The 144,179-nt window shown below is 40.1% G+C and overlaps 7 protein-coding genes and 1 long non-coding RNA gene across 15 annotated transcripts in view; 1 reads left to right on the forward strand and 7 right to left on the reverse strand.

Moving 5' to 3' along the window:
- Nucleotides 1-487, reverse strand: part of LOC131240901 (serine/threonine/tyrosine-protein kinase HT1-like) — a 4,206-nt gene extending 3,719 nt beyond the window's left edge. The window contains exon 1 of the mRNA XM_058239426.1: nt 221-487. The gene's annotated coding sequence lies outside the window, so the exon portion shown is untranslated. The remainder of the gene's footprint in view (nt 1-220) is intronic.
- Nucleotides 488-18,157: 17,670 nt separating this feature from the next.
- On the forward strand, nt 18,158-47,358 carry LOC131240902 (dihydroorotase, mitochondrial). 7 transcript variants are annotated; one of them, XM_058239432.1, is made up of 9 exons: nt 18,158-18,358; nt 24,698-24,797; nt 29,741-29,886; nt 30,040-30,221; nt 35,170-35,306; nt 35,601-35,766; nt 35,874-35,990; nt 38,237-38,397; nt 43,423-46,980. In XM_058239432.1, exons 2-9 carry the CDS (start codon nt 24,768-24,770, stop codon nt 43,438-43,440), a joined length of 957 nt encoding a protein of 318 aa, XP_058095415.1. In that variant the 5' UTR covers nt 18,158-18,358; nt 24,698-24,767; the 3' UTR covers nt 43,441-46,980. The 7 variants fall into 7 exon arrangements, with proteins under 7 accessions (XP_058095415.1, XP_058095416.1, XP_058095410.1 ...); XM_058239433.1 differs by lacking the exon at nt 43,423-46,980 and adding an exon at nt 40,890-41,275; XM_058239427.1 differs by lacking the exon at nt 43,423-46,980 and adding an exon at nt 47,061-47,358 and having other exon boundaries at nt 18,161-18,358.
- A 1,961-nt stretch (nt 47,359-49,319) lies between these two features.
- Nucleotides 49,320-50,321, reverse strand: LOC131238722 (non-classical arabinogalactan protein 31-like). Its single transcript, XM_058236332.1, has 2 exons — nt 50,051-50,321; nt 49,320-49,742 (listed from the first exon to the last, which is right to left on the reverse strand). The coding sequence occupies exons 1-2, from the start codon at nt 50,286-50,288 to the stop codon at nt 49,432-49,434; spliced, it is 549 nt and encodes a 182-aa protein (XP_058092315.1). The 5' UTR covers nt 50,289-50,321; the 3' UTR covers nt 49,320-49,431.
- Nucleotides 50,322-53,138: 2,817 nt separating this feature from the next.
- On the reverse strand, nt 53,139-71,015 carry LOC131240904 (proton pump-interactor 1-like). Of its 2 annotated transcripts, none has more exons than XM_058239434.1 (8): nt 70,850-71,015; nt 68,647-69,054; nt 68,275-68,469; nt 68,008-68,187; nt 67,649-67,843; nt 54,502-54,600; nt 53,887-54,408; nt 53,139-53,782 (listed from the first exon to the last, which is right to left on the reverse strand). In XM_058239434.1, the coding sequence occupies exons 2-8, from the start codon at nt 69,019-69,021 to the stop codon at nt 53,468-53,470; spliced, it is 1,881 nt and encodes a 626-aa protein (XP_058095417.1). In that variant the 5' UTR covers nt 69,022-69,054; nt 70,850-71,015; the 3' UTR covers nt 53,139-53,467. The 2 variants fall into 2 exon arrangements, with proteins under 2 accessions (XP_058095417.1, XP_058095419.1); XM_058239436.1 differs by lacking the exon at nt 70,850-71,015 and adding an exon at nt 69,553-69,691.
- An 11,107-nt stretch (nt 71,016-82,122) lies between these two features.
- Nucleotides 82,123-83,066, reverse strand: LOC131238723 (uncharacterized). Its single transcript, XR_009168030.1, has 3 exons — nt 82,965-83,066; nt 82,774-82,845; nt 82,123-82,327 (listed from the first exon to the last, which is right to left on the reverse strand). It is a non-coding gene; the product is annotated as an uncharacterized LOC131238723 (long non-coding RNA).
- A 23,291-nt stretch (nt 83,067-106,357) lies between these two features.
- On the reverse strand, nt 106,358-108,017 carry LOC131240905 (transcription factor bHLH162-like). The gene is made up of 3 exons (XM_058239437.1): nt 107,798-108,017; nt 107,245-107,580; nt 106,358-106,624 (listed from the first exon to the last, which is right to left on the reverse strand). The coding sequence occupies exons 1-3, from the start codon at nt 107,921-107,923 to the stop codon at nt 106,550-106,552; spliced, it is 537 nt and encodes a 178-aa protein (XP_058095420.1). The 5' UTR covers nt 107,924-108,017; the 3' UTR covers nt 106,358-106,549.
- A 24,816-nt stretch (nt 108,018-132,833) lies between these two features.
- Nucleotides 132,834-133,597, reverse strand: LOC131238724 (protein GRIM REAPER). The gene has a single exon (XM_058236333.1). The coding sequence runs from the start codon at nt 133,582-133,584 to the stop codon at nt 133,117-133,119; it is 468 nt and encodes a 155-aa protein (XP_058092316.1). The 5' UTR covers nt 133,585-133,597; the 3' UTR covers nt 132,834-133,116.
- Nucleotides 133,598-142,271: 8,674 nt separating this feature from the next.
- Nucleotides 142,272-144,179, reverse strand: part of LOC131240906 (wax ester synthase/diacylglycerol acyltransferase 4-like) — a 7,108-nt gene continuing 5,200 nt past the window's right edge. Inside the window, exons 4-5 of the mRNA XM_058239438.1 lie at nt 143,667-143,804; nt 142,272-142,707 (exon numbers count right to left, since the gene is read on the reverse strand). Coding sequence (XP_058095421.1) covers nt 142,546-142,707; nt 143,667-143,804 — 300 coding nt within the window. The 3' untranslated portion in view covers nt 142,272-142,545. The remainder of the gene's footprint in view (nt 142,708-143,666; nt 143,805-144,179) is intronic.

The following is a 144,179-nucleotide window of genomic DNA, read 5'->3' on the forward strand; positions in this document are numbered from 1 at the left end:
ATTTTCAACTCCATCAAAAGCCTCAAATCCTAAATCATCACCCAAAAATCCACTAAAAGAAGAACAAATTTTCAAAAATTCATACAAATACGTGGAAAGAAAAAGGAGGGAAAATGCATTTTAAAAGACAGAACCTAATCTCTTCCTAACATCTAACACAACCAAAACCAGAAAATCAGGAGAACCCTTCAATCGGTAGAAAAGAAGTACGAGAACGTACCTGCGCCGTATAGGATACACGGAAATGTATACGAAGGACTGGGAGCTGGCTTTTCTTCTTCTCCTCCTTGTTCGTCTTCTTCCGTCTAAAGACACTTGGATTTCTCTGGTTACAGAAAGAAAGAATCTTCGGATATATGCGGCAGGGATCTTTTTTTTTCCCGGTATGATAGGATCGTAGGAATGTAGGTATTTTATACGCATTGAATACGCCCGTAGATTCTGTGAGCTCGGACTTTTTTTTGCTTGCCGCGAGCCAGCGGGCGGTGGGCCGCTCTTGGAAAGTCAGAGAAAGGAGGGAGAGCGAATTGCAAAAGAATCGAGTTGTCGCTATCAACGGTGCGTTATTTCCAGTGAATCTACTCCTCATACACGCACATTTTTCAAGCGCCATGCACGTGCGAAATTATAAAGCGTGTGAGATGTCCACATTGGATATCCGTCGTGCTAGGAGATGCATCAGGCCTGTCATTCATTTTGGTGCCCACACGTGTCTCTTTAATTTGGACACTTCTTTAGTGATGAGTGTTGTGGTGGGAATTTTGGGCCAAGTGAATTAGCTTTTGAGCCACCCTGAAGAATGGATCGGATCTTTCACACGTGTGGTAACTTGTGGGACGCTTGAATTTGGTGTTTGCATCTGCTCGCCCGTCTGACAGTGGCGTTCTTCGGTCTCGAATAGCGGCGGCCCTCACGAGAAAAAGAACGGTGGCTTTTGTTGCCGTACAGACCGAATGTGTGAGGGGAGTACGGAGTCACGGACGGGATGACTGTACTGGGATTTTCACGGCCAAATTCTGGGATTTTACCAAATATTTCCCTCCGTGATTGGGATGTGCTAGCGTGCTTTTTGGAAGTATGAAGTTACGAAAATGACCCTTCTATTTTGCTTTAGCCCGTGGGATTTAGAGTGCGTGATGTCGGTAACCTTTTTACGTGGCAGAAATCCGTGGCCCCATCATGGGTTTCATCCACGTCGTCTATTCATTTTTCAGTTCATTTTAGGTGCATGAGCCTAAAAATATGGCAGATATAAGGCTGAATGGAACCACACCACAGAAAGGTTGGGAATTGAATACCTACCATTGAAAATTTTGTAGGCCCATGGTGATGTTTATTTGACATCTGTTGACTCATGGGTGAGTTCACCCTGCTGTCCCACTGGCCATTCAAAGACGGACCATTTGACAGTTGCATGAGTGTCCAACTATGTGTGTGTATATACATAAGGATGCTCAATTATGCACCCGTTTTAGCAAGTTTTCGTGATAACTTTTCGAAAATTTATTTAGGTTAATATAAGTAAAAAAATCTGACCGTTCGTTCTGATGCAACACCTTATCAAACCTTAAGGCTAACTTTTATCCTAACCTAAAACTCTAGAGGGCCATGGCAAAAGGAAATAGTTTCCTCCCTTGATTTGATTCTCTCTTTCTTCGTGGCCTACTAAAGTTTTGGATCGTCATAAAAGTTTTAGATCGATTTAAATTTTAGACTCGTATTATCGTAAATGAGTTTTCAGAAAGTTTTCGAAACTAGAGCTGGGCATCGGTCCGGATCGATCGGATTGAGTCCAACTCGATCCGATTCAAAATCTCAATGGCCTGGCCCGAACTCGATTCAATCTGAGACCGAGTCCGGGTCACTTAAATCAGACCGATCTGATGCATGGTTGGCCTTAACCGAACCGAGTCCGACTCGGTTAGGGAAACCGAGTCGGATCGAGTTGGGTACTATTCAGATCATATGAATTTAATCCAACTATTTCATGTGGTGTGGTCTACTTCAGCATTCAATATACCGTCTTTTTGTATTCAAGGCATAAAATGATATGTCAAAATGGATGAATAACTTAGATAAAACATATACATCAAGGTGGGCCCCACATGGCTATAAAATAACTGTCCATCTACTGTATCCACGCTTTTATCGGATGGTGTTAACGTGCACTGCACAAAAGTGCAATGACATGCTTTTCACGCTCCTTGTTGTATTGACGTTAGCAAGTTCTGTGAGTCTGATCATGGGGTATGTGTTATATCCAAACCGTCCATCCATTTGGTAAGCTCGTCTCAAGGCTTGAGACGAAAAATAAGACAGATCTAACTATCAAGTAGACCACACGAATTGTTTAACGGTGAAAATCATTCTCTACTACTATTTGTGGTGTAGTCCAGTCCAGATAATCTTTAGATATTATTCATTTTTTAGATAATGCTTTATAATGATCTCTAAAAATATATGAATAGTGTAGATATAATAAATACATCACTGTGGGGCCCATATAACTTTGATCTCCTTTGAACCATTCGTACAACTCGGAGCTCGAGGAGTGCCAGTACTCGTCTTCGCACACGACATGTACCTACAACAGTTATATAGCTGGTGTGTGGTACACCAGCAAATCCGTTGTATCATACATATGCACCATTCACTGTATATATGGAATGCACATATCTTAATAAAAATCATCAAATCTTGAGATTCATTGTGGACAGACAGTTTTAAACAGTGCTATAGACCTTAATGGGCATTTACTAGCTGAATACAAGCCGTTAATTATTCCCTCGACCATTTGATGATGACTAATCACACTGTTGGAGTCTTCTATCAATTTCATTTTTTCTTCTTAGACCACATCATAGGGGTCACATAATTTAGACGGTTTGTATTTGTATTGAGGCAAGTGCAAGCTATGTGTGCAATGAGTCTGTAAACATGCGCATGATAAGCAAAACGATAAAGTGAGATACGTGACGAAATCTATCATATATACTAGGCATAAAAAGCTAAACATGTGCTTCCCCAAAAATCAGCCTGACGAGTTGGAATGCATGTGGTTTATCCACTTCGGATCGGGTTGGATCGGATCGGTCCGGATAGGTATGGATTCGAACACGACCCCAAAAGTTTTTAGATCTAGACTGCCTTACTCAATCCGTACCAATCTAGGCCGTCGGATCAGTTCAGATCGGGTCAGATTTGGTCGGATCGGGTCAGGATTGCCCAACTCTACCCAAAACTCTCTCTCTCTCTCTCTCTCTCTCTCTCTCTCTCTCTCTCTCTCTCTCTCTATATATATATATATATATATATATATATATATATATATATCCCAATGCTTACTTAAGCACTAGTTTTCATGGGTTCTCATGAGAACCTAGAACTCATCACACATGATGTGAACTGACAATTTGAACAGTCCACATGATGTAGCACCCCATGAAACCCCCAAGGCACAAAATTTACCCTAATCCAAAACTTTAGTGGGCCATGACAAAAGAAAACAGTTTCCTTCCTTGATATACATCTCTTTGTTATGGCCAACCAAAGTTTTGGATCGGGTTGAAAATTAGTCCCTAGGGTTTCATGAGGTGCCACATCATATGAACCGTTTGGATTTTAAGACCATGACACGTGTGCAAAGGTGCGTTGGTGTGCACGTGAGCATGCCTCTGTGTGTGTGTGGGGGGGGGGGGGGGGTTGTGATAAATATAAAATTAGAGTTCACTCAAAAAATTGATATGATAGGATATATACTAAGCAAGCACAAAGCATACATCTTACTAAACCTAACATGTTGTATACTCGATTGAAATGGGCGATAGCATATGAAAGCTTATATATGACGTCTATCCAAATTCGATGAAAAACATAACTAATACTAGAGATGGGCATTGAGTCGAGTCGGACGGATTGGGTCCAACTCGACTCAGTCCGAAACTTTCAATGGCTTAACCCGAACTCGATCCAATCCGGGATCGAGTCCGAGTCGTCTGACTCAATCTGATCCGTCGCATTACTGGCCTGACCCGAATCAAGTCCGACTCGGTTAGTCGGATCGGGTTGGGTACAGTTCGGATCGAATCATCTATTTCAATGGTAGATGTTCAACCCCCACAGCTTTTTGCAGTGTGGTCCACTTGATCTTTAGATCTATCTTATTTTTCAGCTCAAGCCTTAAGGCGAGCTAGCCAAATGGATGGACGATTTGGATATAACACATACCTCATGACGAGACCCACAGTGACGTCAATACACCAGCTAGTATGGTGTGTGGTACACCTGCCAGTCCGCTTACGTACAAACGTTGAGAGGGGTTACGGCTTACCCTGCCATTAAAACAGTCATGATCATTTTTTGGGCCCACCGAGGTGTGGTTCACAAATCTAGACCATCCATTATGTGTGTCCCACTTGGATGAGGGGTCAGACCAAGTTTCAGATGCATCCAAAATTTAGGTGGGCGCCACCAAGTGCTTTTATATATTTTAGGAATGTCTTCACGTGATTTTAGATGGTATGGCCCACCTGAATTCCATATACGGCTGATTTTTAGGATATCCAATAATTTAAAGGGGACCCATCAAATGCACAGTGTTGATGTTCGACACACATCATGGTGGGGCTCACACAGCTCGACCTCATGCGAAGTTCCCATGAGCTTGACGGCATAGAACCTTTTCCCTGTCTCTGTGTTAGAGCTCGATGCTCGGTGCACCTCGAGCCTTGAGCACACCTGCACAAAGGAGGGATTGGCTACTCCCCCTATCACCAGCCAATGGCTGATAGTCGGTGCTCTATGGACCCCACCATGATGTCTTTATTTCATCCATGCTGTCCATCTATTTTTCTAGATCATTTTATGGCATTAAATAAAAAATGAGGTATTTCCCAATCTCAAGTGGACAATATTACAGTAAATAGTGTTGAATGAACATTTTGCGGATTAGGTCAAATCGAATCCATTCGGATCGAATCGGTCCGGATTGACCACTGATCTGAACTCGATCCGATGTACGATCGGATCTGAGTGGTCCTACTCGATCCACACCGATTCAGGCCTTCAACTCGTTTGAATTTGGTGGAATCCGTCGGATTGGGTCAGATCCACGGGATCGAGTTAGATTCTGCCCAGTTCTACCTCATACCTTCATACATGAACATTGCAGAAGGGTTAACAATGGAGGATATGATTTCTTTGGTACTTGATTGATACGGGCAATAGCATATGAATGCCCAAAAGTCTATCCACATCTAACAAAACCTATCGCTAAGACCTTCATATTTGAACCTCACAAAGGGGTTGAGAAGAGAAACTAATAATTATATTTATATTATTCGTAACACCTCCCGCAACCTGCTAGTGTCCATGTATGATCAGAATCGCTACTAACCAAAATGAATACTTCAGAAATCACGGCCGATTAAAATTCGTAGAATCGTCTAAAGCATGGTAAAACTGAAGAACTCCCAACTCAAGTGAATCTTGGATATGTCCGCACTACGAATTTTGGATAAGGGCTTCGGTTAGGGAAAAAGGAAGATGTTATGCACCATTTTACCGCCCATCTTCTTTGCCAAGTTCTATGCTTTTAAATGAAATTCAAAGAACTATAAAAGATAAACTGAAAATAAAATAGAAATTGTATTAAAAAAAAAAAAATCCGATAAAAGTATTGAAAAGAAATAGAATACAGACTTTTCAATTACTCCTTTAAGTCACAAATTATGATACAGAAGAACCTTAAGATAGATGACCTTAAAGCATATTCTATATGATGTTAGAGTAGAGCATACTCCTTCAGGTGTTTAAAGCGGTGAAATTTAAAATACAGACTAAAAAAGGATAAATCACAAATACAACTTTAACTTTGAAATTGAAATAAAATAGAAAAATTGAAAGATTATAAAAGATCCAAAGAATAGAGAGAATAGAAGAGGATCGAGAGAGACATAGAGTCCCTGTCTTTGTCTTAAGATTGCAGACAAATCATTCTCTGTCGCAGAATTTTCTTCACACTTTCCCAACCTTAACTCTACGGGGCTTTCTCTCCCTAGCTCTGGACTCACGTTCCCTCTTCGGACTCTCACTCGCGTCAAACGCTCTGCCCCTTGCTCTCTGGAATCCCACTACCCCTTTGTTACGAAGGCAAGCCTCCCCTTTTACAGGCATTTAGAAGGATAGGCTTGGACTTCACGAACCATAAGTTTGGTTTGAAGGGTATGTTCGTGAACACATACCATCCCATAAGTCATGAATGGGTACTCATGAGTCTTGTGTGAATGGAACTAACGTGTGAGCAAGCGATTGGTCGTCCAAAACCCACAAACGGATGGAGCTTAACCATATTAACATGAAAATGATTGGGCCACAACCGTCTCCATGTAAAGACAGCTGGAGGGCAGCTACTTCCATGTTGGAGTGTTTATAGCATCCAACCCATTCATAAGGTCACACAGGCAAATAAAGGAGAAAAATGAACATTAGCTTGATCCAAAAATTTTATAGCTCTCAAAAAGTGATTAATTATAGGCTTTCAATATTCATTGTTTTCTACAAGTTGTTTACTTAGGCTTTGAATATACTTCAATTTTTTTTAACTCATGCCCTAAAACGGTTTTTAAAAAATAAAAAGAAAAACATAGATAAAACACATGTATCATGGTGTGTGGCTTTAAAAATTTTAACTTTTTTTTTTTAACACACGCACACACTCACCCCGTAGTGGGATTTCACCACCTATGGGCACTCAAACCCCTGACCCGGTGTTGAAACTCCTAAGAGTCTACCACTGGATATGTATATTGCTAGGTTGAATTTTACAGTTTTATGTAAAATTCTATACTTCGAACCATCCACATATCATCATTATGAATTTACCACCATTTACAATAATTAGTATAGACCAAACATTCCCTTTTTTTTTTATTTGGTTAGATTGTTAGTACACCCCACTGTCAGCTCACACTTCACTGTTAGCCACCCCCAGTAGGGATCCATACCAAGACATCATGCGTTGAAACGAGGTATCTTTCACACAGTCTACCACTTGAACTATGGATCAGGGTGTCCAAACATGCCTTTAAGAAGTATCTAAATAAAAAACTATGGAGCTCAATTCACATGCGTGTGGCATCCAACATTTGTTTTCCTCTATGGCGGTGGAAAAAATAACCTCGTGTGTATGGAGTATTAAAGATCATGATGAGTATTGGAAAGAGCTCGTTGATGATTATCTCCATCACCATTGTTCGCATTGGTGTTTATTTCTTGTTGTGCCTAATCATTTTGGCTATGTTGTATGAAATTCAGGTTAATTTGGATCATCATGCATGCATGCTATGTGGACAACAATTTGTTAGCCAACCTATCGAGATCCTCTTGAAACATCTACAACATTATTTCAAGCCGCACAAAATACCCTATTTCTTTGGGGCCTGCCGTGTGAAACCCACTTCATCTATCCAGGGCATCCTTTGATACTTGGCCCTGTCTCAAAAAATCATCCAGTGGACCACATCTCATGAGAGAATGGAGATGGGACGCTAGGTTTGTGTGTGAGTTGAGCATGATGTGCATCTTCGATAAAACTCGTTGCGTCGGGTGTGCATAACCCGCATAAAGGTAAAGATACAAGAATCAATCTGATCCAAAACCAAGGGATGCACAATGCCAAGACTTTGAGGTTTTTAGTGCAATTTTATATTGTTTCCGTTGTGTGACGTCTTAGTTTTTAAATCTGAGGATCTTTTGAATGAGGTGAATATACATAGGTGCAAATTTAATCAGGTCATAGAACCTACCTTGATGTGTGTTGTGTATTTATGCCGTCATAGAAGAAAACAAATGTTGGATGCCACGCGCATGTGAATCTCAAGTGGACTACACCACAAGCAACAGTGGTGATGATTGATTATTAATTAGAAACTTCTCACGGGCTGTGGAAATTTTAAATCAAACTAATATTTTTGTTTTTCCCTTCATCCAAATCCCTTTAGTGGGCCCTAGAAAAATTTTATTAGTACATGCGCAATCACCATTGTTCCTAATAGTGCAGTCCACTTGCAATTTGGATCTTTTTTTCTTCTATTTTTTAACACACGCACGCACACGGACCCTACACACTCACGCTAGTGGATTTTCACCACCTATGGATACTTGAACTCTTGACCGGGTGTTGAACCCTTCATCTGCTTCAATTTTGGACTAACCTTTTAAAATGAGTTTATTACATGAATAGACAATATAGATGTACAACACATATTCACAACCTGATCTTAGGTCCTCACCCAATGTGCCTAAAGAGGATCCATGTTTTATGCACCGTGTAGAATTACTATTGCAGATGATTCTGGACCAGACGACTATTGCACACCGACACCATCAATGACGAGGTCGCAACTCGATGGTGCTCTATGGGACCACCATAATGTATGTTCTTTATCCAAGTCCTCCACCCATTTTGGCTCATTATCTTAGGTGTGATATTAAAAGTGAGGCAGATCAAAACCTCAAGTGGATCATACCACTGGAAAATAGTGGTGATTCAATGCTCACCATTTTAAAATGTACTGGGCCCACCATAATTTTCATTTTCCATCTAATTTATTAATTAGGTCATACCTACCCTAATGGAGGAAAAACACAAATATCATCCAAAACTCTAGTGGTCCTCAGTAAGTTTTTAACGGCGGCCATTTAATCACTACTAATATTTAAATTTGGTTGATGGCATAAAATGAGCCGGATAAATACGGATCCAATAGGAGTCACCCGTGGCACTGTCAGTATGCAATCAGCGCCCATTCCAGGACAGACCCACTACCTTTCTATTTTTCTTTTTTATATTCTTTTTATTGTCACCAGCTAGGGAAAGGGATGCACGCAAGATAAGTGATAAACAACCGGCAAAGGTACGACAACTTGTGGTACCTTACTGTCTTTCTGGTCAACATGCCACCTATGTATTAACAACAGGACCAGCACCATTAAAGTGATAGGAACCGCCATGCAAGTCATCTGGCCAAAAAATCAGGCTGGTCCACTGATCAAGCGGTCCACACTGCAAGAATCAATAAAACTGACGGTTTTGACTCAATATATAAAGGATCGGTCCACCTAGTAAGCGGATCAGACTGATTTTTTAGGAAGATGATCTTTGCGATGGACGTATCGTTTCCATCCTACGATTATCCTAAAAAGTTCGTATGCTGAAGGAAAAGATGGCGCTGTACCACAGGTTTTGGTACAGTGGCCTGTAGGTGATCAGTGCCCTTTTCCTAAAGACAGGCCTTGTTACGCATGCCATGACGTATATGAGCTATAGTACGACGCTCCGCTCACGACATGCAATGAACCAGTACTCGAGCTGCATGTGGACCTCGTTCCTTAAATCAAAAGCCGCTTGACGTACGGTCCACGAGCCACACATCACGTGCCCCACGTGATCCATTACGAGTCAAGGTTTGCTCGAGTTCCATCCCTACGAGCTTTGCACTTTAGCCTTTGAATACGGCTCTTCTGAAAAAGCTCTTAATTGAATTATTTCAGGCCTAACATGAATAGTATTCTTGAGCTTTGTGCAATCAAAGGGCTAAAATATTCAATTCGAGAGTTTTTCTTCAGGTGTCTCAGTCCATGGTAGACGCCGTCAACAAATCTCGCTTTGTACGTTGAAAAGTCAATTAATAAAAGCTATCATTGTCAGCCCTTTGATAATTTGGTTCTTTGGATTTTATTAGCATATCTTTGTATATTTAAGGATTGAAATATTTAATTCAGGAGTTTTCTAGAGTATAACTACCCAAGGCGAGGCCTGTAACTTATATGGTTTGAATCGTTAAAAAAATAAAATAAATAAAAACAAATCAAATAACTAAAGTGACAATATATAAAATTAACAACACATGAGATGTAATCAAGCAAACCTTTTATGTGTTGCCAACCATGCACATTCCACCACACGAGCAGAGCATCATGGACTAACCTGTTAAGCCTTTTTTTTTGGTAAAATATATTCTATGGTCCATAACACAAATGAAAGGAATTAACCATGCGTGGGCACACGGATGTATAGATATGGAAAAGGTTCTGTGAGGTCAATGTAATGGGAGCTTCTCATGAGGTCAAGGTCTGTGGGCCCCACTATTATGTGCACCGACATCCACGCAATCAATTAGATGCATCCTTCCATGATGGGTCATTGGCCTACAAACAAGGCCAATCCATATGTAGGCACACCATGGACAACAGTTGAAAGCGGATGCCTACCCATTAAAATCTTCACAATTATTTATAAGGCCCACTAAGGTGTAGTTCAGACATCTAACCCACATCTAACCTATCTATTGTGTGTGTCTCACTTGGGTGAGGGATCTCATCAAATTCAAGTCAATTCCAAAATGTAGGTGGGTCCCACCAAGTGATTTTAGATATTTTAGGTGTAATTTTACATGGTTTTAGATTGTGTGGCCCACCTAAGTTCAAGATATGGTTAACTTTTGAGACATCCCATAAACTAGAGGAGACACACCAAATACACTGTATGGATGTTTGATATACATCATGGTGGCGCCCATAGGGCTAAACCTCATGGGATCTTCTCATGAACGCGCAAACACAATCTCAGTCTCTCTCTCTCTCTGTAATGCGAGCGGTTGGGTGTGTGTGTGTGTGTGTGTAGTATAATGAGGTCGACACACACACCTGTGTGTGGGAAAAGGTACTATGAGGTCGACCTCATGGGAAGCTTCTCATGAGGTCGAGTTCTGTGGGCCCACCTTGTTGTGTGATGAAAACTATACACCCCGTCAGTCAGATGCACCCTTTCGTGGTGGGACCTGAACCTAAAAATCAAGCCAATCCATGACTTAGGTGGACCACATCACAAACAACAGTTTAAAGTAGATATCGACCCATTGACACCTTCATGATTGTTTATATGGCCCACTAAGATGTGGTTCAGACATACAAACCATCCATTACATGTCCCACTTGGATGAGGGATCACACCAAGTTTCAACTACATCCAAAACTCAGGTGGGTCTCGCTAAATGCTTTTAGATGTTTTAGGCATGATTTCACACCATTTCAGTTGCTATGGCGCACCCATGTTTTGGATATATACAGCTCTCATGAGGTTGACCTTTTTTTTTTAACACACACACTCATACCATAAAGGGCACTCAAACCCATGACATTGACTTCATAGTACCGGTTCCCTACATATACATATATACAAAAATGCTCTCATGGGAACTTGGTGAGAATTTTAGACATATGACACGGGCACAAAATGCGAACAATCCACTAGATGAGTCGCCTTATGAAACTTCTTGGGCTAACTTTTTGGCATGATCTAAAAACTAGTGGGCCATAGAAAAATGAAAATACTTATGCTCTTGATTTGCATCTTACTTTGCTATTGTATGTGTGTGAGATTGATCAGCTCCATCCGCACCCCTGTGCAAAGGTGCCTAATCTCATTAAATGCTAGTGAGATTATTCAAACCAAAACAATGCTTGAACTTCTATATGGTTACCGGCTTTGTTAGCATATCCACGACATTCTCGTCCACATGAATATTCTGAAATAGAATCTCTCCTGAAGTAATGAACTCCCATATATTGTGGAACTTCACGTCGATGTGTTTGGTTCATCGTGATACACCTGATTTATCCCCCGATGGATAGCACTTTGACTGTCGCGATGCAATCGAATTGCCACCTACTTTAACCCAAGTTCTTCCATGAGACCTTTCAACTATGATGCCTCCTTTGATGCCTCTGTCGTAATCATGTATTCCGCCTTGGTTATAAACAACGCTATTGTAGACTATAGCGCAGATCTCTAACACATCGGTCCACCCACTAATGTAAAAACATATCCTATAGTAGACCTCATGTTGTCCAAATCACCTGCATAATCGAATCCATGTAGCCTACAACTCTACCCGAAGCTCCTTATCCCCTTAAAAATTATTATAATGTCGATTGTGCCCCATAGATACTTGAGAATCTACTTAACAACATTTTAATGCTTATTTATTGGTTCGCCATATACTTGCTAACTACACTAACTGCATGTGAGATATCTGACATCGTGCAAACCATTCATACATCAAACTCTCCACTATACTTGTGTACGACACTTGTGACATTTTTTAAAATCACTTCCTTTATACTTTGACATGATCTGGCTGACAGCTTAAAGTGACATGTATGAGTGTATTAACTGGCTTAGCACGTTTCATATGGAACCTCTTTATCACCTTTTGCACATATCCCTTATGAGAAACCACGATTTCCCATACTCATAGGATCTTCATAGCACCCAGATTCTTCATGACAAACTCCCTCCTCAACGGAGACTTAAGTAAGTGTATCTCTGTCTTATCATTTGCAGTAATTAGCATATTATCTACGTAAAGCATCAGTAAGATTTAGGACTTGTCCTTAAGTACCCTATAATATACATAACAATCATACTCACACCTATTATATTTAATCTCCACCATATAGGAATCGAACTGCTTATACCACTGCCTTAGAGACTATTTCAGCCCATACAACGACTTTTTCAACCTACCCATGTGACCTTCTTTACTAAACTCATCGAAACTTTCAAGCTACCTCATGTAAATGACTTCCTTCAAGTTTTCATGAAGGAATGTCGTCCTTATATCGAGCTGCTCCAATTTTGAATTGGATTCCACTACCATAGACGGTAACACTCTAATTGATGTATGTTTCACAACCAAAGAGAAAACATCATTGTAATCTACTCATTCACTATGTGAGTACCCCTTCGCTACAAGCCTTACCTTGTACTTTTCACTATCATTTTTAATAATGCTTCTTTCTTCCTGTAGACTCATTTGCACCATATAGCCCACTCACATCTAGGAAGTTCCACCAACTCTTATATCTCATCCCTGTGTTGAGATTCCATCTCCTCCACCATGACCGATATCCACTTGTCATCATCCTTTCCAAAATTTGCCTCTTGAAAGGTGGAGAGATCTTTACTCCCTATGAACAATACAAAAGACACCATGTCCTCGAACCCGTACCGAACTGGGTTTCTAATGGTTCTTTTCTCCATGTTTATGGCTATACTTTCCTGGGTATCCTATTGATTATTTTGCTCAATGTCTTGCTCTTGCTGATTTTCACCTTTAGTCACATGCTCAACTGGCTCCACCTACACCGATAATTTCTCGGTCTCACCATGTGTATTCGAGTGCCCTGTTGCAACGTCCTTATTGGTTTTCAGCATTAACGCTTATTCGAAGATGACATTTCTACCAATAGCTACCTTTTTTTTGTGAAACTGGATCCAAAAACTTATGGCCCTTGATACATTTTTCATACTCAACAAAGATGTACTTCATAAACTTTGGATCCAACTTCGACCTCTGTTCACTCTACACGTGAACATATGTTAGACATTTGAAGATTCTCAATCATGAGTAATCAATGTCCTTGCCTATTCAGACTTCCTTTGCAACCTAGGAGTCCAGCGTCATAGATAATGATTGATTTACTATGTAGCATGTCGTATTCACCGCTTCTGCCCATAAGCTTTTAGGCAGTCTCACATGCAATTGCATACTTCTCACCCTCTCCAACATAGTTTTTTTTTTTTTCATCCTCTTTGCCACCTCATTCTGTTATGGGGATCTTGGAGTTGAGAAGTGCCATTGTGATACCTTAATTTTTGCGGAATTTTAAGAATTATGCATCTTTATACTCTATACCGTTATCTGACTTGGTTAACTTGTCTCCTAATTTGCTTATCTACCTCCATTTTCAATTGCTTGAACCTGGTGAACAACTCAGACTCTACTTCATGAAGTGGACTCAAACCTTCCTCGAGTAGTCATCTATGGAGGTCACAAAGATCATGTCCCTCCCTTAGATGGTACTGTCACTGCCCCCCAGACATCTAAATGAATATAGTCGAGTACCCCGATGCTAGTGTAGTAGTCTTGAACCATACCCTGCACTGCTTACCTATGATGCAATACTCACAGAAATCAACCTCACATGCCTTGACTCCCTTTAACAGTTTTCGTTTGTGAAGTTCCATCATGCCCCTCTTGCTTATATGCCCTAAATACTTTATGCCACATATTTGAGTCATTTGTACCGGATTCTACGTGTAAGGTGGTAGTGGCCTCACCCATAATTATGCTCTTGAATTTTTTTTTTATAGATTTCCAACCTTGTGCCCCTTCATCAACACCATTCCACTTATGGCTACCTTGATTATGCCGTCAGATGAGGTGAACGTGAAACCGTTCGTATCTAAAACTCCTAAGGATATCAAGTTTTTCTTTAGCTTTGTGACATGCCTGACATCACCTGGAGTGACTTCATCAAACATCATTACCTTGATCGTCTCTATGTTAATAGCCATGTATGCTGTATCATTTTCCATCGGAACATTTCCACCATCATAGGATATGTAGGAATCAAAGCAAGTCCTATCCAGACACATGTGATATGACCATTTTGAATCTAGTATCTAAGTATCTGAGAGATGACTTATACTTGAAGAGATTGAGAGGAAATCTCCTTCCGAGTTTTCTTTTGCTACACTTGTTGATTCACCTATGTTTCTCTTTTATTTACTTTTCAGGTCATCCTTCCATTTATGATAGTCTCTCTTGAAGTGCCCCTTAATGGCGTAATAAAAGCATTCATCATTTGCCTTCGATTTCGACCTAGACTTTTTTTTTTTGGTCAGATCGAGATCGTTACATGGATCGCCCACGTCCTTGACTCCCTTTCACAACTAGCTCTTTTACTTTAGAGTCATTATCCACACATTTCTTTCTCATCTCGTTGAAAATGAACGCCAATGTAATTTCTTCAAGCTTTATTGTATTCTTTTCATACAATAGAGTAGTGATAAGATTGTTGTATGACATGGGAAGCGATGCTAAAAGTAGCACTGCTTTGTCTTCTTCCTTAATCGTACCTTAGAGCCTTACCAACTCGCTACACACCTTTGCAAACTTGTTTGTCTGCTTTGAAAGATCCGATTCTTCCTTCAATTTCAATCTGAAAAATTATTTATTTACAGACAACTTATTTGTTAGGGACTTTGACATATATAGTTCTTATAGCTTCTTCCACATATTCAGGGGAGATTCCTCCTTTATGACCGTGTATATAACTTCTTCTGACAGACACAAACGGATGGTGCTCATAGCTTTCTCCTTGAGATCGGTTCAGTCATCTTTTTAGGTTTTATTTTTCAACAATGCCTTGCTCAATCCTTATGAAACTAAAATATCACTGACATTTCGTTGCCACAAACTAAAATTGTTTTTCCCATCAAATTTATGTATATCGAATTTTGATCATGACATCTTTATTGAATTTTGCATGTCCAATATGATGCTTTGATACCACTTTGTTGGAGTAAGTTGGCTTCTTATCTCACAACAATGATGTAAACCCGAGCCACAATAAGCCCGGATCAAACTATGGGTATTAAAAATTTAGATTTAACACCACTACTAATCTACGCGCTTTGCGAAGCACGATAAATGAAGATAAAACGATATAATAAAGTAGATAACCAAACAAAAATAATTAACCACGTAACACATGATATCTTATGTGTATATTCATTGCGGGGAAAAACCACGGTACAGAGCGACAAAGATCTCAACTATAATAAAAACCTTAGAGTACACCACTCACCTTCTTTGATTATAGGATCGCCTGATCTCCCCCTGTGATGCACAACCCTACGAAAACTCTATTCACTCAAGAAAAACCTTTACAAGCATTGGAAATCCTCTCACATCGTGAAAATCCTCGCCACTAGAGAGAACACTCATATTTTTTTGATAATACAAGCCCTAATTTAGAATTAGGCTTAAATTGCCCTTTACTTACTCAAAAACGTGTAAACCGTCAGTTGCGCATTTGGTTGACTGAGCTTTCAATTGAGACTCTTGGTCAATCAAAACAGTCCTCAATAGATTGAGAACATCACAACGAGATTCAGTCGACCACGGAATTTCTCAGTTGACTGAGCTGCTCCTCTAGCCGATAGGTAGAATGCAAGGCATCCTGCACGACAAAAGTCCAACCCAAATTTCACGGGTAACTATGCAAATACCATGTTGATTTGGCAGATATAACCATTTGATCCATAACAAAAAATATGGATGATTAATATCATTCATGTAAAAATAGGTTTACTAATCAATTTGACCCATCCACATGGTCTTAGTTAAGAAAAAGCTCACGATAGAATGCACGTAAAGTTAATTAGGAGGGTGTGAGGAAAGAAATGAGTTTTAGGATAATATATCAACAATATTAAAGATATATATGAATAAGCAATAGCAAATGTAAAGATCACGGGTAGAAAGAAAAACGAGTTCCTAAGCACGGCAGGTTTGCACTTAGGGATTGGAACATGTTGGGTATGCCTGACAAGTACCCAAACTTGGGCCGACGTCAGCTGAATATTGATATAGGTAAATGGGTTTGGATATGGGTATCAATTTAAGCCTATTTAATAAATGTGCTGGGTGTGGGTATTCGACTGTTGATATTTAAACTCGGTTCAAACCTAATTATATTTTAATATTTTATATTTATAGATTGCATTCGTAATATTAAATTTATTTTATAATATTTAATTAGTAAATAATAATAATAATAGTTTTTTATTTGCAAATACATGTGAGGAAAATTATCCTGGTTCTTACCTTGTTGTAAGTATAGACTGTGCAAATCATCCATGAAAAGTAAGCCCATATTGCTGGGCGCATTACACAAGATATGCAACCCATCTAACAAGGTTAACCCACCATGAAAAATAGGCGCACTGTGGTCTGTGATTGGGTATGCCATCCAACCCAAGTCCAATAATTCACTATTTAAGTTGAGTAATTGTATGCTATGTGTACACTAATTAATCATGTGATGGATTGAACACATCATTAAACCATGAAAGTAAGCACTGCAAAGTTCATAAGATCTAACAATAATATGGCCACACGTACACTTCTAGGTTTAACTTGACTAGTTAATCATATGGTGGATCTCAAAATCACTAATAGGTTTATTTATTTATGTAATATTAATCTAAAATTGAAGGCTAGTATTTTCTTAGGCTTCTAAACAAAATATTTTTAAAGCATTCCATAGGCTACTCTACTCGAGCCCGGTGTGAAATGCCCCTGCATTAATCATCTCTAGAGAGAAGCTCTGATACCAATTTGCTGTGGAACAATTAACCACTTGCTTTAAAAGCTCGAACTGTTACAGTATGACGAATTAATTCTTTTATTTCATAGCTCAGGTTCTGCATCTCATGAGTTAGGACCTCGGCCGAACCTCCCTCGTGGGCTCATGGGCCTCAATCACGTGGGCCGCCCACCTCGAATGTGAAATAACAAATGATGCCCAATACTCTAATGGGCTATTGGCACTCAAAAGGTATGAGTACGAGTCTCCATTTCAAGCTTGCCATGGGTGTTGATATAAGCATGGGTGTAGCACCCACTGGCTGGCAATTCCCAATTAGACCCAAACTCAGCCCATTTGCACCTATACTTGTATGAAGGTAAGCATTAAGCCCACACCTTTCCACATGGGTGAGTTTACTAAAGAGATGTTTATAGAACAAGATCCCATGGTGTATATTATTTAACATAGTTTTGATGAATGAAAAAAGGGACGAATCATTGATAGAGTAACTTGGTGGGTTTTATCGCAGATATTCTTTGTTGATCAGGTGGGCTTAGATGAGAATAGGTGGGATGGAATTGCATTTGGTCTCGCGTGGAAATTTCAATGGATTTTGAAATCTATTATACATGTGGGCCACACATTGATGCATGTGTTTTATTCACACCGTTCATCTATTACACTCTATATACATAACATTCGTGCACAAATGATTGACGTCTGTTGTGAACTTGGATCCTTGATTATAATTCCATGGTCACCAAACAGGGTTTCGCTTAATCTAGTGTATTTGGAATAGCAAGAAATTTATCCCAAACATGGGAATTGGATAGCTAAAATACCATGTTATTTTTAGACATGCAGTCATTGTGCAATAATGGCGTTAAACTCATTTCCTACTAATCGATACCATGTAATCCCACGACCAAACAGGCCCATATTAACAGAGGATTAAACCCTTGCGCGATTAACCATTCTTCTTCATCCTTCCTCTCTGGCCGCACGCAACAGGGCCACCACCACTCTCAGCAGCAGCCAACGCCGCATCCAGCAGTACATCACCGCAGAGGGCATTGGCCCCGCCGCACGCAGCAGCGCCCTTCGCCATCCCGGGTTTCTCTCCTGTTCTGCGCAGGTGCGGTCTCCGCCAAGCAGCAGCCATCTTTTCCGCTGAAATCTGAGTGATTTGTTTTTGGCATATCTTCCGCATCATATATCGATTTGTGAAGTTGGTAGTCAAATTAAAGATGGTTGGCGATTGCACTTGAGATAAATAATTTGTTTTTGGTTTATCTTCGTCATCATATCTCGATTTGTGAAGTTGATTGCTCATTAAGTTGGGGGTTTTGATAGTCGGATTCAAGATGGTTGGTGACTGCATTTGATATTGCTTATCGGTGTGTCTTCTCCAAGTTTTTATTTTATTTTTCTGAGATGATTGTTGTTAGAGAGCCATTTACTGGAAAAATTAGTCTTTCGTACCAACATTAGAGCCCTGAACAAATTCTTGACTTGGTCTTCGTAGGCCAAATTGTTCCTTCCTGTTTGGAACGTGGGATTATGTGGTATGGAATTGTATTTGGTCCCATGTAAAATACATCTTGCGTTTCGAAATTATGAGAAGGATTGGATCAATCCAAGTATCATATCATCCAGTCCCAACAAGAAATACGGCAGGATTTCTTGTGGATTTCGAAATCCACTACACCTGTGGGCTCCACATTAATGAACGTGGTTTATCCATGCTGTCCATCCATATGCGCCCTCTGCACTTGACAATTGACTTGCATATGCATACGGATGACTGGCATCAGTTGTGAAATCTTGTTCATTGATTACAATTCCATGTTCCCCCAAATGTAGGTTTCACTTAATACAATGTTTTTCCTAAAGTGAAAAATTGATCCTGAACATGGGATTGAATGGTCAAAATACCATGATATTTTCAGACATGCAATCATTGAGTAATAATGGTGTTAATTCCACCTAATGCAATTAAATACCATTTAATCCTATTTCCAAACAAGTTGGATGCCTATAAGTTCTGGAAGTCACTTATAAGAAATCCTGTTTGAATGTAAGCTGTCACTTACAAATATAAGTTGGTTTTTGTGTTTGTGTAACCTATAAGTTACTTACAAGTATAAAACTATATATTCACACTAATTAGAGCTTGCAGTAGAGAATCGTTCTAAGATGTTATAATCACATAAGAAATCTTGGCATAAAATATGCTATTTTATTCCACCTATATAGATGAATATTTAAGCCAATTCTCAAGCTAAACCAATCATTAAGTGGGTCATAAAAAAGGGCCCATGGATTCAAAATACCTACAATGTGAAATCCTGGTAATGCTAAGATGCGACCACAAAAAAATTTACAAGTCAATGGCCTGATACAACTCATTTGCAACTCACGAGAAGAGGAGAAGCATTGTACAATAGTGCTGGATTACATAACAAGATGCCTAGCTGTGCATCTAATCGAGACACGATCAAATGCTTCAAGAACAAAAGGTTGCATAGGGACACATAGACAATCCAATCAATTGATCTAGACGTTTCCATCAAGTTAGCCCACAATTAATGAACTACCAAGCAAAAATCACAAAATCACACTGGTCAAATGATTAGAACCATCCAATCAATAGCAAAAAAATTGCCAAAAAAGGGACAATAAAGATTGTTTATGGAAATAATAGGTCCAATCAAGAATTTGAAACATTCATTTGGAGGGACCAGAGTTCATTGCTTATGGTTGCAAACAACCCCTTTGATCATATGCTCCTAAACATATCATCCATGGATTGGAAAACCAATGGCTACAAGAAAGAAGGCCAAGTTTTAGATCCACATTGTCCATTAGTTTTGCAACTCATTTTAGGGCTTGGGCCAAAAAATGAAGCAAATCCAAATCTCAGGTGGGCCACACCATAGGAAAGAACAGTGATTGAATGCCCACCAATAAAACTTCTCGTGGGGCCACAAATTTTTTTGGATCATTTGGTATTTGTGCTTTCCCTTCATTTAGGTATGTGTAGCCTTGTTAACATGTTGGATGGCAAATAAACGTTATGGTGGGCCCTATGAAGTTTTTAATAGTGGACATTCAATCACCACTATTTCCTGTGGTGTGGCCCACATGAGATTTGGATCTGCTTCATGTTTGGGCTCAAGCCTTAAAATGAGTTGGCAAAATTGATGGCCGACGTGGATATACCGAAAAAATACCTTAAGGTGGGCCCCACTGTCACGACCTAACTGAATTGGGCCTATTCTAATAAAAGGAAAAAAGAAGCTCATAACCCTAACTGCAGGGAGGGAGAGAGGGGAAGATAGATAGGCACACAATGACTCTGATTGTAGAGGGAGGGAGGCACAATGGCTGGAGCTTTCCTGTAATGGAGGTGTGTTTCCCCCCTCTTTCCTTTTCAAAATCAGACCTTGGCTTGTAAGTCACTTACAGGGAAGTGACTTCTCACCCCCAACCCCGACAAGTTTCCTGGTAATTTTTCTTACAAGTGATTTATAGGCAAATTTTCTCCCCCAAACACCACCTGTAAGTCACTTTCCACTCACCCAGCTTACAAGCATCCAAACACGCCCTTAGCAGGTAGAAGAATTTGGGTTCTAAATGGGAACCCAAGGAAGATGATCCAACATGTGAAGATTGGATGACAAAAAACTATACTATAATGGTTTGGCTGCTTCACTCCATACTACCAAGAATTAGTAGTAGCGTAATGCTAAAAGTCGGACAACTAAAGAAATGTGGGATATAGTCGCATATATGTCATCACAAAGATATGATTTGGCTAGAAAATTTCAACTTCATAGAGAAATTGCCAATATGCAATTGGGTGAATCTTTTGTGGAAGAGTATTATATGCTGCCCTTTGCCAATGTGGGGATGAGTTGGATTGTTGTATGCTCATGGTTAACATCCCAAATGAGACTCAATAAATGGCTAGAGAATCATTAAGTATTTGAATTCTTAAATGGGCTTTATCTAGATCTAGAGTCTTAGCGTGCTCTGATCCTTTGCCGGGTGTCTCTTCCTCCTTTAGAGACCGTATACAAAATATATTCGGAGTGAGCTCATCGTTGTATCACATTTGGAGTGGCACCTACTTCTTTTATTGAGAGATCGTCATTTGTGGCAAGATCTAGACCATTAGGGGATTTTCAAGAAAAGAGCCTACTCATCCACCGCCTCGGAATGTTAACCAAGATAGTTTGGTTTGTAATTAGTGTGGACATTTGTGTTGTACTCGTGATCGATGTTATATGTTTTACCCTCATTTTCGTCCTAAGCCTTAAAGTGGGTTTTATTTTTATTTTTTAAGAGTCTGCAAATGTGTGCGTCTATCTATTGCCTCCTCTAAGAGGGAGTGGATTAGGTACGGCCCCGGTCTCACCCAACGCGGTGGGGCCTATCTTGATGAATGTATTGTATATCCACGCCGTACATCTGTTTTTCCAGCTCATGTAAGGGCACGAGCCCAAAATATAAAGTAGATCCAAATCTTAGGTGGAACACAGCATAGGAAACAATGGTGATTGGCCATTAAAAACTTTTCGCGGGCCACAATAGTTTTGGATCAAGCTCATAATTGATATTTTTTTCCCTTCATCCAGGTTTGTTTGACCTTATCACAGGTTGGATGGCAAATAAACATTACGATGAGCCCCAGGAAGTTTTTAATGGTAGGCGTTCAATTACCATTGCCTGAGATTTGGATATGATTCATCGGGCTCATGCCCTAAAATAGGCTGGTAAAATGCATGGGCGACGTGGATATACGATACATACATAAAGGTGGGTCCCATGGTTAGGGTTGCACCGTGTTGGGTAAGGTTGGGCTGCCAGTGCTGCACCCAATCCACTCCCATATAAAGAGGGGGCTAATTATAACCATAAGAAATATTAGGAGGCTTCACAAATGAAGGAGTAGGAGGAGAAGGAGGAGGAGGAGGAGAAGGAGAAGGAGGAGGAGAAGGAGAAGGAGAAGGAGAACATTTTCAAAGGAGGTAACATCCTTCAAAACATACTTTTGTTTGGTTGTAGGACAATAGCATTTGTATCTCTTCTAAGTGGAGTAACCCAACAAAACACATTTGATGGATTGAGGCATTAACTTATCTTGAGATGGACAAACCACATGAACAAAACATACGCATCCAAACACGTTGGGTGGTATGGCGGGTTTGAGCTCGTAGCTAAATGTTAGATAGGGTGTATTTCAACATTGGGTTCTTGGGTTCGAGCCGACATCACCTATAAAAAGAAGGGAAAAAAAAAACCTTAGTTGGTGTGACAACACTTTAGAATTAGGAGACCCGGGAGCTCGTTGACTTGCCCAAAGATCGTCACGTGGTTGGATTAAGGTGGGTTTATACCCTTAAGTATCATCTTGATAGGTCTATTGCTTGTTATAAAGTTTGGCTGGTTGCTAAGGGCTTTACGCAGATGTCTCGTGTGGACTATTAGGAGGCCTTTCTCCAGTTGTAAATTTGAATTTGATTCGGGTTCTTTTCTCTGTAATTGCTTATTGACATTGGCCTCTTCATCAATCAGATGTTAAGAATGCTTTCCTTCATGGAAATCTTCATGGATATATATATATATATATATATATATATATATATATATATATATATATATATATATATATATATATATATATATATATATGAGTTTTCCTCCCAGGTTTAGACCCCAGGGATCTTAGGGAAAGGTGTGCAAGTTAAAGAAGGCATTGTATGGTCTCAAGCAGTCACCTTGTGCTTGGTTCGAGCGCTTTAGTACTATAATCTTTTTGATTGGCTTTCCGCATTGTGCTTTTGACCATTTACGTTGATGGCGTTATTGTTACTGGAGAAAGTAACGATGAAATCTCGTGTTAAAGAGTTTTTGTTGTGGAGCTTTGAAATTATAAGATTTATGGCTCATTCGGTACTTTCCTGGGATTGAAGTTGCCCAATCCTATAAAGGGCATTGTCATATCTCAGAGAAAGTATACTCTGGACCTTCTGCATGCTATTGGATTACTTGGTTCATGTCCTGCCGAGACTCCAATTGAAGTCAATAATAATTTGTTCTTCAAAGAATCTGATCAACTTGAGGATCTGGGTTTAGATTGTCGGTTGGTAGGAAAATGTATTTTCCTCTCATTAAATTGTCTAGATATTGCTAATGTTGTGAGTGTTTTGAGCCAATTCATACGTACTCCGTGTGCTCACCATCTAGAGGCAGTTTATCGGTTTCTGCGGTACCTCAAGTCATAATGCCGGTTGTAGATGAAGCTAACCTAGAAATCATAATATTTAAAGGTTCCATGCCATCCAATTTGTGAATGTCACATGGATGATTAAACATTAACATGGTTAGTGGTCCATACTTTGGCTTCAAAATCAGATGGTTAAGCTTGTTCGATCAGTTTGAAAACGGGATATGCTCCATCTATGGTCCTGATTTTGTTACACGTGTGCCACATGTAGGGTGGATGAGACACTGCAACTTCAAAAATGGTGATGAACTATTAGTTTATCTAGCACAGATCATGTGAGATCCTGGTTTTTCATCTATTAGGCCCCACCTTTGTATGCCGAGGTCCAAAAATTTGGCGAGGATCTGCTGATGAGGTGGCCACAATTCAGGTGGTTTGCTCATCAATGTTTTTAACCATCCATTTTATCTTATATGTGTAGCCCACATGATGAGTGGAACAACCTGATTTAGATGACATGTATGTGGCAGGGCCTGCCTGATGAATGGCCTTGATCTCTCATATGTTCGCCACATTGGAAGTGTAGCTATAGGAGATTGTTCTAGCAAAGATGTGGGAGCATCGTAGCTGAATGATGACAGTGAGGTGAAAGGATGCCCACCTTATCAAAGAAACAACAATTTTTTGTTCTGGCTACAATTTATGGTAGGGCTACCTTATTGATCTTGGCTATATTTTGGTTTATGATGGCCCCCATCAAACTGTTGGAACACCAATATGTCCCCTATCAGATGATTGTAGTGATCAAATTGTTGGTAAAAGTATAATTACAACCAATAGCCCACATTTAATGTAGGCATGATCAGGTTTTTTGGATAATCTGACCTGGGGCATTCCTGGACTGTCCACATGGGCCCACCATATGAGTGGTTTGGTTCACCCAAAGGTGGGTTTCACATGTTCAGTTTGTTGGGATGAGTGAATCGCGATTAAATGTGCTATATTTCCTCCATTGACTAGAATGATGCTTATCTTAAGAGAGGTTGCAGGGTTTCCCTCAATGGTAAGACGAGGGATATAATTCTTGTGGATGACCAATCTATTTTGTTTTACTTTTAATGTGTTTATTTATTTATTTAAATTCTTTAATTTTCATTTATTCTCTTTTCATTGAGATAGCATCCAATGTTTGCGTCGGAAAGTTGGAATATCGGAATTTATTTATTTCATGCATTTCTGCAGTGATTCTCTTGACATAAATGATGCTTTTTGGCATTGAAGAGAAGCTTTGATTGCTTGAGAACATTCAGCAATGATAAAAACTTTAAACTTACCTTGCAAGGTATATATTTATGCATTATCCTACTCTTTATAAGAGCTTCTTACTTTATTATTATTATTTAATTCATGCATAGAAATTCTTTGTAGAGTCGTCAAAGACCCTAATGCCAAAATCTGATTTATTGATAATCAACCACAACATGCTTTATACACTAAATTGTTGTGTTTAAGGCAATCTGAGTATAACTTACATTGTTGCTGTTAGAGTATATTTGTTAGAGTATATTAGATTAGATTAGGGTATCTAATTTATTTCCTTATTTTTTTAGATGTGTATCTGTGAGTCTTTTTCCAGATCCCTTACAGATCTTCCATCTCCTCTATATATTCAGTGGTTATTAGAGAAATAATATAATTTCCAGTTTTCCACGATGTAGTCGTTGTGGTTTAACATGGTATTAGAGTAGGATTCTACCTCTTGTTGCCGATGCTCATGCCTTGAGGATCCCTAATCCATCATCCCACCGTCCTACTTATTGCCATTGTCTTCCTAGTCACCGATGCCTGCACCGTTTTCGTCGCCGGTAGCCGCACTGCCATCGGAAGTAGCAACGTTGACCACCCATCTCGAGTCAGCGCCCCTCATTTGCAGATCCCCTATTTTCAGATCCCGTGCAACATCCCTGTTGCCGCACGAACCCGTCTCAAGCTGGAAACCTATCTTCATCCCCAAAAGTGTTGGCCTGTTGCAGATCCTCCAACATCTCCGGATCTGGATCCGTAGCCCCCAAAACCCCATAATAATCAACTGGCAACTCACCTCTTTGTCATATCTAGCGCCGGTCTCAACCCACAATTGATTGCCCATTACACTACTCAAAACTAAAGCCCTCCATCACCGTATCCTTGACCACTTGACCATTGCAGGTTAATCACCTACACCCTTAGCCGCCCAAAACCCATCGCCCCCCATCAACCACCTGAGGCGTTGATAACATATTTTGTTGGATGACTAAGGATTCTCCCCTATCACCATACACATCTATTAAATCTTCCCCAACATGTACCTTATCCTCAAAAACATGTTCTTCATATCGTGAATCTACTTCGATATTTGTTTGTATGCAATTGGGAGTGCCTTTCACATACTCTTCTTCCTCGACCAAATTTACTTTAATTGTGGACTAATGTTCAGGACAATGAAAAGAAAGATGTACTGGTTGCCCACACATAAATCACATAAAAGGCATGTTTCTTTGTTCTATCTTGGATGTACTACCCCCCCTCCCATTTTGTCCCGTTGTCGATGACGACCTTTTCGAGTGCCAAATATTCTCCTAAGTGCCCAATTAATTATCTTCTCGGCTTTCAATGCAAGTGTATATGCTGTTAAGGGTCAAATATTGCATATTAGACCCCAGTTATTACCTGATTTTATGAACATGATACTTTTTAACGGCCTATTTTAATCGTGTTTGTGTTGCAAGGTGAGTTTAGGAGGCTGGACTGAAAAAGGGTACTGAAAGCATGGATTTAACGCTTATAAGTCACCAAGGCAAGGGATGGACCCTAGGGGACCGAGATCGAAGAATTTACACGCCAAAGATCCGAGAAAACATGTGATCAACGATGAAGAGGCGTGAAAATCGTCCAGATTGCAAAATCACAGGGTTCCCACCATCTGTTTGGCTCGAAACTTTATATCTGGCCTGAGGACCATAAATTAACTGTACACGTCGAATTTCAGCCATTGGATCCTTGTGGAAGTGGCTCAACGGTCAGATCAGTCCATAAATCTCTGATTTTGGGGGTCACTTGATATCTAGATGTGCTTCAATTTTTGTCTCAATCCCTCAAATGAGGTGCTAAAACGGATGGACGGAGCGGATTCCCACACACATCATAAGTGGACCCCACTGACAGTGCTAGTGCACAGTGCACAAGTGCACTCGCTGTGCACTGGACCCGAATTGTGGTAAAAAAGCCGCTGACCCGACTAAAATTTCGAATTTAGAAAGAAATACCTTCCGCGTTTGTAGGGAGGTTGGACGACTGTCCGTTGGAAGTGTAGTGGGCCACCACCATCACTCTGATGGACGATTTGGACCGTTCATTCACCTCAAGGGGTGGCCATGACCCTAGCCATGTTGAGATTTTGGTCCCTTGCGCACGTACACGTGAATTGGTAGAAAACGCAGGATGGATGACGAGTTGATTTGATACAGTGGACCGCACCAAAAATCGACCAAAACCACTCTTTTCTAACTGAAATTTTGTCAGGAATCCAATGAATGGGGTAGATTTCGCCGAAAACATCACCATGGGGTCCACCGAACACGTCAGAGCAATGAATTTCGCAGGCTACGTATGTCCGTGAAAACCGGCCGTTGTGGGCCATTCTGTGATCTCAATCATGGTCGGATCGATGATCCGGACCGTCCACAAGCTCCAGAAGGGAGTCTTACCCCAACCAAGAAGCCAAATCAGATCATGGGACGATCTTCTTGCCTAAAACTCGGTCTAAACGCAATAAGTTTGCATTTTCATGCTGTTTTTGTTGCGTAAGACTTACGCACATCATCGATTACGTAGGTTCTTCACTCCACTGATTCTTGCTGACCTCAGAGCTTTATAAAAGGGAGAGAAAGAGAGAAGCTATCTTTTGGACTTGGAAGATCCAGGCAGTCGTGGAGGCATCTTGGAGCGAGGGAGCACGAGAGAAGGCAAGATTGTGGAGTGGCCGGCCTTCACGAGTTTTTCCTTCCCTTATCTTCGTTTTCCTTCTTTTTTTAGGTTTTTAGCTTGATCATGTCTGACTAAACCTCTTAGTTAGGGCTAAGAGGTGAAGCTTGTAGCGTGATGGGTAGTCTTCTATTGCTTTGATTTGTGTTACATTAAACTCTCTTTGATTATAGTTTGATATTAAAGAATGTTTTCAGTTTTTAATAGTTTATTGTGACTTAAATTACAATGGATCTGCGATAGTTTTGAGCATGTTCTTAGCATTATAGGGATTGTGAGTTTAGGAGTCCCTATTGTTCACCATCGTCTCCTGGGCATGGTTGGATGATGGAATCCTTCCTAACATTCATACATCTCTTAGATTGGATGTGGATTGGCTAAATTATGTTGTTTGCTTTGTCTCATGGGCATGGTTTTGTGATGGAATCAATTCTAATTCTAATACCTATCTTCTCTTGAAAACTGGATCAAAGGATGTTCAGATTGGTTTTTAATGAAATATCTTCCATCTGGATAAGGATAGGACTCTGAATCTAGTTGTGTTTGTGAATCAAGCATAAATCTCCCTAATTGCTACAAGTGGATCCTTGGCACCCTAGTTTCCCATCTTTGATTTTATAAATTTTAGTTAATTAAATTCATAATTATTCCCTTAATTTCTCCTGATTAGATTACGTCGTCGCCTAGTTCTAGTTCGAGTTACTTTCAGTTTACGTACAAGGTTCAATCCCTGTGGATTCAACCTCGGTCTTATCGAGATTATTACTACATCACAACACTATACTTGGGATTTGAACATATGCATTGGATATTTTAAATACATCTTTGAAAGAAAATTCAGTTTTGATATCCGGGTTAAAGACTATTAAGATATCTTGAAATCTTTTGGTCCCTTCATACTCATGAAACCTTGCCCGTGATGTTAAGGCACGGAACTCGGTGTATTTATTTATTAATTTGTTCCCTTAACACAGATTGCGACATCTTTGATAGAGGTCACGGTCGTAAATTGCGGGTAGGAAATTTCCTTTTAACTTCTTCATTTTTTTCAAGAATTTATTTTTTCTTTACCTTGACGGTTTCGTTCGGCTTGGAGATCATCCCACCATGCTAATGTGTGACCAGAAAATTTCACAGCTACTAACTTATCATTTTGATTATCCACTACTTGTACTCAAATGCTTTTTCCGCCTTGCGTAGCCAATTGATGAAGTAATCGACATGCAACTGGCAATGAAATTTCAGAATTTCTAACTTAATTTACGGGCCCTCTATCATGTTTCAACAATCGAAAGATTCGATCATTGGCGTCTTCACAAATCGGAGCCGCCTCTTGTTGATCAGGACCTTAGTGGGTACCTCTCCATACGTGTCCACGTGCTCCAACTTCGGTTTCCGGATTCCCTTAGTGCTGGAGCTCTCCCATTTGGATAGTGAGATTGCCCATTGTATGCGTGAATCGATCTACTCGCTCCGTGAGTGTGTGGATGAATTGGGTTAATTGCATACTCTCTTCTTATGTCACTTCCTTCGAAGTCATTAGGAGATGATGTAAAGTTGGCAGTTTCCCAACAATCACCCGTACTTATACCAAAATAGTGCAGCTCGGTTATAGAGTCAATGAGATCTTGATACCCAAATCAGGAAAAAAAAAAGTACACCCACCAGAACAATGGAGTAGAGAGGGAGAGAACTTTATTGTCCTCCCCCTCCAAAAAAAGAAAAAAAAAAGAAAAAGAAAAAGAATAGTCCAACCTGTCCACCTGTTTCTAACATTGTGGTCCACCTGTTGGGGACCAGCTTTATTTTGGGTGAGAACATTTACATGGTTTGACCCACCTGATGGATGGCTTGGATATTGCGCCTTTATGTCAAGTTGGCATGTGTGGTGACATGTAGAGGGCATTCCTTGTACATGTGTGGACTTAGCAAAACTCTATATCTATGTAAACCCACACATTGGATGATTAACAAGTGCGTGCGCGCACGTGTGTGTATTTTTCCGTTTGCTTTTATCATACTTTGAAGTCAAGCTATTGCTATTGATGAGAGGATTTGGCTGTTGGATGCTAGACTTTTGTAGTCGTGATGTTAAAATTCGTAGAGTAGCTGGTTTTGACAAGATTGAGATGGTTTCCAATTTTTAATGAGCCTGCTCATGTTTTATACACATACTCGCTCAGTTAGGTTTAGTCTTCATATAGGATTGTTTAATTGGTTTCTTTTTGTTGATACTTAAAGCAGATGTTTGTTGCCTTCTAGGGATCAAAATTTTTTCTCGGTAAGGCTGAGGGACCCCGTCCAATAAAGACCAAGGGAGTAAAGATGGACCTGTCATTAACACGGCCTGATGATTGGCATCTCCATCTTCGTGATGGTGACCTTCTTGGAGCAGTTGTTTCTCATAGGTACATTCTTCGTTTTTTTCCCAAAACATGGGTTTCAATGGACTAATGGTTTATTTACATAATAACAGGCGTTACTTATGGATAGCTTTGGTTTGTTTGCACATTGAATAGGGATGAGCTAATTGTACTGAAAACAACCTGATCTGTCTGCAGTGCCCACCATTTTGGAAGGGCAATTATAATGCCAAACCTGAAACCTCCTGTCATGACTACAGCTGCTGCTGTCGCTTATCGAGAATCCATATTGAAAGCACTGCCCGAAAACAGTGATTTCACTCCTCTTATGACCCTTTACTTGACAGATCACATGAGTCCTAATGAGATCAAGCTTGCCAGTGAGTCTGATTTACCATCTTTCAATTGGTGTATGCAAGTTTTATCTGAAAGCGGTTAATAGTCTAGAAGTGACTCCATGATCTTCATAATTGTGCGTCTTTTCTTTTATGCTGTTGATCTCTTAGCTTTGCAATTTTCCCAGTGCATGAATGAACTTATTTGTAGCATCGGTATATAAGTTACTAAATTGCCAGTTAAATCCCTAATTGGTTGGGTGACTGTTTATACTTTCTCGGTTTATTTTGTTTATTAGACCTATTAAATCCTTCTTGACAGAATTCTTTATGCTTTGCATAAAAGTTCTCATATGCATTATCCACCATAGGATTCATAATGATTGCATGCTCCTTGATTCAGTTGAAGTCACTGTAATGGCAATCAGAAGATGAAAAGATGTTGCAAGAATGACTTAACATAGTTGAAATAAAATCTCGAGTATGGCAACTGACTGGTCTGCCATTTAGGATGCTTATTGAAATGCAGTGGTAACTTTCTTGAATAAGTGCATGGGTTGTATATATGCTTTGTCTAAAACCAGGTTGTATAAGCTAACTAGGTTGATGAAGGTGTTGATGGTATGGAAATATAAGTCATCCAGTTAGGATTACGGAGATAATAAACCTGAAATTACTGTGTCACACAGTGATGTGTTTCTTGTGTATTGACATGAAGGTATTGTTAGTGGTGTCATTTTGAATCAGTTTGCTTCAAACGTAATGCTAGGGAGGGAGGGACGGAGGGAGGGAGGGAGATTTAGGCTTTGGGGCCTCTCCCAAGGTTGTGGCTTTGGTGTGGTTGGTGGGATGGAAAAGGTGTCAACGGTCAATACCTTCGAAAGAGGGGAATGGTGATCATCAACATATACTCTCTATGCTGGCAGGATGAGGAATTGGCTGACCATCTCTTCATTCATTGTGCGAATAATGGGTCTCTTTGGGGGTGGCGTGGGTGTTACCGAAGCCTATCAAGGATCTCCTCCAATTGTGGAATGGGGGTTTGGTCGGCAAAAGAGGAAAGATGTTGTGAAGGATGGCTCTTTTGACCTGCTTGTGGACCTTTGGGGGGGGGGGGGGGGCGCAGAAATGACCTGTGTTCCGCAATCTTTGTGCAAATGCATTGAGAGTTTTTAGGAGGGTGAAGGCAGATCTTATGGAATGGGCTTCGATCTTAGTTGGCCTAGACAACTGTGATCTATCTTGTATATCTTGGGTTGTGGTGTAATTCTTTGGCCTTTGGCCCCCTTTCAATAAAATCATCATCTTAAAAAAAAAAAAATGTACATGGGAATATCTTGGATCCTTGCTCATTGAAAAGACGCTTCATCTGTTTGGATCAATTTTCAGCCTGATTATAATTATCTCTACATTGCTGTTTTATTGAATTCCATTGTTCATTTACCATACCAATAACCAAATATTCACTAATCTTCATCTGTTTAGATCAATTTTCAGTCTCATTATAATTATCTCTACATTGCTGTTTTATTGAATTCCATTGTTCATTTACCGTACCAATGACCAAATATTCACTAAGGTCGTGTTTGGATTACCGATTATTGCAGTCATGTTTTACAACAGTAATGTATTGTAATCAGTGCTCGAGTTATCGATGAAATGTCGATATTATTGCTGATAATATTGGTGTCGCCAGGCTAGCGACATCGAAACCCCATTTTTTCGTTTCGCTTCGGATTATCGGCGAAATATCGAAGATATCGCCGATAATTTTGGATTGTCGCTGATAATTTTGGATTACCACTGACAACATCGACTGTAGCCACCAACCACACTACCTATCATGGGAAAACTATAGCCAACAACCTGGATTTTCAATAAATAGGTAAAAAATTTGAAAAAATATCGGAACTGAGAAGATATCGTACTTGGTTGATCGAAACTCGGAGCTCGGAAGAACGCCTCGATAAACAGCGCGATCTTCGAGCATTGCAACAGTCGATCTTCGAAGATTTCATTCCGTTTCCGAGTAAGAAAACCCCTTTCTTCGGCAACAACCCTCCCTCAAAAACCCTCTTTCTTTGGCGGGATTGCCTCTTCATCGGACTTTTAGGGTTGGTTTATTTATTTATTATTACTTCGAAACTTCAAAGATATGGAAAGAAATCGGGTTGCGTACGAGTTATTCGGTGCGCTTTTATCGTACTGAGTAAACCGATTTGGGCCCACCTTGAATGTATGTGGTCTATCCACGCCCTCCATCCCTTTTTCCATCTAATTTAAGGGGTTGAGCTTAAATTTGAATCATATCCAAAGATCAGGTGGATCATACCACAGGAAATAGTGGGGATAATGATTTCCACCGTTGAAACCTTGCTAGGCCCCACAGTGATATTTATTTGTCATCCAACCTGTTCATACGATCATAAAGATATGGATGAACGTAAAACACAAATATAAGCTTGATCCAAAACTTCTGTGGCCCCCAAGAAATTTTCAACGGTAGAAGTTCAATTCAATTATTTCATGCGGTGTGGTCCATTTGAACATTGCATATGCTTCATTTTTGTGCTTTAAGCCATAAAATTATCTGGGAAAATGGATGGACGGAGCGGATAAAATACAAAAATCATGGTGGACCTCACAGAGTTTACTCAGTACGCTAACCATAGTGAGTTACTGACTACGCAATTTGCTTCCGATACACAAGGGACATGGTTTGGCTAATGACGTTGCGACTAACTAAGGGCTAGTGGTCGGTGCTATGTGGGCCCCACCATGATCTATTTGTTTTATCCACACCGTCCATTCATGCTTACACATTATTTTAATCATTTTCCCCATAAATGAGACATCGAAATCTCAGGTGGACCACACCATGAGAAAATAATAATGATTGAACGTCTACCATTAAAAACCTCCTAGGGCCCACTGTAATGTTTATTTGACATCGAACCTGTAGATTAGCTCATACAAACCTGGATGAAGTTAAAAAACAAATATCAGCTTGATCCAAAACTTTTGTAGCCCCAAGAAGTTTTTAGCGGTGAGAGTTCAATCAACACTGTGTGGCCCACTTGAGATTTTGATCTAACTCAGTTTTGAGTTCATACAAAAAATTATCTGGAAAAAATGGATTAGACGGCATGGATGAGACACATACATCATGTAGGGTGCACATAGCACCGACGTTTGATTCCTGGATAACGTCAGGGGAGTACCCATGTGGACGCGGATTTCCTGTGCAAGCCTTCTGCGGGAATTCCTGCACTGGGATGCTACGTGGGGCCCACCATGATGTTGATGAAAAATCCACCTTGTTTATCCATTTTTTCAAATCATTTTAGGGGATGAGGCCAAAAATCAGGTGGATCCAAAACTCAAGGTGGCCACACGAGAATGAAAACTGGAGAAAGATTTTTCCACTTGTGAAACCTCTCTGGGCACCATCTTGATGTTTATATGCCATCCAAACTGTTTATAAGTTCATTTCCACTAGGATAAAGTGAAAACACAAAATTAGTAGCCTTATGCTAAACTTTTGTGGCTAGACATGTTTAAAGTTTAAATGGTGGTCATTGAATCTCCATTATTTCCTCTCGTGCGGCTACCCTAAGTTTTGGATCCACATGATTTCTTTTCTAATGTCTTAAAATGATCTAAAATAACGGATGGATGGGGTGGATTTTTAAAAAACATCTTGGTGGACCCCACGTAGCATCCCAGTGCGTCACTCTCCCCACTGTGACTCTGTTTATAAGTTTTTAATTGTGGGCGTCACTCTTCCACTGTTTTCTGTGGTGGGGTCCACTAGAGCTTTAGATCAGACTCGTTATTTACCTTATGCCATAAAATGATATCTCCAAATGGTTGGACGGTGTGGATACAAAACATATACCATAGTGGAGCCCACATAACCTGGTGATTTTTTTAAATTCATTTACTTTTGCATGTCTTAATTGTTGTAAGCTTGCATTTGTATCATATAAACTCATTTTGGTTACTATTTGAGTGATTTCTTACGACAACGCATGCCTTTTGGCCCTCATTAAATGGAAACTTATTATTTAATGCATTCTTTTTGCAATTTTTTCATTCCTGAATATGTAAATATGTGTATTTAGGCATGTCCTGAAGTTTCACTGAAAAATTCCATCATTTTCTCCATGTTTCTCCCGTTTTCTCTGCATTTCCAGTTATTGGCGATATTATCGGCGATAACGATATTATATCTTTATCTCCGGCCAGCGAAACTTGTAGCGATACCGATAACTCGAACATTCATTGTAATATATGGTAAATGAGTAATGATTATCATGACGACAGTACTCAAAGACCATAATAGTGGCCGTACGCAATACACCTCCTACAGCTACACTTTCCATTTGTATAGTATTCTTGGTGGTTTGATATGCGTGGATGTACTTTTGTTAGTACATATCATATCCACACCGGTGTCCATCCATTTTGCAATATTATTTTAAGGCATGTCCTAAAAAATGAGGAAGATCCAACACTTCTGTGGCCCCAAGAAGCTTGCAATGGCAGGTGTTCAGTTCAATTGCTTTCTGTGGTGTGATCCATTTCTGGTTTGGATCCACCTTATTTTTTGTCTCATTCCATAAAATGATCACCAAAGGATGGACGTGTGGATATGATACATACATCATGGTGGGGCCCACGAAACTATGCCACATGGACACACCTTTGCCCATCCTTTTTCTGCTGTGATTCCAGAAGATTACTATGATTTGACAGTCGGCAATGTCCAATCAAAGACAAGATGCAATGATGTGAGTTTTACACCGCATTGCCGCAGTAGTCCATTATCCAAACAGGCCCTAATTATTTATCTCTACATGGCTTTTTTATTGAATTCCATTGTTCATTTACTGTACCGATAACCAAATATTCGCTATTCTCTTGGATACATGCTAAATAGGAAATGATATCAGCTTTGTAGTTTTATTGAAGATACTGATCCATTTGTCAGGAAGGAGTGGGGTGGTGTTTGCTGTGAAATTATATCCTGCTGGAGCTACTACGAATTCTCAAGATGGTGTTACAGATCTTTTCGGGAAATGCCTACCTGTTTTGGAGGAGATGGTTGAGCAGAACATGCCATTACTGGCAAGTTCCTTGACTGACTTGATATCTATCTATATATCTGTGTCTGTTACTATGCGTGTCCTCTGTATGTGGGTCTCAAAACAATACATACATACATGAATATATGTATGTATATATATCTAGGTAGGTAATACATACATGCCAATATGGATCTCAGACGATGCTTTTGGCAAGTGATGAGAACTCCAAAGCAGTCCAAAGATGGAACGAATCACATTTCTCTTAAAACATCTTATGGCATAGTTGTGGAGAATGTTACTGGGACAACTTCATTTCCTTGAGACTCTTTGACAGGTCCATGGGGAAGTAACTGATCCAGAGGTTGACATATTTGATCGCGAAAAGCTATTCATCGATACCATTTTAAGACCACTGGTCCAGAAGCTTCCACGGCTGAAAGTTGTAATGGAGCATGTTACTACTCTGGATGCTGTCAGGTTTGTTGAGTCATGCATTGAAGGTAATATTCTCTCTTCATTTGCAGTTCTTCTATACCAAGTTACTTTATTTCACTGTACCTCAGATGTCTTTTCTTTTGTGACATTTGGAAATCTTCTCATCCCACAGGGTCGGTTGCTGCGACTGTGACGCCACAGCATCTTCTTCTCAATAGAAATTCTTTATTTCAGGGTGGATTACAGCCACATAACTACTGCCTTCCTGTACTGAAAAGAGAGATTCACAGTATGTTCTGATGATCCCTTTTGCACACCACTGAGAACATTGGAAAGGTCTATTTACTTGCACTGTAGGTTTACCAAGTCACCCATTGATACAGAGTTCATGAATCATCATCATCATCTAAGCCTTATCCCAGCTGATTAGGGTCGGCCACACAGATCCTGTTCTGCCTTTCCACTCTAGCAAGGACCATATCCACAGTTAAAATATAGTAAGTTTTTTTCTTACCGTCTCCACCTATGTCCTTTTGGTCCTTCCCCTTACCTTTTTAGAGCCTTCAACTTGAACCAACTCACTCCTAAGTGGTGCAGTTCCTGGTCTTCGTCATTGTTTTAAGTATCGACAATATTGGCTAATATATCCCATGATATATCTTGTATCCCACCCGTGCGATATGAAACACATAAGTAGTAAGATATATCCCACATGTTCGATCCGATGACCATTTTCGAATTTCAATGCTTTTTTTTTTCCTTATGTAAATCATGTTAAGTCAGTGTTAAATTGTTACAAATCTATGATTTTTCATGTTTTGTATTAAAAATCATGGATTAAGAGCTTCGATTTTGAGATTTGGAGGAGATGGGCCGAGTTGCGGAAATTTGAAGGAATTTTTTTTCCCAATTTCTAGCAAATCAGTTGCAACCTTTGTGTCCAAACATAAAATCAAACATGTATGTAACCTGATTTTGTGATTCTTCGTTTGCTTTGAATGTATTGCTTGTTTTTCCACATGTCTTCTTACATTTATAAATTCCATGAATAGATTTTGTATATACTTGCATTAATTCAGTTAGACAACACGCATAGATTAGGACCCCACATAAAGAAAACCTATTGTGTGCACTTGTTTTTTTGTAATGTTTTGATTCATAAGTGTATATTGATGTCTTTTTTAATAATCACTGAAGTTTCATTGAAAAATTTGACCAATTTCCCAATGTTTCCCCATGTTTCCAACAACAACGATGCATTATGCGATACAACCGATATATCCCATGCAATAACCGATACGTATTTGTATCCGTGTCCGTATCCCAAGGGTGTGATACATAACACGATACTGATATTTCGAACACTGGTCTTCGTCGCATATGACCAAACCATAAGTCTACTTTCCGTCATCTTATTAACCATTGGCGCTACTCCTAAGTTCCCTTGAACACATATTTGTCTTTCTGTCTTGCCACTCATACAGAGGTCGTGAAATCTTGTGGTAAAAATGAATAAGAGTGACAGTTGTCAGAAACCTGATATATTCTTATTTGCATCCTCCGTTGGTGCCCCTGGTTGAAGAACATAAGATCATGAAAGGAATGGTGAATACTATGAATTTTGATGAGAACCAATATTGCACAGAATATTGTAAGAGTTCAACTAATAAATGTTGGCCTGGAAGTTGAAATTATCTGCCACACATTTGTAGAAGACAAGGTTAGATCAACCTGGGGTTGCAAACAGTCTGGGCTGACCCATGTTGAGCCAATCCAGACTGCTTTTGTTTGGTTTGGCCTGGGTCACGAGGTCCATGGTTTGGACATGCACTTGAAATTTAGGCCCAATAAATGATGAGGCTGGACCTAGACTTGCATCTACCTCTCCCAATTTATTTAAAGATTGGTGGGTTGAGTATTTGTCTGGTGGGTGGAGCCCAGATGGAGCCTGACCTCTCAGTTCATGGGCTGGGCTGGTGTGGTCCTGGACTCAAGTCCTTAGGTGATGGGTTGAACCTGGACATGGCCCAGCCCCTTTCCACTGTAAAACTGGGATTTTCCCTGTATGAAAATTGATTAATCAAATTTAGGCATGCCCTGAAGTGTTTGAGAATCTTAACATTGTTCTTTGTAAAATCATTTGATGTTTTCTGATATGTATGGTTATGTACTATTAGTCTATTCAGACATTGTTGTTAAACAACCTAAAAAAATAAAGATTTATATGAAGAGAAGGGCTTGGTGCACTCTTACTAAATTAGAGCCCAATTGGACAAGGTACTATGTTGTTTACACACTCTCTTCCCTGATTAGATGACTTGTGCCCCTTTATGTATAACCTACTTCCTTATCTGATGTGGGACTAAACTCATAAGACACGACATCATAAAAGTTGAGTTTGTAACTAGCTATCAAAGATTACATTTTTTTGGGTGATTGGCAACAGTGGTGACAATATGCTATCACTATTGGTTCCTTGACTTTCCTTGTCAAAGGCTTCCTTTTTTGATATTGTTGGATTTTTTCCCCCTGTAGGACAGGCCATTGTATCAGCTGTGACAAGAGGAAGCAAACAATTTTTTCTCGGAACTGATAGTGCTCCCCATGAGAGACGATGGAAAGAATGTCCTTGTGGATGCGCTGGAATATACAGTTCTCCTGTTGCCTTGTCACTATATGCCATGGTATTTGAGCAGGTAAGCTCTCTCTCTCTCTCTCTCTCTCTCTCTCTCTCATGGGTGTGCTTTTTCATAAGAAAGAGCATTGATCCTCTCTCATCTACACTGCAACAATAACTGTAGATTAGTCCCAAAGGTTTTGTTAGTGCATGGTAGTAGAACTAATTCTTGGGCAATCTTCAGTTGGTGTATTGTAGAGATGACATGGAGAAATCAGATTAGAAACATGACTAAAAAGACCATGGAGAATCAGACATTTAGGGAAAGAATGCCTCAGTTTTAGTTGCTCATTTGGGAGATCTTAAGTATGGAAAATTGGTTTACATGCTGAGTGGATGTAATATCTACATGCATACATTTCTTAGAGGTTTCATGAAGGATCTTACGACTGCCCTTGCATGATTTGGCACAATTATATAAATGCAAACACCAAAAACATTAGCATAGAGATACTTCAGTAGGACTAGTGCAGTCACATCTAATTTGCAATGCATACAAGTATGTGCACGGCATTGTTGGGTACTTGTAAGCACACCTCCACTGTTATTTATGCAGATTTGTCGATTTTCTTTCGAGCAACTCGTCATTGTCATCATAGCTTTGTCCTAATTATTTAGTGCCAGCTTAACGATCCTATTTCACCAATTTTTTACCCCAGCTAATCATCATCATAGCCTTATCCTGGCTCTTTAAGCTGGCTTAATGAATCATGTTTCACCGATCATATTTGAAACATGAATTATCATGATTGCTTGCAGAAGTTCTAAGATCAGCTGCCTACTTGACCAGCCCTTCTCTTTTACCAGGGCTGGGACCGACTGCCATTTCTCTTCTATCCTGAGTTTCCAAATTACCTTGCAATAAAAAAAGAATGAATGAATTATGAAACTACCATTAGTTATTATATAATCATTGTCTTAATCTTTCTCCCTGCAATTTAAGGTTCTCTTTAAATGGTAGATTGGCAAAAGTTATACAATTGGCTGCCCACTGGACATCAACCTTCCTCTTTTGCCCCAACTCTTGGAACAAGTCACTGTAGAGGCTCACATTGGCAAAACACAAATGGCAGCATGGTCAAACCCAAGATTGATTCCCAGCCCAGCTATTGCTGCATGCCCACGCCCTAAAGGGCGAGTAAGCAAGGTAGGATCATGGAGGGGCAGTTGTTAGGAAAAGTGTCAAGCATGAAGTCACACAGATGCACCACACCAAAAGTAGGTAGGAAACACTCAAGTAGTTGTGATGAGGACATCACATCCCGTACATCCTTAGGTATGTATCAGAGGAGGAAGCGGGCCACGACGATTTCCCTGTGGCTAGGCGAGTACCCGTGATCATGCTAAAGACTCCATGTGCATGTGCGAGCATTTGGAAGACCCCACACTGGGAAGATGCACATGGGTTGCTTTATGGAGTGATCCAGACCGTTGGATCAGAGGGATGTGACGATCGGGCTATTTATCGTTAATCGTCTACATCAGTTTTAAACTTTATTATATTTTAGGATTTAGTTTTTGATTATTTTATATTTGGACACATTATGGGTCTTTTAAAAATTTAAAACTTTTTGGATTTATAAAAAGAGGAGGGCATGTGATCTCTCCCTCATTGAATTTCATGATAAAAAAAAGAAGAAAAAGAGAAGCTCTCGCTTTCTTCTCCCATTTTCATGCGATTTGAAGATACTTCCATGCAATTTGAAAGGAAGATTGGTGCGAGGCTAATTTTTATTAACGGAGGTGCGAGGTCTTCACCTACCTCCACACCATCTTCTCTTTTCTTCCCCATCCAGGTATTCTCTTTAGGTTCTTAGTTCTCCCATCTCAAATATTCTTTTTAGAGCTCTAAAACCCAACTTTCCCATACCCATCCACAAACCAAACCCTAACCGCCCTAAACCCATCCTCCTACGCCACACGTGTGATCGTACGACCACACGTGTGAATCCCACCGGCTCATTTTGGCTTTCCACTGTCATTAGATCAAAACTTCATTCCTCCATCCCCGAAACCCTAACCCTAAACTTGAAATCCCAAACCTTCCCCAAATTACCTGAACCCTAATTTTCTCCCTAGATGTATTAGGTTTCCTATTTTAAAATAGACTATACCCTATGCTGATTGGATGTCCCTACATCCATCAGATCCTAGTTTCGTTTTATTTAATGATCTTATGTTACGATGTTCGTAGCTTAGGCCAGGATTATGCATGATTTTCTCTTGATTTTCATGATATTTATGAAGGATATAGCGACGTTTGTGTTTTTTTTGTTAAATATCTTAATTTGGTTATCTAATCTCATATGTTACTTAGTTTATGCATCGGTCCTGCATCAAGTTGGCTCCATGGAATAATAGGAAACACATCCATGCATGTTTGCCAAATGCTTTTGCGATAGCTTGTCTTTCATAAATCCAATAATTTCACATCTAAATATGAAATACGAATGCCCACAACTGTCCCTCTTAATCATTATTCTGATCCTAAAGGCCAACATTGTACTGCAGTATCATTAACCACCTTTCCCGGCTCAGTGGGTTATCTCCTTAAAGCTTGGCATGGGGTAAGATTGGGCAAGCAAAAGATGCACTTATGGAGAATGACCATCATTGCGATTTGGTGGTCGGTTTGGGAAGAAAGAAATGGCAGATGCTTCAGGGACATTTCAAACTCGCATGTGGTCGTAGCTAGTAAGGCTAAGCGGTTAATGATTGAATGGGCTGTCTTAGTAGTGGGCCTAAAGGATTGTGGTTTTTTTTTTTCTTGGAGTCTAGTAGAGATTGCTTTCTCGGCGATCTCTCTATTCTCCTTCGCTTTGTATTTCCTTTTCTTTCGTTTTATCAAAATATTTCGTGACTTATAAAAAAAAACATATCATTAACCACTCCTAAGTGCCTGTTGCGATTAGAGGAGCCAATTTTTTGTCCATCCATAATATGACAAATCATAGACATAGCTAAATCCTTTCTTTTGTTGCTTGGGGTTTGAAAGCTCGCCATGCATGAAAGTTATAACATAGCTACGCCTAATGGGTGTCAAATTCAATAGACTAGATGGTGCACTTGTGGCACAACTTACCATATTGCAACCACTGCACTCTTTGCTCACTAGCATGCCGGTATGGACAATCCAAGTCACATGCCCCATCATGGATGGAGCACAACCTTCAAATCACACTGATGGAACAATCCTCATTGTTCAATCATTGTTCATTTAATTTATCATTTAAAACAAGTAATTAGTGGTCCAAATTCAACTGGCGTTTGCCAAGAGCTAATGTAGTGAACGGCCTTATTAAGCTCGCTAAGCTTCACCTACCCCTAGACACACCTAGCAGTCAGCATTCTATAAGAGACGCTGTCATCTCTATGGAACTTTGCTGCTTCTAGTCTTAGGGCTTGTTTTGATTGGAGGATTCTGTGGTAAAGTATTTGAAAATCGAATGATGGCGATTTCATTTACCTGTTGGATGAAAAGGGGTGTGGAGGAGGTTTGGGGCGGAAGCGGGTTCCCGATGGAGAGAGATGATAGGTAGGAAATACAGAGTGGAAGAAAGGGGGTGGTGGTTCAAGTCCTCATCATTGTATCGATCATCTTATCTGCAGAAATCTGCAACATCATTAACACAAAAGGTTTGGGAAGGAATAGGTTTTTATTTGGGGGACGGGAAAAATATTAGCTCTTGAGAGAATATCTGGGTAGGAGGTAAAAAAAAATGAGCAAATATTTCCAAGGTTAGCAAGGATTTCTAGGGAGGCAGAATTGAGGGTGGCTAGTTGTTTCTCTAGGAGGAAAGAGGAAGTTGTATGGGCTCTGCTGTGTAAAAGGAACCTAGAGGATGAAGAAATTGAGAATTTATTGGTCTTCTCAAGTTGTTATCCAAGGTGTCTCTGGTGATGTCAAACTCTAACTTGTTTAGATGGTTAAAAGATAAATCTGACAAGTTTTCAGTGAAATCCCTCCATTGGGTGCTAAGTGGAAATGATATTAGCGATGGGGTCTCTCTGACGATGTTCGTGTGGCCTTATGGTGCTTCGCTGAAGGTGGCGGTGTTTGCTTGGCTAGTGGGGAGGAGCAAGGTGCTAACTGTGAACAATCTTCGTAAAAGGAAGATGATTCTCCTGAATGTATGCTTGTGTTTTCTTCAAGATGCGGAAACTATGGATCATATCTTTATTCACAGTTCATTCACAAAAAAGTGTGGGATAATTTCTTCGAGTTATTTGGTGTGCTATGGATGTTGCTGAGCTCCATTGACAGTTTTCTCTTATCAAGGTATGGCAAGGGAGTAGGGAAAACAGGGAGAAAATTTTGGCAATTAAGTATATGCTAGCGGGAATTTGGGTCTTGTGGTTTGAAAGGAATGATCGCTGTTTCAGAAATCGAAAGGGGAGAGCCATAGAGGTGTTTAGAAGGGCTAAATGCTATCTTATGGAATGGGCGATGGCATCAAATGTCATTGCTCATTTCTTAGATTGCTGGCAGTAGTTATAATTTTTTGTATTGTTTATTTGTATATTGTGGCTTCGGCTTTTCATTAATGATACTGTCAATGCTAAAAAAATATTAAGGGTTGCCATCCTATCACCATGACATGCATGAAGTGAAGATGGTTTTGGGGAATGACATATCGATTTGCAGAGATGCCATATGGGTTAAATATGAGGATTTATCGAAATACTAGTTGAAATCAGAAAGACAAAGCAACACTAATCTCTATGATTAAAGTTAAAAGCATAGATTATGTATTTGGATAAATGGTATGCATGCTCCGCACATGAGGTTTGTTTACAAAATTCAAATAATGAAGCCGAAGAAGAAACATCCACAAGGACTTGTTAAACACGATTGAAACCATGGTGAAAATTGGCCGTTATCTCCAAGTGAGGACTAAGCTCGATGAGAGGTAACATGCAATGTTAATGCGCAACCTGTTGAAGGAGGCAGGGCGTTCTTGCTAGGGAAGACTGTATGTTGTGCTGGATGTTAGTTATCTAAAATAGCCCCTTTTCACTCGAGTTTTTCATGCTCACCTTGCAGTTTTTGGTCTGTATCTGAGATGGGGAGGAGGTTGAGGTGCCGGTGTGTTGGAGGGCTTCTCTGCACAGAGACAGATGCTGTTGGAGGTCGGAGAAGAAAAGGAGCCGAAGTAGGGATGTGTCTTCAGAAACGGCGAGATCCTCTTAGATGCGGGCTACGTAAGGGTTATAAGAGGAGAGTGGAGGAGATGAAGGGGGAATGGCGGGAGAATCGGGAGTTGGATTCCTGTTGGTTTCCAACATTTTCATCTTGACAGCATTGTATCTCACCTATCCAAGCATGTTTGAAATGTAATATATGTGCTGTGCGATTGATTTCGATTGGAATCCTCCAATCCAAACAGGCCCTTAGTCCGGAACTTTGTTTCTTCGAGTCTTAGTCTTCTAGTTGGCCAATAATGTATTGCCTCCATTCCTGAAGTATCCTTCTAGCTTGTAATGCCTATAGAAGCTAACTGCCAGAAGCTCACCTTTTGGGTCTCACTTCCAGTTCCAGAGGCCAGGCATTCTGTAGGATGATGGTTAAGATCTCCTAATCAGTAGAATTCCATTCAATGCTTATTCACAAGAGGGTCCACAATTTGGATACTCTAGACCGCGTGCATGTGTTCAAGGATGAGTTGCCACAATTTTGTGAGCTAGGCAAAGGCACGCTACAATCTAGCTTCTTCTTTTGTTTTTACCCACTTGTAAGGGACAAGATGCTTTAAGGGCGTGTTTGGTTTTCCAATTTCCGGTGTAATTCAAAGTAAATGAGCCATTATTATCTTTTCAGGGTGTTTGGTTAAGGGAGAATTATGACACAAAAAACGAGAGTCAAATACACATGTAAAGTAAATAGGTAGAGGAAATTGTAATCATTCCTTTTTTACATACCAGGCCCTTTTTTTTTGCAGTAATGCGCCTGTAAAACAAACAATGGTATAATGTAATTATTGTAATCAAATGTAAGTGATATCACCACACAATTACAGGAGTAAGTAATCATTACCCATTTCCAGCCAATTACTATTGTAATTGGAAAACCAAACAGACCTTAATTAAAGAAGGAAATCGGCTGAACATGTGAGATGTCATTGCGAAAAGTAAGCGCAGTGGCATGAAGCCCACCAAGAGCGATAGTCCTCACACCATCTATATTAGGGGTTTAAAATGGGGATGGAAATGGAGTGGCTGAGGCCAAGCCTACCTCCGTCTCTGTCACCCCATTCCCAGAACCTGCTGTTTACAAGCAATGACCGGTGGAAAAGGGTGCATGAAATGCTGACTTCTTCCAAATAGGCTATCCCTCCATGTGGAACTAGAGTAGGCTTGAAAGAACAAAGAAAGAAACTGAAAAAGAAAGGAACAAGAATAGAAGGTTACGCTGAAGATGACCAGCACTATTCCAGTGAGATGGATCGAGCCAACAATGCGATCACTCTTATTTTCAGTAAATTAAGGCCCTAGATGATAAGATCTTGATTGCAGTCAAACCAGTTGACAGAGCCAGTTCGATCTTCCTCCAATCTTTGCAATTTGATATTAACTCTGACTGCACTATTCCAGAGGGATGGATTGAGCCAACAATATGATCAGACAATAATATCTTGATTGCAGTCAAACCTGTTGACAGAGCCAGTTTGATCTTCCTCCAATCTTAGCAGTGTGATATTAACTATGACTAGAGAACGTCAAATTGCAGTCGGCTTAAATTTGAATCGAAATATAAGTAAAACCAGCAGATGTAGCGTATAATTTTTAGGCCCTCTAGAGCTTTGGTCACAGGTACGAGTTTCCTTCATTTCATCACCTTTCCAAGCCTTTAGCTGTGAAGGTGGTCTCTCTGCATCATGTGGATGGTTCTGAAGTACCTATTTGCCAGCAGAGAGCTTAGCAGGTCATCATCTTGTTTGGATTTAAACTGTTCAAGCTTATTGTCAACTTCTTGTATCCCTTTAGAAAGTCCATTCTTTTCATGAGAAGCAGTCCATCTTCATCCCTCACCTCAGATTAAAACACACAAAAATCAGGAAAACCTAAAAATCATTATTTTTTCTCATTTCTTCAACTTCTAATCCTTTCCTAAATTAAATCGAATCAAACCCTTTTGATACTTTGGAGGAAAAACCAATTTATTTGGGTGAAATTAAGATTGGATGGGTCATGGATTTCGACCTCTGATTCGAGGATTTAAGAAAAATGGGAGAAATTAGTGAAAATCTGAAAATTTCCTCATTTCAACCATTTAATTAAATTGCAATTAGACAATGGAAAAATCAAACTGGACGCTGATCCACAGATTCATGGAGGTTTGGGGATTTTTTGAAAAGAAATGGATGTGTCGAGCGTCTTCAGTAGTTACAACACAGTTTTTTTACTACGAGGAGTTTGCTTCCGCATTCGGGCAAGAATATCCATGGTATGGCTGTGGGCAGAGATGTATACAGGAGTTTCATACATACCCACCTCATATCTAGCTCCAGATCCATATCAGCTGCAGACAGTGCCGATTACACAGTACCATGGATGTGCGTATTGATCCAGTTAAGAGAGGATGAGTACTAGCGTTATGTCGGAGTATCTTCACTAGTATCATTGTACGATGACTTGGGCATAGTAATGTCAGTTTGTGGAGAAGTATTATGCCAACTCGGTCGAGATGTAGATGATGACTTCAGGCCGCCTTGGAACTCTATGTGGGTCCAAGGCATAACCTCACATATCACATGCATATTTTTACTTCTTCTATGGCTTTTGAATGTATTGCTTGTGTTTTTATACATATTTTCTTATATTTATAAATGTTATGAATTTATTTTGAAAATAGTCGCATCACTTGTATCAGTCAATGCACAGTTTATGACCCTATACAAAAAAAACTTATTATATGTACTTGTTTTTTGTAATCCATTGATTTCTAAGTGTGTGTTGATGTCTTTTTTAACATCCCTTAGAATTTCATTAAAAAATTCGACCACTTTCCCAATGTTTGCCAAAAACAACGAAATATTATACGATACATCCGATATTTCCCATGTGATTACTGACGTGTTTCTGTATCCCAAGAGTGATACATCTGTTGATACAAATATGGAAAACAATGCTTATAAGCACCAAACAACCAATGAATTTACCTTTGATTGGACAAAATATCATAAAGAAGTTTTGGACACCCTGTTTGTCGATTGCTTCTTGTTTATATGAATATACACTGGAAAGCTGAAATTCAGGCAGCTTGTGGCATGCTATGCAATGTACCTGTGCAGACGTTACAACAGCATGCCTGAATGCAAAAATCAGGAGGTTCTGATGACAAAAAGCTGTGATGCCAAGATGCTCTTTGCTGCATTAATCTCAATTCGTTATTCCAAGCCAGGTTCCACGGGCTTTCTGCATTCCACCCAATGCAGAATGGGGTTTGTTTTATGCCTATACCATACAAAGCCCTTCCGTTGTTTGTTCCATGCCGTTTTGATAGGGAATAATGGAAACTTGTGCACCAGTTACAAGCATGATACATATCTTTCTTCCCTTTTTCAATGATGTTGTTTTGTTATTCAGGTGATCTTGTTTTTAACTGAAGGCGGGGGTTCTTTCTCCCCCTGTTTCAATGTTGTTGTTGTTTTGTTATTTGAGTGTTCATGTTTTCAAATGCAGGCAGGTGCACTTGATAAGCTTGAGGCGTTCACGAGCTTCAATGGGCCAGATTTCTATGGGCTTCCAAGGAACACATCAAAGATCAGATTGAGCAAGGCCCAATGGAGAGTGCCAGAATCTTATGCTTTTGAATCTGGGGAGATTGTTCCCATGTTTGCTGGCCAAACTCTCGAGTGGCGTCCATCCACCATGGATTAATAATCCATGCCATTAATGTTGTTCTAATTAATTGATTTTACTGATACCATTCATAAAATTGAGTATCTGAAGACTTCCAATTGAATTATTATTCATGTCATTCATAAGGTTTCAAGAACGCACCGGCACCATGATGAAATGGTTTTAGAATAGACACCATTTCAAACAAGCTCGTGTATTGTTTTTATTTTCAAATGGGCCTGGAACGGATCATCAGGCATTTCAGGTCCATCCCTTTCCATGATGGACGGTCTGGGATGTTAGGATCTGATTTCAAAATGTGATCAACACAAGGTTCTATAACGCTGCTCAATAACGCAAGTGTGCCGACTTAGAAAGTGCATTAGGTGGCACAAATCACAACAATTATTCGAAGGCCCGGGCCTAGAAAATGCAACTTTTGAATAGGCCCAGCGCTAAGGTCTCTGGTCGTGCTAAGAGGTTAGGCTCTTGCAATGTCTATTAAGGCTCAAAGTCGGACGGGTTGGGTCGGGTTGGTGCTCAACCCTAGCCCAACCCAAGGTTCTTGTACCTCAACCCTAACCCAACCCAACCCAACCTCAGGTTGGGAATTCTCAACCCAAGCCCAACCCAAGTGGGTTCGGTCGGGTTGGTTAGGTTGATTGGGTGGATACATGCTAATATTTTAATGATTGCATTAGTTTATTATATTTCAATACATGTTTTATTTTTATATCTATGATTTTATTAATTATATATGTATTTCTAAACAAACAAGCTAAAATATAGGACTACTCATTTATAAGTCGTGTTGTGTAACACACAATCTATTTGGGAGAGAGAAATGGAGCATATCTTGTTAGCTTGAGTCATTGGAAATGATGTGGACCAATGAGACCCGACAACACCGGAATTTCCTATGTCTTCAACACATATGATTCACACTCAATTATAATTTATAAGTAACTTATATATTGATCGGGTTCGGGCAACCCAAGACCTCAATCCGAGCCTATAGCCCAAGTCCGAGATCGGACTTGATACGTCCTGCCCTAGCACATCCCAATGTCGGGTCGGTCGGGTTCAACCCGCTGGACTTTCAGCCCTAATGGCTACCCTAATGTCTATGCGTCCTGTACTCAAATTCTTGAAGACCCGGACACGGATCCGATTTGGTACCGTCGGGTGTTTGGGTCTTGCACATTCGGTCCCGCTCAATCGATGGATCATATCCCACACACAAAAGAGTTGGTGCATAAACAGGCTCTGTCAGAATGCATGCATGCTCCGCTGCGCACGGAACTCGTTCCAACTTTTTGAAAACTCATCATACGTTATGTGAGTCCAGTCCAAAATCTGAACGGTCCACGTGATGCAGCACCCCAACATTTACTTTGATCCAAAACTTTGGTGGGCCATGAAAAAAGATAACAGTTTCCTCTCTTAATTTGCATCGCTCTTTGGTATGGCCCACCAGAGTTCTAGATCAGGGTGAAAATTAGTCCCTTGGGGTTCCATGGGAAGCCGCATCCCAAGGACCGTTCGGATTAGACGCCCATGACACGTGTGCAAAGGTGCGCAGGTGAGCATATATATATATATACACACACACTGATGGACCTTGAACAATTGAAGAAGCCAATAGTGGTGTTTGTCTCCAAAGCTACACGTGGCATGCATGCATGAAATCCAGGCCGACCAAAGTGGTCTATTAGTAGAGCCAACAAATCACACAAAGGGACATGATCTTGCACGTATGACCAAGACCGTCTCCGTTTTTACCCATCCATTTGCTGTTCACTAGTGGGAAGGATAGGATCCTGACTGATAGGTGTGATTCTGGCCCACGCACCATTCAAAATCACACCCATAATCTGGACGGTCAATAATGGTGTGCTTGTGTGCCATGTGTATGGTGAGAAGTGAGGACCAAGCCGCTTTGCAGACCAAACATACAAATATCAACCTAATCCAGAACGGACGTAACCCTCAAGAAAGGTATCAACGGTGGGCGTTCAATCCCCACTGTTTCCTATGGTGCAGCCCACTCTTATCTTTGGATCACCCTCATGTTTGGGCTCAATACAACCCTTATTCTCGAAAACCATAAATTCCAATTTATTCCATCATATTACCACATACACCCTCTCTCTCTCTCTCTCTCTCTCTCTCTCTCTCTCTCTCTCAGCCACACATACCTACATAAATATTTCTAAGGGGAATGGGGGCATGAGGTTGTATTGGACGGAGCAAAAGCAAAGGGCCCACTAGAGTAGATGGCCAGAGGGGTGGGTCCCTCCAGAACCTTGTGGAACTTCAGCGTTGCACCTGTCACCCCACCGTTAAGATCCGTTGCATTCTTGCACGTCTCTAATGGTGAAGATCCCAAATAGACCTTGCACTTGTGGACGCCGTAGCTGGTCACGTTCGGAGTATGTATGAAGAAGTAGCCGTTCTTGTCCGTTTTTCCCTCTGCTGTTACTGCTCTCTTGCTGTTGTTGCACTGCAACCTTGCCACCCCACCTACCCCAATGTCACAACCGTAATAAAAACGTTAAACATTGCTAAAAAACAAAACATATAAGCTTCTTTTTCTACATGCAAGCATGGATGCTAAGGTGTCAATCGACCCACATGCACACGCACACTCGCATGCACGTGTATTGACTAACATGCTCCGATGAGTCCCATCTCACCACACACAAGTGGTGCATGAATGCATGGGCAGTGGCTAACATGCTCCGATGAGTCCCATCTCACCACACACAAGTGGTGCATGAATGCATGGGAAGTGGCTAACATGCGCCGATGGGGTCATTTTCCCCACTTACCAGAAAGTGGGGAAGCACCCAGAAAGGTGTTCACCCCTTGGAACTTGCATGATTTGCAATAGATGACACCTTCCACAGCAACAAGTTTTCTTGTGGGCCGCGTCACGTTCTCAAGACCCTCTTCTTCTACCCCACCACGAGCATATTCACTGCCATTCGAACCAATGGGGCCCACCATTAAAATGACATAAATTACGAAAAGACCCTTGACCACTAATGTCATGGAAAAGAAGGCCATCTCTCTCTCTCTCTCTCTCTCTCTGTGAGAAGAACGTTGAAGTGGGCTTTCAATGCCTCGTATTTATAGTGGGTTATGCAAATGGTTTTACAGACGGGTTTGGTTTTTTAGCCTGCATCGGGACAAGACTGGTGATATTCAAACGGTGGTGATTCATCGTCCTTACACGTGGCGTACATATACCAGAATCCAGACCGTCCAAACTGCGGGGAACGTTGTGGATGGACATACCCAAAAACCAACAGTGATTTTAAGGATCCTATCTATCCAATTTTTCCATATCAAACAAAAGGCTAAAAATGACCTAAGTCAGATGGTTAAGGTATGCAATCATTATCGTATTCGATCTCTGCACTATCCACAAGGGTGCACATGGTTGGACGATCAGGATGTAGCATGTTACGCCTTGACAATGGATGATCCCACTTTTGAAACGGTGGTAGACTAGCACCGTTTTCTACACTTGTACTCTTCGAAAAGTGCAAGTCACGAGGAGATAGGCACGTGGTGCATTGACGCACATGCATAGGCCAAGCGACGTTGGAATTTTGCACGTCTTGCAATACGTTTTACATCCACGGCACGAGATAGACCCGAAGTTTCCTTTATAATCCAGTGATCGTCCAAAACTCTTCACAAATTGTTAATTTCTGATTGTTATAGATTGATCTGGACCGTCCAATTACTGGTCCACATTTTGGATGGGGTAACTCCCAAAAGTTTCTTGGATTGGCAGTTCTTGACTTCACCGTCTATCGCCACAATTTCAGAAGGTCAAGAAAAGTTCATAGAGATGGGCCACTGTCTTAGGAACAAATGGATCGATTAGATTGTTTGATGTTCGGGCGTCTATTTATTTTGTGATCTGTGTCCCCACTGATAGATTGAGGGGCGCACTAAACGGTCAATGCCATTGCTAGTTTGAGAGACATTCCATGCGCGATGCACGCGCCATAATGTGACACATGTGAGATCTGAGCTTTCCATCAGGTGAACTACACCGTTTAGATCTTCTGGCATAGAACTTGGGACATTTACACCTCAGGTGGGCCAACGCAGAACAAAACAAATGAATGGCCAGAAAAAAAAAAGAAAATAAGTCAATCTACTATGAAGAGTGTGACTGTCTGATTTTTTTAAGGAAGAAGATCTATGCATTATTTCCGAAAGCTCAGGTCACACACAGTAAGAGTTCGACATTTGTACATGTGCCGCGTGTGGATGTGTACGAACTGCTCTACACGTGCGAGATTTAGCAAACCTCACACGGAGATATTGCCGGAGAGCATTCTCTCCACAGCTTGGGTAACAGGACAGGTGTCATTTTGAAACTGTTTATAGTGGACTCTGCTTGGGATCGCAGATGGTTCAAAATATACAGAAGGGTTAAGCCTAGCCATCTGATCAAGTGGCCTTTCCAAGTTAATTGTAAGTCTGATATCTTATATAAAAAGGGACATACATGACAGGGCCCCAGCTAGATACCTGCGCTCGGGACTGAACCGGAGTCGCCTACGACACCTGTTTTACGCAGGGCCTAAAACACCCAAGCTCTTTGCGGCCCGCCATGTTGTATACCTGAAAGCATCAGGTGATCACTCTTATATTCACTGTACATACAAGTGATAGGCCCAATGAAAAACTCAGATGGGCCAAGGTGAAAATTACGTCTAGTTCATGCATTATGGTCCGCTGAGAGCCACTGATCAGTCTGATTTTTGTTTCTTCCATTCATCAGGGCGATTCACACCTAATGAACGGTTTCGATGAAATATACACACAAGCATATGTTTGGCATACCATCCCATTTTCCTACGGGTGTGGCCCGCCTGAGCTGTGGATCTGTCTGAATTTTTTATTCCAGTGACTAGCAACAAGAAACACCTGACGGAGGGGGCTTTCAAGTATACAACATGGATGTCTTAGGCGCTCTGTGAAACAGGTGTTGTAGAGGAATACTAGGACAGCCGGCAATCTGTCAACCAAACAAACACCAAACGTCCATTCGATGGGCCCCTCCTATAGACGGTCCTCCGTCAAACAACAAACCACCAAAACAAACAGATTTTCCTGCTTGATTTAAGACTTCATTATTTACAGCATTAACTTTGTTCTAAGGCAACTGATAGGATGTACAGAATTATTCAATATTCATATTGATGTATCTGATGTATGACTTGGATATCAGATTTGAATATAGATTTGAATATTGTCCAGAGAAGATGAATATAGGTCAAATACAGATATTAACAAAAGAAGGATATTAGTTGCATAGCCAACCGGGTAATTAGATATTTGACTAATCTCCAATTTTATTTTATTTTAAAAAGTTAAATACGTAAAAATCAATGAACACATTTAAAAGAAGGAAAAAAAAAGAAAAAGTTTTGAGCCAACTGTTGTTTTAGTTTAATTGGGGCCAATGGTCCAGTGATCGGGACAACTGGACTGTTGGAATCCACCATAGACATGGATGGTTCAGAAAATCACTTTAAAACATCCAAGCCATCCTTTGTACTTCCTTCACTCAAATATGAACCATAGCTGAATCTCCTCACCATTTCTGGATGCAGGCCGAAAATTTTGGATAAGATTTCTCTTACCAAGGGCATCTTCAGGGCATGGTCCATACATGGTGGGGCCTGAGAGTGCATATACTCACCAAAAATGATCATACAACCACAGGGATGCATAGAGTTCTTTAAACCGCTTCTCACTAATATAGAACTGACAACTCGACAGCACTGTCAATTATGGCAGCAGGTGAAGATGGACTAAACAATCCTACCCATCTTACAAATTTTTTTACTTTGAATGATGATAAACACTGGTTTTCAAATGCAGTGGATCTGAAAAGAATAACCAACAGAGACGTCCAACATTGAAGGATTATGAAGTCACAATATCCAAAGGAACACAAACCACAGCAGCTACCACAATACCTAGACATGTTCGGTCGGCCTAAATCTCAACACTACAAGAGGTATAAGGAACATAATGCAGTTGTCTGCATCCCCTTCACACAGGATGTAAAGAAAAAGAAAGAATAATTTTTTTTTTAAAAGTCCATTACTAGTGCAAGGACCACGCCAGTCTCTCTTACAATCTCTTCAACTGGAAAATTGGCCCACTACCACATCCTCTGTCTGTCTAAAAGCAAATGCTAGTTTCTTCTTTTTTCAGAGAAAATAGTAGTATGCGAGTGCAGCAAGTATCAGAACTAATGCTACAGAAGCGGAAGCAGCCCATACCCAGTATGAAGGCGACTTCTTCCTCTTTAGGGTGATGCCCTTTGGAAGTGGCTCCTTGGCTTTCGACCGGTTTCTGAACCTGACTGTCTCCTTTGGTTCTTTACCCTTCGGCAGAACTGGAGCTTCAACGTTCGCTTCGGTTTTTTCTGGGTCATTTTCAGCATCTTTCTCCTCTTCAACCACGTCAGCATCAGCAGCAGGTGCTGATACCCCTGCCTTCTTCTTAGCTCTCTTTTCACGCTCCTGCAAATGTACGAGGAGACTCAAAAGTACATTAAACTCTAGTTCCAAATACAAAACCAAGTTCAAAAAATTCGAGAACTAAAAAAGGAAAGAAAATAAGGTACCTTGAGCTTTTTTTCAGCTTCCTTTTGAGCTCTTATAGCAGCCTTTGCTGCTGCTTTCTCCGCCAACTTCTTCTTCCTTTCTAAAGCTTGCTTGGCCTTGGCAATCTCCTCTTCTCTTTTCATCTCCTTCAACTTTGCTGCATCAATACCGTTGGTTGCCGGAGACTCCTTTGGCTTTTCAGGCATGTAGAAGTCCTCAGTGTCCTCAGAGACATTCCCCTTTGCTTTCACTACCACATCTGTTGGTTTATTAATGCCTTCTTTTGGAACCGTACTGATGGAGACAGGTTCATGCTCCAGAGGGGCATTAACAGGTTCCTTTGTTCGCTTTATGTTAGCTTTCACTGGTGGTGCCTCTGTTTCAGTAGGAGTTGGTAGCTCTGAAACTATTGGTTTCTCATCAGGGTTCCTCATCCGACCGTCACGACTCAATTGTCGGCTGTCAAGAGATGGTAAGATCCTTTTCTCATAATCATCTCGAAAGGCCTTATCACTGTTCCATAGTGACATGTATTTCTTCATCTAATCATGGAAAGGTGTAATCAGCCCATGGCTACCATCCAAGCAGAAAATGAATAAAAGATCAGAAAAGCACAACATGATTGAAAGGTCAACCTCTGCATGAGAAAGCTCCTCCAGTGCCGCTATGTCCTTCTTTGCCGCAAGATCTTTGGCATTGTTCAAGAGCGAACGGTTTTGGTAGTAGTATGTATTCTGAAAACAGAAAGAAACAAACAAAGCATATATCAACAAAACATCTACATGAGCATCCATTACCATAACCCTCCCTCTTTCCTTGAGCAAGACTAGATGATAAAATTTCAATATCATTGCAGATTTTGTAAACCCCACTGTATTCTAGAAGTCCCGGATGCAGTTTCAACCATGCCTGATTCTCAGGTTGAACCATGTCCTACTTACTGTTTATGACCGAGATGCATCATTTGAGGGATTATGGGTTCCACCGCTGAATCGCTGATTGGCCATCCACCCTGAGAAAAGCCAATCCACCAGATTTCACTGAAACTGAGTTCCAGTTCCTTATGTCAGTTGTCTAAAATAGCTGAGATTGAGGCCAGAGGAGGCTTCTTCATAAATTAGTTTAGCCATTTAAGTAGACATTGGTTAGTTCACCCCGTACTGTTTATGACCAAGTTGCATCATTTGAGGGATTATGGGTTCCACCGCTGATTGGCCACCCACCCTGAGAAAAAGCCAAGCTGCCAGATTTCACTGAAACTGAGTTCCAGTTCCTTATGTCAGTCGTCTAAAATAGCTGAGATAGACGCCAAAGGAGGCTTCTTCATAAATTAGTTAAGCCATCTAAGTAGACATTAGTTAGTTCACCCCCTTACAATAGTGACAAATCTCGTTCTCAGTACTCTTTCCTGGCCCATAAATTTCTAAGGAGATACTCAAATTCTGAGGCTTTTCTTGGGATATTATAAGGAAAATCTTGCCCAAAAATAAAAATATTTATTGTAAATTATTAAAAAAAAAAAAAATTTAATATATTTATACAAATTCCTTAATGATTTTACTTATTTTTTAGCCAATACTGCGATAATAAAATAGCAATATCTTAAAATCTGCTGAGATTTTGAAATCTTGAAAAAAAGACAATAATATCATTTAATGTATTTCTCGCGATAATATTGTGAGATTTTCAAAATCTTGGTGATATTTGTCACACTGCCCCTAATTTTCCATGGCAGCCTCACAAATATGCGCATTTCTTGAGTAACATATGTTCCATGGTAGCCTCACAAAATCATTTTGGAAGTAGGAAACAGGTAAGCAAAAACAAATTCCATCCAGTTTCCACAAAATAAGAATGAGGAATCTAGACAAGAATGAAGGGTAAATAAGAACACAAGGGGAATTTTGCAAGGTAGCCTTAAGAAAGAAAGAAACCAAAAAAGAAAAAAGAAAAAAAGGAAAAGAAAAAAGAAAAAAAGGAAAAGAAAAAAAGAGGGAAGCTAGTTTTCTTGGGGTCGGTATTAGGAAATAATTTTTTTCATTTCACATCATGTTTCCTAGAGCTTTCCTAACATTCCTTGAGTGTATTCCGCATGTTTCTCTTGTCATCTCTGTTACTTCTTGTTCCTTCCTAGACATGTTTTTTCTCTTCCATTTCACACATCACATTTGTACAAACTTTACCCTATGATGCAAGCAGATGAGCTGATGCAAGTAGATCATCAATCCCATGTGTGGACCGCACTTGATCACACATGTGAATCCCACATGACCAAACATGGATTGACTAGTGACTAGTTACTTATTTAATGATTCATTGTGTTTATGTTTTAAGATAAAGGACAGAGACTAAATTAAGCTCACTCAAGGGGTGTTAGTGAGAGAAACACAAAGGCGGGCATTTTGGTCATTTCACATTACATAATGTTTTTTTGTGCTTCTCAAGCCTCTCTATAAGGTCTTTTTTTTGTAACCCCTCTTTATGTTATGAAGTGGATTGAAAGAGTGATTTTCTTTGAGGGTTTAGCATGCTTTGCTTCCCAATCTAGCTTGTGTTGCAAAAAGGTAGAAGAGGGATAGGGTGTGCAGTGGACTGCTAAGAATTGATTGCACAGTCTTTGTTTTCTAATTTTGTGATTATTCAATCGCCACAAATTTTTAAGAAAACATGAGCACAAAAGGCATAGAAAACCCACCAAGCTGTTCGCCATCACTTTTCAAGGCCTTTTGTGCCATACCACAAGCTGAGGAAGATAAAGGAAGCATTAAATAAGTATATGTGGCAGTGGAAGGCCTCGAAAAGTGAGCAAAGGATGGGGGAGAACAAAGGATGGCCTCTTGTTTAGTGGAACAAAAGAGTACCACCAAATGGAGGATCAACCAGAGGATGGAAGAGGGAGATTTTCCTTATTCATCTAATCCTCCCCATGGCTGGATGAAGATGGACCTTTTCTACTATGGGATACAGTAAGTAGCCAGGGGGGTTATTCCTTGGCGCTGACAATTGTTTGAAATCAGGGGTTTTGCCTTCATGCATTATGACATTTATAACCTCAATGATAGAAGGCAGGCTGCTAGAAGAAAATGAACCTCTATTTTTCCAAATGAGGTGCAGCAGCAAGAACCTGTGTCCAAGATGGGAAGAAGCATGAAGCTAGAAAAAAGAAAAGAAGAAAAGCTGTTTCCCATTCTTCCCATGGGAGGATTGTTGAGCAGAAAGGACCTTAAGAAACATTCTACTAGGGGAGAGTCCAAATCAGGGATGGCACTTTGACAAAGGACAAGGTGCAGGGTCCTGATCCCAGTAACTGGACTATGCAAATTGATGGAAGGTTGGTCACGGAGTGTCTTCCCTGGCTGGAAAGGGTTTTGCTTGACATGCCTGACCTCGAATAGGAAGCCCTCTCTATTGGCGGCATCAAACAATGGGTAAATATGTATTGGGGATTGGCAGGAAACACTGAAGTCAAAAGAAAGCGAAAGAAACAGTAATTTTTATTTGCCCTTATGTGCAGATGCGCTAGAATTCTCTCTCTGCTCCCTATTAATGGCAGCTGCACAGATGGAAGTATATCGCCGGATGCATGGCCAAGGAGATTTGGGTTTCAATATCAGGGATGCAGTTTCGTGTATGGAGCAAGCAGAACTTCCTACGCATAGGAGGTGGTGTAGGCCACACTGTCGACATCAATCCTCACTCTCTGGATGTCAACAATATCTGGTCTAGCTGGCCCAAGATTCTGGTCGACAAAGGAGTCTCCAAGGATCTTTGATGCTTTAAATGATGGGGAAGAAATTTGAAGCCCTCATTGAAGAGTAAGAGATGGCGAGGTATGATTCTCATCACCATCATCATTGTCTAAGCCTTATCCCTACTATAATTGGGGTTGGCCACATGAATCCTGTTCCGCCACTTCAACTTGCACCCACTCCTAACCGGCACATCTCTGTTGCACATGACCGAACCATCTAAGTCTACTTTCGCCATCATACTACCAATTGGTGCTACTTGTAAGTTCCTTCAAATGAATTCATTTATATTTTTATCCTTCCTCGTCTTACCACTCATCCATCTCAACATCCTCATTCAGCTATACTCATCCTGTGGACATGTTTCTTAACTGCCCAACATTCTATCCCATAAAATTTCTCCTTCAGTTTGATTGGTATACAACGATCACATAAAACTCCAGAGGCACATCTCCATTTCTTCCACCAAGCTTTAGTTCTATGTGTAACATCCTTCACACTCCCTCCACTCAAGAATTATCAACCATGGTATCGAAAGTAGTCACTTTACTATACTTCTCGGTCAACAATCTTAATTAATTCTAATTGGTTTTTTCAATCCTTTTGGGAAATAGGTGGTGTGGGGACTTGGAAGGGATAAAGCCCCTAGACCAGATGGTTTTCCAGTTGCGTTTTTTCAATCCTTTTGGGAAATAGAGAAATCCGATTTGTTTGATTTTACTTGTTATTTCTTTGACTGCAAATAGGTTGGCCACTGAGTTGGGAAGCACTTTTCTCGCCTTGATTCCTAAAATGTAAGGGGCTCAAAATATTAAGGATTTTCATCCTATTAGCCTTATTGGAAGTCCATATAAAGTTCTATCCAAATTTCTGAGCTAGAGGCTAAGGATGATAATTCCTAAGATTATATCCCCGTACCAATATGCACTCGTAGAAGGGAGACAGATTCTTGATTGTCTTCTCATCGCCAATGAATGTTTGGACTCCCAAGCTAGACCAAGGGAGCTAGGAATTGTGTGCAAACTTAACCTTGAAAAAGCCTATGACTATCTGGATTGGGAATTCCTAGATTATATTCTTGAAAGAATGAAATTTGGTTTCAAATGGAGATCGTGGATAAGAATATGTTTAATGTCCCCCAAATTCTTCGTTCTCATTAAGGGCTCCCATTTTGGTTTCTTTAGGGCCACAAGGGGTCTTCGTCAAGCTGACCCTCTGTCCCCTTTCCTTTTTGTTATGGTTATGGAGGCTCTTAGTGGCATGTTGTCTCGGGGGCAGGAGGTTGGCTTATTCGAGGGCTTCTATGTGGAAAATTTCCATCATCCAATCTATCATTTGCAATTTGTGGATGACACATTGCTTTTCTGTGAGGCAGACGAATTTATGGTCTCATTGTTAAGAATGACAATCTGTTGGTTTCAAGTTGTTTCAGGTCTTAAAGTCAATTTGCCCAAGAGCGAACTTTTTGGCATAAATTTGGATGTTGAGGTAGTATGTACTTCTCTAGCCGCTCCTTTGGTTGTAAGGTACATAATCTCCCAACCCTACCTAGGTCTGCCCTTATGCATTGAGAAGCCCCCTTTTGCCTTGTGGGATAAAATTATTGAGAGGATGGAGAGGAAACTCTCCACTTGGAAGCTCAACCTGCTACCATTGGATGGGGGATTGAATTTAATCAAGGCGTCCCTATCCAACTTGCCAATCTATTTTTTATTGCTCTTTCGGTGCAAAAAGTCTGCCATTGCTAAAATAGACAATCTCATAAGAAATTTCCTTTGGCAAGGTGCCTCTAATGGAAGGAAGTCCCCCCTACTTAAAAGTCCCCCCTACCTAATTGGAAAGAGGTCTGTACTCCTTATGAGGAAGGGGGAGCGAATATTAAGGGCCTCCTTTTGGTCAACGAAGCGCTTCTAGGCAAATGGGTTTGGAGGTTTGGTAATGAAGCTAAGAGCTTGTGGCATCAAATCATAGTTGTGAAATATGGTACTACCTCTCGAGGGTGGTAGACCAATAAATTCCTTCCTTCACCGCACATTGTTCTTGTGGAAAGGCATAACTAGATTTGCCCCTGCAATGTTCGAAGGAATTTCTTCTGATCTTGGGAATGGCTTGAGAATACGCTTTTGGCTGGATCTTTGGTATGGCGATTGTACCCTGGCAGAATCTGATCCAACATTGCTTGCCATTACCTTAGATCCTGACACTTTGGTCATGGACTGTTTCTGGTCTAATGGTGGGGAAGGAATTTGGATCCCCTCCTTTTCAAAGAAATCTTTTAGATTTAGAGATTGAGGAGTTTACTCTTCTCTTATCTCTGTCTATTTCCTCCCCATCGGATGATTCAATGTGTTGGTCGCTGATTGGATTAGGGCTATTTACGGTTCGATCGTTGTACATATCTCTTTCAGCATCAACTTTTTCCTCGTGCCGCCACATCGATCTGTATTATTCTACGGAATGCCTCTAAAGGTTGCAGCGTTCGGATGGCTAATGGGTTGGAATAGAGTGCTAACTGTAGATAATTTGAGGAAAAGTGGAATGCAAATCCCGAATGTTTGCCTACTTTGTCTCTGGGTGGAGGAATTTGTTGATCACCTGCTCATACATCGCCCTTTCTCCTCTGACATTTGGTGGAGCTTTCTTAGGCTCGTGGGAATCTCCTGGGTGATACCAAAAGCTATGGATGATTTGTTTTGTGGTTGGCATGTGGACTAAGGAGGAGCAATGGGAAAAAAGAAGTGGAGAATACTTCTCATGGTTGCCTATGGGTTGTGTGGGCTGAAAGAAATAACCAATGCTTTCAGAATGTTCGTGTTTCAATTGCAGGGTTTTTTGTGAAAGTGTTAGTTATATTCAAGGATTGGGCTCCTTAGTTTAAGCTTTAGTTGGGATTTCAATGCTGCCTTGGGGTAAGCAAGTTTTGTTCCTACTTTCTGTTTCCCTTGCTTTCTGCTTTGATCAATAAAATTCTCAACTAAAGAAAAAAAAATAAAAAATCTTAATTGATTCCTTGTTTCCACTCCTATTGTTACTAAAATTGTACCCCATGCACTTTGTTTTTACACGCTCCCTCATCTTGTAAATCAAAATTGTCATCTACAAATACCTTGGGGTCTCTTCGTGCAAATGCCTCATTAACTTCTCTATAATCAATGCGGAAAGGTTAGTGCTCAATGTCAACCCTAGGTGCAAGTCTGAAGTAACAGGAAGCTCACTTTTCTCCCCCCTAGTGGTCCTCATACATATCTGTAATCATGTCAACATATCCTCTTGAAACTCCTTGCGGAAAGATAACCTTATCAAAAAAAAAAAAAAAACAACCCTCCTTACGGCATGATATGATTCTAAAAAGTAATAATTTAAAAAAAAAGAAGGAAAGATAACAACAAGTCTAAAAAGCCTCAATATGTTTAAAAGAAAGTCGCTAAACTTGATCGTGCTGGAATCCATGCGAGGGGAAAGGTAAACTAGGAAGAGAGAAAATGATGACTTGGTGGTAGGTTCCAGATTGTCAGGACAGATGGATGGTAATGGTGCTCAGCTAGGAAAGGGAAAGAAGCATCTATTGCCACGTGTTCATGGGGCTGATCTTTAAATGTTCAGTGTGACGGTAGGTGTTAGCAAGGTATTCAAAATCGGTTACGTAACGGTCATAACCGTTATGCATTACGGGGTCGAAACAGTCGTAACGGCCGTTATAGAAAAAATAGGTCGTAACAGTCCTGTAACAGTTTTTTCAAAAAATAAAAAAGGGCCGTAATGGCCGTTACGACCCATATCATAACGGTAATGGTGGTTGCCGTTACAGCCACCGTTACCATTTTGGAACACCTTTTGTGTTAGGTAGACGAGGCAAGCACGTGTCTTTGAGGGGGAGGAGCTTTTAAAGGGAATTTGATTGATATGACTAATTTCTCACAAGAATTTGCTTGGAGGCTTGGAAAGAAAAGACAAAATCTCATCCTCGAAGAAGGGGGAAAGAAAACATGGAAACGTTTGCAGAGAGGTATGCAATCTTTCTTTCTCGATGAATTAAGAAAGAAAGGAAGGAAAAGTGGTACGGGTATCATTTCTTTCCAAATTAAGACATGTCTTGGAATATTAGAGGGTTGGGTGCTAGTACAACAAATGTCGCCGAGATTTGAAAATCTCACAATATTTTCGCAAATAATACATGAAATGCATGGTTGTTATAATTTCAAAATATTGACAGATTTTAGACTTCATTTTTATCAAGAAATTAATGCAAAAAACTAATATTAAATAATTCATTATTTATTAAATTCTAAAATTCATAGCCAACACTAGATGATGATGATGATGATGTTTAAAATTTTAAATTATCTATTAATTCACAATAAATATTTTAATTCTTTATTTTTGTTGCATTTTTTCCAATAAGAACCTCCAAATCTGAAAACCTCAGGAGAAATTTCCAATCTGAGACTTTTCACTATGCTGGGCACAACTGAAAAACAACTTGCAAACAGGAAGTTCATCAGGAAACTGAAGCCTTAGCATTCTCTGACTATTGGATCAGGGAATGTTGGGGGAGGAATTCAAATTCAGGTTGCTAGTCGTCTCCCAGCCATGCAAGATCTGGCAGCATTCTCGCAATCTGGAACAAAGATTCCATTGCAATGCTTGAGGAACATATTGGGTCCTCAGTCTTTGACAGATTCTTATCCAAGAACAATGGATTCTTGTGGATGTTGTCCAATGTTATATACGATGGTGATCCATAAAAGGCGGGAATTTTGGGAGGAACTTGATCAGGTTGTGTCCAGCTCAGTTTTTGTGTGTGAGTGGAATCAATGCTAGTAAGAAAGGCTTTGGCAATTTCATCAATGGAAACAGTCCCATGGATATTTGCAAATACGAGTTCTTTTCATGTCCTCTAACCAGTGTATTAAATAGCTTGCGCCACGTAGGGCCCGTTTGGATACCACCCAATAAGTAACTTTTTAACTTATGTTAAGTTAATAAGTTACCTATTTAACTTAAGTTAGTTTGGTACGCACATTGTAAAAGTAACTTATGTGATGAAAGTTACTTATTCCTTTTAACTTTTCTACTTATCTCTCTCTATGTGATGGATGGTCTATATCAAAGGAGGCCTCACATGATGGGCTGTCCACATCAAAGAAGGAGACCACACAATGGGCAGTCCACATCAAAGGTGGGGCCCACATGATGGACTGTCCACATCAAAGATGGGCCCCGCATTATTAAAGTGGCTCTCTCAAACCTTCTTGTCTATTTTATGTCTTTATATAAGTGCCCGAAGTCAATTTTGGATAAGCTAGAAAAGATAAGCCATGACTTCTTATCGCAAGGGGCAGAGGAAAAGCTGAAATTCCATTTACTCAAGTGGGAGGAGGTTTGCAAGCCAATATTAGAATGAGGCACATGCATTAGAGTTTTGAAATCTATGTAATGTAGGGGCATTTTCACACCGGGCTCAAGTAGGATTGCCTGTGGGATGCAGGGACACACTCGGGGTGGGCAACCCGTGAGAGGCGGGCCCCACCCGTGTGAGGCGGGTGGCTCCTGTGAGGCGGTACCCATGTGATTCGGGGCCCACGAGGGGGGTTCGGCCGAGGTCCTAACCATGAGATGTGGGGCCTGGGCCATACGGTAAAGGGATTGATTCACCGTGCTCTGACAGTTCGGAGCTTTTAGAGCAAGTGATTAATTGTCTTGTATCAAATTGGTATCAGAGCGGGAGGTCTTGTGTTCGAGACTCCTCACCGGGGGTGATTAATGCAAGGACATTTTCACTTCGGGCTCGAGTGGGGTTGTCTGTGGGATGCAGGGACACACTCGGGGTGGGCGGCCCATTAGAGGCGGGCCCCACCCGTGTGAGACGGGTGGCTCGTGTGAGGCGGTACCCATGTGATTTGGGGCTCACGGGGGGGGGGGGGGTTTGGCCGAGGTCCTACCCTATGAGATGTAGAGCATGGGCTATAAGATAAAGAGATTGATTCACTGTGCTCTAAGAGTTCAAGCTTTTAGAGCAAGTGGTTAATTGTCCTGCATCACTATGTATGTGGCACTTCTAGGAAAATGGCAATGGAGGTTCAATTCAGAAGAAGGGAGGCTATGGAGGGAATAGTTGCATTTCAAGCATGGAGTTTATGAGGGGGTTGGAGATTAAAAAGATCATCATATTATCGCACTTCCAAAATCTGGAGGGCTTTAAACTCGATAGGTCCTTTATATAAGGGTGGGTTGGACTTCTCCTTTGGAAATGGGAATCATGTTTGTTTTTTAGAGGATCCTTGGTGTGGAGACGACCATTGGAACTCGAATTCCCTTCCTTGGCATCATTATCTCCTATGAAGAACATTTCTGTATCCACATGTAATTCCTTGGTAGGCAGAAGCGGCATATGGTCTCCCCTTGTAGAAGAGCCTTATCAGAAAAGAAGGCGGCAAATTGCACTCACTTATTGGATCAGCTCCATAATGTTCATCACTTGTTAGCATTTGAGGATTCCATGGTGTGGAAGGTTTCGTCTTAGGGTATATTCTCAGTTAAATCATTCTACATAATGCTTATAGGTTCTAAGGCAACAAGAAGACAGGAATTCATCCATGCGTTCTGGTTCTATGGGACACCTCCCAAGGTTGCTTCCTTTCTTTGGTTGGTCAGGCGTAATCGCGTCTTAACCATAAAAATCTTCAGAAACATTCTATGATTCAACCAAATATTTGCCTCTCTTGTAAGGGAGATACAAAATCATTATACCATCTTTTTATCCATTGCCTGCTACTTTTTTATCGTACTTTGATGTGTTATGGGTGATGGCACAATTGGTGGTAGATTTGCTTTGTGAGCGGCATGGTAAACAATCTACCGAAGGAAAAGCAGGTGACGTGGCAACCTATATTGCTAGCAGTTGTGTGGAATACCTGGCGAGAATGAAATCGCTAATGTTTCCTCAACGAACAACGGTCATGGGAGCAAATAGTGGAGGAATCCAAGAGAGAGGTCTTATAGTGGGTGTATGAGAATCAAGAAGTAAATCTAGATTTTGTAATTTCTATATTTGGGTTGTAAAGGGTTTGTTGTCCACAATCTCATTGTGGGACTGTTTTTTTTCATTTTGGTTGTAATTATTAGAGGATGTTGGGTTGTATTTTTGTTGTCAGAACTAAAGCTTGTTGATAAAATTAAATTCTTCACTCTTCAAAAAATAACAATAATAAATATATAAAATTTGTAGCTAATCAATAGATCGGTCAACACCTATCAATATATAAAATTTCCACATTAATTAACAGTGAAAAACACAAATTTTCCAGTATAAAAATGATTTAAAAAAAAAAAAGATTTCACCAATTTCCTCCATATTTCACTTAACTGCTAATTAAAGAAATGCCTTCGAAGTATGTAGGTGCATTCTTTACCAGGAAGATGAAGAGTTAGTAAACTTTTCCTCCATTGCAATTTCATTTGAGAGGTTTACGGTGTTTCTTCCTTCAATCTATTCGGGATTTGTTTAGTTTTCTAAAACACTGGCATATCCTTTTTACGGTTGGGAGTTGGTCTGTTCAAAATTACTAGTAGATTTCTTTGGGGAGTGTGCCCTCATGCCATTTTATAGGGTATTTAGAAGGAGTGAAACAAAAGCATTTTCAATGATGTGGGGGATCATTCTCTTCATGGCAACTCTAGCTAACCTCCCAATTTATTATCTCCCTCTTTACAAAATTCCGACATTTATTACAACTTAACTTGAGAATTTTAGTGGGAGTTTCTTAGGAAAAAGTAAAGGGCTGGTTTTAAATTTCATAACATTAATTGGGAGGATGTCAAGAAGTCTGAGGAAGGCGGAGGTCATCATTGGCAGTATCAAAGAGAGAAATTGATCCCTTCTTTCTAAATGGTAGCACTTAAAAACATTTTTTGTCAAGAAAGGGATGCCCTTTGGAGGACGAAATAAGGGGGAAAACAAGGTGGGTGGATTCTAGGGTGTGTAATTAAAGGTAAGGATTCTCATATATGGAAAGCCTTCACTTTTCAACAAAGGGTTTGCTCTAGGACATAAATTATTGAGGCTTTACACAATTATGGCAAAGGCAATAAAAATTTAGGATCATTCTGAAATTGTTGGTGGGATTATGGCTAGGGTTCCTAAGTTGAAGAACCTCAAAAATCATGAAATTTCAATGGTGGAAGCTTCTATTGATCCTTAAAGGGGTTCTCTTCCCTCTCAACAGCATTGACCAAAAGGATTTGGCCTTCGACATTGAGCAAGATGTTCTCCACAAAAGCTTTTGCCAAAGCTCTTTGCCTGTCTTGCTCCAAGTTTTTCTAAAGTTTGGGACTCTCTTACTCCCCCAGGGCCAAAGCAATTTGCTAAATGGCTATGGCAAACTAAATTCTTGCTCTTGATAGCCTAAAAAAAGATTAAGAAGAAGAAGAAGAAGGAAAGACAGAAATGTCTCCCAAGTATGTGTGCATTCTTTGACGAAAAGAAGACGAATCAGTTAATCACCTTTTCCTCCATTGCAATTTCGTTCAAGAGGTTTGGTGCTCTTCCTTAATCTATTTGGGATTTGCTAAGCACTTCTGAACATTGCGCTAACTTTCCGAAGGTTGGGGGTTGGTTTGTTTAGAATTAGTGGTCGAATTCTTTGGAGAATGCTCCCTCAAGCATTTTATGAGGTATTTGGAAGGACTGAAACATACAAATCTTCAATGATGTGTAGGCGTCTACTAAGGGCATGAAGAAGAAAAAGCTTTTCATTGATTGAGCCAAGTTCAGCAAAAGAGTTGAAAGGTATCACTTTATAAACCTTGTATAGAATCAGATCAAGGTGATCAATGACATTGGCAAGCCGCCACAACTTCTGGCAAGTGAGACCCAAGACCAGCAAGGTGTTTGAAGCTAAATGTGGATGGTTGAATCCCGGATCCCTCGGAGGTGAGAGGTGTCCACAGGGACGGCCTAGGCAGGATCAAGCATGCCTTTTTGAGGCCTTGCGAGTTTGGGGATTCCAACCAAGTGGAGTTGATAGAAGTCAAGATGAGACTTAAGAGTGGATAAGAAGGCTAGCATTGCCTCTTACTTCCGGGATTCAAAAAGTGCCACCACTTGGGTGCATGGTTTGAAATCGGTTTTAGTGTGCCATATAGGTCACCACCACTAATATGGGGTTGTTTTGCTCCATATCGCCCCTGCATTGGGCTTTTTGGTTAATATGGGCTGATACAACCACATCATTCATGGATGATATTGGTATGTATCATCAATACGTACCAGTTCTGGACGATACATCAAGCCATGCCTGGGTGAGCGGTTCTTTGATGGCTCATTGGAATCGTTTCTTCTGCGTAAATGAAATTAGATGAATGCGTGGCAAAATCTAATTTCCTTTTCCATAGTCCCTCGAGAGGTGAATCATATTGTAGATGACCTAGCTAAGCACAGCTAAGTGTTCCCTGCTTGTTGTCAAATCTTATCCATTGCCTTGATGGATAGTCTCTTTTCATTGCTTTTCAAAAAAAAAATAATTTTGTGTCTTATACGAAAAAAGGGGCCCAAATAGCATGTGCTATGAATTACAAAAAAAGGGAAAAAAGAACAAAGAAAAAAGAGAATAATTTTCAAATAATTTTTCCTATCATTGATTGATTCCACACATTATCACAAATGCGAAAAGCAAAACTTTAGTCCATATGAATCCGAATCAGAAACCTAAATAACAGTTAAAAATCTAAAAAATGCCTCAAGAAACAAATCAGATTCTTCCCCAAATGGTACCTGGTGTCTATACAATACATTTCAATCAAAGCACGATTCACCTAGGGAAAAAAAAAAAAACTCAAGGCAACATCTACACATCCAAAGCTTTGGTTGCAAGCTTGCAATGGGATCCTAGGAATAAAGAAATATTTGCATATGCTTAACCCCATATATGTCAAATACTATTTTTAAAAAAATACATTGCCCCAATATGAATGAACGCACATGATCCCAGACAGTGAGAAAAGTTAGAACCTGAGAAGGGAAAAGTAACATTACCCCTTCTTCACGCTGTTTTCTCAATTCATTAAGTGTTTCATACGCTTTATCCCTTTTCTGGCTCAGAGCTGTCAATTCCTCCTGCATGGAAGCAATCTCATTGTCTATGGCATTCAATTCTTCCTCTAGATGCTTTATTTTCGTCCTAACTGCTTGCTGCTCCTTTCTCACCCCATCCAAATTACCACCTATAAGCTACATTTGAAGAAACACCCAAATATATGAAATCAAGAAACTGAGAGTTTGCTCCAACAAAATAAAACATACTTCCTACCATAGGAATTACATAGAAGGGTCCAAGAGGAGGGGGAAGGGGGGAGGGGGAGGGGAGGGGGGGAGGAGAGAGAGAGAGAACTTACTTTGACCTGGTCCTGAATAGCATCTCTTTGACCTAGTGAATCTTGGATCTTTGCCTTCATAGCAGCACTGGCAATAACTTTATCCCTGGTCCCTTCAAGCTGTTTGATTTCTCGAAGCAACTGCTTCTCCTCGACTAAGGTGTTGCTCTCATGTTGCATGCGATAGTGCAAGCTAGCAATCTGTCTCAATGGCACCAGCACAAACAAGCGTCAGACATGCCAAAAGAAATAGCATGTAACCAAAACAGCTCAACAGATCAAGCTTACAAGATCATTAAGCTCTTCCTCTGAAGAGCATAAGCCCACACCCTTCTCTCTGGCAGTGTTGCTTGCACTACGGAGCTTGCCCAGAGCAGCTTGAAGCGGTTCCAATTCCTTTCTCTTCTCATCCAAAATCATTTTGTACCGTCTATCCTCTGCAGTTAACGGCTTCAGTTGTGAAATCACAGCTGCTCGGTCTGACTGCACAAATGCAATGAAATTCAATGTTTTCCAATATTAATTATTTGATTTCAGCCATTTTACACCTGTGCCTGTTTTGGGAAGTTTTCACAGTTCAAAAAAGCACTCAATGTATGTCATTCTGATTTGTGAAACAAGCAAAATTTCCATATGTAAAATGAATAAAGAGACATGTACCCTTTTTGCCTTTATTGCTTCAGTTAGCTGAAAACGAGCTTGATTCTTCTTCTGAATCTCCTTATCAGCCTGATCAAGTTTAGCTTTCAGCTTCGGGTCTTCATAGGACCTAAACCTGACAAAATAGAAAGAATGAATTTGCTTTGGTGCAGGCCACTCGTCGAGTGCATCCTTGGGGAAGTTGGCATTGCTAGCAGGATCAGCTTCGCTCTTGGTGGGTCCATTTGTTGTACCATTTGCACCATCCACAATACCAAATTTGATAGTTTCTTCAGGTTCTGATCCCTGATTTGGTTTCACAATATCAACATTTTCTTGGATACCATCCCTTGTCTGTCCTTGTGTAAAATCAGCTCCCACCATCTCCACACCCATGGTTTAAACCAACGGGTTGATGCAGAAAGAAGCCTGTAAAAGTTCCAATTACTGATAAGTAATGGCAAGTAGCATCATTTTAACATGAGGCATTCTAGGTCCATCTCAACAGCAAACGTACAATTTGCTGATGCACAGTATTCTGTAAATTTGGGACCATGGTTTGATGAACCAAACTGTTGATACCATGGGACACACCCAGAATGGTGGATGCCCCACGAATCTCCAAGCTTGGAATTCCAAACCTTTGATCTCTGGACCACTTTCCATTTAATGTGATCCCTTGTTTTGTAGTTCTCTTAATCATCATTGCTATTGCTAATGCTAGGTCACCGACTGAAGGGTTGGGGTTTTGCAGACTGGACCATTTTCAAGGCATCAGATCAACAGTTTCGACCACCAAAACATGGTCCTGCACATCAGCAAACTGTACATTTGTTGATGAGCAAGATATAATTTAAAAGGCTGAGGAAAGTAAACACATGTAGTACAAAGAAAGTTAAAGAATGTCCCATAATGCAACAAACAGACTGATTCAGTATAGAATAATGCTCATTTGCGCCTTCTCCACCATACGCATGGAAAGTGATCCGAACTAAAATCCATTCCGTACGACCACGGCTATCTCATGGCCCAAAACTTGCACAGGCTGTACAATCCTGTCTGATCAATGGGCATTGGCCTGTTAGACCTAGATATTGCCCTCTTCTTTCGATCCCTCTGTAGGCTACCAGTCATGGGGTTAGGATTATCCTATTGAGCAGAGACCCATTTACAGTGGTCCCACTGGATGTAAATGATAGTTAATTTCCTTAAGACTGGGACATAGAATGAAGTCTTTCCATAATTAGGGAAAAGTTTCATTCTAATTGACATCAACAGTAAGGAAATTAAAAAAATATATAAAATAAAATAAAATTTTCAGTCTTGGGAAAACAGCTAAAGATTTAAATGAATTATTATGATGGCCTGAAAAACTAAAGCAAAATCTTTTCTTTTCTTTTCTTTGTGATCAATCAAAGATAAGACAAAGGAAAGAAGATTGCATGATGATGGGACTGAGATATTGGTTGTATGATACGGTCATGCATTCCTGCAAGAAGGGCACAAAGATCAGTGATCAAAACCATTGACCTGATGGGCCCCACCAGAAAATCAAACCAGATTCAAAGATCATAGGTATCTAATGCGTGGCATTCTCCCTTCCACGTTCACCTGTCAATTTAATAACACCAATTGATGGGCGAGATTCTTCCAATCTGATAGATCTTTGTGGCACAGTCCATAAACAGCATGGCACCAGAAAATCAAACCAGATTCAAAGACCGTAGGTATCTAATGCATGGCATTCTCCCTTCCACGTTCATCTGTCAAATTAATAACAATTTAATAACACCAATTGATAGGCGATGTTCTTCCAATCTGATAGATTTATGTGGCACAGTCCATCAAAAGCATGGCCGATCAGATCAATGACCTGGATCCCCTAAAGGTAGGCCCAACTTGAGGGAATTCAGCGGCCACAATTCATCCAACATCTAAAAAAGAACCATGACATGAATCGGATTCATAGCGATCAAAACCATGACACCAAAGACGAAAGATCGAGATTCAAATTCCAAGACATCATAATCAACATCCAAAACCCTAAAATTCGTTGATCACTCGCAATCAAGAAACAAAAAGGAAGTAACACAAAACCATTTCCTACAAATTCAAGATCCAAAAAGCTAGAGCAGATCGAAAAAACGCAAATTTTTTTAATTTTTTGTAAATACCAGAAAAAAGAAGAAATGAATCGACTCTCGTTGGAAGATCAGATCCTTACCTCGGATCGAAGATCTCTGAAGCGATTTCAGCGAATCGACCTCTTTTTATACGGCCGAAAAGGAAAAGAAAGGTCAAATCTCGACCCTTTTAGAGGATCCAAGATCTCTTACCAGAAAGCTTTTACCGCAAAGGGGAAATGTAATGGCCGTCTCTGCTGCTTTGTTTTCTTTCTTTCTTTTAAAGGCCACAAGAGAAGCGCGTCCGTTTCTTGTAGTGTTAAACAGTGGTGACTCTTCGACCATACACGTCGTTGACGGGTCAATCCAGGCTGTCCAAATCGTGGCCTCTTGTTGGATAGATCACATTCCGAAGTCAAACATGTTGGACGATCATTAATCATATAAAATCGACTCCAGATTTTGGACTAATCAACATTCTCTTTGTAAATATCTTTTAATGCCCACATGTTGATGTGTGGTTAGGATCTCTCAGATCAATTGGTTCTCAGATATACTGACGCTGACCTCTGCGATACAGACGGTCAGGATTGACGTAATTTCATCCCATGTGTAGTGTTAAACGCACACTATATTAGATCCCTGATTTGGAACCATGGGCGTTAGATAGCATTTACTACTGTTTGAAATGAGGTGAGGAAGAGGAGACATGATATACGCCGGAACCGGTAGATATTCCGGAGTACGTTTGAGCTATTGCATCACAGTACACATGACCTGATGAATTATAAATCAGAACTGTCCATCTGGTGGGCCGTATCATGGACGAAACGTGAGTAAAAAACTTTATTTACAAGACAATCTTATGAATTAATTTTCTTTGCTTTATTACAATAGATGTCAACCTTTCATCATTTGAAGACCTCTCAATGAATGATTGGAGTAATTTAATGTAGCGGTATTTTGAATAATTGACATTGGCATTAAGAAAAAGAAAATGAACGGTTAAAACTGATATTTCACATTGCCACATGTACGGTGGAAAGATGACTTTACCATATCGCATTTGTACCGGCTCTACCATGCACTCTCACGACGTGAGAGTGATCACATGTTAGGTGAGCATGGGACCCACTATTCAAAAGGACGATAACTACGAGGAAGGCCGCTCGTGGGGAGAAGCTATCTACTAACGTTCGTGGGGGAATCGGACTTGGTACTGGTTGGTGCCGAGGGCCCATGTGTTTTATCCACTCCGTACATCCATTTTACCAGCTCATTTTACGCTGTGAGAAAAAAAAATGAGGCAGATCCAAATATAGGTTGGGCCACAACATAATAAAAAGCGGTGATTGCATTCCAACCATTAAAAAACTTCCTAGGGTCCACTGTATTTGCCATCAAAGTCGTTGATTTGGTCACCCAGACCTGGATGAAGGGAAAACAGATACATCAGGTTGATCTAAAACTTTTGGAGGCTCCAGGAAGTTTTTATTCAATCACCATTATTTCCTATGGTGTGGTAGATTCGAGATTTCGATCCAGCTCGTTTTTGGCTTATTCTCTAAAATTAGCAGGAGAAAATGGATGGATGGCATGGATAAAACATACATATAACGGTGAGGCCCACATAGCTCAGCATGAACAAGTACCTACCTGGCAGCAGAGGGGTCACTCCGGTTTTGGGAAGAGCGGATTGCGTATCGAGTAAATTCTGCTGGACCCACCGTAATTTATGTATTTTATCACTCCCTTCTACTGTTTTGCTAGATAATTTGTAAGGGTTAAAGCCTAATCCAAAACTCAAGTGGTTCATGACACGTAAAATAGTGTGAATTGAATGTCCACGGTTGAAATATTTTTTGGAGGCCACGGAAGTTTTGGATAAGCTTATATGTATGACTAATGGTGTCCTGCGAACAATCCTGCAGGCTACTTGGTGCGGTCCTGTTCCCACCACAAAGAGGAAATTCAATGGCGTACCTAATAAACTTTATTGTGCCCACAATGAATGGATGTGGCCTATCCACACCGTCCATCCGTTTTTGGAGTGTATTTTAATGGTTGAGACTAAAATTGAATCATTTCCAATGCTCAAGTGGACCATAGAATAGGAAACATTGGGAATAATAATTTCCACCGTTGAAACCTTTCTATGATCTACAGTGATGTTTATTTGTCATCCAACCAATTCGTAAAATCACACAGATATGGATGAAAGGAAAACACAAATATCCGATTGATCCAAAACTTGTGAACTCCAAGAAAATTTTCAACGGTTGACATTCAATTCACACTGTTTCCTATGGTGTGGCCAACTTGAGCTTTGGATATACTTTATTTTTGGGTTTAAGCCTTAAAATTTTTTGTTAAATTGGATGTAAGGAGTGGCTGGAATATATAAATCACGGCAGGCCCCGTAGAGTTTACTCACTACGCAATTCCTTCACCACAGGAGATCCTGCGCGCGTGGATGGGCTATTGACAGATTAAGAAGTGATGTCACCAAATTTTGTGGCCCCACCATGATATATGTTTTGTATCCACGCCATCCGTCTACCTGGAGAGATCATTTTAGGGTAATATCCAAATAATGAGTCACATCCAAAGCTCTAGTGGACCCCACCACATAAAACAGTGGGGAGAGTGATGCCACCGTTAAAAACTTCTAAAGGCCACAAAAGTTTTCGATCAAGCTTATATTTGTATTTTCTCCTCTTTAATGTCTTTGTTAACTTTTGAACAGGTTGGATTTCTAAAAAACATCGTGATGGGCCTTAGAAAGGTTTTAACGATGGGCATCAATCTTCTCGTTGTTTTCTGTGGTGGGGTCCACTAAAGCTTTAGATCTACCTCATTCTCTGGCTGATGGCTTAAAATAATATCTCCAAATGGATGGACTCTGTAAATACAACACATATATCATAGTGGGGTCCACAGAACTTGGTGATGTCACTTTAGTAGCCAGTCTCCCTACTCAACCTGTCAGTATCTAATCCACATAACCTTTGTCAGTATCTGATCCCTACTTAACGATGACGCCACTCTCCCCACTGTTTTCTGTGGTGGGGTCCACTAGAGCTTTGGATGTGACTCATTCTTTGAATATTACATTAAAATGATCTCTCTAGATGGATGGATGGCGGGGATACAAAACATATATCAGGGTGCGGCCACAAAATTTGGTGACGTCACTTCTCAATCTCTCAATAGCTAGGGAAGGAATTGCGTACTGAGTAAACTCTGTGGGGCCCACCGTGATTTATATATTCCATCCACTCCTTACATCCATTTTAACAGATAATTTTAAGGGTTAAACCCAAAAATGAAGTATACCCAAAGCTCAAGTGGGCCACACCACAGGAAATAGTGTGAATTGAACGTCAACAGTTGAATTTTTTTTAGGGTCTACAAGTTTTGGATCAATCTAATATTTGTGTTTTACTTTCATCCATATCTATGTGATCTTATGAACAGGTAGGATGACAAATAAACATCACTGTAGAACCTAGAAAGGTTTCAATAGTGAAAATTATTATTCCCAATGTTTCTTATTGTTCTATGGTCCACTTGAGCATTGGAAATGATTCTATTTTGGTCTCAACTATTAAAATACGCTTGAAAAATGGATGGACGGCGTGGATAAACCACATCCATTCACAGTGGGCCCAACAAAGTTTACTTGGTACGCAATCGGATTTCCTCCTTTGCGGTGGGAATTAGACCGCACCAAGTAGCCTGCGGGACGGTTCGCAGGAGACCATTTCTCTATATGTATATATTTTCTTCGTCCATGTTTGTGTGATCTTATGAACAAATTAGATGATTAAACATCACTATGGGCCTTATGAATGGGTTAGATGACTAAATATCATTGTGGCCTAAAAAGGTTTCAAATGTAGAAATCATTATTCCAATTGTTTCCATTGGTGTAGTGTTGGAATATTTGGTTAAATCGAATGGACTATTTAAAAATAAAGAACCAAAAAAGAAAAAAGAATTTGAGAAAGAAGACTTATGGATTTGAGTTGAGGCACGATGTGAGTACACTCACATCCGTGCCTAGCCCGTCCCATTGTGCAAGAACACGGCACGGCTCGGCATGCGCGTGTGTGGTAAATACCATAGATTAGAATTATTGACATAGCCCTCATAAGACTGAATTCACGTGCCCCTCAATGGGGCTCAAGCTCCAAGGCAAAATGTCTATTTTATATAGAAGAAGATTTTCTTTGTTGAATCTGACATGAGACAAAACCCACAACTCAAAAGGATTGAAAATTTCAAATGTAGAGGAGAAATAAAATATTTCATATTTAAATACAAATTTTGAAACGAAATACAACATGTAGTACACTTAAGCTTTTGATGTGCTTTAATCTTGGGCTCAACCCCTAAAATGAACAGAAAAAGTGGATGGGTAGTGTGCATAAACTATATGCATTTAAGTTGCCAAACAGAGTTTACTCTATATGATAACGGCACGTTGAGTTACAATACAATCCCATTTTGGAGTCAAAGTACAATATCATCTTAATCCAAAGCTTCTTAGCTCCTAAGAAATTTTCAATCGGAGGTGATAAATCTCTACTATTTCTAGTGTAGTTTGCCCAAGCTTTTGATATGCTTTAATTATGGGGTCATGTCTAAACTGAATTGGAAAAATAGATAACCACGATGGATAAAACACAAACCTTAGAGAATCCAGTCATTAGTCATTGGGCTCATCCATGAGAGAACCACACCCATGGTGGCAATGTCACCATGCAATCCACATACCAATTGCCTCAAGAAATAAGAAGATTGATTACGTGGTGACATATAGATCCGAGCTAGAGGGAAGTGGATTGAGTTTGCCCTAGGTTAGACCTTCAAGTGTCTGACCATATCTATATGGGTTGACCTTTCTGTAGCTGTTTATCAACTTTGTCCATTCATTTATAAGATCATGTAAAGGTATGATCCAAAGATGAGGCAAATCCAACTCAGTAATGGACAACACAAGTACTAAGCTTAGATTGCATTAAATGCATAAATCATTAAATGTAAGTTGCATTAAATGCAAGAGTCATATATGGTGTTGTCCACTCAACCATTAGATATGCTCATTTTAAGCCGAGCTTTAACATAATTTGAGAAAAGGGATAGACCGCGTGGGTAAACAAATACATCACAGTGGCCCAACACAAATCTAGTCAGTAGCTTGAAGGTCCGATAGAGGTTGGACACAATCCGTGATTCTTAGGGTCTGTTTGGGCGGTGGGATTAGGTGGGATGGGATTCATTTGGTCCTGTGCCAATTCCACTCCATGTTTGGGAAGAATGGAAAAGCTTGAGAAATTTAGGACTGTGGACCCCACCTTTTATCCAGCTGTGTTTTATGAGAAGACAAACTTTGTTTTGCAACTTAGACCTGCACGTGCGGATTACGAATTTCAGGACCACAATACCCCTCCTTTTTCCATACTCTTTTCACTGCATTCGTTTCAGCGTTGCTTTCACTCCCCTTAATGAAAAAAACAGGTGCTTCCAGCCCTACAATATCTTGGAATGAAGAACTGAAGTACAAGGGGTTATCTTCTCATTTTCCTAACTGAAATCTCTGTGAAGCATCTAGATATCCATCTAGATATCGTCATTCTACATTTGCCATTTTTCATCTTGGCTAGGGTTACGTGAAATCCCACGAACTCGTTGCATCTCCTTGAAAAGGTTCAAAATATTCCCTCACTCCAATGCACCTCTCTTCAACCTGCATTTGACCGGTACTGCGGCAGTCGAAGATACAGATCTTGAAAAAAAACGCTACACTCGTACAATGGCATTGCATACGAAGTTTGGTCAATTCCATGTGTTAGGCTTAGTTAATTTCATGCATTAGGCTTAGTTAATTTTATGCGTTGATCGATTGAATCTATGTCAAACTCGCTCAATTCAATTTGAAGCTCACTCAATTCCATGTTAGGGCTCACTTGATCTCATGCTAGGCTCGCTGAATTCCATATTTACCCTGGTCAATTTCATGCTAGGATCGCTCAATTTAATGTTTGCCCAGCTTAATTTCATGGTAGATAAGGTCAATTTAATGTTTGCCACGATAAACTTCATGTTAGGATCGCTTAATTTAATGTTTGCCTAGCTTAATTTCATGGTAGATAAAGTCAATTTAAGGTCTGCCTCGATAAATATCATGCTAGGATCGCTCAATTTAATGTTTGCCTCAATTTAATTTTGGAAAGATGTTGTATTATACAATGTATTAATTTTATTATATACATCGTTGAATATACATTGTATGAGGTTTACAGTGATCTTGGAGTGCAGAAAATTTCCATGTCTATGCATTTCAGTCTGAGTTCATTCTCTAATTACGTTGGCCTTGGGAGGGTTGATTGATTGCAAAAGGGTCGATTAAAACTATGTTGAGTTATCTTGCTAGTACTGAAATCATTATGCCAGCCAGCAAGATAACCTAATATAGTTTTAATCGGCCCTTTAGCAATCAACCCATCCCTCGGATCAACCCTCCCAAGGCTATCATGATTAGAGAAAGAACTCGGACTGAAATGCACAGACATGGAAATTTTGGTGCATGGGTGGATGTATAGCATACTTTATAACTTTGGTGGATGATGAAATGAACTGTATACTGTCCCACTGTATTTTCAGTTTGTCTCGCTCAATTTTCAGTTTGGCCTGCTCAATTTTCAGTTTATCCCGCTCAATTTCCAGTTTGTCCCGCTCATTGTCCAGTTTGGCCCACTCAATTTCCAACTTGGCCCACTCAATTTCCAGTTTTGTCCACTCAATTTCCAGTTTGTCTCGCTCAAGTTGCAGTTTGTCCCGCTCAATTTCTAGTGTGTCCTGCTCAAGTTGCAGTTTGTCCCGCTCAAGTTGCAGTTTGTCCTGCTCAATTTCTAGTTTGTCCCGCTCAGTTTTCAGTTTGTCCCGCTCAAATTCTAGTTTGGCCCGCTCAAATTCCAGTTTGTCCCGCTCAATTTCATGCTTGCCCCCCTCAATTTTTACTTTCTGAAATTCCTCCATGCTACAAGTTCTCCAGATGCAAATGACTGAAAAATGATGAAAACATGTCATTTGACATAAATTACTATTCATGCTTCAAAAAATCAGTACAGTGTAAGGTTTCTCTCTACATAAATCACTATGAAGGCCAGGTATTGTTGTCGGTCACAAAATTTGGTTAGGTGTTATCTTCATCTACTATTTTGAAGATTTTCTTTTCTTTTTTCATATTCTTTTTAGGTGTCGACATGAGTTGTCGGTCCTTCATTATTTAATCGAGTTTTGTCATATGGCATGGTTCCATTGATTTACGATTCACTGATAATGTGTCATTATATTGGTTTTCAAATAATGGCTGCAAGAATCATGTGCTCTTTTGGCGGGGAGTTAGAATTTGAAAACAAGCGATACTCGTACACGGGTGGAACATTAAAACAAATGACGCTACGTCTTGAAACTACGTACGAGGAGCTTCGATTTAGAATTTACAAGATTATTAAGAGTAGACCAGAATATTGTGATATTAGGATGAAAGTATTGAATCCTTACACTAACGAATCAATGCCTTCAATCGAAATCGAAGACGACGATTACGTCAAAGAGTTCTTGTCTTGCTAATTTGAGCATTCGGATAAATTCATCCCGTTAATCATTGAAACAATGCAACACATCAATACCACAATATATGTGGACAATGTGACTGAGGAGTATGGTGTGAAATTTAAATACAATCCTTCTCCATTACAAGTGGTAGTAAGCAATGATCAATTACCCGATCCGCCGCAAACATCAAACGTTGTGACTAGCCAAGTCAATGGTGCACTTGACATTAACAGTAATTATTAATATAAGACACCGCCGTTAACATCAACAACAGATCTGCCATCATCATCCACCATCCCATCTATGCGTGTAAGCCACATTCCACTTTGAGACCTTCCCGAAACATCAAACCTCATAACTCGTCAAGTTCTCGCGCCGTTTGATGATGATGCACTCACCAATGCAAAAATACTGGAATCTACTGATTTGTTATGTGAACCGACCGATATAGCTATTGAGAAAACGTTCAAGGACCAGAGTCGGTGCCAATATGTTTTGAGCCAATTTGTACTTCGAAATAATTTCCAGTATAGAGTAATATACTCAAATTCGAGCAGATTTACCGCGGTGTGCTTCAAAGATGCATGCGAATGGAGAGTTCATGCATCTCGGGTGAATGATACGGGTATATTCAAAATACAGACTTATACATCAAAACACACGTGCAGCATGACATGGATGAAGAGCGATCACCGGCAAGCCAGCAGTAAGCTAGCATGTGATTTGGTTATTAGCCGTATTGAACAACGCCTAGGGTTGAGGCTACGTGATATTATCTTCGCCATGCAAGAGAAATATAATATTCGTATCAGTTATTGGAAGGCATAGAAAGCTAGGGAGCTTGCAATTAATCACGTGATGGGGTCTTACGAAGACTCCTACAATCAACTCCCTTTGTATTTGCATGAGTTGAGGAGGGCCAACCTAGGGACAGTTACTGTCGTGCTTGTTAACCAACAGACTTACAGGTTCGAGAGAAGTTTTCTAGCTCTCAGACAATGCATTTGAAGTTTTCAAAAATCATTGCGGTGGATATTGGCTATTGACGGGACATACTTAAAGGGCAAATACAAGGGTGTTCTATTCATCGCCACGGCCTTAGATGGGGACAATCATATATTTCCAGTCGCGTTTGGCATCCGGGAATCAGAGAACAGCAGTAGTTGGAATTGGTTCCTTAACAATGTGTTAGGGTCTGTGGAGGGTCTTGTCATTATATCCGACCGACATAATGAAAGAGGTCCCTAAGTCTACCCATGTGCAATCCATGGGTATTGCGAGTACCACGTCTACAGAGACTTGGTGGACACTTTTAAGGACAAGTCGTTGGAGATATATTATTGGATGACTGTGAAGACTTGCAGGAGGGCCGAATTTGAAAAAATAATACATGATATCGAAATGGCCAATCCCCGAGTACATGCATGGCTGACAGAAATCGGGTACGAGAGATAGACATCTTCGCACTTTCCAGGAAGAAGATTCAACTTGGTCACGACAAACATTTCTAAGTGCATTAATGCCCTTTTCAAAGAACCACGCGAATACCCCGTTAAGAAATTGATAGAGGCTGTAATATTGAAGATACAAGAATTATTTTACAAGAGACGAGAATCTGCGACATCATTTGTGGGTTCATTGACACTATGGGCGGAGAAACAGTTAAAGGATATCGTGCAGAAGGCGCGGGATGTTCGCTGCTATGCTATTTCTCAAGATGAGTACTATGTTGTTGGAGATTATAATGATACGGGGAAGCTCAGTGAGTTTTCATGTACATGTCGTGAGTTTGGCGTGAAGGGGTACCCTTGTATGCATGTCCTGTCAGCCTGCATAAACTACAATCTGGATCACTACTCATACTGCTCCCCATTCTACACGGCTCATAATTACCTAGCCACGTATAGCGAATCGGTGTATCTAGTACGCGATAATAGCGAGTAGAAAATTTCATCAGAGATGAAGGAATATTATGCGCAGATTAAATCCCCATGATAGAGGAGGTCAACTGGAAGACTTAAAAAGCTTAGAATTCCATCACGTGGAGATGAATCGAAAACAATAAAGTGTGGGCGATGCAAACAAACCGGGCATAATCGCCGGTCGTGCAAGTTTCCGATTCCTGATGTATAGCATATCATGTAATTTGTGTACTTTGGATGATACATAGTTTGTAATTATGCCACATATTCAATTTATGAGTAATTTCTAACAACCTGCGTACCAAAGTACCTGTAGCTATGGCAGCTTACTCGATAAAGCAATAGAAGTTGTCCAACGAGTAGCAAATAAAGCAGGTATCATAATAGAAGAAAGGAAGGTGAAAAGGGGTTTCCATCATCAACAAACTCAACATTTTATAGTGATTGCAATGAACACAGATTTACCGAGATCGTCTTAGAAGAAATCCTTCAAAGATTAAAGTTGCTAAGGTGGAGAAATCCGTTGGAGATGAAGTGGAGGGAACGTTGTAGAAGGAGTGCAAAGAAATGGGTATGGAGGGTAATAAAGGATAGTTGGTGAAAGCAGTTAATGCAGGTTTTTATTCAAAACCGATATCCGTCGATAATATCGACAGTTTGTGGATATATCGGCAAGTGACATATCGATAATATCGATAAATTGGCGATATATCGAGTTCAATTGGAAAATTCAAACACCATTGCTGGACAGTTTGAAGGTGTTATCGATTTCAACATAACACCACATACTGTAATCAAAATAAGTACCCCAAGTTTGGGTACTAAAATCAATGTCCCCTGCATCAGTCAAAGTAAAATTGACGCCATTATCTAAAGAAATAGTTTGAAAATAATATCCAATAGGCTTGGCATCCCAAAAAGATAATTGACGGGTCATTTCCATGCATTTCACTTCACGGTCATTTCCATGCATTTCCCGGCGATTCCCGAGACCTCAACCCAAGCCCAATCCAAGTTTTATCGGGTTGGTGTTTGTATGGCCCAACCCCAAGACCAAACCTGATACATCCTGCCCAAGCCCAACCTAATGTCGGATCGGTCACAGGTTGGTCGGGTTGAACCCACTCAACTTTCAGCCCTAAAATCATATATGATACGTTAAGTAACTAATTTTGGTTTAGAAGATATTCTTGTTATATGAATAAAGAAGGAAATAAAAAAAAAGAAAAAGAGAGAGATAATTTTTTTTATATGCTTATATATACATATTTATATAAATATGTGTTAGAGAAAAAATAGGTAGAATAAAATTTTACATGTTAAAAAAGAAAAAATAAATAAAATTGCACAGGGATACGACTATAGCTACGGTTATAATCCGGAGCTATAGATAACAGTAATTCGGCGGCCACAAGTCGCTATGTCGATCCCCCCCCCCCCCACCAATCTATGGCTACGGATTATAACCGTAGTGATAATCGTAGCTATAACCGTATCCCTATGTATTTTTATTTTTTTTTTTGGTTTTTTTTTTTACATGGAAAATTTGATTCCACCTACATTTTTCTGTAACACATATTTATATAAATATGTGTATAAGCATATAAAGAATTTTATTCCACCTACATTATCTTCTAAAGTACCATGATGTGTATGATCATAAAGCGGTTAGCAGTCCTTTTTATTCTTGTGTATAGCTCTCTTCTAAGATGTGTGCAAAAGATTAAAAATCTAAAGAAGAAGAAGAAGAAGAAGAAGAGCAGAGATGGACACAAAAGAGGCTTGCAGATGGGATTCAAATCAAGTCTTCTTTGGAGATTTGGCAGCCTTGGGCTCTTTGTCAGCCTTCCCTGTAGTTTTCTTTGGAAGAAGAACTGGGTTGATGTTGGGAAGAAATCCTCCATGAGCAATTGTCACACCATGCAAAAGCTTTCCAAGCTATTCATCATTACTCACAGCTAAGAGTACATGCCTAGGGATGATTCTGTTCCTTTTAATTTCACGTGTTGCATTCCCACCCAATTCAAGAACCTGCCATACACAAAGATACAGTATATGAGACAAACAATACTACAACTTGCGTTCAAAGAGGGTAAAAGAAAGTTAGGAATTTGGGAATATGTGAGGAAAACTTAATTACCCTGGAAGAGTGTAATGACTGAGGCACAGGCACTGAAAAGTTCATGTGTCCCAATTTAAATGTACCATTAAACCAGTAAGTATGCCTATTTGGTCACATAACATTCTGATTGGTGAACATTTCATTAGATGGTTGAGATGAAAACATCAAATAGTCAGAATTTCATTGAATGCCCACAAATCAAAGGTTAGAATTGCTCGGCTAATCCAATTTCGGACTCTTGACTGATTTATAGTGGGTCCCACAGGTAAGGGACCCACTATAGAGTGCAAATAAGAAGGCTAAAATCTGGCAAAGAACAATTTCATCTAATCTTTAAAGAAAAAGATGGACTTACAAAGTTTCCAATTTTTCCATTTGCCCGAAATATGCAGGCATTGTTCCAGAAAAATGGCAACTCCTCAATATCCTGCAACATAGAAATAAAAGATCACATTTTTAGCAATTAAATACAACTAGTTAAAAGAAATTTGAAGAGAATACAGCATGAGCACTAAAAGAAAAAGCCTGCATCACTATTTCACTAACCTCAAGCAAATATTCCACCCTCTTATCTTCAACATGATCTAGAACAAATTGTAACAATTCCTGTCCAAATAATTCATCAGAGCATGCGTGTAGCTGGATTCCGATTTGAGAGGGTTGAGGGAGGCAAAGAGGGTGAGAGTAGTGAGGGAAAGGTTAAGGCAAAGAGGATTCCGATTAATTGTGGATCTGGCGATTCCGTGTGAAAAAAAAAACAAAAATAAAAATGCATAGGAATACAGTTATAGCTATGGTTGCTACGGTTATAATCCGTAGCCATAGATCGGTGGTGGAATCGCGGAATCTGCGATTGATCGCTGACTGAGACAGCGACTTGTGGTGGAATCTCGGGATCCGCAATTGATCGCCGAATTACTGTTATCTATCGCTACGGGCTATAACCATAATTATAGCTGTATTCCTGTGCAATTTTTTTACTTGTAAAACTTTATTCGCTACGGTTATAATCCGTAGCCATAGATTGGGGGTGGAATCGCGGAATTCCGCGATTGATCGCTGATCGGGACAGCGACTTGCAGGATCTGCGATTGATCGTCGAATTACTGTTATCTATGACTATGGATTATAACCATAGCTATAGCCGTATCCCTGTGCAATTTTTTTTTTCTTCTTTTTTTACATGTAAAATTTTATTCTACCTAGCTACATTTTTTCTCTAACACATATTTTATATAAATATGTATATGTAACCATATAAAAAAAAATTTATCTCTTTTTTTTTTTTTTCCATTTCTTTCTTTATTCATATAACAAGAATACCTTCTAAACCAAAATTAGTTACTTGATGTATCATATATGATTTTAGGGTTGAAGTGAAGCAAATTGACCGTTAAATGCATGGAAATGAAGGGAATTGACCGTGAAATGTGTGGAAATGACCATGGATCAACACGGAATCGCCGGGAATGACCGTGAAATGCATGGAAATGACCATGAAGTGAAGCGAATTGACTGTGAAATGCATAGAAATGTGGGTTAGCTTGCTAGTAAACACCCATGTCAGTACACACCCTCCATGTTAGCCACCCCCACTAGGGATCGATACCAAGACCTCAATTGTTGAAACGAGGTATCTCCACTCAGTCTGCCAGTTGGGCTATGGAGTTGGGTGTAAGCATCTTTTGTTTAGTGTACTGTATGTGCTCGATTCAGTCTCGATATTGAGGTAAACAACCTGTACCTTATGGCAATTCTACAAGTGGGCCAAAATGAGAATTGAGGGGGCCAAACTGAAAAATGAGCGGGCCAAACTGGAAAATGAGCGGGACAAACTGGAAATTGAGCGGGCCAAAATGGGAATTGAGCGGGCCAAAATGGAAAATGAGCGGGACAAACTGGAAATTGAGCGGGCCAAACTGGAAATTGAGCGGGCCAAACTGAAAATTGAGCGGGGTTGGATGTTCATTAAAAGCTCTTGTTTTCTGTATAAGTAGAAAAACTTTGAAAGAAAGGAAAGACTAGTGGGGTTGGATGTCCAACCCTACTGTATTTATCAAACAAAATATGCAATTTACATAAAATATACCTAAGTAAAGTTGGTTTTATTTCCTCATGATATCTGAAAAGTGGGGTCCTCAAGCTCTTCATCTTGGATTCCTATCAAAAGTTGGTTTTATTTCTTCATGATATCTGAAAATTACAAAAAACACTAATCAAAAGAGTCTAGAGCTGGTTATCTTCTAGCAATTGCCATGAAACTTGATTGACTTTCTGGAAACCTTTATCTATTTCTGGTAAGCTTATCTTATGTTTTTGTTGCTGGAAAATCATGAAAATATATAATTCCTAGAACTCCTCAATTGTTACTGCTGGTCCATATCACTATCAGATGCGCATTCCAAGCATGTAAACGCGGCGCGTATTCATTATCGCAGATAGTGGTTGAGATAGGTCTTATTGGAAGACAAGCCAGTGGGTCTATTACCATAACTGATGGGGAAACTATAAGTTGCTATGTTTTCTTTATGCAGGCATGGTTATTTTCCCTTGTAAGAAATAGATTCTTTCACATGCATATTACTCTTTTTAGTTGGCGATTTATTTTAGTGCTCAACTAGTAGTCCTTGGAATATTCATTTGAGCGGGAAAAACTGGAAAATGAGCGGGACAAATTAGAAATTTAGCGGGCAAAACTGGAAAATGAGCGGGACAAATTAGAAAATGAGTGGGCCAAACTAGAAATTGAGCGGGACAAACTGAAAATTTAGCGGGACAAACTGAAAAATGAGCAGGCCAAACTGGAAAATGAGCGGGGTTGGATGTTCATTAAAAGCTCCTGTTTTCTGTATAAGTAGAAAAACTTTGAAAGAAAGGTAAGACTAGTGGGGTTGGATGTCCAACCCTACTATATTTATCAAACAAAATATGCAATTTACATAAAATATACCTAAGTAAAGTTGGTTTTATTTCCTCATGATATCTGAAAAGTGGGGTCCTCAAGCTCTTCATCTTGGATTCCTATCAAAAGTTGATTTTATTTTCTCATGATATCTGAAAATTGCAAAAAGCACTAATCAAAAGAGTCTAGAGCTGGATATCTTCTAGCAATTCCCATGAAACTTGATTGACTTTCTGGAAACCTTTATCTATTTCTGGTAAGCTTATCTTATGTTGTTACTGGAAAATCATGAAAGTATATAATTCCTAGAATTCCTCAATCGTTACTGCTGGTCCATTCACTATCAGATGTGCATTCCAAGCATGTAAACGCGGCGCCTATTCATTATTGCAGATAGTGGTTGAGACAGGTCTTATTGGAAAACAAGCCAGTGGGTCTGTTACCATAACTGATAGGGAAACTATAAGTTGCTATGTTTTCTTTATATAGGCATGGTTTATTTTCCCTTGTAAGAAATAGATTCTTTCACATGCATGTTACTCCTTTTAGTTGGGGATTTATTTTAGTGCTCAACTAGTAGTCCTTGAAATGTTCATTTGAGCGGGAAAAACTGAAAATTGAGCGGGATAAATTGGAAATTTAGCGGGCAAAACTGGAAAATGAGCGGGACAAATTGGAAAATGAGTGGGCCAAACTAGAAATTGAGCGGGACAAACTAGAAATTGAGCAGGACAAACTGAAAAATGAGCGGGTTAAACTGGAAATTGAGCGGGCTAAACTGAAAAATGAGCAGGACAAACTGAAAATTGAGCGGGGGAAACATGAAATCAGCGGGGCAAACTAGAAAATCATTATGCCCACTGTTTCCTGTGGTATGATCCACTTAATATTTTGATATGCTTTAATTTGGGGCTCAACCCCTTAAATTAGATAGAAAAGCAAATCGACGGCGTGGATATACTACATGAAACAGATTGACTACTCCCCCTGCCACCAGCCAATGGCTGGTGTTCGGTGCTCTGTGGGCCCCATCATGATGTATGTGTTTCAACCATGCCATCCATCTTTTTTTATATATCATCTTATAATATTATACAAAAAATGAGGTATATCTTGATCTCAATTGGACCACATTACATGAAACAGTGTTTAATGAACATCGACCATTAAAAACTTTTTGGTGGCCATAAACGTATTGGATTAAGATGATCTTTGTTTTTAGCCTTCATCTGGGTTTTTATGACGTAATAAACAGATTGGATTTCAGATAAACAGTACAGTCGGCCTCAAGAGGATTTAAATGATGGATATCCAATCACTATTGTTTTCCTGTATTGTGGTACACCTAAGATTTATATCCCTCTTATTTTTAGGATAAGGCCCTGAAATAAACTTTAAAAATGGATGAACGGAATGGATGAAACACATACATCATGGTGGGGCCCACAGAGCACCGACCACCAGCCACGTACATGGTACATCTAAGATTTATATCCCTCTTATTTTTAGGATAAGGCCCTGAAATAAACTTTAAAAATGGATGAACGGAATGGATGAAACACATACATCATGGTGGGGCCCACAGAACACCGACCACCAGCCACGGAGCTGGTGTTAGGGGGAGGAGTAGCCAATCCATTTCTTATACTTATACATTCAATGTGGGCCGAACTGAGTTTTAAATATACCTCTGGTGCGTGCTTTCTTCGCTGGACCAACCATTTTCAGAAAGGGGGCCCACAAAAAAGGTTTTTTTTTATTGTCTTTCTAACGGGGTGAGGAAAGGGGGTGAAAGCAACGGCAGTAAAGTAGCAGTGGAAAGGAAGAGGAAAAACAAACAGTTGAAAGGGAGAGGAAAAGTAGCAGCAGTGAAAAGGAAGGGTATTTTGATCCTGAAATTTGTAATCCGCACGTGCAGGTCTAACTTGCAAAACAAAGATTGTCTTCTTTAATAAAACAGAGTTGGATAAAAGGTGGGGTCTACAGTCCTAAATTTCTCGAAAAGCTTGGAATTACATTAAATAGAATTGTATTGGTCCATTGCCAATTTAACTCAATGTTAGCAAGTTGTTGTAGGTCCACCATGATGTGTGGGCTATATCCACACCGTCCACTCATTTATCGAGATTATTTTAGAGCATGGGCCAAAAAATCAGGTAAGTCTAATGCTCAAGCGGACCCCACCATAGAAAGCAACAGGGATTGAATATTTACCGTTGAAAACTTCTTTGGGGCCACATAAGTTTTGGATCTACCTCATTTTTTGGCCCGTGCCATAAAATGAGGTTACAAAACAAATGAACAGTTTAGATATAACACGTGTGTTATTCCCAATAATTTCAAATGATGGTGGGTATATCCATTCAATGTACCACCGTATTATCAACAAAGCAGGGCATTAATCTTATCCCATGGCAACACGGGACAATCCCAGCCATGGGTAATAGTTATGTTTTTTGAATCCCATCCCACCTAATCCCACCGCCCAAACAGACCCTTGGGAAGTTAATTTGAGTCCTGTGCAACTGTCAGAGATGGCCCACACAAAGCAGATTTCAAAGTCCTCCCATCGATTTCTACTAGCAAACTCCCACGATAGGGTCAACAGGCAATCCGGTCCAAGAAGGCATGGGTTTTTAGTACAGTTAAGATCTTTTCCCATAAACATATCCAAGCTTTTGATGATCCCAACTGTTCAATCTGTCGGATCCTCACCAATAGCTCGCTAATAAAAAAGCATTCTGTTGAAATATCTTAAGCGTCTAATGATAGAATATTTCCAACTGTATGTACGTAAATGATGGCATATGCCTTGCAGTGTCCATTTGTGGCACGGATTAAAGGTTGGGATTGTTTTGTGTTACTTATGGAAAATAGTCTATCCACTCTTTTTTTGACGCGGATTGGCTACTCCCCCTGCTACCAGCCAATGGGTGGTGGTTGGTGCTCTGTGGGCACCACTATGATTTATGTGTTTCATCCATGCCGTCCATCTATTTTTCCATATCATTTTATGGCGTGAGACCAAAACTGAGTTATATATAAATCTCAAGTGGACCACATTACAGGAAACAATGTTGAATGAACCATTAAAAACCTTTTGGCGGCTATAAAAGTTTTGGATCAAGCGGATATTTGGTTTTTCCCTTCATCTGGGCCTGTATGAACTAATTGACAGATTGGATTTCAACTAAACAGTACAGTGGGCCTTATGAGGATTTTAATAGTGGATATCCAATCACTATTGTTTTACTGTGGTGTGGTCCAACTGAGATTTATCTCTCTCAATTTTGGGATCAGCTCTAAAATTATCTTAAAAAATAGATGAATGAAATGGATGAAGCACATACATCATGTAGGACGCACGGAGCACCGACCAACAGAGCCACCGGGCTGGTGCAGGGCAGTAGCCAATCCTTTCCCCCCCTTTTTTTTTTTGAGAAATTTAAGGCCCACCTTATTTTCCTTTGCGAGAATACGCCCGAGCTGTACGGAAGGCTTGCCAAAGGTCGAAAATGCCCCTTTTCCTTCAAGCGGATATGTGGCGCTCGAAGACAAGCGCTGACACTCCTCGAACTCCAAGTTGTACGAACGGTTCAAAAGATATCAAAGTTACATGGGCCTCACAGTTACGTATTTATTATATCCACAACGTTCATCCATAGTTCGAGATCATTTCGGAGCATTATCAAAAAAAAAAAAAATCCTATCCAAAGTTCAACTGGACCACACCATAAAGAGCAACGGGAAAATTAATTTTAACCGTTAAAAATTTTGTAGGGCCCACCATAACATTTATTTTCCATCCAATATATTCATAATGTCACAAAGACCTGGATGAAGAGGAAAAACAAATTTTGTAATAGTCCAAAACTTCTGGGACCCCTAAAAGGGTTTCAATGGTATACGTTCAATCTTCCACTACCTTTTACAGTGTGGTCCACTTGATAGCTAAATCTGTCTTATTTTTCTTCCCAAGCGTTAGTACGAGTTCGCCAAATAGATGGACGGTTTGGATATAACACATACCTCATAAAAGGACCCACAAAGACGGTGGGGATTACAATAGGGAAAAAAAAAGAGTTGGTATCTTTGGCTACGGATTATAACCGTAGCGGTAACCGCAACCAATGCTTTTTCAATATGTCATCTACTATACATCGAAGGTCTTTCGATATATACTTCGATATATCGAATGTCTTTCGATTAATCGGAAAAGGTCCAAAACTGTCCAGCAACTTTGCATAAAAAATCCTGCAATTTTCAATTAATCGAAGTGTATTCGATATGTATCGAAGATATATCTACAGATAATAGCCGTAGCCATAACTGCGGTCCGTAAAAGTCTATGCAAATTTTTTTATTTTTTATTTTTTATTTTTTATTTTTTACATGGAGAACTTTATTCTACCTACAATTTTCTCTAATACATATTTATATAAATATGTATATATAAGCATATAAAAAAAAAATTCTCTCTTTTTTTCATTTATTTCTCTATTCATTCAACAAGAATATCTTATAAACCAAAATTAGTTACTTGATGTACCCTATATGATTTTGGGGTAGGAGAAGATACTTTAGCCAACTAACCTAGTTATTTTCTAAGATTCCATCAGATCGATGGTCGAAAATCCATTTCATTCACTTTGCGGTCAATTTCAATCAGTTCGTGGTCATTTCCATGCATTTCACCATCAATTCCCTCCGCTTCACGGACAATTCCATGCATTTCATGGTCATCCCAAAATATTTTGTGTTCATTCACGGTCGTTTCGAGGCATTTCGCGGTCAATTCCCTTCACTTCACGATCATTTACATGCATTTCGCGCTCAAATCGCTTCAAACCATGATCATTCTCATGCACTTTACGGTCATCCCAAACAATTCCGTGTTGATTCATGGTCGTTTCAAGGCATTTCGCGGTCAATTCCCTTCACTTCACGGTCAGTTGCATGTAACTGACCGCTGATCATGAATTGATGCGATTTGAGCGCGAAATGCATGCAAATGATCGTGAAGTGAAGGGAATTGACCGCGAAATGCCTCGAAACGACCGTGAATCAACACGGAATTGTTTGGGATGACCGTGAAGTGCATGAGAATGATCATGGTTTGAAGCGATTTGAGCGCGAAATGCATGCAAATGATCGTGATGTGAAGGGAATTGATCGCGAAATGCCTCGAAACGACCATGAATCAACCGTGAAATGCATGGGAATGATCATGGTTTGAAGTGATTTGACCATAAAATGCATGCAAATGATCGTCAAGTGAAGGGAATTAACCGCGAAATGCCTCGAAACGACCGTGAATCAACACGGAATTGTTTGGGACGACCGTGAAATGCATGGGAATGATCATGGTTTGAAGTGATTTGACCGTAAAATGCATGCAAATGATCGTCAAGTGAAGGGAATTAACCGCGAAATGCCTCGAAACGACCGTGAATCAACACGGAATTGTTTGGGACGACTGTGAAATGCATGGGAATGATCCTGGTTTGAAGCGAATTGATCACGAAATGCATGCAAATGACCGTGAAGTGAAGCGAATTGCTGCGAAATGCCTCGAAACAACCGTGAATCAACACGAAATTGTTTGAGACGACCATGAAGTGCATGGGAATGATCATGGTTTGAAGCGATTTGACCGCGAAATGCATGCAATCGTGCCGTGAAATGAAGGGAATTGGCCGTGAAATGCCTCAAACGACCGTGAATCAACACGGAATTGTTTGGGATGACGGAAATGCATGAGAATGATCATGGTTTGAAGCGATTATGAAATGCATGCAATTGACCGTGGAGTTAAGGGAATTGACATGAAATGCCTCGAAACGACCGTGAATCAACACGGAATTGTTTGGAATGACCGCGAAATGCATGGGAATGATCATGGTTTGAAGCCAATTGACCGCGAAATGCATGTAAATGACCGTGGAGTGAAGTGAATTGACAGCAAAATGCCTCGAAACGACCGTGAATCAACACGGAATTGTTTGGGACGACCGTGAAGTGCATGGGAATGATCATGGTTTGAAGCGAATTGACCGCAAAATGCATGCAACTGATCGTGAAGTGAGGTGAATTGACCGCGAAATGCCTCGAAACGACCGTGAATCAACACGGAATTGTTTGGGATGACAGTGAAATGCATGGGAATGATCATGGTTTGAAGTGAATTGACCGCGAAATGCATGCAAATGACCGTGGAGTGAAGGGAATTGACCGCGAAATGCCTCGAAATGACCGTGAATCAACACGGAATTGTTTGGAATGACCGCGAAATGCATGGGAATGATCATGGTTTGAAGCGAATTGACCGCGAAATGCATGCAACTGACCGTGGAGTGAAGCGAATTGACCGCGAAATGCCTCGAAACGACCGTGAATCAACACGGAATTGTTTGGAATGACCGCGAAATGCATGGGAATGATCATGGTTTGAAGCGATTTGACCGCGAAATGCATGCAAATGACCGTGGAGTGAAGGGAATTGACCGCGAAATGCCTCGAAACGACCGTGAATCAACACGGAATTGTTTGGGATGATCGCGAAATGCATGGGAATGATCATGGTTTGAAGCGATTTGACCGCGAAATGCATGCAAATGACCGTGGAGTGAAGGGAATTGACCACGAAATGCCTCGAAACGACCGTGAATCAACATGGAATTGTTTGGGATGACCGCGAAATGCATAGGAATGATCATGGTTTGAAGCGAATTGACCGCGAAATGCATGTAAATGACCGTGGAGTGAAGGGAATTGACCGCGAAATGCCTCGAAACGACCGTGAATCAACACGGAATTCTTTAGAATGACCGCGAAATGCATAGGAATGATCATGGTTTGAAGCGAATTGACCGCGAAATGCATGTAAATGATCGTGGAGTGAAGCGAATTGACCGCGAAATGCCTCGAAACGACCATGAATCAACACGGAATTGTTTGGGACGACCGTGAAGTGCATGGGAATGATCATGGTTTGAAGCGAATTGATCGTGAAATGCATGCAACTGACCGTGGAGTGAAGGGAATTGACCGCGAAATGCCTCGAAACGACCGTGAATCAACACGGAATTGTTTGGGATGACCGCGAAATGCATGGGAATGATCATGGTTTGAAGCGATTTGACCGCGAAATGCATGCAAATGACCGTGAAGTGAAGGGTATTGACCGCGAAATGCCTCGAAACGACCGTGAATCAACATGGAATTGTTTGGGATGACCGCGAAATGCATAGGAATGATCATGGTTTGAAGCGATTTGACCGCGAAATGCATGCAAATGACCGTGAAGTGAAGGGAATTGACCACGAAATGCCTCGAAACGACCGTGAATCAACAAGGAATTGTTTGGGATGACCGCGAAATGCATAGGAATGATCATGGTTTGAAGCGATTTGACCGTGAAATGCATGCAAATGACCGTGGAGTGAAGGGAATTGACCGCGAAATGCCTCGAAACGACTGTGAAACAACACGGAATTATTTTGAATGACCGCGAAATGCATGGGAATGATCATGGTTTGAAGCGAATTGACCGGGAAATGCATGCAACTGACCGTAGAGTGAAGCGAATTGACCGCGAAATGCCCCGAAACTTCTGTGAATCAACACGGAATTGTTTGGAATGACCGCGAAATGCATAGGAATGATCATGGTTTGAAGCGAATTGACCGGGAAATGCATGTAAATGACCGTGGAGTGAAGCGAATTGACCGGGAAATGCCTCGAAACGACCGTGAATCAACACGGAATTGTTTGGGATGACCGCGAAATGCATGGGAATGATCATGGTTTGAAGCGATTTGACCGCGAAATGCATGCAAATGACCGTGGAGTGAAGGGAATTGACCGCGAAATGCCTCGAAACGACCGTGAATCAACACGGAATTGTTTGGGATGACCGCGAAATGCATAGGAATGATTATGGTTTGAAGCGATTTGACCGCGAAATGCATGCAAATGACTGTGAAGTGAAGGGTATTGACCGCGAAATGCCTCGAAACGACCGTGAATCAACACGGAATTGTTTGGGATGACTATGAAATGCATGGGAATGATCATGGTTTGAAGCGATTTGACAGCAAAATGCATGCAAATGACCATACAACTTAAGAGACTAGAAGAAGCACACTATGAACACAACTTGGAAAACATGGAGTGTGTACCAACATGGGTGTGTACTAACAAGCTAACCTAAAAAAGTAAAACAAAAAAAAATATATAAAAAAAATAAAAAAAACACATTAGAAAAAACAGAAAAATTGCACTAAAAAAGCAGTTCGACGCTGGACATTTTCTGACAATTTTCGATATATCGAAATCTAGTCGATATATCGATACCTTGATATATCGACATCTACTCGATTATATCGATAATACAATTTAAAAAGTATTTTGTCGCTGGACAGTGTGTGACTATTTTCGATCAATCGAATAATAGTCGATATATCGGTCGGTTGTAAGGATGACTTACTAATATTATATCGATTAGATTTCGATATAATCGACAACTTACTCTACCATTAATCGATTAGGTTTCGATTATATCGAAGAGTTTCGATATATCGTGTTCTATTCGATATATCGAAGTGTAATTTTTCTGTTTTTTTTCTAAAGTATTTTTTTTATTTATTTTTATATATTTTTTTTGTTTTACTTTTTTAGGTTAGCTTGTTAGTACACACCCATGTCGGTACACACTCCATGTTTTCCAAGTTGTGTTCATAGTGTGCTTCTTCTAGTCTCTTAAGTTGTATGGTCATTTGCATGCATTTTGCGTTATCCAAACCATGATCATTCCCATGCATTTCACATCATCCCAAACAATTCCGTGTTGATTCACATCAATTCGATCACGCTCAATACCCTTCACTTCACGGTCATTGCATGCATTTCACGTCGCTTCAAACCATGATCATTCCCATGCATTTGCGATCATCCCAAACAATTCGTGTTGATTCGCGATCGTTTCGCGTGCATTTCGGTCAATTCCCTTCACTTCACGGTCATTTGCATGCATTTCGCGGTCAATTCACTTCAAACCATGATCATTCCCATGCATTTCACTGTCATCCCAAACAATTCCGTGTTGATTCACAGTCGTTTGAGGCATTTTCGGGTCAATTCGCTTCACTCACGATCAATTCCATTCATTGCTGTCAAATCGCTCTAAACCATGATCATTCCCATGCATTTCACTAGCATCCCAAACAATTCTGTGTTAATTCACGGTCATTTCATGCATTTTTCTGTCAATTCGCTTCACTCCACGGTCATTTACATGCATTTGCGGTCAATTCTCTAAACCATGATCATTCCCATGCATTTCGCGGTCATTCCAAACAATTCGTGTTGATTCACGGTCGGTTTGAGGCATTTCGCGGTCAATTCCCTTCACTCCACGGTCGTTTGCATCATTTCGCGGTCAATCGCTTCAAACCATGATCATTCCCATGCATTTCCTATCATCCCAAACAATTCCGTGTTGATTCACTCTTTTGAGGCATTTCACGGTCAATTCCCTTCACTCCACGGTCAGTTGCATGCATTTCGCTGTCAATTCGCTTCAAACCATGATCATTCCCATGCATTTCACTGTCATCCCAAACAATTCCGTGTTAATTCACGGTCGTTTCGAGGCATTTCGCGGTCAATTCGCCTCACTTCACGATCAGTTGCATGCATTTTGCGGTCAATTCGCTTCAAACCATGATCATTCCCATGCACTTCACGGTCGTCCCAAACAATTCCGTGTTGATTCACGGTCGTTTCGAGGCATTTCGCTGTCAATTCGCTTCACTCCACGGTCATTTACATGCATTTCGCGGTCAATTTGCTTCAAACCATGATCATTCCCATGCATTTCGCGGTCATTCCAAACAATTCCGTGTTGATTCATGGTCGTTTCGAGGCATTTCGCGGTCAATTCCCTTCACTCCACGGTCAGTTGCATGCATTTTGTGGTCAATTCGCTTCAAACCATGATCATTCCCATGCATTTCCCTGTCATCCCAAACAATTCCGTGTTGATTCACGGTCGTTTCGAGGCATTTCACGGTCAATTCCCTTCACTCCACGGTCAGTTGCATGCATTTCGCTGTCAATTCGCTTCAAACCATGATCATTCCCATGCATTTCACTGTCATCCCAAACAATTCCGTGTTAATTCACGGTCGTTTCGAGGCATTTCGCGGTCAATTCGCCTCACTTCACGGTCAGTTGCATGCATTTCGCGGTCAATTCGCTTCAAACCATGATCATTCCCATGCACTTCACGGTCGTCCCAAACAATTCCGTGTTGATTCACGGTCGTTTCGAGGCATTTCGCTGTCAATTCGCTTCACTCCACGGTCATTTACATGCATTTCGCGGTCAATTTGCTTCAAACCATGATCATTCCCATGCATTTCGCGGTTATTCCAAACAATTCCGTGTTGATTCACGGTCGTTTCGAGGCATTTCGCGGTCAATTCCCTTCACTCCACGATCAGTTGCATGCATTTCGCGGTCAATTCGCTTCAAACCATGATCATTCCCATGCATTTCCCTATCATCCCAAACAATTCCGTGTTGATTCACGGTCGTTTCGAGGCATTTCACGGTCAATTCCCTTCACTTCACGGTCATTTGCATGCATTTCGCGCTCAAATCGCATCAATTCATGATCATTCCCATGCAAAACTGACCGTGAAGTGAAGGGAATTGACCGCGAAATGCCTCGAAACGACCGTGAATCAACACGGAATTGTTTGGGATGACCGTGAAGTGCATGAGAATGATCATGGTTTGAAGCGATTTGAGTGCGAAATGCATGCAAATGATCGTGAAGTGAAGGGAATTGACCGCGAAATGCCTCGAAACGACCGTGAATCAACACGAAATAGTTTGGGATGACCGTGAAATGCATGGAATTGTCCGTGTAGTGGAGGGAATTGACGATGAAATGCATGGAAATGACCACGAACTGATTGAAATTGACCGCAAAGTGAATGAAATGGATTTTCGACCATCGACCTGATGGAATCTTAGAAAATAACTAGGTTAGTTGGCTAAAGTATCTTCTCCTACCCCAAAATCATATAGGGTACATCAAGTAACTAATTTTGGTTTATAAGATATTCTTGTTGAATGAATAGAGAAATAAATGAAAAAAAGAGAGAATTTTTTTTTATATGCTTATATATACATATTTATATAAATATGTATTAGAGAAAATTGTAGGTAGAATAAAGTTCTCCATGTAAAAAATAAAAACTTAAAAATAAAAAATTAAAACTTTTGCATAGACTGCCGTCTATGATTATGGCTACGGTTAATCTGTAGCTATATCTTCGATACATATCGAATACACTTCGATTAATCGAAAATTGCAGGATTTTTTATGCAAAGTTGCTGGACAGTTTTGGACCTTTTCCGATTAATCGAAAGACATTCGATATATCGAAGTATATATCGAAAGACTTTCGATGTATAGTAGAGGACATATTGAAAAAGCATTGGCTGCGGTTATCGCTACGGTTATAATCCGTAGCCAAAGATACCAACTCTTTTTTTTCCCTGTTGTAATCCCCACCGCCTTTGTGGGTCCTTTTATGAGGTATGTGTTATATCCAAACCGTCTATCTATTTGGCGAACTCGTACTAACGCTTGGGAAGAAAAATAAGATAGATTTAGCTATCAAGTGGACCACACTGTAAAATGCAGTGGAAGATTGAACGTCTACCATTGAAACCCTTTTAGGGGTCCAAGAAGTTTTGGACCATTACAAAATTTGTTTTTCCTTTTCATCTAGGTCTTTGTGACATTATGAATATATTGGATGGAAAATAAATGTTATGGTGGGCCCTACAAAATTTTTAACGGTTAAAATTAATTTTCCCGTTGCTCTTTGTGGTGTGGTCCAGTTGATATTTGGATAGGATTTTATTTTTTTTTGATAATGCTCCGAAATGATCTCGAACTATGGATGAACGTTGTGGATATAATAAATACGTAACTGTGGGGCTCATGTAACTCTGATATCTTTTGAACCGTTCGTACAACTCGGAGTTCGAGGAGTGTCAGCGCTTGTCTGCGAGCGCCACATATCCGCTTGAAGGAACAAGCAGGGGGCATTTTCGACCTTTGGCAAGCCTTCCGTACAGCTCGGGCGTATTCTCGCAAAGGAAAATAAGGTGGGCGTAGTTTCCTAAATAGGCCATAAATGGGTCGTACAGTCGCAAATTTCTCTTTTTTTTTGGGGTTAGCTTTCAGTACACACTCCACGGTTAGACACCCTCACTAGGGAATCCATACCAAGACATCAGTGTTTAATCGAGGGTATCTTCACTCAGTCTACCAGTAGCGTATACTACTTAACCTTTTAAATCAACAGTTGAATTTAATATATGTACCGCAATGTATGCAGCAATGAGACGCAATTGCACCCATGCCCGAAGAGGAGATGGAGAATGACAGGGAGGTCGTGACAAATGTTCTAGCATGGCATGGCAATCTGCACACATGCACATTAATCTTGTCCGGTGAGAGAAACGGAGACGAGTGTAAAAAGAATAAATAGAGAGATAAAAACACTAGTAAAAGATTGAGTCAAGCCTAAAGATAGAGAGAAGGTAGCTAATGATGGGACGCAGATTGCACTCTGACACCCTACCACACTATATAATTTGATAGAGCCCTGTCAAAGATGGTCACAAAAGAATAAGTGTTACCCGTCTGTCCGAAGTTAGGCTGGGCCTCTGAGGGGCCTGCTGTGATGTGTATGTTTGTCAACATTGTTTATCCCACGTCATTCCAGGACAAGCTAAAAAATAAGCCACATTCAATGCTCAAGCATGACACACCACAAGAAGCAGCAGTGATGATGACACATACCATTGAAATCTTTTTACGGCCCACCGTGATATTTATTAAGTATCAAACACATTCATGTAGTCATATAGAACTCTATGAAAGCTAAACAGAAGTATTCGCTTGATCAAAAACTTTCATGCTGTCAAGAATTTTTAACGGTGAATGTTTAATCCTTAATATGTAGTCTACATAGCCTTTCATCTGCCTCATTTTTTGGGTTTATATTGAAAATTGATATGAAAAAATATGAATGGATGGTGTTGATAAGCCCATACATCAGGGTGGGTCCCTCGGTGCTCTAATTTATTTTGAGCTTGCGGGAGTTAGGAGAAGAACTTAACTGGCATCTATTCACGAAACTTGGAAGCTGTGGGTTAACAGTGAAGTGTGAACTGACAGTGGGTGTACTAACAAACTATCAAAAAGACAAAAACAAGAAAGAAGAAAAATTTGAAAGCTGTGGAGAGCTGTGTCCTAATCAAATCCTACCGTATTAAGGGCACCACACAACTCACACGGGTAGATTTGTAGTGCTTTTGATGGATAAGCTTATCCCGTGGGTTATACTCAAAGAGAAGTAAAACCTGATGACTCAAAAAAAGATAAAGAAATAAAGAAAGCAAGTAAAACCCAAACATTTCAATGACACATTTAAAAACTAAGCTGTTATTTATAAGCATGCAAATCGTTTTTTTAAAAAATAAAATTAATTTATATTGAAAATTTTATTTAATATCGTATAAAATCTCAAAATATATGCCCTCCCGAACTAAATTGCATTGGTAAGACTGATGATGGGAAGGGAGCATATATCATGTAATGAAATTAACGGTCAACCGTCAATGATTAATCTCGGGCCATTTCTTATCCAAAATGTGCACAGATTTCCATTCTCCACTGGACTATCAAATATTTCTCCAAGATGATGATAAATGGAAACGGATTGGCTACTCTCCCTGCCACCGGCCCGGTGGCTGATGGTCGGTGCTCTATGGGCCCCACCATGATGTATGTGTTCTACTATGATGTATGTGTTTCATCCATTACGTTCATCCATTTTTACAGATCATTTTAGAGCTGAGCTCAAAAATGAGAGGGATATAGATCTCAGGTGGACCACACAACAGGAAAACAATAGTGATTGGATATCCATCATTAAAATCCTCCTGAGGCCCAATGTACTGTTTATTCGACATCCAATCTGTTGTTTAAATCATACATGCCCATATGAAGGGAAAAAACAAATGTCAGCTTGATCCAAAACTTTTATGGCCCCTAAAAGGTTTTTTAATGGTTGACGCTCATTCAACACTGTTTCCTGTAATATGGTCCACTTGAGATTGGGATATATCTCATATTTGGTACCATATTATAAAATGATCTCGAAAAATATATGGACCGAATGGATGAAACACACACATCACGGTAGGGCCCACAGAGCACTAATGGCTGGTGGCAGGGGAGTACCCGATCCTTTTCCGATAAACATGGGTACCCATTAGTACGACTGTCCATAGGGGAAGCCGATTGGATGGTGTACCTCGCACCAGCTATGTAGCTGTTGTAAGTACATGTCGTGCGAAGACGAGCACTGATGCTCCTCGAGCTCCGGCTTGTACGAACGGTTCAAAGGAAATTATTATATGTACACCGTTCATCTCTGTTTAAAGATCATTTTAAGCGTTATCTAAAAAATTTACATATCCAAAGATCATCTGAACCACACCATAAATAGCCGTAGACATAATGATTTTCACCGTTAAACAATTTCGTAATGCTCAGTTAAACAATTTTGTAAGGCCCACCATAACATTTATTTTCCATCTAATCTATTCATAAGGTAACAAAGACCTGAATGAAGAGGAAAAACAAATTTCATATTGATCCAGAACTTTTGTGACCCCAAAAAGGGTTTCAATGGTAAACGTTTAATCCTTCACTGCTTTTTCAGAATGTGGTCTACTTGATAGTTAGATCTGTCTTATTCTTCGTCTCAAGCCTTAAGACGAGCTCGCCAAATGGATGGACGGTTTGGATATAACACATGCATCCTCATCAGAGTCACAAAACTTGCTAACATCAATGTAGTAGCTGCATAGCTGGTGTGAGGTACACCAGCCAATCCGCTTCCATCCATAGAAACGTTATGAGTCGAGTGTGGCCGCAGCAAACATTTATATCAATCATAACTGTCAACCATAGGCTCCTTGGCCGTTGAGGCTGGACCCAATTTCAATTGACTAGGTAAATGCTACCTTTGACAAATAAGAATTTGATTGTTGAATCTGGGCCATTTACCTTTTCATTTTAGCCGCTTCTTTAAACCACTACAATGAGCCGTATAATTGGAGGGTTTGGATTGAGGTATGTTTAAGTGGTTTTTGGTACATGCGTGCATAAGGTCATCTCTCACTGTTGGCCAATGAGTGCATCGGGTTTCAATTCTGCCAAGTGGGCCTGTGGTAAAATAAAAGTCTCTTTAATGGGACAATTCTAGCCTCTCAAATACAGTTGGACATGTTTGACCCGATTCGGTGGATCCGACCTAATCTGACCCGAACCGACGGCTTAGATCGGTGCGGTTCGAGTAGGGTCAGTTTGATTCGACCGTTCATCAGATCGAGTTCAGTTCAATGTCAATCCGGACCGATCAGATCCGATTTGATTCGGTCATATAATATGAAGTTAAAATAGATTGATAAATAAATAGTTGAGGTATGGCTTCTACCACTCATTTTTCTCATGTGCAAACATCTCCCCTCTTATTTTCTTTCTACCACTCATCTACTCTCTCTAACAAAACAATGGCTGAGATGGCAGTACTGGCACCTCCATCATTGGGAGATATTAAAGACAAGAAGCAAGCCCAGATGGACGTGTTGAAGGTAGTGGCTATATTTTTTGAATTGTGGTTTCAGTCGTTGGGATAGGAGATATCTCTGTTGGGGTTGGGTTTTATGTAGACCTGGACCAAGAATTTCTCTTGAAAGTCTACGCCATGGTGGTTCTCACCACCTTTGAATAGGGGATGGGACTACTTTTGATCTCTGTGGTACTTGTGCACAGTTGCTATAACCAAGAGGATAGTGTAGGAAGTTGTTGCATTGGTCTACATTTCAAAATAATCCGATCTGGTCAATACTTCTACTTTTTCCGATGGTATGGTATACTTGAGCTTTGGATATGCATAAATTTTGGGTTCAACCCCTAAAATGATGTGAAAAAATGAATGGATGGTGTGGATCAACCACATGCATTCACGGTGGGCCCACATGCATTCATGCTATATCACACCAATGTGTTACTTGGTTAAACTTCAAATTAGTTTCTTGTATCACACGCAAGCTATGACAAGTGACAGGTTGAGTAGCCAGCAAGACTCCCCACTGAAGTGACGTCACTAGGTTCTGTGGGACCCACCATGATGTATGTGTTGTATGTACACCATCCATCAATTTGTAGAGATCATTTTAGGCCACGAGACGAAGAATGAGTCAGATCTAGATTTGGAGTGGACCCCATCACAGAAAACAGTAGGAAGAGTGACTCCTACAATTGAAACCTTCCCAAGGTCCACTATGATGTTTATCTGAGATCTAACATGCTCACAAATTAAGACAGACATGAAAGAAGGGAAAACACAAATTTCAGTTTGATCGAAAACTTTTGTGGGCCTTAGAAAATTTTAATGGTGAGTGTCACTCTCTCCATTGTTTTCTGTGGTGGGTTCCATTTGAGCTTTGGATTTGACTCATTCTTTGACTCCTGCCCCAAATTGATATCTCCAAATGAATCGACGGTGCGGATACAACACATATATCATGGCGGGTCCCATAGAACTTGGTCACGTCATTTCGGTAGGGAGTCTAGCTACTCAACCTGTTAGTAGCTAATCTGCGTCCCACACACAAGCTACATAGGTGACAGGTTGTTGTAGATACGTGTCGTGCGAAGACGAGCGCGTACGTGTGCCACGAGCCCCGAGTTGTACGAACAGCTCAAATGAGATCAAAGTTACATGGGCCACACCATAACGTTTATTTTCCATCTAATCTATTAATAATGTTAAAAATACATGGATGAAGTGGAAAAACAAATTTCATATCGATTCGAAACTTCTGTGATATGAAAAAGGGTTTCAATGGTAAACGATCAATCCCCCACTGTTTTTTTGCAGTGTGGTCCAACTGATCTTTAAATCTGTCTTATTTTTCGGCTCAAGCCTTAAGACAAGCTCTCCAAATAGATGGACGGTTTGGATATAACACATACGTCATAGTTTGACCGAAAGAACTTGCTGACGTCAATACACCACTACCAACCAATTCGCTTCTGGTTTGTATCACCCACTTCTCTCTTCCGATTTGAACGGTACCCAACTCGATCCGATTTAGTTTTCCTAACCGAGTCGAACTCGATTCAGGTCAAGCTAGCAATGCATCAGATCGGATCGAGTCAGATGACCCGGACTCGATCCAGATTGGATCGAGTTAAGGTCAATTCATGTAGAATCTGGACCGAGTCGAGTTGGACCCAATTCGATCCGACTGGGTCCGATGCCTAGCTATACTCTCAAAGGGCTCAAAGATTGCTGGGATTGCACTAGTTATACAGAGTGGGTCACATATATATTCTTGGTATGGGTCGATCAAAAGACACTTAAACGAAAGTGAAAGTAGTTCATTAGGTCTATGCTAAGTATCTAATTTAAAGAAATTTATTTAATTACGGCATTGTCACGTAACACATAGCCAATTGATTTTGATGTAACAATGCTTTTAGTTGAATTCATCCATTCCACTACAAAATGCACCTCTCCAATCAATAATGTGATTTTAGAATAAATTTATTATTTTAGAAATTTATATTTTTCAAAAAGTAGCTTTTAAGAGAATTTTGTTATTTTGAATAACCTTTAGATGGAGTAGGGTTTTTTGTTTTTGTTTTTTAAATGCGATGTGATTGAAAGTCTTAAGATTATCTCTAAATATAATTTCAATTTTTTTAAAATTATAAATTATCTCGTGGAATCAAAGTTTTGCTGGTAAGTGGATTGCGTGTGAACCTATCAATAAGCCATCAGACCACAGCTCTTGTGGGGCCACCGTGATGTATCTGTTTATCCATACAGTCCATCTATTTTCTCATATCATTTTAAGTTATGAGCCCAAAAATAAAGTAGATACAATGCTCAAGTTGACCACACCAAACAGTGATATTGGGTTGCATTAAATGCAAGAGTAATCTCTGGTGTGGTCCTATTCACTGTTGGATCTGCTTTAGTTCATACCTTAAAATGATACGAGAAAATGTATGGATGGCGTGGATAAACAGATACATTACCGTGGGCCCCACATGAGCTCTGGTCGAACGGCTTATTGTCCGACCGAGTTCGTACCCAATCCGCTTCCGAGGAAGATGTCATTTCACGCCTTCTCCTACGTCAACCGCCCAAAGTAGTGGCCAGCTTACCAATGAACGGCCTGTATCACTTTACAATGGGCTCCACTTGCACAGAATGAAAACGTAAGTATACTGTGCAAACAACCAGCGGCTAGAGGGTAAACACTGGTAAAAGATACGGATAGTATTCTCTAGTCTCCATCAAAAACAAATGAATCAAATGCTTAGGCCATCCAAGCCATTGATCTGATGGGCCCCACCAAGAGTGGACATGGACCATCTCCAAAAGTTTCTATTGATGGGAAATTTCCAGCCTTTCAATCGGTTCACTGCAAGTAGACGGTCAAGAGAAAATATGAAGCAACGGTCCAGATTCAGCGGAAAAGAAGCCACAATGTCTATTTTCTTGCAATCTGAACGTCGAATCAATGAACTATGGCCCCACTTGTAAAGACCCAAGAACCAACATACCATGGGAACTTTTAATTTCGCCAATCCACGAGCTAAGCTTATTATTAATGCAGAAATGGGCTTATTGGGCCAGGCAGGTTCGGTATTGTAAGGCCCAAGTCCTGATAGCAGGCCCAAACCTGAGCCTGAAGAATGGCTGGGCACCAAACCAATCGGGCCCGGCCCGAAAGTTTATCAAATCCTTATTACTCATGGGGAATGTTCATAATCCGTCCCTTGATCACATGGGCCAAACATTTGCAAAGAAATAGAAATTATAGATTGAAAACTAAGGTCTACGTGCAAGATGCATGTGTTGGCTCACCGGTCCTGGAAAGGCTAGAATGACTTTAGGCCTAATCCCAGCCCAAAAACTGATTGGGCTGCATGCCAGGCCTGAGTCGGGTCCAAAGGCAGGTTGGGTTCGCCGGTCTGAGTGGATAGCTTGGCTGTTGCCACCTCTAATAATCTGGTTTCTAGTCGATGGGCTGGGCCAATCTCAATGCCCAAGCCGTAAGCCCGTTTAATAAATGAGCCAGACTTGGGTTTGGTCCTGAGCTTGACTGTTTTTACAAGCAATGGAAATGCAAAACCTCTTGAAGCATTATACATTCCATTACAAAAGATGCCTAGAATTGTGATCTATGACTTGGGATGCGTTTGGTGGCACCAACTATCATGATATTTCATGATTAGACTGTTTAATTTAGTGCAATTTTTCATGATATTTCATGAAATTTTGTGCAACCAAACACTCCATTTTTCCATTGTATCAGAGGACACTTCCGAATTCCTTCAAATTGAGTTCATTTAAGATGCATTTGGATGCACTAATCAACTGAATTGCAAACATTCAGTTTAATCCAGATTGTGAGAAACCCCCCCTCCTTTAAAATAAAAATAAAGATAATGAACTATCAGTATTTTTTAGCAACTGAAGGGAGACATGTACTGTGAATGTAGTATGAAGAGACATGAAGAAACATGGTTTAATGATGAAGGACATTGTACATGTATGTTCTTATCATGGCCGGATCAAAAGAAGGTGAAATGCAAATGGCCATAACTTTTGATCCATGTATTATTACGGAATGAACAACCTATCAATCTTTACTGTAATAGGCATGGTGGGTTGCATTAGTCCGTTTCGCAAGAAAATGCGTGTTGCCAATTCAAAAACAGAATGTTAGGAAAATTTATTATTTTTAGTAATTTTGATTTTTGTCATGTTTCCTTATTTTTAGAATTTTAAGATTTTATTTTTAGAAATTGCTCCTAATTATGCTAGGACTCTTTTAGTAAGGTTTATCTAGATTTTATATTTTGGTCAAATTTACTATTTTGGGTAAATTTTATTTTAATTGAATTAGGACTGTTAATTAAGGTTGGAAATTTGTCATTTTTAGTAATTGCGAATTAGAATTTATTTTTCTTATTTATTTTTGATGTAATGGGTTAATCAAAGACAATTAGACATTATTTAAGTTCTATCTTCTTTTTTTCTTTTGGATTCAAGAAAATACTTTTGTGGATTTTAGGTTTTTATGACATAAGGAAGATGATGATCTTTCTCTTTATCCCTTACCATCTCATACGTATAGCAGCACGGTCACCACTTTCCTTTTTTCTAAATGCTCCTTTATAAGATAATTATAGATTATGTTATGATTAAACATTGTTTCACAAGGAACATTCAAGTTCAATGTGGATGTTGAATTTGTATCTGCTGTCCTTTTTGTGTTTAAAAGAGAAGCAACATGCCTGATACTGATGCCTTCATGAGACCTATGTGGACAAACGAACAACAAGCGGCCAAAAAATCATTCAAGATGAAGATTGAAATCATGAGAAGATACACATTAAAAAAATATACATATAGCTTAGGTGTATGACCATTACTCATATCTCTTCACTACCATATTCCACATTTCAAGTGAACTCTAATGGTCAATTCCTCCTTAAACAGTCTCATTCCACTTCAACCCAACTACCTGATTGTAGCCCAGCCTAAGTTACACTTGATCACAAAGATACTATTATTGTCAGATATATGAAACTAGCCATCCTCTTCTTACTCAAACAAGACCTCTCAACAATATACACTAGATTACAGTGTTTGGGACCTGGTCATTGTCAAATGACTCAAATCCTACACCATGACAATCATATATATATATATGGAGCTCCCTCTACATGTTATGTGTGCAAACCTGCTTAAATGGGAACATTCTTTTGTTTTTATCGATACGGCCACATCAATTGTCTTATCTGTCCAAGTACTAAAATCATCCCAAATAAAAAGGAAAAAAGAAGAAGAAGATATAATGTGGTTTCCTTATAAAGGAAACTTTATTTCCCAAGAAAGCATGTAGACTGCTCTAGTGATCCCAAACCTACATACTGAAGACCATATTTACTTATAGAAAATAGCTCATTAGACTAGTTAAACTTTTGATCTAGTATTTCCCTTGGAAAACAATTTGAAAAGCCAACACCTTCAAGGAGCCTTCAAGCATTCTTGGACAAGCTTCTTAGTCTTTTTGATATATTTGTAGCTTCAAATCCAACCTTGGGGTCAGGAACCTATGAAAAGTCAAATTGAAAGTTGAATTTCACTTAATTCATTGCATCACCTTCTAAATTTCAAGTGAATATGGTAGAATATAGTAAAGTGTAAGCAAATTAAGGCAGAAGCACGAGATCTTACCTCCACCTATGACAACCATAATTGAAATTTATGTTGGCTTTCACAATCCAATGTGTAGATACACCCATGAATCAAGACTGTCATATGTACAAGCCTCTTTTGGATTCCTCACATTCAAAATTTTCTTTAAAATTGATAATTTTCTAATCTATACAAGCATATCACAAGCTATGATCCAAATGATTGCTTGTTAGACTAGGGACCCTTCAAGATTTCTCTATTTATAGATTTTCTCCCATCAAAGAAAGTTCTAGCTATGAAGATTATGGATGAGTTAGTTATCTCTAAATGTGAACCACTTAATCTCAACAAACTACTATCCAAGAAAGAATGGTTACCTTATTTCAAAAGACCCAATAATTTTAAAAACTAACAAAACATGAGAAATACCCTTATGAACTGGGCTGCCATGGCAACATTGGCCACATTAACCTCTCCCTAAAGTTAGAGATATGCATCCAACAGAAAGAAGATGATGGGTATGATGAAGAATTACCATGGAATGTATTGTGTGAAAGACCTTATCGCCCACAACAGAAAAACTGGCATTCACAACTTCAGCTCCTTCTTCTTCAAGAATTCGAATTGATTGATAGAACATATTATGATTATCCAACCCACTAATCAAAACCACCATCAAAGCCGAACCCAGATCTTGAATTTCAATATAAGGAGATTGCAAGTCCATTGTCATTCCCTCATTCATACTTTGGTTTATTTCGTCAATACCCGTTAGAGAATCCTTCTTCTCCTTCATTTTCTCTATATTTTCTTGTAAAATTCTTATGTAATTCGCAGCATTTTGGAGCTGATCCGGAAGTAGTGTAACCTCCTGAAAGTTTAAAAAAACCCAAACATTTATCCTCAAAAAATAAAAATAAAAATGGTGAAAATAAGAAAATTACCATAAACCAACACAAGTAGTACTGTTTTTTAGCATGTGATATGCTTGCACTACTGTCACGTTGTATGTGTGAATGAGAGAGAGAGAGAGAGAGAGAGAGAGAGAGAGAGAGATTGTGTGGATGGGGAAGGAAGAGAGAGAGAACCTTTGGGGTGGAGTTTGGGTCCTTTGGGATGAGGGAGCTGAGCTTGGAATAGAGGGTTTTCATGTGAATTCTCCTGTTTTTCTCCACAGTCTTACGATCCACTCTCGATGATTGCTCCATCTCCATCTCCTCTTCCTCACTCTTCTTCTTCCTTTGCTTTTAATAGAGTGGAAAAAATACAAATATAAATAAAAAATAAAACAAAAGAATAAAAAACATGAAACCTGATGAGAAAAGTCGTCTGATTTGAAGGACGGTGGGTAGGGTTACAAGAAGTGCGATGGCCATCAGCGTCAGAATAGATTTGAAAAGCTGATTTTCTGAATGCTTATCAGTATGGCACACGTGTGTGATATCAGGAACATTTGTAAGCTGGGTCACCGTGAGCATTCACTGCCCAAATTAGACAGTTCTAATTATTAGTGGACGTAATGGTTTTAAATGACTAATATCACAAATTCATCATATTCACCAGTCTAAAGTTACTATTAGTCCCAATACAGATTATTTTAATTGATTAAAAATTATAATAAACCAAATTAATGGATCGGATCTTAATAAATATATCAATTAATACAATTTTACTGCGAATTTTCTCTTCATTATTTCACTCGCGTGAATCTCCAATGGATTGTATTTGAGATAAGCTAGGAGAGGAAGCGGGTTGGCCGGTGTACCACACACCACCGAACTGACTGGTGTGTTGACGTCACTAAGTTCTGTGGGTCCCACCATCAGGTATCTGTTATATCAAAACTGTCCATCCATTTTTCGAACTCGTTTTAATAGTTATTAAGAAAAATAAAACTTATTAAAAGATCAAGTGGACCACAATTCAAAAATCAGTGGGGGATTGGACTTATACCATTGAAACCATTTTGGGAGTCACAGAAGTTTTGGACCAAAATGATATTTATTTTTCCTCTTCATCCAGGTCTGTGTGACCTTATGAAGCGATTGGATAGAGACTAAACGTTATGGGGGCCCTACAAATATTTTAACGGTAAGAATCATTCTCCCCACTTCTATTTGTGGTGTGGTCCACTTAATCTTTGGATAAGACTCATTGTTGGGATCATGGTCTAGATTGATCTCGAAAAATAGACGAACGGTGTGGATATAATAAATACATCATATTGGGTCCCATATAACTTTGATCTTCTTTCAGCCGTTCGTACAGATCGGAGCTGGAGGAGCGTCAGCACGACACGTACACACCGCAGCTAGGTCAGTGGTGTCTGGTGCACCAGCCAATCCGCTTCCGCAGGGAGACCGTGTACTGTGTGAAAATCGGCTAAACCAAGGATCAGGAGTTGATTTCTGTTGACTTTTTGACTAATTGCACCGACCACATTTTAAAGAGTTCGTTTTGCCTCCGTCGCGACTTACGATCAAGCGCTTGTATCTGCCCAATAAAAGCTCACACGATGTGTAATCCGATGATCTGAACGGTTCGTGTTGTGCAAATTACTAGTAATATTATACTTAAGGTTTGATTTCGACCAAAATATTGATGAAGTTGAAATAATTAGTAGAATTTTTTCATTGCTTAGAAAATCAAAGGTGAGGATCATCACTGAAGCATGACTAAGGGATGATAGGCTATATATGGTAGTAAAGGAAATATGGACAGTTCCAATTATCTGAACATTGCAGCACGTGGACCATCTGTGCTTGATGACACATACACGTTGGATCCTGCTCTGCGACAGACCCAAAAGGAACTCCATTAGAATTTAATTAATTAACTGAATTGTGGTTTGGAGAGTTATTTTTTAATCAGTCAATGTACTTCATACGCAGGCACTAAAATATTGTACACGCTGGAATACTTAAATTAAAGCAACTAAAATTTGGGAACCTCCTATTCATAGACGCTTGTTTATGGAAATGTGGCCATTGGATATTTCATTTCTATCTGTGTAATAAATGTCCACCCACCGTTGGTCATATAATTAAAAAAGCTTAATTTCGGTGCATGATACATATAAACTAGGACCCCAACTAACCCAAGACAGTACAGCCCTTACTGTGGGGCCCACCTTAATGTATGTATTCAGCATCCACGCCGTGTAATCATTTATTTCCAAATTACTGTGGGGCCCACCGTAATGTATATTCTCATCTATTCATTTTTTTCATATAATTTAAGACATTATTCCAAAAATGAAGTAGACAAATACCAACTTGATCCAAAACTTATGTGGCCCATTAATAGTCAATCACCCCTCTTTCCTATGGTATAGTCCATTGGATAATTGGATCTGCTTCATTTTTGGAAAAACAGATGTACGGTGTGGATACTAAATACATATATCAAGGTGGGCCATGGTGAGGGTGGCACCATTATGGGTGAGTCTAGGGTTTGGTGGGCCTAGGACAAGACAAATATGTAGCTTTCAGTCTAAGAAAATGGTACGCGGATTGTGTTTATGACATGCGGTCGGTGACAGAGAAGTTTGGTGGGCCTACAATGATATATGTGTTTTACCAACACCATCCATCCAAATGATGCATCAACAAGTTGAATACCAATACTATCATGTGGACCACACCACCTATCATGTGGACCACGTTAAAAACACTACGATGGTAAAACACCAACGCTATCATGTGGACCACACCACTGGAAGTAGTGGTGATTGAATACCCATCATTAAAAACTTCTAAGGCCACACAAGTTTTGGATCAAGCTGATATACGTTTTTTCTCTTTATCTAAGTCCGTGTGACATAAATTAGGATTTGGATGGTGGTAAATAAATATAACGGCAGACCCTAAGGAGGTGTTTGGTCATGGTATTAGATGAGATCATGTGAGATGGAATTACATTTGGTTCCATGCCCATTTCATCTAGAGTATATGGAGAACGGGAAAGGTTTAGTATTAGATTAGATAGAATTGTATGTCCCTCTTGGATTTTGAGTACACTAGCTTTGCTTCCTGTCTGTTGTTTTGAAAATTTTGAATTTTTATTTTTTTATTTTTGAATTAGCTTTTTAGTACACAGCCATGTCATACACACAATCCATGTTAGCCACCCCCACTAGGGATCGATACCAAGTCCTCAAGTGTTGAAACGAGGTATCTCCACTCAGTCTGCCTATTGAGCTATGGATCTTGGTGTATTTTTTGAAATATTTGAAAATGATTGTTGATGTTAGCGAGCTGCGTACGTCCCACTATGATGTGTTGGCTATGTCCACACCGTTCACCCATTTTTTGAGATAATTTTAGAGCATGGGACCAAAAATCAGGTACATTAAAAGCTCAAGTGGACCCCACCATGGAAAGCAACGAGGATTGAATGCCTACCATGGGGCCACATAGGTTTTGGGTCAAGTTGATATTTGTGTTTTCCCTTCATCCAAGTTTGTTTGACCTTATGAATGAATTGGATGACAAATAAATATCACAATGGACCCTACGAAGATTTCAACAATGGGGTTATTGTTTCCATTATTTTTTGTGTCGTGGTTCATGTAAAATCTGGATTTACTTCATATTTAGGCTATGCTATAAAACGAAGTTACAAAACAGATAAACAATGTATATGTCATTTTCAATTATTTTAAATGATGGGTTGTATCTCTATCCAATGGTTAATACATCAAAGAATGAATACGTGACAAATACAATGAGGAGTTATGTTTGTCTATGTCATTCCATGACATGAGAGGACTATCTTTATTAACGTAATAGTTATAGTCTTACCTAATTCTATCTACCAGCATGCCAAAACATAAATTTTGATGATGAGCATTCAATTACCATTGTGAACAACCTGACATATAAAACACATGCATCATGGTGGGTCCACACATCGGTAGGGAAGGTTATATTTCTATTCAATGGTTAATAAATCAAAGAATGAATATGTGGCAAACTCATCAAGGAGTTATGTTTGTCTATGTCATTCCATGACATGAGAGGACTATCTTTATTGATGTAATAATTATAATCGTACCTAATTCTATCTACCAGCATCACGCCAAAACATAAATTTTAATGATAAGCATTCAATCACCATTGTGAACAACCTGACATATAAAACACATACATTATGGTGGGTCCACATACCGGTAGGGAAACGGATTGGCTACTCCCTGCCACCAGGCTGGTGGTCGGTGCTCTGTGGGCCCCACAATGATGTATGTGTTTCATCTATGCCATCCATCTATTTTTTTTAGATCATTTTATGGTATGAGATCTAAAATGAGATATATCATAATCTCAAGTGGGCCACATTACAGAAAACAGTCTTGAATGAACGTCGACCATTAAAAACTTTTTAGGAGCCTTAAAAGTTTTGGATCAAGTTTATATTTGTTTTTTTCCCTTCATCTGGATCTGTGTGACTTAATCAACATATTGGATGTCAAATAAAAAGTACAGCAAGCCTTATGAGCATTTAAATGGTGGATATCCAATCACTATTACTTTCTTATGGTGTGGTCCACCTGAGGTTTATATCCCACTCTTTTTTGGGATAAAGCAATGAAATGATGTTTAAGAATGGATGAAAGGAATGGATGAAATACATACATCATGGTGGAGCCCATAGAGCACCGAACACCAGCTACGGGGCTGGTGACAGGAGGAGTAGCCAGTCCGTTTCTGACCGGTAGGGACCCGACAGGGAACTATTGTCGCGGAAGCGGATTGGCTGGTGTACACACATCAGCTATATAGTGGGTGTATTGACTATCAACAAGTTCTATGGGTCACATCACGAGGTATGTGTTATATCCAAACCGTCCATCCATTTTTCGAGCTAGTCTTAAGGATCGAGACGAAAAATAAGGCAGACCTAAATATCAAGTGGACCACACTGCAAAAAGCAGTGGGGGATTGAACATTTACCATTCAAACCCTTCGGGGGTCACAGAAGATACAGATCAATATGAAATTTATTTTTCCTCTTCATTCAGGTATTTTTGACCTTATGAACAGATGAGATGGAAAATAAATGTTATGGTGGGCCTACTAATTTTTTAACGGTGAAAATCATTACCCTGCTGCTATTTTTGGTGTGGTCTATTTGAACTTTTGATATGATTCATATTTTGAATAATACTCTAAAATGATTTAGAAAAATGAATGAACGGTGTGGATATAATAAATACATCATTGTGGGGCCATGTAACTTTGATCTCCTTTGAACCGTTCGTACAACTCTGAGTTCGAGGAGCGTCAGCGCTCGTCTTCGAACGACCAGCTATATAGGCGGTGTATGGTAAACCAATCAATCCGCTTCCGCCGTCGCACTGATGGTGCACGTCGAGTCGTTCCTTTCACAAGTCCAATAAAATGGTGTGAAACCGCGTCCAAGAAAATGGGAGAGTCATTGCTTTCACACCTCGAACTGATTTTGGCCATGCAGTTCATTCCAATTGTGGGTCCCACTGTGCGTATTTCCAACAACACACTGATGAAGCAATTCTCACCATCCAATCAACGGCTATAAAATGAACGGTTGAAAGTAATATGATAAGTGGTCTAGCTTGAAGAAATATTGATGATGGTTGTAGTTTCTCAACAAATGTTTGATTATGCTACAACCACACCTTGGCAAGCGATTTGAACAGTCTGGATTGCCTTACAACTATGTCATTAGTACATTCGAAGAATCACCACCATTCTTTAAACGGTGCAAACCTCACAGTGAGGGTGGTCATTAATCAGACGACGGCCCCATCATCCGGACGCGGATTCCCTGCGAGAGGCTTTCGCAGGAAGTTCCTGCGCAAGGATGCTGGGTGAGGCTCACCACCATATTTTTGGGAAATATACTCCGTTGATCCGTTTCGCGGGTTCATTTTAGGAAAATCAACCAAAAACGAGGTGTATCCAAGACTTAAGTGGGCCACACGAGAGCAAACAGTAGGGACTTAGTGATAACGGTTGAAACATTCTTATGACCAATAAAAGCTTGGTTTCGGACTTTCAAGTTAAATTTTTTGTATTTCCACTTCATCCCTATGTTAATGACCTTATAAAAGGTTTAAATGGCATATAAACATCAAGGTGGAGCGCAAGAAGGTTTCAACGGTCAGTATTTCTTTCCCCAGTATTTCCTCTCGAGTGACCCACTTTTGTTTCGAACCCACCTCATTTTTTGTCGATTTTCTTAAAATGAGCTCGCCAAACGGTTGAACGAGGTATATTTCTAAAAAATATAATGGTATTTTTTGCCGATTTTCTTAAAATGAGCTCATCAAACAGATGAACAAAGTATATTTTTCAAAAACATGATGGTGGAACCCACGCAACATTCTTGCACAGCAACTAACTCTGAAAGCCTTTCGCAGGAAATCCGCGTCCGATTCATCCAGCGACAGACAGGAACGCCGTGCACGTCTCACGTGAAACATGAATGCCGTGTCATTCATCAACGGTTGCTGTACCACGTTCTAAAGTCAGCCCCGCATGCACCTCGTGCAGTTACATTGATTTAGATCATCCAAAATGGTGGGCCTCACCATGGGTGGTTCATAACCAAAGGATGACACTTCCCACATGTAACTCGTGTGTGATATCTGAGCTTTACATCAAGTTGGCCAAACGGTTTAGATCTTCTGGCTGAAACTCTTGCCATTTCACTCTGGTGGACCCAGTGAACAGATATAGAAAAAATCGTTCTGGCAACCGTTTTTCGCTCGATGTGGCCCACCTGAGGAGTGAAACAGTATCAATTTTAAGCCAGAAGTTCCAAACACTACGGCTTACCTGTTGGAAAGGTGGGTTCTCAGACACCCGTCCCCGAGAGGCCAATCGCATCAACGTCTCCTTTGGACTTGGATTAGATAACTGACAGGTTGAGTAGCGAGACTCGCTACTGAAGTAACGTCACTAACTTCTGTGGGCCCCACCATGATATATGTTTTGTATCCACACTGTCCATCCATTTGGAGAGATCGTATTAGGACATAATCCAAAGAATGAGTCAGATCCAAAGCTTGAGTGGACCCCACCATACAAAATAGTGGGGAGAGTGACGGTCACCAATAAAAAATTCTAAGGGCCCAAAAGTTTTCGATCAATCTGATATTTGAGTTTTCCCTTCTTTCATGTCTGTTTTAACACATGAACAGGTTGGATCTCAAATAAACATCATGGTGGACCTTCGAAAGGTTTCAACGGTAGGCGTCATTCTCTACACTGTTTTTTGTGGTGGGGTCCACTCTCACCTTTGATCTGCCTCATTCTTTGGATCTTGACCTAAAATGATCTCTCAAAATGGATGGACGGTGTGGATACAAAACATACATCATGGTGGGGGCCACCGAAGTTGGTGACGTCACTTCAATAGCGAGTCTCGCCACTCAACCTGTCAGTGGGTGGGTGGGACACTGACTGTGGGGCCCACCGTGATGTACGTGACTACATCCATGCCGTTCATCCGTATTGAAAGCTCAATTTTAAGGCATGATACAAATAATGAAGCGGATCCAAATCTTAGATGGACCATGGTATGGGAAACAGTGGAAATTGACCATTAAAAACTTCTTATGGGGCCACGAATGTTTTGCATCAAGATGATATTCGTGTGGTCTCTTCATCTAGGTCTTTGTGACCTTATCAAATGGTTGGATGGCAAATAAATATTCCGGTGGAATTCATAAAAATTTTAATGGTGGGGATTCAATCACGACTGTTTCCTGTGGTGTGGTCCACATAAGATTTGGGTCAGCTTCATTTTTGGGATCATGCCCTATAAAGAGCTTTCAAAAGGGTTGGACGGTGTGGATTTAAGGAACATACATGACTGTAAGCCCCACAGTCAATGGATCCGGGGATCCACCCATGCTCTTTTGGATGTAAAATGTCATGGGCTACCCCTAGATCTGATCTGTAAATAGACAGTGGAGGTCCACCTTTCAACAGGTGGACCCTTCTAAAGAGAGTCCATAGCTCAAAAATAATGCCAGAATAGGCAAAAGGAAGATAGCGTTCAGGATCTGTGGGCAGAAACGGTGAGACACGTTGGATTAGTGTAATTATAGCATGGACCTCCATTGAGGGCCCACATATGAACAGTTCAGATTGCACTAAAGCATACCAATATGCTAAATGCTAAATGGGTGGTAGAGAAACATAACACTAGTGTTGGTAGCACTTTAAGAAATAAAGAACATATGCAAGAACGTGCTAAGTAGTTAAGTGTGAATTCAACGTGTGGATACGGCCAGTCCAAACGCATGCGAAACCGAAAGGAAAAGAAAAAGAGATTAAACAAACTGTGGAGAAAAATAATACAACCCGCACTTATAAATATAAGAATGTAAAGGCAAGTTTAAATCATCTGTTGATAAGGTCGTAGGCTTTAAATATTTCTTACATATCCTAACCAATGTAAGAAGAGGTTTTGGTAAGGATTCCCAGGTGGGGTGTGGCTAACAATGATGTGCGTGTTGATATATATATATATATATATATATATAGGGAAATGCTCACCTGCTAACCAGTTCGTACGTACTACGTACGAACTTTTTTGAGAACCCATCATATGTGATGTGGATCCGAAATCTGAACCGTTCATGTGAAGCAGCACCTCCTGAAACCTCCAAGGGCCAAGTTTTACTTTGATCTAAAACTTTGATGGGCCATGAAAAATGAAAACAGTTTCCTTCCTTGATTTGCATTTCTCTTTGATATGGGCCACCAGAATATTATATCGGGCTGAAAATTTGCCTCAGGAGGTTTTATGGGATTCCGCATCACATGGACCGTTCCGATTAGACACCCATGGCACGTGTGCAAAGGTGCACACGTGCGTAGGTGCGCAGGGGAGCATGACTCTCTCTCTCTCTCTCTCTCTCTCTCTCTCTCTCTCTCTCTCTCTCTCTCTCTCTCTCTCTCTCTCTCTCTCTCTCTCTCTCTCTCTCTCTATCTATATATATATATATATATGCTCACCAGTTTATGCGTGCACTTTTTCACACGTGTCATGGGCATCTAATCCGAACGGTCCATGTGATGCGAAATCACATGAAACCTTAAGAGGCTAATTTTCACCTTGATGTAAAACTCTGGTGGGCCATATCAAAGAGATATGCAAATCAAGGGATGAAACTGTTTTTATTTTTCATGCCCACCAATGTTTTGGATCAGTGTAAAAGTTGGGTCCTAGGGGTTTCATGGGGTTCTGCATCATGTGGACCATTTAGATTTATGGAATCACATCACATATGATGAGTTATCAAAAAGTTGGCATGAGTTGGATGTGAACTCGTGACGAAAGTGTCTATTGGCTACTTGACGTTACATAAAGGTTATAACACTGGTAATGCTGTGGATTGCCCTAATGGGCCCGTTTTGATTGAAAAGACCGTCGAAATATCTCTTTTGGTTTTGCGATCCGTTTATAATGCGGGGATCCTACAGGATCTGGACTGAGCCTTATCTTGAGTTTTGTTTTTGGTTTTTTTTGTTTAATTTGCTTTTCTCGAAATTTCATACCCACAATTACAAAAAAGTAGTACCTTGCCGTGGTGAGTCTGATATCAATGGCACGGGACTGCCATAATACCAACTTTCTGGATTCGTTATCTGAATGGATCTTGAGCGACAGTGATGGGTAATCTGAGTTGCATGATCTGGGATGGGAGGACATGGAAAGCTCGAGATCTTAGATGGGAGGACACGTAAAGATGACATAGGGAGGGACCTGATGAGGTCTATCACCGTTCCTCATGGAATAACTACTCTGAATCCACGGAGCTCATCGACTCCTCTCATCGACTCCTCACAGAGCATCCATGAATTAATACATGAGGATTAAAATAAGAAATAATTTCTAATAAATTCAAAATAAATTGATTAATGATTAAAAAAAAATTACAATCATTTAAATAATAAGCCCAAATATAGAACGGAGTTTTAGACTCAAACACCCTAAAAACGTGACTTAGTATAAATGGTGAACTTACCATTTATAAATTGTCACCATTTCTTTTAGACTCCATAATTTTCTACAAAAAATAAAGTGCCCAATTTGTCCTAACCACATTATTCTACTAATTTTTTTGAGGGTTGGACACAACTACAACTCAAAGGATAGAAAGTCCTGCTCCAACTAAAACTTACTGGCTATAGTAAAAACAAAAATATTATTATTTATAGTAAAAAAGAAAATAAAAGGGACTTTTGACTGTCAATCTAATGGAGTCTCAGAAATCTGGTGTGGCCAACCCGGCATAGCGGGGTTGGTTTAGCTTCTCCAACCCCCAAATCATAAATGGTATGTTGAAAAAATGCATCCTAGTTTGTGAGATATGACTGTTTTAAGGTTCTGACGACCTAGATAACTTTTGCCTTTGATCAAGTCTTCTCTGGTCCATCTTTGCCATTAAAGTGTTTATGACCTGCTCTACATCACCTGAGCTTATGATTGAGATATATATAGAGGAATACTTTCGCACACCTTCTTACGTTAGCATCTGTGCGCACCTTTGCATAGGTGTCTTAGGCACAAAATCTAAACGGTCAACGTGATGCGGCACCCCTTAAAACCTCACAAGCCTAACTTTCAACCAAATACAAAACTCTGGTGAGCCATGGTAAAAGGAAACAATTTTCTCCCTTGATTTGCATTTCTCTTTGCTATGGCCCACTAGGTTTCTGAATCATGCTGAGAATTAGGCCAATAGATTTTCAAGGGGTGCCGTATCACGTGGACCATTTAGATTCTGTGCCCATGACATGTGTGCAAAGGTGTGCATGAGTGCTCATGTAAGAAGGTGTGCATGTGAGCATTCCTATATATTTTACCCTGATTTAAAACTCTGGTGGACCATAGAAAAGAGAGATGCAAATCAAGGGAGGAAAATGTTTTCTTTTTCATGGGCCACTAAGGTTTTGGATCAAATTAAAAGTTGGGCCCTGGGTAGAGGTGTACATGAGTCAAATCGAGTTGAGCTTGGCACAACTCGACTCGACTCGACTCGGCCACTAGCTGAACCTAGCTCGAATTCGGCTCGGCTCGGTCCTCGAGCTTGATTGGCCAGCTCGGCTCAGTCAGTAGCTCGGGCCAATTTAAGCCAAGTTTGAGCCAAGATCGAGCCTGTGCGGCATTTTCACAAACACATTGAGTGTACTTTCAATTTCTTATTGTATGTAAAATAGCCACAATTGTGTACAGGTATTTCATTAAACACTTTGTTGGCAACATCAAAATCAAGAAAAAAACATGGTATTTGTTTCATATACATACTTTCCTTGCCACCAGCTGACACTTAATTAAGTTATTTCTTCAAACACTTGGTGAGTAACATCAATATCAAAGTAACCGAGTCACCAAACTAGTTCGATCCAAGTTCGATTTGAGTTGGGGTTCAATCCGAGTTGAGTCGAGCTCGTGCAAGCTCAAACTCGGTTCCAAATTTTTTTGAGATAAAAAAATCAACTCGAACTCAGTTTTGAACCAATTCTAACTGAGCTTTTTCGAATTGAGTCGAGCGAGCTAACCGAGCTAACTTGGTTTATATACAACCCTAGCCCGGGGGTGCTGCATCACGTGGACCATTCAAATTTTGGACTTCGTGTGTGTATGTGTGTAGGCATGCTCACCTGAGCACATTCACACATGTGCACCTTTGCACATGTGTTATGGGTGTTTAATCTGATAGGTCCATGTGATGCAGCACCCCATGAAGCTCCAATGGACCAATTTTCACCCTATCTAAAACTCTGATGGGCCATAGTAAAGAGAGATGCAAATCAAGAGAGAAAATCATTTTCTTTTTCCATGGCCCACCAAAGTTTTGGATCAAAGTAAAAGTTGGGCCCTGAGGGTTTCATGGAGTGCTGCATCACGTGGAATATTCAGATTTTGGACTCACATCACATATGATGAGTCTTTGAAAAGTCGGCTGTGGCTATACACACACACACACACACACACACACACACAAATTACATGGCCTCGGTGGATTCCACACTCAAATCTATGGTTAAGATTCATTCTCCATTGTTCCACGGGGCCTGGAATCGCCTAATTTTTTGTTGCAATGTGTAAGATTTGAGGGTTGCACATGGCGGACAGAATTGATGTTACACATAACCTGGTGGACCCGGTGAAGCTCGGGTGGAATTGTAGACGATTCTGGACGGTCCTAAACTTTCCATTAGTGGCCAGAAAATAGACAATGAATAAATACAGCTATTGTCCACATTCATGTGAGAAAAAAAGGCCAATTGCACATTATCTTGAACGCGAGTAATGGTTGATGAACCGATGCTTTGCACATGATACTCAGGTTTTTGGTCGTGACTGGCAGGGTCCATGTTTTGGAAATCCATCGTCCATCTGTTGAGTACCAAAATCGATGGACCATGTCCCAAAAGTGTCATATATGGAGAAATCCCAACCACCAATCTATTTTCAGTTGAACGGTGTACTGTTGTTATCCTTCTCTTCTTAGCTATCTATTTGTCATCCAACCTGTTGATAAGGTCACAAAGGCCTGGATGAAGGGAACACACAAGTCTGTGTATTGGATTAAGCTGATCATGCCCTAGGAAGGTTTCGATGGTGGAAATCATTATTCCCACTGATTCCTGTTGTGTGATCCACTTGAGCTTTGGATATTTTTCAATTTTGGGCTGAGCCACTAAATTGTGCTGAAAAAACAGATGGACGGCGTGGATATACCACATACATTCACGGTTGGCCCAACAGAGTTTACTCAGTAAGCAATTAGATTTCTCTTTAAAGCCAATAGGCTGGCAAGACCGTAGCAACAGAAATGCGGCTGCGTGACCTTTCACACTCAAGGCAAAGGTGGATATCATACGTAGGTGAGAAACATGAAATGACCACATTTCAAAGGTGGGCCCCACTTCTTTAGGAATGTGGTCCTTGTAATGGCAGGGAGTACTTTTCTTATCTTCTCACTTTTGATAGTGTGGACTCTTTTTGTAGAATGACAAGGAGATGTTGATCGTATGACCTTTGTGCCACCCATTTCAAAACATGTGAGGGCATCTGCTCATACCAATCATTGTTGGCTTCTTCCGTCTGCTCCTCAATCATGGGGTTGAGTCCGGATCCACTTACAAGGTGGAAATTTCACACTACTAACCCTAAGCTCTGTGGTGGCACCGTGATGTCTGTGTTATGTTCACTCCGTTCATCAGTTTCACTGGGTCATATGGGGACATGAACCGGAAAATCAGGCAACTTCTTAAACTTAAAGTGTTGTACTCCTTAAGAAATAGTAGGGATTAAATGATCACTGTTGGAACTTTCGTAGCCCATAGTCTCATATTTCTGTTTTTTCCTTCACCTTATGATCAAGGGATTGAGTGGTAATAACCATTGGAGTTTCAACGGTGGGTGTTCAATCCCCATTGTTTCTTTCAGTTTGGTATAGTTGAGTTTTGAATCTTAGGGAGAGAATTAATTGACAAAGTGGATATTTCATGCTTACAAAGCTTATTGCTTATCACAGAAAATTCACATTCCACTTATAAAGCTTTGTAGGTTCAGCTTAAGTTACAATGTGACATGTGGGGCCCACTTCTATGTGTGCATGGCATCCAATGTGCCCATCATATATGTGAGCCTCCTCATGTTCTTCTAGGCAATCAAAACTCAGGTGGTTGCACCACATTGGAGAGAACAACTGATCGTATCATAGGTGCATTCTTGGCTAGCTAGAAAAAAAAAGCTCAAATAAAAACGAAAGTAATCCATCAGAATTGGACACCCATCTCACGTAGGTGGCGAAATTGGATCCTATGCATGTTCAATTCAAAGAAATTCATTTCGTATATGAAAAACTTGTTGTTTGAAGTTTTGACTGTAAAAGAGCGATAACAACTTTTGATCCAGACATCATCATGAAATGTATAACCTTTTGATTTTTTATGTAATGATGGTACTGGGGCCAACTGACTTGCATAGCAAAGCACACACCACCGTTTCATGGGTAAAAGCACATTTTTGGGTTTTAAAAAGCAAATTTTTGGGTTTAAATTTGTGATTTTAGAAAAATTACCCTATCCTAGGAATACTCTGATAAATTTTATTTAGACATTTTTTTTATTTTTTTAAAAATTAAGCTTTAGAAGAATTTTAAAATTTCATGTCAATTCTAAACGAATTAGGAAATTATGCTTTAGAAGAGTTTTACTATTTTGGGTAATTTTAAATTAAGGTTTGAGTTTTCTTTATTAATAGTGTATTTAAGAAATCATAAACACATTGTTCAATATTATTACTTAAATTTTCTCTCTAAATGTTCTTCTTATTTGTTATACGCTCTTCCCTGCATCACATTGTGTGTAGTGCACATCATATTTTGTATATGTCATTCAATCCATTCAATAAATGTGTCCCAGAAGGATGAATATACACCCCACAACACAGGCTATTCGAAGACTTAGGTGGACCAGACAACATAATTGTAGAGGTTTTAGGCATGATTTTACATGTTATGGGCCATTTGAGTTTTGGAGAAGACTATTTTTGGACTAATATGAGAGCATGAGGGGGTGCACCTAATAGACAAGTTAGATGTCATGCACACATCATGGTGGACCCCACATATCTCATTGTAGAACCTATAAAGCTCCGTAGTGAGTACAGTTCATGAGGTTTGCTACAATTTGATTCCAGGATACATGATATACTTTGTGAATGTAACCATCCAATCTGAAATCATATTTCAATGATATAAACAGCTTATGTGACAGTCTCTCTGTATATGTGAAATAAAAAGAAATTCTTACATAAGATGTTTCACTCATTCCATTATGTAATCAGGTCCTTTGAATATGGATCATCTTTTCATCCATTGTTCTGTGACCAAGTTTATATCTTGAAAATTTTTGGGTAGCTGCCATCGTCACGTCAGCAGTTATCTCATTAAAAACATGACCTTAAATCCAACAACTATAGTCCAAATGTATAGTCTGATAATCAGTTGGCAGACATTGAAGAGAACCTTTTCAATCTTTTATGAATAAAATGAACGGTCCGATTTCTAATACCAAATGCAGATTTCCTGTTGGCCATTAATGGATGGGAGCCATCTTCAAGTAATTTTTTCAAAAAATAAAATAAAAAATCCATCTTTACAAACAACATAATTGAAAATGGAAGAATAATTTTCAAAAAGAAAAAAAGTTGAAAAATGATTTGGGTCCCAATGTTTTCCTTTTCCACATTTTCTTGATAACCATGTTTGAGAAACACCTTGTACTTTATTTTTATTTCCACAAATCTAAATAAGCCCTTCCTAGCCACCAAAAGTGCCCCACCTGAAGCACCCTGCAAAAGCGAAAACCAACCCTCTTTATGGAGAGGTCGAGATTGAAGGTGGGAAAGCTCATTACTCATCTTCTTTATGTGAGGCTTTACTTTTGAGTAGTTCCTTGACAATAGGGCAAAGGCCGATGCACAAGCACTTAAAAATTATACACATGGCATACATCAAATTAGGTTACACGGCCAAGATTGTGCAATCTACTCTGATTAATGGCCATTTGCTAATTTAATTTCAGACCATAGACTAATTTCATTTTGATAGTCTATTGAATGTACATCAATCCACGACTTGGTGAATCTTATATCAGTATAATTTTCCATTCACCAGTCATCTGATTTGCAACCCATGATTTGAAAAGTTTTTATTAAGTTAGTGAATGAGAAGTGTAATTACTTGGGGACTGAGCATCATCAATTACACTCTGCCAGAGTATCAAAGTATTTATCTTTACTTTCTTGTCTTGACCTAAAGCTGAGTGGGGTGCAACGGTCTCTCTTTACACTTGGTATCTTTTGAAGTTAAGAGGATGTGTCGCTGATGTGGCAAACATAAACAGTCCCTTTCACTTTCAAATTGTGGTGCAGACACAGAGACTTTTTGGTGTCGTCACATAGAAGCGTCACCTATAATGGTGGACAGAAACTGCCACAACCAATCGGCCATCCTCCTCTTATTACTGCATTAGGTTAAAGGGAGTGAAACAAAATCACCACAATTTATTATTTTACTAGAAAGGTGGTGATTTTTGTAGTACCACTAAAGCATGCATGCTTAACAGGTGCACTCCAAAATAATGATCAAGCAGCTTAAAAATGAGGATGATTTTATTGAAAGGCACGCCACACTCCAAAATAATGATCAAACAGCTTAAAAATCAGGACAATTTTATTAAAAGGCACGCCACACGTGATTTTGGAGGTTTTGGGTTAGTGAAGATTATTTTCTACTGTGGGGCCCACCTGAAGATTATTTTCTACTAATGGGGCCCACCTGAAGATTATTTTCTACCGTGGGGATCACCTAGTGATTGGATCGATGGGTTTTTTTGGGAGTCTAATCAGTGCACCAGTTGGATAATGAATTTAAAAAAAAAATAAAAATAAAAATTCTTAGAGCTAGGTGGGGCCAACAAAGATGTTCATGACAAATCTATTCCATTCTTTAGTTTCTCAAGATTAAAATAGAACAGGAATTCAAAAATGAGTTAGATCAAAGACTCAACTAGGCTACACCCCAAGAAACAATGAGAATAGAATTATCCACCCATGAAACCTTTGTGGAGCCGACCGTGATATTTATATATGCCATCTAAATTGTTCACAGGCTTACTACTTGATAAACTGTAGGAACAAATATCATCCCGATAGAACACTTCTATGGGCCCAACAGTTTCCAACGGTGACCATTCAAATCCGCTATTTCATGTAGTGTGGCTCAACTGAGTTTTTGTTCGGTTTGTTTTTTAGACTCTCATCTTATTTTGATCTTGAGAAACTTACAGACAGAGTGGATTTGACACAGGCATCCCTTTAGTCAATTTGGGTGAAGGGAGCTTTGAATTTTAAATAGAATTTGGCAGGGATTTGGAAAGTAGGTGATGGTATTTATGCAAATTGCAAACCAACTGATGGTTTAAGTTATACCCTTCCCTGTCACGTGAGGTGTTGATTTATTTGAATTTTGGATGAGAGTAGCCGGCCTCCTTTATCGTCTCTTCTCCCTCTATATAAATATAAATATAAATATATTTGAATATGACCCACATCTTGAGGGTAGCCAGCATCCTTCTATCTCTTTGCGTAAGGCTCATACGCTTCAATCATCATTGACGTTATCAGTTCGTAATATGTGGCCCAATGTGTCACATTGTAAAAAAACATGAGTTACCTGTCTGTGGGAGTATTCTCATGTGATCTACTTTCTTCTCTCCACGTGAGGATTGGCTGGTGTACCACACACCATCCAACTTGTTGGTGTGTTTACATCACCAAGTTCCATGGGTCCTATCACGAGGTATGTGTTATATATGTCCAAATTGTCTATCCATTTGGTGAGCTTGTTGTAAAGATTGAGCCAAAAAATAAGACAGATCCAAAGATCAAGTGAACCACACCGCAAAAAGTAGTGGAGGATTGAACGTATACCATTGAAAGCCTTTTGGGGGTCGCAGAAGTTTTGGATCAATATGATATTTGTTTTTCCTCTTCATCCAGGTCTTTGTGAACTTATGAACGGATTGGATGGTAAATAAATGTTATGGTGGACCCTACAAATGTTTTAACAGTGAGATTCATTCTCCTCATGGCTATTTGTGGTGTGGTTACTTGAGATTTGAATGCGACTTATTTTTGGTATTTTGCTCTAAAATGTTCTTGCCAAATTGATGAAAGATGTTGATATAATAAATACGTCGTTGCTAGGCCCGTATAACTATGATCTCCTTTGAACCGTTCATACGGCTCAGAGCCCGAGGAGCATTAGTGCTCATCTTCGCACGACACATCCACACACCAACCCGATTAGTGGTGTGTGCTACACTAGCCAATCCGCTTCCCCTTATCTCCAACTGAATGCTCTAAAAGGTGTTTTTAACTTCCAGTGTAACATGTGCACGACCATCTTATCTCATGGCTTTAGAGTTGGATCATCCATGCGTTTGCTATTTAACGGAGAACAAGAGAACATTAGGAGTGCTGGTTATGGTTAGGGACCCTCCAATGCCTAAATTAGGTAGATGGACTCAAAGTAAGTGTAGTTAAAGTCGGAATTATTGTGCATACCTTCCATTTAAGTAGGGAGATATATTTATAGTTTTGCTAAGCAACTTATATATTTGAGTAGATCTATAAGATATGCTTGAGGGACTCGTATTGAAGTTGGAATCTATTCTCGGATATTTCTCCGATTATACCTAGATTGATGTGATATTTAGTTAGGTTCTCACTACACAATCTCGCTCGTATATGGTACGAGATTTTCTTCAAATGTTTCCATCCTGAGCTTGAGGTCGGTATTCGAGGTCGAAGTTAGCATCCATGGTCAAAGTGATCAAGGTCGGCATCCGCGATCGATGTTTGCCAATGAGCATTATCTCCAAGCCAGGTTAACTATTTCAACTCGGTCATTAAGTCTACTTGCTCAATCCATCTTCTCTAGTAGCAAGTGCTTTGGTAGTCCAGATGTCTGCTCTAATGAATCCTAATATGTGTCGCATACTTCAGGTTAGCTTGATTTTTCCTATCATATATTTAAATTATGGCGCAGTTTCTAAATAGTGGCAAAATTATCCACCAGTCCGCGTGTCATTCTTTATGGGTGGGCATAGTCTACAAGTCGCGACTTTCATGAGATGATACTAGCCATCTGATTTCACTGGAGTTTCATCATTTGTAAGATGATCCATTTGATGGCCACAGCTTGGATGCCTACCATCCATGTATTCATGTGCACGGCCGATGAATCACGGCTGTTTAGACAGGTGCATGCTAATACTGAGAAGGGTTCTGGATTCGCGCTAACCATGTCCTTCCTGGTAGGCCCATGGAAGCCATTGGACGGTGCATGTTTTATCTTAGCCGTCCAATTTGCAGGCCACCAAATTACACGACCGATAACGTTGTTTTCCTCACCAGTGGGCCATCACCATTATCAACTTAGAGAAATGTGCAGTGCAATCAAGCAACAGCACAGTGGAAGCACCCATATCTCACACGCGAATGTGGCGCATACGTGAGAAATTCAAGCAGCTCCAGCCACCTAGGTACCCTGGGCTATATATATCAAGCTTGTCCGCTCGTTTGGTGGGCCACACATGAACTTGAGCACCAGTCGATTTTTAAGTCATCCATTCCAAATTTCCAACGCAAGTGCACTTAATTCCAAGAATCCGAGAAAAATGCTTCCTTCCGTATGGAGAGACCTTCGTCCCCTTTCTCCGGACGCGAATTAGCTATTGAACCCGACCGTAGCGAGTATTGCTACTGAAGTGACGTCACCACATTCTTTGGGCCCCACCATGATGTATGTTTTGTATCCACCCAGTCCATCCGTTTGTAAAGATCATTTTAGTGCATCATACAAAGAATGAAGAAGATCGAAAGTTCATGTAGACCCTACCACAGAAAACAGTGGGGATGATGACGGCCACTGTTGAAACTTTCCTAGGATCGACCATGATGTTTATTTGAAATCCAACCGGTTTATAAGTTAATATAGACATGGAATTAGAGAAAGCATAAATATTAGCTTGACCGAAAACTTCTATGGCACGAAGAAGTTTTTAATGGTAAGTGTTCAATCCCTATTTTTCTGTGGTGGGGTCCACTTAAAGTTTGGATCTTCCTCACTCTTTAGATCTTCCCCATTCTTTGGGTCATGCTTTAAAATGATCTCTCTAAATGGATGGACCGGGTGGATACAACGCATACATCATGATGGGCCCGCATAACTCGGTGACGTTATTTCGGTAGCGAGACTGCTACCGTCGAGTTCAGTGGCTGATCCGCGGCCCCTTACTGCGGACGTGGAGTAGTTACTGACAATGTCAGCAACGAGATGGTTACTGAAGTGACGTCCGCCCTCCCATACAGGGACGCCACTAGATACTGACAATGTCAGCGGCGAGATTGCTACCGATGTGGCATCACCGAGATCTGTCAACCTTACCATGATGCATGTGATGTATGTATACCGTCCACTCATCTATATAAATCATTTTACGGTACCAGAAAAAGAATGAAATAGATCTAAAGTTCAAGTAAACCTACTATAGAAAATTATGAGATCAGTCACACTCACCGTTGAAACATTTATAGGCTCGTCATGATGTATTTGCCTATTCATAAGTTAACATAAATATAGACGAAATGAGAAAAAAAAAAAACCTTGAATAGAAACTTCTGTAACCCCTTAGAAGTTTTGAAACCCCACCGCTTTCTATGGTGGGGTTCACTTAAATTTTGATCCATCTTATTCTTTTTCTCCTGTAATAAAATGTACTCTCAACATGATGAGCAATATAAATATAACACATGCATCACGGTGGGGACCACAAAGCTTGGTGACATCACTTATTAGCCATTTGGCTATGACCTTGTCAGTATCTAATCCGCACCCACTTACTTCCCCCTCTGCTGTCCACGTGCACATGCCGAGCAATCGGGTCTGCGCGGGTCCCCTACTTAGAGCACGTTGCCCCATGTGGCCCCATGAGAGATGTTTAAATAATCAGAAGCGTCCACCGGATTGGTGCTATTTCGCGTGGTCTATTCTCTGTTGAAATTGAAAAATGATGCCCGCATATGAATTGATTCATTGACTTGAATGTAAGCTATTGGAAATTTTATTTTCAATGGTTCAAATTCAGCTACATATATCGATCGATCAGAATTAACCATTCAACATAAGGTTCTTCCTGTGGCCCATCTGTGTAGCATAATAAACTATGGACAGTTCTGATCATCATCCAAGCACCTTTTCATGTGGGCCCTAGTGGAGGAATTCCATGATCCACCCATATAAGTATGTCGGGATTTAAGCTATGATAAGTCTACCGTGGATGTGAATGGACCGTGCTTCAAAAATCTACTGGTTAGGATGTCTTCTTGATGAGATTTTTATTTTATTTTAATCTTGGTGCTTGCAACACCTGTTTTATAAGGTGCATAAACACCTAAGCTGTGTGTGTCCATATGTTGTATATGTAAAATCCACTCCGTTCATAAGGGCCATTGAAAACTCATACAGGACACACTTCACACGGCCTCGCCTGACTGAGTATTGTATCAGTCTGATTTTTGTATCTTCTATTCATCTTAGTGAGTTAAACCCGATTTGTTGTTTTGATGAAATATATACACTATGGTAGCCCCACACAAAAATCTATGGTTGACATCCAATCCCCATTGTTCCATATGGTGTGGCGCATCTGAACTGTGGATCTAGGTTATTTTGAAAATGAGGGTCTAGCATAGAGGTCGTAACCTGATAGACGGAATTGATTTTTAAATATGCAACGTGATAGGACCCAACGACATGAGTGATTACCGCACTGCATAAAACAGGTGTTGTACAGAATTCCAGTCCTCCACATTTAGATGCAGCATGCTGAAAGTATGGATTACCAGATCAAGAACGCTCTTATCAGAATAGAAGACCCAAGTACGTGGTGCAGCCGTGCAGATGGGGAAATGACATATCCATACACGAACACAACTCTTCTCGGAGTAAACTCCAACGTTTGATTCTTGTCCTGAGAATTGATATCTAATCACGGTCGTTGGAAAATGGTTCAATCCGCATCCTTGGAAGCGTATGGATGCATCAAACACAATCTAACGTGAATAGCGTCCTAATGCATGCATTATTACGGATAGGTCTCCATGATTGGGTCATCTAGACCGTTGATCTTATTTTCCATACTATAGATTTGAGGTCACTCCAATATCTCTCTCCCAAGGTAATATGGTCCATTCTAACTCTTTTATTAGCAACTGAAAATCGGATGGTTAAGAAAAATGCAACAACTGTCCACAAGAAAGGCCAAATATTCGAAGGCTTGGATCTTCCAATCTAAAAGACCTATGGATAATCTCCCATCTGCCATAGCTCACTAATATCAATGGTTTGAATCATAGAACCTTCAGCCCCACATGGAGAAAATGGCATATCGAGGCCATATTGGCCTTCTGATGCATCATGCATCGGGATTCTATAATTCCTCTTAGTAAAATAAAATAAGAAACCATCATATGGCAATCTCTTTCCTCGCACCCTCCGTTTTTTCCACCTTGTGATTGAGTCTCTTTCAAGTTAGACTTTATGGGATTTTAATATTTTTATTAGTGCCTTTGATTAACCTGAACTAGCGAAGAGAGGAGAGATATAAGAAAAGAATGCAGTTACACGCATAACAAGAAATAGAAGGTCACAAATGGTAAGAAAATCATCTACGCTTTTTCCTATTCAACAGTCCACTCAATTTTTTACATTTATTTCTTCTATTAATTTACATTTTAATATGAGACGGTGCAATAGACATACAGGTGGATATCAAATTATCATCACGGTGGACCTTATATATATATATATATATATATATATATATATATATATATATATATATATATATATATATATTTGATGGATGTGATTGTTGCATGGACTATAGAAGAACACACACACACACACACACACAAAAAGTTGGCTAATCAAAGTCATCCATTGACATGACTAAAATTCAAGCCATCCGCTTGTAAGAGCGTAAATTTTTTAAATTCTAAAAATGCTACTGATATATATCAATGCATACCAAAAATTCATTTTATGTCTTGTATAATCTCAAAGGCCATGACCCTTTAAAAACTAATTATATGGGAAAAAATGTCCTTGGCCCCGCATCGTTATGCATAATAGAAATGTTCACAATTGGGTTCCCTTGTGCATCCAAATGTAGAGGTGGGCATTTTGAACCCGATCCGACCCGACTCGGTGCCGTTCCAAACAGAACCGACGGCTTAGATCAGCCTGATCGAGTCTGTCAACACAGATCTGATAGTATTTCGGGTCGGGTTCGTTTAGAGGTTGATCCGGACAGATCCGACCAGGATACCCGAACCAAAAGGATCCGACCCGAACCGATCAGACCCGACCCAAAGTCTAAAAATAGTAGACTGTAACCTTGACTTTGACTCAGATGATGTTCAGGCCCATCTGCTTGCATCTGCTTGCATACATGTGTCTGATTGGCATGTGCGAAGGTCGAGTAGCATTTACCGTTTTTCCTGCTGAAACCCATCCTTTCGTCGGACGTAAACCACGTCGTCCGTATTACCACATGCCAGCTATACTAGCCTCAAGCTAGGTGGCTAGTTCGTGCGAGGGACGAATTGGTTGCTCCCCTAGTCGGTGCTTTGCGGGCCCCACCATGATGTATGTGTTTCATCCATTCCGTTCATACATTTTTACAGAACATTTTATGGATTCATAAAAAAAATGATAGGTATGTAAATATTAGGTGGACCACATAAAAAGAAAACAATAATAATTGGATATCTACCATTAAAATTTTAAAATCCTTCTAAGGTCCACTGTTGATTAGGTCATAAAGACCCAGATGGATGGAAAAAATAAATATCAGCTAGATCCAAAACTTTTAAGCCAAAAACGTTTTTAATGGTCAACGTTTATTCAACAGTGTTTCCTTTAATGTAATCCACTTGAGATTTAGATATATCTCTTCTTTTTTTTTCATATCGTAAAATGATCTATAAAAATAGATGAAAGACATGGATGAAACACATACATCATGGTAGGGCCCACAGAGCACCGACCAACAGCCAATGGCTGGTGACACCATGGCAGGGGGAGTAGCCAATCCGTTTCCGTGCAAGGGCGAGACTGATGCTCCTCGAGCTTCGAGTTGTACGAACGGTTCAAAGGAGATTAAAGGTATATGGGCCCCACAGTATGTATTTATTATATCTACACCGTTCATATATTTTTAGAGATCATCTTAGGGTATTATCTAAAAAATTATTAATATCCAAAGATCATGTGGACCACACCACAAGTAGCAGCAGCAAATGATTTTCACCATTAAATATTTCGTGTGGTCCACTTGATAGTTAGATCTATCTTATTTTTCATTGTAAGCCTTATGACGAGCTTACCAAATAGATGGACGGTTTAGATATAACACATACCCCATGATAAGACCCACATAACTTGCCAAGTTCATTACAGCAAGTCCCCACTCATTGTATATATATAAAAAAGAAGTCAGAGTGCTTTCGTGCAATGCACGTTAATATACATGTTCGGTAAAAACATAAACACAGTAACGGATAGTTTTTGTATAGCCATGTGGGGCCCACCTTGATGTATATGTTTTATCTAAGCCGTTTATCCATTTTGACATATCAGTTAAGGCATTGAGAAAAAAATAATATATATTAAAGGTTGAAGTGGGCCACATTATATGAAAAATTAAATTAAATTTATACGGATCCGAATCGTACCCAACTCGATCAGACTCGGTTTCTCTGACCGAGTTGGACTTTGTTCGAGTCAGATGAATTATGTATCGGATCTGTTCAGGTCAGGTGACCCGAATTTGATTTCGGATCTGATCGAGTCCGAGTCAAATCATGGTTATTTCGGATCTGATCGGGTTGAACCCAATCCACTCCGATCCGGACCGATGCCCACCTCTATCCAAACGTACGTAGACTTCATGTTGGGGTGCATGTTGGCAACATTTTCATTTATAATCACCTCAATGCAATTAAAAAGAATGTGGCTTGCAGGCTAGTAAGCAGCAGAAGCCACTGGATCATGTAATTGTGGATTGATGTAAATCGAATCCTTTGGAATTTTGGCCAACGTGTAATGTTCTGTGGGCCTCCAAGCGTACAGGCCAATTACAAGATTATTCACCGTAGAATGAGTTATGTTACAAAGGTCATGCAAAATCCACATTAAGAAAGAACAAGCCTATATAGTAAATTTTTAAGACCGCTAATCAGATGGCAGTGATCATCCAATCAGGTCACTTTGATTAGCACCCGTGGCGGACCCCTCCTATCCAATGGTCAACAATGACACTAGGTGTGGCCACTTGAAAGATCTGAGTAACATCCCTTTTACAACGCATACAATGTAGAAATCATTTCTTATTAGTATAAGATAAGTTCCTAAATTTCAAAAGGAAGCATTGTTCACAAACATGTAACTAAAGCACTACAAATTACAAACCTCCCATATCCTATTCAAAGACCAAACCCTAAGCAAGAAAAACACCACAAATACCATCTAACCATGGATTTTCTTTTATTGATGATAAAACCTGTTTACATTCCTAGTATACCCATGAGAAGAATGGAAGACATTTATGTAGAAATAGAAACTCCATCTACTTAATAGTGACACATTCATCACCATTCACTATACTTGTATCTACCCATATTTTAATAATCTACCAGTAATTATTCTTTCCCTCTACTCATCTCTCCCATCTACACTCTATTTGGATTCATGATACATAAATCAAGCATACCCACAAACTCCATACTCACATTTTACGCCGGCACGACACTTCTTGTCGCATTTGCCACAATTATCCACATTGTACGCGATGTCGGTGCACTTGCCATAGCAACAAAGCTGACCGAACCCGCACTTTTGGCCACAGACACCACAGTTGTTACGATCGCCGAGCACGTCCCTGCAATGCTTCTTGCAGCACTGTAGGAGGCCTGTGCTGTTATTGACTGACACACCCGAGCAGATGTTGTTGGCAAGTTCATCACAGCTTGCACCCTTCTCGATCTTGGTCGCAAGGAACCGGCTCCCCGATCGGACGTTCAGCCCGAGGAAGTGATCATCCATCACATACTCCTTTTCTTCGTCGAACTCAACATCGTCAATTGCCGCATGGATATGTATGAGGAGGGCCAAGGTGATGGTGATAGAGAGAATGGTGGTTAGCTTGAAATGAGGTAGGGTGGTAGTCATTCTCTCACGCACTCTCTCTCTCTCTCACACTCTATGTAAGAGACTACTCGGGGGAGAATGCTAGAGCTTGAGTAGGTATTTGAAGGGGTTGAAGGGGTGGATTTTGATAAAATATTCCTTGATAAAAGGAGCTTAAGAGAGGCTTTTGAAAGTTCTACTACGTACGTGTAACTATGCACGTAACCCAAGATTAGATACTACGTGTGGACGAATTAATTACCCGCCAAATCCATAAATTAAATTAAATAAATTACGATTATTTAATGTAAGTGGAATTATTTAATACAAAACACATGGCATTGATTAACTCTAATTACGCCAACTAAGTTTTGGGATCCACCATCGTTAAGTCAAAGTCCCAAAATCAGATCGGCTGAATAATCCTAAGTTCTTGATTGGTGGACATTTGTTTGTTGAAATGGGACCATTGGATATTTTTCATTTCAACCGTACAATTTATGTCCACTAATCTGATAGTCGTATCATCAAATAAGAATGCATATGAACTGGGACCCATAATTTGGACAGTTAAATTTAACTTGTTTGTGTGACTGGTTTGCAATTTCTAAGTGGCTGAGTATCATCTATCACGCTCTGCCGGAGTATCATAATTCCTCTCTTAATTTAATAATGTATATATCTTCCTTAGTTTTACTAAGACTACATTATTTATTTTATAAATTTGATTTTTTCTAGAGAGGATCTAGAGATCTTAATTTCTCGTATCCCTTTCTAGAGATGCTGGTGCTGTGATCAAGTGGGCCACACTACTCACCACAGTTTAAGCTTGATCAAATACCGAAGTGGAAGTCACCCACAAGCAAAGGTTCACTGAGGGCGATTAGATTAAGTGGGCCACTTCCCATCACAAAGATGGACGGTGATTAGATTTTCATCCATAGCGAAGTATCACATGGCTGTTTCACAGTCGTTCATACGATTCTACGGAGGGGCTTCTTCCCGTGCTACGTGTCAATTACGTTTCGATTATAGAGACGGCATAGCTACTCTTGCGCTTGAGATGTTTGTTTCCATCGCATCATATGTTCCCACGTAGATCAAATGGAAAAGATCCAGTCCATTGATTATTTAAGAAGGATATTGTGACCAGGACCTGGTCTGGAAATAAACAGTTCAAATTCATCAGAGGGAAACAGACGTAAGTAGATTGTGGACCACTACCATCTTCACCTAATCTTAAACTTAAACAATGAAGCAACATAACAAAGTGTATGGGAATTTAACAAGGGCCCAACATTATGAATGGTCTGGATCCCAAATTAACCTTCAAAATTCACACGTGTGGTAAATATAGATTTCGTGTGACTACTCTACCAAGTAGCTCCTTAGAATTTTAGTTGACCATGACGGTGCGTACGTGCGAAGATCTCCTTTTCCGGCGGTAAATGCGTACGATTGAGAGAGATACGTGAAGGGCGCGGGGTTTTCTATGCCCGAAGTTCGTGCCCTTATTAAAAGCTCCACATGGTAACCTCTCTTTTGTAAATCTAGTTATTAAACAAATCTCAACCGCACATTTTCTCCCAAAAATCAATACCGCACAGATCTTGATGATGGTTACCATCGCCATTCAATCGGACGCAGCTTCAGTGGATCCCTGACTGTGGGGCTCACCCTGATGTATGTACCTTACATCCACGCCGTCCATCCGTTTTGACAGCTCATTTTAGGGTTGGCCCCAAAAATGAAGCAGATCCTAATCTCAGGAGGACCACACCACCGTAAACCGTAGTGATTGAATACCACCATTAAAGACTTCTTGTGGGCTACCGGAATGTTTATTTGCTATACAACCTGTTGATGAGGTCACAAAGTCCACGATGAAGGGACCAAAATTATCAGTTTTATCCAAAACTTCTGTGGTCCACAACAAGTTTTTAATCGTCAATCCCCCCTATTTCCTGTGGTGTGGTGCACCTGAGATTTGGATCTGTTTTATTTTTGTGATAGTGACTTAATGAGCTGTAAAAACGGATGGACGTCGTGGATGTAAGGCACACACATCACGGTGGGCCCCATGGCAATGAATCCACCAAAGCCACGTCCCATTCCATCGAAGACTCCTGCCGATATTTCACGTTTCCCTGACGGAAACGGATTGGCTACTCCCCTTGCCACCAGCTCCGTGGCTGATGGTTGGTGCTATGTGGGCCCCACCATGATGTATGTGTTTCATCCATTCTGTTCATCCGTTTTTACATATCATTTTATGCTTGGACCAAAAAATTATAGGGATATAAAACTCATATGGACCACACCACATGAAAACAATAGTGATTGGATATCCACCTTTAAAATCCTCCTAAGGCCCACTATACTGTTTATTTGATCCAATCTGTTGATTAGGTCATACAGGCCCAGATGAAGAGAAAAAGCAAAGATCAGCTTGATCCAAAACTTTTATGGCCCCCAAAATGTTTTTAATGGTTGAGCCTCATTCAACACTGTTTCCTATAATGTGGTCCACTTGAGATCTTGATATAACTCATTTTTGGATTAAAACCTTAAAATGATCTGTAAAAATAGATGGACGGCATGGATGAAACACATACCTCATGGTGGGGCCCACATAGCACCGACCATCAGCCATTGGCTGGTGTCAGTGGGAGTAGCCAATCCGTTACCTTCGCTGACTCTTCGCCCATTTATGGCGATGGTAACCATCACCCAAAATATATGGACTCTTCGCCCATGCAATGAATACCCTCTTTCTCACGTATTACATGTGAGTCCAATACAGTCCAAAAGATTTTGTGGCAGCTCTTACATGTCACAGGAAGCATAAATTTAGGACAATCCAGACCATCCATATCGCTGGTCCCACTAGAAACAGTGTATGGATAGAAAATAGCACGGATAAGATGATCCTAAATAGCCAATCAAATGGATAAAATGACAATAGCCTCATCTAGAAATTCAATAGTGAAAATAAAATGGTCTAAAAATCTTTCCATTGCTATGATTTTCAAGCTATGCTCCATCCAAAATGGACCATGATTTGGATATATTGTCTAGATTAGTGGGCATGTGTGTCACATGTGCACATCTATCGGGACTGTCCAATTCATGGGCCACTTCTTTGATAAGCCACGTTGCCAAAAATCGCACCAATTGGATTGTCGGCCGCATATACATTCAATATCATCCATCCAACATCAGACGGTCCATTTCAATGGACTAGTGCATCTAATGGACGGTAGAGATGGACTAAAAATATTACATTGGACCGGACCATAACCCTCCGAACAAGAGGCAGTAAGTTCCCAATCCTGATGACTGAGGGATACTTCAGTCATTTTTTGATATTAAGGAAAGCGTGCGTACCGATCTCGTGCTAGCTATTGTACCTTTATGATCTGCTCTCGAGATCGAGATCAGATCGGGTATTCGTTAGTCTCTCGAGTCTCGCATCCCTCTCTAAAAATTACTATGAAGGAATCCTCATAGCATATGCATCACATGCTCATACGAGGCACATGTGTGGGAGATTTCATTCGCTTCTCAGGCCATACCAAAAAGGTAGACGCTATACCTTAGAAACAAGGAGTAAGCGACCATCAAGTGGGCCACGCTTTCATTAAACAAATAAACTCCCCAGGGAAATTGTTCAATGGTCCAAATTTTGTGAACTTGTGTGGCCCATCTGATTATTTCATTAGTTTGATTTTAGAATGAAAGAATCTAGACAGCGAGGATTGTATGAGGAACCAATCAGATCTTACACACGTGTGACTTGATTCCATGCATGAGGTGAGTAAAGTTTTTAAATGCAACAGCTACTGCCCTTGTTACAAATATCGCCGAGATTTTGATAATTTCGTGATATTCTCGCAGAAAATTCATGTAACGATATATTCGAGATAATATTGAGATATTTTTAAATCTCATCGTTTTTAATGGCTCATGAAATTATCGAGATTTTTACGAAATATAATCATTTTTATCTCAATTTTAAAAACCGGTTATTAATTTGAAATTATTTCTTAAATATTTTATGTTGAGCGAGATTTTACTAATATCATCACGAGAAAATTAAGAAGACCTGAAAATCTCCCGAGAAATTTCGGAAAACGAGATTCGTCACCATGGCCACTGCAATGTGGATACACGAGCCGAGTAGATATTTGAGTGGCTAGTTGCTAATCTGGCCACATGTGCCAATGCAGCATGTTTGAGCTGGATCTGGGCCATTCATCAGGTTGGGCCACTTACGCATGTGTCAAGGCCTAAAATCACACGGTTCAGATCATCAGAGCAATTTTATTTTTGGCGCACGAAACAAATAGAGTGGGGCCCAGCAGTAGTGATCGATCTCATTTGTGGGTGCCTGGGTGGCATAGGATTCCCACGTCAAGCCTCTCCGTTGCTATTGCATTTCACATGGGGGGCGGATTGGGTACTGACAAGGTCAGTAGCGAAAGCGCTACTGAAGTGACGTCACTAAGCTTTATGTACCCACCATGATGCGTGTGTTGTATCGAGACCGTCCAGCCATTTGTAAAGATCATTTTATAGTATTACAAAGAGAACGTTCAACCATTTGTAAAGATCGTTTCTGGCATTACAAAGAGAATGAGATAGATCTAAGTTTCAAGTGGACCGATTATAGGAAACCGTGGGAACAGTCACACCCACAGTTGAAACATTTATACGGCCCACCATAATGTATTTTTGAGATCCGACCTATTCATAAGTTAACACAGATATAGATGAAGTGAAAACAAAAATATGAGCTTGACCGGAGACTACTGTGGCCCTTAAGAAGTTTTGAACGGTGGATGTCACTGTTTCCACTATTTTCTATGGTGGGATCTACTTGAACTTTAGATCTATCTCATTCTCTTTGTAATACCATAAAACGATCTCTACAAATGGTTGGACCGTATGGATACAACACATGCATCATGGTGAGGTCCACATAGCTTAGTGACGTCACTTCAGTAGCGATTTGGCTGCTGACCTTGTCAGTATCCAATCCGCGCCCATTTCACATGGACCGAAGAGTTATTTGATGGTCTGGGAGAGTATGATGCTTGATACTAAGGCCCTCATAAATCGGATACGTGGCAGATACTAACCCAAATTGAACCGTCCAGATCGTGTAATCCAATGTAGATAGATGGATTCAGAAAATGGGATTGGTCGAGCCATTCCGAGCTCTAATTTGTAGAGTTTTGTTGGCATTTGGTTATTTTAATTTCAACCGCCCAATAGATGTTTTACCAATCAGCTTATTAATTTGACTTACTTCCTTTACACGTTTTCTATTTTTGTGCCCGTATATGAACCCTCACAACTTGCCAGACTATCAAAGTTTCTTGCTTTTTCACGTTTTCGTGCTGGTCATGATTAGGCGCCAGACAGAACACGAAGGTCCCTTCAAACCTTTTCTGGTAAGCATTTCTGCGTCCGCGTGCTACCAATCACCAGCCTCTGCCCTTTCCAAGTCCGACATGGATCAGGTGGTGGGCCCTCAACACCTTCAGCGATGGTGTGGGGACGTGGTGAGATTTGATTGGTGGGGTGCATGCTGTTGGAGATGGATTAAGTACTTATTAAGCTAAAAACTTCATTCAGGCTCACTTCTAACGGTGTACAGCCTCACCAATCAAATCTGGCTGGATTGCCACGTTAGGGCTGAGGGGGGAGCGGATTAGATGAGACCTGGTACTCACACAAGATGGTGAGGCCCTTACTGTTAAGGCCACTTCAATGTATTTATTATGTGTCCATGTTGTTTTTATATTTTTTTTCAAAATATTTTAAAGCATTATCTCAAAAATTAACGAGATCCAATCTGATATAATACAGTTGAAGGATGATACCATGAGACACAGTCGTGATTGACTATTAATGAACAACAAAAGTAGCTGATATTTTTCTTTTCCCATATGACTTTATCAACAGATTAACAGATTGGATTGTAAATAAATACTACCAAAACATTTAAAAAGTTTTTAATGATAGGAAAGTCATTCACCACTGATTTTTATGGTATGGTCCATCCTATAATTGGATCTGCTTTATTTTTGAGATAATATCCTAAAATGATATGAAAAATTGGATGGCGGCATGGATACATAATACATATATCATAATACATATATCAAGGTGAGCCCCACGGCAACCCCCGGTAAGGGCCACACTGTCGTGGGTGAGGCTGGGTCTCACCTAATCCGCTTTCGGCTGAGGGCAGTGAGCTCCTCACCACATAACCAGCATCCCTTTGGGCCCACATTGCTAGATGTCCCAACAATCAGAGCTGTTCATATTTTGCCTATTGGCATGTGTTCCAAAAAACCATACTTAAAAAAACGAATATTATGTCCTTTGATATATGGAATTCAATGTGAAAAGATAAATGTTATATTTTGACTATCTATGTTCAAATAAAAATACATTTACTTAGAATCACTTATTGAGAGCAGGTCCCTTACCATGGCTCCTCTAGGTTCACACTAGAAGATGAATGGTTATGGCCATCGAAGCATATTGATACACGATAAATAGATGATGACCCAATGGAAGGCTAACATCGCACAAATTCAAGCTGGATGAGCGCGGTTGAACCAAAAAAATAATAATAATAAATAAATATGAACTATAACTATATCAAACTTTATTTTTGTGACCCATTTGAGATTCTGGTTAAAATGAATTAATATTAAATTTTTTGTTATTAATAAAAATTAAGCACTTAATTCAGTTATTAAAAACATTATTGGATGGATGAATAGATCAACAAATTGATTTTCCACACAGTAGAAATTATATTTTTTGTCAAAATTCATTAAAATTCTAATAGAATCTTCTAAAATCAAGGCTCTCACTCCCTGTTTGAAGGAATCAAGGCTCTCACTCTCTCGACCCACGAAGTCTATCACGGGTAGTGCACTAGGATGAGATCCAGACCATTCATGAGTTAGGACCCAGCTTGGAAGGTTCAAGCCTCAAAGGACGCATCCATCGAGAACCCAGGCAATCGTGCCCGTTGATTGAGGATATTGATTCAATAAGGTAGGGACCACCTGATAAACACTCCACATCTCATCCACGTGTGCCAGTTGTCCATTTTTGGAATGACAAAAAATCCCACACATTAGAGAGCTTCTCTCCAGTAAGCCCACACGCGTGTAAAAACCCGCCATCATTGGTTTCTTGCAGTTGTTTGAAGTCAGAAGATTGGATGGCTAGGATCACTCAATCCATTTTTCCGACTGTCTCAATGGACACCTCCCCTGCAGTTTGTGTGGTGGAAATAGAGTTCTACTGTATTCCTGTCTTCCCCTGCTCGACCTTGTGTAACCTGGTGTGCACAGCGCTGCTGGGCTGGGCTTGTGGTGGTGGACTACAGACTTTCATAGGCCCGAACGGTGTTTCTGACCTTTTCAACACTTGAAAAGGTGGGGCCCACTATCAAACCGTCCTTAATATTCAAAGGCAACCCCCCCATTTACTGCAAAAGGACTTCGTACTACATCTCATGATCATTCCTCTTCAGTGATTTGACGGATATTTTATCTCTGTGGGCCATGGCATTGTGTCCTCGACCCACGAAGTCTACCATCCGTGAATAAAAATCACGGGTATTGCACTAGGATGAGATCCAGACCATTCATGAGCTAGGACCCAGCTTGGAAGTTTCAAGCCTCAAAGGACGCATCCATCGAGAACCCAGGCAATCGTGCCCGTTGATTGAGGATATTGATTCAATAAGGTAGGGACCACCTGATAAACACTCCACATCTCATCCACGTGTGCCAGTTGTCCATTTTTGGAATGACAAAAAATCCCACACATTAGAGAGCTTCTCTTCAGTAAGCCCACACGCGTGTAAAAACCCGCCATCCGAGTCCATATACTTAATGCATGAGGGCGCGTATAGTTGCACCATATATTGCGAAATTTCACGATGGTGCAACCAAACACACCCTCATGTACTTGGATTTGGATGAAATCCAACCAAAACAAAGGAGTATGTAGGGTTGGATGAAATCATTTCCACTCAAATGGAATTTCAAGAACACCCAAACGCACCTACACTTATTCCGATCAAAAGTATAGCCGCAATATCATGTTGCTTAGGGGTGTTTGATTTTTCAATTACTTTGGGCCAGCCCAATCATGGTGGGCTCAGTGAAAATTAGGCCCATGATTCAGACCCAGGCCCAAACTAAAATTAAAACCTGTTTATTAATAGGGTCGGGCTCAGTCTGATCTAAGAACCCGTTGGCCTAACCCGCTTACGGATTGAAAGGAATTCTATCATTCATGTATCATGCATTATGGAGCACACTGGGCTGAGTGAAATAGTAGGCCATGATCCAGGCCCAGGCTTAGAACTAAAATTTAAACCTGTTTATTAATAGGGTCGGGCTCAGTCGGATCTAAGTGCCCATCGGCCTAACCCGCTTAGGGTTTGAAAGGAATTCTATCATACATGTATCATGCATGATGGAGCACACTTAATAAACAGCCCGGATCTTGAAAAAAGTGGGTGGCTAGGTCCAATCCGGACTCGGGTCTGTTTCTTTTGGCCCATCAAGGGCTGGACAGGCTCATGCCTAGATTTTAATTTGTGGCCTGGGCTTGGTTAGACGTAAGCCCATAGAGCCCAAGCCCAGACAATTGACAGCATGTTTCCAAGAACTATAACAAGATACTCCTAAAACAAACCATCGGTTACAATTGAAATTCCCAAAGAAACAGCTACCATACAATTTTGAGGTTTTTCATGAATCTCAAGTCAGAATACATGAAAAAGATTGGAAGCTGGTGCATCACATGTCTTACACCGTTGAAAGATGGTCAACGGGAATCCCAAGAAGCGTTTCAAGAATGAGATCCGAAACTCCCATTCACCCACTGGATGGTGGGAGATGTGTGCACCCAAGTTGGGCCCACGTAATGATGTGGCTGAGAAAATATCAGACTGAGAATTCAAGTGGAGTGGATGCCAGGTCTGCCCATAGCAGCTTCAAATATAGTATCGAAGGCTCTTTCCATGCATGAACTGAGGAGCTGAGAATTTATATATCCTTTCTCAGTCCCAAGTGCAACCGTCAACTGTCCATTGTAACTCACCATCGTTATTGTAAGGCTCTGCATTCCAATCCACAATGTTTAAATTAGATGCTTGAGAATAAATAAATAAATAGCAGCTTGATCTGATTGTCCATGGCAATTGATCTAAGGGGGCAGATCCACCACAATGCTTTGTAGGATGAGCTTAACCTAGAATGAGAAGTGGGGCCTACCATTATGTATGCCCTGACATCCAATCCAACCCTGCAAGTTTTCCCTGGCTCCCAAAAATCAACCGGATCCAAAATTCCAAAAACATGGCTCAGAACTCTAAAATCATGTGGTGTGGCCCACCCGAGTTTTGGAATCGGCTGACTTTAAGGTCCATTCATCCTGATGGGACACATCTTTTGAATGGATTAGATGGAAAGTACAAACATGGTAGCTGCACAGACAATCTAGAAAGTTTTTAATGGTGTGTTTCCATAACATTTCTTCCCTGTGGTGTGGCCCACCTGAGTTTTGGATTGGTCTGATTTTAACGCGCCAGGACAGATGGTACACATGATGGATGGATTGGACGTCATTTACACATCACAGTAAGCCCCACATATGATATTGTAAGTAAAGATTAATCTACAAAGCTTCCTAGTGGATCGGGTCTCCTTGAAAAAGCAACGGCTCAGATTCAACCGGGGCCCAACTGTGGGTTTTTACCAAATGTACACAAGTAGCATCTGACATTAACTTATCCAGTTGTAAATATATTCTTTTCCACAACTCCCCCCTGACTTGAAAATGACAGCATTTTATCACTCATTCAATGTATTTCCATGAATTTCACGAGAATGGTCATGCTATTTCTGGGGTAGTAGTAATTAAATGGTATGCAGACTATGTCTACCATACACCTGATCTGGACCATTCATCAGGCTTGCCCCGCTGTGGATGAACCATGGACCAAAACTCCCACCCAATATTTGATCTCAACTATCTGATCAACTAACCATATCCATGTAAAAAAGTATGTACGTTACCTGCGGGACGCCTACAACCATGAAGTATAAGCCCCGGATTGGATGGTCCGCTATGGACATTTGCTCCATGGGCCCGATCAAGTTTGAGATCGTCATGCTCGTGTTCTTCAACGTTGCGTGGATGTACTGGGCTGTTACCTGTGCCCATTACCGGAGAATATCAGCTTCCTTATGTAGGGTTTCACTAATGTGGCCTTAACTAGCATTGTGTAAGGCTATGAGGGGCTGTTTGGCTCTTGGAAATGGATTCCATTATTAAGGACTTGCATTGTGTATTCAATTTTCAAAATTTGTCCTTTTACTATTATTGATTCAATACCTGACGTAGGGAAGGACATCAATTGCCATCTTCCTCGGGTTATAATTACTCCGAATAATCCATGGAGTTCTTTAGACTCCTCACAGAGATTCATTGAAAGGAATAAAAAAATAAATTTTAATAAAATTAAAAATAAATTGATTGATAATAACAATAAATTTACAATCCTTGAAAAGTGATATCAAACATAGGAA

The sequence above is a fragment of the Magnolia sinica genome, chromosome 3 (genome assembly GCF_029962835.1).
Source record: "Magnolia sinica isolate HGM2019 chromosome 3, MsV1, whole genome shotgun sequence".
NCBI classification, from domain to species: Eukaryota; Viridiplantae; Streptophyta; class Magnoliopsida; order Magnoliales; family Magnoliaceae; genus Magnolia; species Magnolia sinica.

What these genes read in the sequence shown, in the direction of transcription:
- LOC131238724 (XM_058236333.1), bottom strand. Translation starts at nt 133,584, where the DNA reads ATGACTACCACCCTACCTCATTTCAAGCTAACCACCATTCTCTCTATC.
- LOC131238722 (XM_058236332.1), bottom strand. Translation starts at nt 50,288, where the DNA reads ATGGCCTTCTTTTCCATGACATTAGTGGTCAAGGGTCTTTTCGTAATT. An exon ending in GGGTGCTTCCCCACTTTCTG is followed by an intron (nt 49,743 to 50,050) that starts GTAAGTGGGGAA and finishes ACATTGGGGTAG; the next exon opens with GTGGGGTGGCAAGGTTGCAG.
- LOC131240904 (XM_058239434.1), bottom strand. Translation starts at nt 69,021, where the DNA reads ATGGGTGTGGAGATGGTGGGAGCTGATTTTACACAAGGACAGACAAGG. An exon ending in AAGCAATAAAGGCAAAAAGG is followed by an intron (nt 68,470 to 68,646) that starts GTACATGTCTCT and finishes GCATTTGTGCAG; the next exon opens with TCAGACCGAGCAGCTGTGAT. An exon ending in AAGCTGAAAAAAAGCTCAAG is followed by an intron (nt 53,783 to 53,886) that starts GTACCTTATTTT and finishes GTACATTTGCAG; the next exon opens with GAGCGTGAAAAGAGAGCTAA.
- LOC131240902 (XM_058239427.1), top strand. Translation starts at nt 24,768, where the DNA reads ATGATAAAAACTTTAAACTTACCTTGCAAG. An exon ending in TAATGAGATCAAGCTTGCCA is followed by an intron (nt 30,222 to 35,169) that starts GTGAGTCTGATT and finishes TCCATTTGTCAG; the next exon opens with GAAGGAGTGGGGTGGTGTTT. An exon ending in TGTTGAGTCATGCATTGAAG is followed by an intron (nt 35,767 to 35,873) that starts GTAATATTCTCT and finishes CTCATCCCACAG; the next exon opens with GGTCGGTTGCTGCGACTGTG.
- LOC131240905 (XM_058239437.1), bottom strand. Translation starts at nt 107,923, where the DNA reads ATGGAGATGGAGCAATCATCGAGAGTGGATCGTAAGACTGTGGAGAAA. An exon ending in ACCCAAACTCCACCCCAAAG is followed by an intron (nt 107,581 to 107,797) that starts GTTCTCTCTCTC and finishes TTAAACTTTCAG; the next exon opens with GAGGTTACACTACTTCCGGA. An exon ending in TTCACACAATACATTCCATG is followed by an intron (nt 106,625 to 107,244) that starts GTAATTCTTCAT and finishes GACTTTTCATAG; the next exon opens with GTTCCTGACCCCAAGGTTGG.